The sequence below is a fragment of the Populus trichocarpa genome, chromosome 14 (assembly GCF_000002775.5).
Source record: "Populus trichocarpa isolate Nisqually-1 chromosome 14, P.trichocarpa_v4.1, whole genome shotgun sequence".
Classification (NCBI taxonomy): domain Eukaryota; kingdom Viridiplantae; phylum Streptophyta; class Magnoliopsida; order Malpighiales; family Salicaceae; genus Populus; species Populus trichocarpa.
In genome coordinates, this window is record NC_037298.2 from 12,806,615 (window position 1) to 12,907,629 (window position 101,015).

The 101,015-nt window shown below is 34.2% G+C and overlaps 10 protein-coding genes, 1 long non-coding RNA gene and 1 pseudogene across 15 annotated transcripts; 7 read left to right on the plus strand and 5 right to left on the minus strand.

The window, feature by feature from the left end:
- Positions 1-3,003: 3,003 nt before the first annotated feature.
- LOC7456029 (elongation factor Ts, mitochondrial) lies at positions 3,004-7,088 on the plus strand. 4 transcript variants are annotated; one of them, XM_002320507.4, is made up of 9 exons: positions 3,005-3,170; positions 3,399-3,692; positions 3,797-3,969; positions 4,088-4,177; positions 4,345-4,519; positions 4,722-4,906; positions 5,987-6,112; positions 6,254-6,342; positions 6,826-7,088. In XM_002320507.4, exons 2-9 carry the CDS (start codon positions 3,401-3,403, stop codon positions 6,869-6,871), a joined length of 1,176 nt encoding a protein of 391 aa, XP_002320543.2. In that variant the 5' UTR covers positions 3,005-3,170; positions 3,399-3,400; the 3' UTR covers positions 6,872-7,088. The 4 variants fall into 4 exon arrangements, with proteins under 4 accessions (XP_052303030.1, XP_002320543.2, XP_024440228.1 ...); XM_024584460.2 differs by having other exon boundaries at positions 3,011-3,170; positions 3,380-3,692; XM_024584461.2 differs by having other exon boundaries at positions 3,036-3,170; positions 3,389-3,692.
- Positions 7,089-9,452: 2,364 nt separating this feature from the next.
- On the minus strand, positions 9,453-10,794 carry LOC7469352 (photosystem I chlorophyll a/b-binding protein 3-1, chloroplastic). Its single transcript, XM_002321182.4, has 3 exons — positions 10,499-10,794; positions 10,349-10,407; positions 9,453-10,241 (listed from the first exon to the last, which is right to left on the minus strand). Exons 1-3 carry the CDS (start codon positions 10,646-10,648, stop codon positions 9,626-9,628), a joined length of 825 nt encoding a protein of 274 aa, XP_002321218.1. The 5' UTR covers positions 10,649-10,794; the 3' UTR covers positions 9,453-9,625.
- A 3,883-nt stretch (positions 10,795-14,677) lies between these two features.
- Positions 14,678-16,761, plus strand: LOC7456030 (uncharacterized). Its single transcript, XM_002320508.4, has 4 exons — positions 14,678-15,182; positions 15,316-15,532; positions 15,666-15,981; positions 16,064-16,761. The coding sequence occupies exons 1-4, from the start codon at positions 14,863-14,865 to the stop codon at positions 16,546-16,548; spliced, it is 1,338 nt and encodes a 445-aa protein (XP_002320544.2). The 5' UTR covers positions 14,678-14,862; the 3' UTR covers positions 16,549-16,761.
- Positions 16,762-18,800: 2,039 nt separating this feature from the next.
- On the plus strand, positions 18,801-21,096 carry LOC7469353 (uncharacterized). Its single transcript, XM_002320509.4, has 6 exons — positions 18,801-19,087; positions 19,179-19,210; positions 19,291-19,497; positions 19,726-19,776; positions 20,614-20,678; positions 20,757-21,096. The coding sequence occupies exons 1-6, from the start codon at positions 19,005-19,007 to the stop codon at positions 20,859-20,861; spliced, it is 543 nt and encodes a 180-aa protein (XP_002320545.1). The 5' UTR covers positions 18,801-19,004; the 3' UTR covers positions 20,862-21,096.
- A 407-nt stretch (positions 21,097-21,503) lies between these two features.
- Positions 21,504-22,844, minus strand: LOC7469354 (uncharacterized; annotated as a pseudogene).
- A 3,882-nt stretch (positions 22,845-26,726) lies between these two features.
- On the minus strand, positions 26,727-31,101 carry LOC112324058 (adenine DNA glycosylase). Its single transcript, XM_024584783.2, has 7 exons — positions 30,535-31,101; positions 30,388-30,447; positions 29,287-29,406; positions 29,121-29,218; positions 28,221-28,762; positions 27,739-27,845; positions 26,727-27,174 (listed from the first exon to the last, which is right to left on the minus strand). The coding sequence occupies exons 1-7, from the start codon at positions 31,069-31,071 to the stop codon at positions 27,076-27,078; spliced, it is 1,563 nt and encodes a 520-aa protein (XP_024440551.2). The 5' UTR covers positions 31,072-31,101; the 3' UTR covers positions 26,727-27,075.
- A 12,466-nt stretch (positions 31,102-43,567) lies between these two features.
- On the plus strand, positions 43,568-45,261 carry LOC112324008 (uncharacterized). The gene is made up of 3 exons (XR_002977540.2): positions 43,568-43,771; positions 44,322-44,378; positions 44,934-45,261. It is a non-coding gene; the product is annotated as an uncharacterized LOC112324008 (long non-coding RNA).
- Positions 45,262-47,868: 2,607 nt separating this feature from the next.
- Positions 47,869-52,092, plus strand: LOC7469356 (glyoxylate/succinic semialdehyde reductase 1). The gene is made up of 8 exons (XM_002320512.4): positions 47,869-48,054; positions 48,298-48,408; positions 48,541-48,642; positions 49,295-49,396; positions 50,178-50,293; positions 50,563-50,641; positions 50,720-50,890; positions 51,758-52,092. Exons 1-8 carry the CDS (start codon positions 47,950-47,952, stop codon positions 51,839-51,841), a joined length of 870 nt encoding a protein of 289 aa, XP_002320548.1. The 5' UTR covers positions 47,869-47,949; the 3' UTR covers positions 51,842-52,092.
- Positions 52,093-52,265: 173 nt separating this feature from the next.
- Positions 52,266-62,634, minus strand: LOC7456034 (homeobox-DDT domain protein RLT3). Its single transcript, XM_024584669.2, has 18 exons — positions 62,413-62,634; positions 61,979-62,104; positions 61,106-61,552; positions 60,659-60,717; positions 60,333-60,575; positions 60,112-60,174; positions 59,813-60,029; positions 59,610-59,710; positions 58,483-58,569; positions 58,239-58,370; positions 57,076-57,216; positions 56,803-56,925; positions 56,223-56,678; positions 55,184-55,603; positions 54,398-55,018; positions 53,617-53,721; positions 53,269-53,488; positions 52,266-52,765 (listed from the first exon to the last, which is right to left on the minus strand). The coding sequence occupies exons 2-17, from the start codon at positions 62,028-62,030 to the stop codon at positions 53,300-53,302; spliced, it is 3,456 nt and encodes a 1,151-aa protein (XP_024440437.1). The 5' UTR covers positions 62,031-62,104; positions 62,413-62,634; the 3' UTR covers positions 52,266-52,765; positions 53,269-53,299.
- Positions 62,635-62,922: 288 nt separating this feature from the next.
- Positions 62,923-66,616, plus strand: LOC112324052 (uncharacterized). Its single transcript, XM_024584672.2, has 6 exons — positions 62,923-63,107; positions 63,191-63,283; positions 63,380-63,620; positions 64,008-64,099; positions 64,846-64,953; positions 66,301-66,616. Exons 1-6 carry the CDS (start codon positions 63,009-63,011, stop codon positions 66,460-66,462), a joined length of 795 nt encoding a protein of 264 aa, XP_024440440.1. The 5' UTR covers positions 62,923-63,008; the 3' UTR covers positions 66,463-66,616.
- Positions 66,617-66,816: 200 nt separating this feature from the next.
- LOC7469358 (auxilin-related protein 1) lies at positions 66,817-74,344 on the minus strand. Of its 2 annotated transcripts, XM_024584670.2 has the most exons (9): positions 73,360-74,344; positions 70,605-71,930; positions 70,181-70,556; positions 69,971-70,103; positions 69,782-69,882; positions 69,605-69,670; positions 68,638-68,727; positions 67,506-67,682; positions 66,817-67,375 (listed from the first exon to the last, which is right to left on the minus strand). In XM_024584670.2, the coding sequence occupies exons 1-9, from the start codon at positions 73,998-74,000 to the stop codon at positions 67,337-67,339; spliced, it is 2,949 nt and encodes a 982-aa protein (XP_024440438.1). In that variant the 5' UTR covers positions 74,001-74,344; the 3' UTR covers positions 66,817-67,336. The 2 variants fall into 2 exon arrangements, with proteins under 2 accessions (XP_024440438.1, XP_006375591.1); XM_006375529.3 differs by having other exon boundaries at positions 70,181-71,930; positions 73,360-74,343.
- Positions 74,345-94,053: 19,709 nt separating this feature from the next.
- LOC112324054 (cytochrome b561 and DOMON domain-containing protein At3g07570) lies at positions 94,054-95,975 on the plus strand. Its single transcript, XM_024584704.2, has 4 exons — positions 94,054-94,344; positions 94,418-94,817; positions 95,279-95,568; positions 95,654-95,975. The coding sequence occupies exons 1-4, from the start codon at positions 94,171-94,173 to the stop codon at positions 95,882-95,884; spliced, it is 1,095 nt and encodes a 364-aa protein (XP_024440472.1). The 5' UTR covers positions 94,054-94,170; the 3' UTR covers positions 95,885-95,975.
- Positions 95,976-101,015: the final 5,040 nt, after the last annotated feature.

Here is a 101,015-nt window from a genome sequence, read left to right on the forward strand (position 1 = left end):
AAACCAGCATTTTTTTTATAGGCATTCAAATAACTAAATAATTATCTCATTATTCAAAAACATAAAGATTCAAATATGATATCATAAACGTTAAGCATATGAGATAAATCAAGTTAAGTTATAAGTTTAAGACAAATTGACTCTTGAATGCAAAACATGTCAAATATTGAGTTTAAAACAACTTAACTTTTGAGTATAAAACCAGTTAAACATTAAATTTAAAATGACTTAGCTTTTAAATATAAAATCAAGTTAAGTACAGCTATTCAAAAGTATTGCTAAACCACTTTGTTGAAAATATAGACAATAAACTTTTAGTGTGATCAAATAAATAAAACACAAAAAATCATTTAATCAAGTTAAAGAAAAAAATGATATAGCTCATTAAAGATATTAACTTGCACATGAATACATATAAGTAACATATTAATGAAACTTCACTTATTCATGTAAAACATTATTCAAAACAAAACAGTACTTAATTAGTATTCTTTCAACATATTAATGCAACAAATAAAGTCAATTAAAATATCATTTTTTTATGCTAATTTAAGTTGTCAATGTAAAACATGTACATAAACATACATTAAATAACATCAATCATATATTTCGTTATCATTAAAATCTGATACCATATATAAACATATATTAAACAACATCAATTACATATTTTGTTATCAACAGACTCATACAACATTAATCACATGTTTTTTATAATCAAAACCTTAGAATTGGTATGTATCTAGACTAATAGCATGCTAACCTGGATAAGCTCAGGTTGGGTCTTTTTAATTTTTCTTGGATTATATTTTTTTATGCAATTTTGTCCTTTAATATTTTGTTTGCTAGAAATTAAGCTTTAAATTTTACTTTCTATGGGTTATCATGTTCTCATTTAATATTTTTAATTCATTATTAGATAAGATCTTTCAACATTTGCTTTTTGTAAAATTTATTTTTGTATTTCAATTTCATACTTCAACATTAGATTGATTAGGAATTGGTCTTCGTGTTTTTTTTTTTCCCTTTCTATAGGGTTATCCCAATATAAGCCTATGATAGCAGGGTTAACTGGTTAACCTAGTTTAACTCAAGTTTTTTTTGTTGTTTTTTTTTTAAAAAAACAAATTCTTCAATATTGTCCTTTAATATTGGGTTGTTTGATAATTGAGTTTCATGGTTTTATTCAATTTATTTTCAATGGGGTTAATCCAGTATCATGACCAAGTTGCATATTTGTCATGCTGACCTGGATGGGCTCGAGTCGGTTTTTTTTACTTTTTTTTCGTTGCCAATTTTTGTTTTCATTTTACTTATTGTCGTAGTATTTTTTTCATTCATATTATTAAATTAGCCGAACTTATTAAATTTAATTAAGTCAATGAATCGAGTCTAAGATTTTTTTAGGAATGCTTGCATTGTTTTAACATTCTTTTTTTATGTTGGAAAAAAATCGGGTCAACCCGTGGTATAATACGAGTCATCTATCTAGTTAACAAAATACTAAACAATATGACTAAATCACAGTAACTACATGAATAATGTTTCATGTTTTTTCTTATTCAATTTCACCCCTTTTTTAATTTAGTTTTTTTTTTTATCATTCAATATTAGGTTGTGTTTGTGAATTGTGGTTCAAAATTTTTTTGATTTCTTTTCTTTTGGGTTATATATCAATCTCATGGATCCATTTTTTTTCTTGATTTCAATCTTCAACATTAAATCTATTGGAGGTGGAGCTTCGTAATTTTTTTATTCGTTTTCTATAAATTTATCTCAATTTTATAACCTAGGCTGTGGGTTTAGCATGTTAATTAGGGTTAACTCGGTTTATTTTTTTACTACTTTTTCTAATTGTTTTTTTTATTTCATCATTCAACATTAGGTTGGTTAGAAATTGGGCTTCAAGTTTTTTTTATTTACTTTCTATGAGATTATCTTTATCTCATGACTTAGGTCACGGGTTTTGTAGGTTTACATAGGTTGATTTTATTCATTTTTTTTTCCTTTTTAATTAAATATTTTCTAATTTGGCTGCATAATTTTTTCCGATTTGTTCTCTATAAGGTTATCTCAATTTAATGACATGGATTACGAGTTTGATAGGTTAATTCGGGTTGATTTGATTCTCTTTTTAGATCCTTTTGTAATTGAATATTGTTTTTTCAATTTCACCCTCCAACAAATCAATCTTATTTTTTATATATTTAATTGTTTTTTTTAATTTTATATTTCAATATTAAGTTGTTTGAGAATTGGATTTCGTATTTTTTAATTTGTTTTTTGTAAAGTTATCTCAATATCATTAATTTAGTTTTTTTTCTCTTCTCGATTTCAACCTTCAACATTGAATATGTTGGAAATGGAGATTCATAATTTTTTTATTTGATTTTTATAAAGTTATTCAATCTCATGAACCAAGTTGTGAGTAAGGTAGGTTACCCAGGTTTCCTCGGGTAGGACTTTTTTGTCATTTTTTTAATCTAATTTTTTTTTTAATTTTAGCTTTCAACATTGGAATTATTAGGAATTGACCTTCATAATTTATTTTTATTTGCTTTCTATAAAGCTATCACAATCTTATGACTTAAATCGTAAATTTGACAGGCTAACCCAAGTCAATTCAATGTTTTATCGTTATAATATTTGAAAAAAATATCATCCAATATATTGCCTTATCAATATTTTAAAAAAAATATCTTCCAATATACATTATATTTTAAGTTCATAATTAACAAAATTTTCTTATTAAAAAACATGTTAGTGAAGTTTGAATTTTTTTCTCTACATTAAAAAAATGACCCGACTGACCATATCTGGTGAGAGTAATAATTAAAATGATTCGGTAATAATTATTGCCCTATTTATTTTTACATTTAAAAAATACTCTTACAAAAATTTAAATATTTTTTTTTCTTCAAGTTAATTATTGTGGATTACAGCACCTAATAACAATATCTGGTGAGAGTTCTGAGGTTACACAATTAGAGTTGAGCCCGAAACACACAAGCAGTGGCCCAGCCCAAAGCAGAAAAGAAGGCCTCTACTCTCCTCTCCTGTTCAGAAATCATAAAAACACACACAAAATCGATCGAGTGGAATCATCAGCGCCACCACTCCCTTCTTCAATCCTCATTTCCATTTGATTCGACCGCACTTTTTAGTTTCAGGTTAGTTTTTCTGTCTTTTATATATATACACACACTAAGAAGAAGAAGAAAAGTCTCTTCAAACTCCATATCCTCGATCTCCTTTTATTTATTTATTAATATATATGTTAAACCCTACTCATTTTGTGGGCAGGTTTTTGGGCTATTCTAATATTTTCTGTTCTTGAAATTGAAATAGTTTTTCTCTTTTGAATTTTCATGTTATTAAGACTGTATAGGTTTTTGTAGAAATGGCTCTATGTAGAAATGCTAAGGGTCCTCTTTCAAGAATGCTAACTACCAGGCCGGGTGTTGGCTATGGACAAAGTTATTCTACAGCAGCCATCGCCACTCCCATTTATCAGTCTGCAGATGACAAAACTGCATTTAGATATGCATTTGGAGTGCTTTCACGGCGATTTTGCTCTCAAACACCTCCTGCTGCAGCAGTCCAAATGAGTCTCATTAAGCAATTGAGAGAACGGACTAGCGCTCCTATCAAAGATGTCAAGGCTTCTCTTGTCCAATGCAATTGGGATATTGGTAAGAGAATGGATGAAAGAGAAGTTGGAATTATTTTTTTTTATTTCGTAATTTTTATGGTTTTGAATTTGGGATGTGGTGGATTAATTTATCTGTACATGTAGAGGCGGCACAGACGGATTTGAGGAAAAGAGGGAAAGTTTTGGCAATGAAAAAGGCGGGTAGAGTTGCCACTGAAGGATTGCTTGCATTGGCTCAGAATGAGGGGAAGGCTGCTGTTATTGAACTTAATTGTGAAACTGACTTTGTTGCCAGAAATGAAATTTTCCAATACTTGGTTAGTTTGTAGTTTTTTTCACTTTTCGTTGTACTAGCCTTCTTTGGGGATTTAAAGTTGCCTCCAAGTTCTCCATGGTTAATGTTCCGAACCTTATTCTGTTATTGTGATAATGCAGGCTTTAACTTTAGCAAAGCAGGCTTTGCTGGTTGAAAATGCTTCTCAGCTGGTTTCGGGGGTCCACCCTGTAGGTCTCGAGTCTCTGGAGGTGAGATGATACTTTTTTGTTTACAATTACTTTTCCTGGGATAATTTTCAGTAGCTCATACTGTGGTATCTGACTTCAATTAGGTTTTGAGTTCCCCAACATATTAGGATCTGTTAGTGAAATTGGGTTTCTTGGATGTTATGAGTGAATAATTTTATCCTAATCAGGAGTTGAAGTTAAATCTTGAACATCCAAAAATAAGTGGAGATACAACTGTTCAAAATGCAATTACAGAAGTGGCTGCAATGATGGGTGAGAATGTAAGACTCAGAAGGGGCTTTGTGATGTCTGCACCTTCACCCGGTGTTCTTTCCACTTACCTTCATACTAGTCCTCAACCAGGTACAGTATTTTGGAAGTGCCTTCCTTTCTTTTCAAAGAAGATTTTATTCTTGCATGCACACACAGCACAAACACCCTTGGCTCATACTCATAGAATGCTCAACAGAACATGCCATGATTTCTAAAATTTCATATGAGCTAGAGGGTCTGGGATACCGAAGGATCTCATTTGGCTTGTGCCACCCTATGTGCATGGATGTAGGTTTGGGCCGTATTGTGGGACTTTTATCTCTTGAGATAGAAGATGGAAATTCTCCGTTGGAGGCTCTCCAGCGTGTTGGATCAGAATTGGCTGTGCATCTGGTAGCTGCAAAACCATTATTCTTGACTAAGGAAGGTGTTTCCTCTGATGCATTAGAGAGTGAACGTGAAATTCTTAAGTCTCAGGTAAATTGTTACTTGTGAATCCATGCTAGCTCTGTCGGTAGATCTTAGAAGTCCATCTTGATTTGTTCTATTTCTCTGTTGTCGGTTAACCATGATGTTAGATCTGAGAAGCCCATCTTACTTTGTTCTATTTTTCATACCTGCTTTTAGTCATTTGTTTTGAAATTTCAAAGATCTCTTTCTGAAGTATTTTCTTGTTATATCGTAGTTCCGACCTTTTTCTTTTGGGCTACATCTAAGACATTTATAACCTAATTTAGCTTTGTGGATGCATCTTTGCTTTGATGATTGTACCTTTTCCATTTGAAGGGTTAGTTTGTGGTTTTAGATGTTGCATATGTGATGCTATCCACCAAACTGAAGCAACAGGGTGCTGCAAGATATTATGCTATTGGATCCTAGGCAGATGATGAAATATAAAATCCAATGAGAAATTGATAAAATCAAGATGATGACATGGGCAGTATCAAATCTTTTGGTATGATGCATTTCTTAGGAGTTAAGTGTTATTGCATGAATATTGGTTATGTTATGACAAAAATATGGGTTGAGGTTTTCTAACAAAAAAGGATAGATTTGGGCTGTGAAAAGTATTGATTTCACTGATGATTGGACATTAAAGGAACTACAAATACAAAGGAATTGGTGCTGCTGATTCCAAGGTTCATCTCAGTTGGGTTTGCATCAGAAAACGTTCATTTTGGAACTTCCTGTGGGAGATGCATATTTTTCTTGTTATGTTTAAGCCATCATTGACCAATGCTATTTGCATTACTATTTTTCTTTGGTCATATTGCTGCATCATTATATTATTGTGTAAAAAAGATGCATGTCAGTCAATGTTAGATTAAATATGACATAGGCAAACTACATGCAGTAACCTGTACAATATAGATTGATTGAGGCATGTTAACATGTAGATCCTTCTGTTGTGAAGGATGTTCTAATGGTTATGCTGAAAAGTTCTCTACTTTTTTTGTTCATTTTTTGGTAGGTTAATGTACTTTACAACTGTTTTCTAATTGATTTATTTTTCCATGTAAAGATTTTAATTATTAATAATGGGTTTTTATATGTCAGGCAGAAAGTACAGGGAAGTCTCAAATGGCCATAGAGAAAATGGTGGAAGGCCGTTTGCGTAAATACTACGAGGAAGTTGTTTTGATGGAGCAAAAATTTGTTATGAATGATACAATGAACGTAAAGGTATTCCAGGCCACCATCTTTCTCTCCATCACACACACACACACACTCTGCACAAGCGTGTGAATGTGTCTTGTTTGTGTGTGCATCATATGATTTATACAATGCAATTGTAAAAAAAGTGTCTTACATGCTGCATCACAGACACTGCTCAGCAATCTATCGAAGGAAGTGGGCTCGCCTGTGAAGATAGGTAACTTTTTCAGAATGGAAGTTGGAGAGGGAATTCAAAGGTATAGAATGCTTTTCACCTGGAAGAAAACATAGATCTAGTGACTAGGGAATAAGGATTTTTTTAACAATTATGTCTTCTCCTCTCTTTGCAACTTATTTGGTATTTCAATATTCCAAAGGCAAGGAATAACCATCTTTGTACCCATAAATTTACTCAGCCTTGATTACCACGGGAAACTATCCCTGTCCTGGTACGAACCTTTGATGCCATTTTCAGAAAGCCTGGTGGCATTCTGCATGTAACAATGTTACACTGTAACAGATATGGTGTGGTATCTGAATAGCAGCAAATAAATGTGACTTCACAATTAATACTGGTTTGTTAACACTACTGTACAGCTGTTTTCTTGTACCTTGGCTCATTATGTTTGATGGCAGTTAAGGAATTAATACCTGCTAGTTATGAGAAAAATCATAAAGCCTGCAGAAAAGACCTAATTTCCCCCCTTTATGTTTGGTATTCTAACTGGTGTAGTTTTCAGGGAGGAGGCGTTGGGTGCAGATGAACCAGTGGCTCAGGCAGCTTGATTTTAGGAGATGCTCTTCCTTGATCTGTGTAGCTCATGAAGATAGGCGATAACAAGTTAAAGATGTGATTCTGAAGTTGAGGGCCATCTTGCTTTTGTAACATTTTAATGGCCAGTGTGTTCTGCTAGCAGATGCTATTTTTAATGCAATGCCGAGATGAATTTGTAATGATAATTTTGTTATTGGCCACGAGTATGAAATGCTGCTTCCTTTCTCATACAGGATTTTGAGCTTTTATACACATACTGGGAAAAATTATATGTTGAACTGTTGACCATTTGTTCTCTATTTGAAGCTGGCCCAGGGTAGGGTGATGGACTTTTCTTTTGTGGGTATAGTTGAACTTGCCGAGAGACAGAAAAGCCTCGCATACAGTATATTTTTACCCTAGGTGGAAGGGGAAACTAGAAGCGAAAAAGTTAACCCGAATGTTTGATATTTTGAAAAAGTTAACCAGAAAGTTAACACATTTATCTTTACCTTCCCCTGCAGATGTTCTCAAGAACGGTGCATCTATTTGCTTGTGGACAATTCGTTACAATCAAACCTTTAGCCACAAAAGGTACAAAATATTAGTTTATGTTGTTCTATCTACGTTTAATCCTGCAAATAAGCTCCCATGTATTAGAGCTGTTCGAATTTGAACTTGTTACTAACCCTTTAATATAAAAGCATGGGTGCTTGTACAGAAGTTAGATGACCTCAATGTATAAATGCAATAGTCTATAGTTTTAAACTAGATGGGCAATCTGTGCCGCACCAGCCAACCAAAAGAATTTTAACATAGAAAAGGGATCCTTAGGCAATGATAGGAATTTAAAAAAATAAAAAACACTTGAGTCATTAACTTGACTGAATTTAATAAAATTAAGTAATGTAATAATCTGATTTAAATTATAGATAATGATAACAGACAAAATTTACAGAAAACATTTGGCAACAATTAGCTAAAACAAATGAGTCACTGATATCATACCCGAAAGGAAAAAAAAGAAAAAATCATTGAAGACTCATCATCATTCTACTGCGGACATCACCCACCAGCAAAAAACTTGATAAGACGGATTAAACCTCACTACAAAAGGCTACACAACGACATCAAAAGAAGTTGCATGAGTCATTAGAGCAACACCCTAGAAAAGAAAACTGAAAAAAACAAAAGGAAGTGAGTATCCGTTTATATTCATTCAATCAATCAATTCTATTTAATTCAAGAATAAAATTCATTCTAAAAAATAAATTTAACAAAGAACAATAAATAAAAAGACCCGAGATAACTCAATTAAATAAATAAATAAACAAGCAAACAAAAGGTGTGGCAAGTTAAAAAAAAATAGAGTCCAACCTCGAATTAAATAAATGTTGAAAGATGAAACTGAACAAACATCATCTTAAAAACAAGATTAAAAAAACAAAGCAATTTCGAGTGAATCTCATAAAGTTAGGTTAATTTCCAAAACTTTCAACCTATGAAATTTTAGATAATATTTTAACCAAGAAGTTTAAATCCAAACTAATTAAATGTTAAAGGATGAAATAAGGCAAAAGAAAATATCAATCTAAAAAATCTTGCAAGGGAAAAAAATAATAATCAAAAGAATAAGGATAAAATCCAATAGGAAAAAAAAAATAATAGAGGATGAAATCACAAAAAAAAATATTCATTCTAAAAATTATCTCAAATTCTATAAATAATAATTAAAAGAATGAGGATCAAATTTGATAAAGCAAAAGATTGAATGAGGATGAAATCAAAATAAAATTTTAAATTCAGAAATTATTTCAAATAAAACAAATAACAACTGACAAAATAAGGACTAGAAAAAAAGAAAGAGAAGTTTAGTAATTGATTTAAAAAAGCACAAACAACAAGGAAAAGAGGAAAGAAAAAAAAAATAGTCATTAACTCTAAACCAAAAATCATTTCTAATACGGCACCAAATCATAAAGAAAATGTTGCGATGAACTAGAAGCCACCCTGAAATAATAATTTTGGCCACTATAATCATTTACACGCATCGTTTGAATGCAGCAAAGCGACGCGCAAATCAATGTTTTTTAAATTACTTTTGATTTATGAAAAGACCAAATTGCCACCACCCCAACCCAACCCATTATATATATATATATATAGCTTAACGTAAAAATACCCTCTGACCAAAGGGTAAAAATTTAAACTTCAGGGTAGCTAGGTTTTTTTAATATACAAGAAAGATACAAAAAAGCCCTCCACTTTTAGTTAATTTTTTTATTATTATAAGGGTAAATAGATTATTTAACTCTCTAGTCTCTACACATTCTGTAACCCTCAATTTATTTATTTTAAGAGCAGTGATATAAACTTATTGTGCCATCAAAAAAACAAAATACCAATCCTATCCCAATCAGTTTAAAAATACAAAAATATTCCTATTATTATAAAAATGATTCTACCCATTAGATTTTTTTAAAGGGGCAAAGAAGGTGAAAGCTTCCCGTCGACGGTTTTTATTTATTTTATTTTTTTCAATTTTGTGAGTTGGTTCGATTCTCTAGCTTCATCACAGGTGCCATCGCTGCTGTGTACCCGAGCACATACCTGTTATGGCCATTAATTAAGCTGCTTCATTATCACAAGAGAAACAAGAGAGGGAGATTTTCTTACAGAGAATTACAAAAGAGCTTTTCACACCAATGGTTACAATGAGTAGGAGAGGACTGGAAAGGGGTTCAGAGGGGGGTCTATTCCTATCCCCAAACAGGCAAGAATGAGCCCTAATGAAATTTAAGGCTGGTCAAGATATTGTTGTGGACAGGATCGGCCAGGTGATCCAGGAGGTTTTGGTATGGTCCGACTCCGGTCACGAGACCTTGCACAAAGTAACCCAAGATGGCCAACATAGCCAACCTGCCATTCTTCACCTCCTTCAACTTCAAGTCTTTCAACGACTTCTCGTCTTTCCCAAATCCAAGGGGGTTAAACAAGGGTCCGCCAGGGTAGGCTGGTTCTCCGGACCCACCCAAATACTTCTCGAATCCCAGGAAATACTGCTTGCCCATGGAACCTGGTTTTGCCCAGTCCTGTAACCTCCTGTGCTCTGCGAATCCCATGAGTGCCATCTCGAAAACAAACAGCGTGTATGGATCTGCCCAGTAGCTGTATGTCCCGGCCGGTGGGATGACACCAGTCCTGAACCAAGGGAGGGCGGTCTCCGGAGGTATGAGGCCAGCCTTTCCAAGAATTTCTGGTGCAATGGCACCAACCGCCCCCAACATGGCATATCGTCCGTTAATGATCTCACCGTAGGCTAACCATTTTGGCTCAATGAAACCTCCTGTGCCTTCAGGGTCTGAAAGTCCGAGTGGGTCGAATCCGAAGTCACCTGGAAGGCTATAGAGTAGAAATTTCGAAGAGGAAAAGCGAATTAGATGCCGACTTAATTAATTTACTCAATGATCATTTCTGTGTGTGTATATGTATATCCATGCATGATTTACCTGCCATCCAAGTAAGACAGGCTTTGTTTCGATGCGAACCACAGCTGCCTGTTTCCTTGCTGAAGAATTGAGAATTGCGACGTGAGCAGCACTAGCCTCTACTGAATATTTGTAAATGAAATCAGGGAAAGAAGCAGATCGATATCATACCTTAACAGGGGGAGTAGAAGCTGCTCTAACAACAAAAGAGCTTTTCCTTGAGGACACGAATGGTGACTGGGTTGGTCTTGCTCCTAGCACTTTCCTAGCAGTCTCCACTGAAGAGGTAAGAGATGATGACACGAGTGCTTGTGCTGCCATTTCTCCCCCTTTCCCTTGTCCTTCTTCTTCTTCTTCTTCTTCTTTTTCTTTCTGTGTTTTTGTGTGTGCGTGCCCCTGCTACCACACAAGTATGACTCTGATAGACTGCAGCTCTCGCCTAGAATAAACAAAAACTAGGGAGGGAATAAGGGCCAAATTAAGGTAAACCACAACTTGTGGGCTTGAAATCATGGCTGACAGGAGATGTGGCCCAACTTTTAGATTAGGTTAGGATCTGGTTGTCCAACAGGGAACTCACACGTGGATTGATTACTTGGATAATGGATATTGTCATCAGTAATGAGTGGGTGGTGTGGAAGCTCCTTTGCCACATGGCTGCCTCTTAACCATTGCCCTTTCTTTTGGTCCCCCTCGGGATCCTCAAAAATCTTAGATTATCAGATGGGCAATATCTTGTCAGTTTTTTTTTTCTTTTTTATTTAATAAACTGAAAAAAGTCTTGTTCAGAATCATGGGCCGGGAAAACCGGGTTATTGCTTGCCTCAAGTCATGAAGCTAGGCCCATTTACAATTTTAGGCTGGTTTCATGTTGCTTTTTCACTTTTCAGTTTCAACAAAGATTGTTAATTCCGTGTTTTTTTTGGGACAGAATAACCGGTATATCTTGTATTATTTTAATAAATAGAATAACCTGGAATAAATTTCAATTCCCTTTGATTCCCAGTATATTACAGATTTCTTGGCCAAATTTCAGCTGAGATGTTTCAGTTTCATTACATCTGTTCCATTTCGTGAATAATTTTTTTTTGTTTTTTTATGTATTTTGTTCATTTTTTATTCTATGTTTTTTTTTCTACTTTCATTATTCAACACTTGGGTTTATTGGATATTGGACTTCATAATTTATCACGGTTTGCTTTGTTTTTTTTGTAGTTGTCTCAATCTCGTGATCTATATCCGGGTTTAGCGAATTAAATCAGTTGACTCAAGTTATTTTTGTCTATTTTTTAAGATATTTTCAGTTTTATCATTCAATATTTGATTGATTATGAATTAGGTTTTGTCATTTGTTTCGATTTATTTTCTATAAAGTTATTTTAATCTCACGACTCAGGTCATAAGTTTTGTGAATTAATTTAGGAAGACTTAGGTTATTTTATCGTTTCCATTTTTAGATTGATTTTTTCATAATTTCATCATTCAACAATAGGTTTATTGAGAATTGAGATTTATAATTTGTTTTGATTTTTTTTATTTGAAATTATCATGATCTCATAACTTGGGTCGATCCAATATTGTTGTCTTTGTATTTTTAAAAATAATGTTGTCTTGAATTTTTCAGAAAAATTATATTTTTATCAATTAGCCAGGTTATTTTTTGACCTGTCGAGTTGATCAAGTCATATTAAATCAACTTCCACTTTTTTGTTCTACTAGAAAAATTTTAGCCACATCTGAATGTTTCTTTTCATATTAAAAAAATTAATTTGATCCGTAGAGTATTGCAAGCCAACAATCTAGTAGTTATTAAATAGAAATGTTTAAATTTTGAAATTATATTTAGATACTTGCATTGCTAATTGAATGGCATAATTTCAAATTAATTTATTTTTATGTTTGAATTGAAATTATATATATTGAATTAATATTTAAATTACACACACACTAGTTTAAATGTAAAAAAAATATTAAGAGTGTGGAGAATTTTGTAAAAGTGTTATTAAACTTGACAAGATCGGTCAATTTTGAAACTTCCTGACTCGGCTATTTGTCTAACTTGAGTTTCCAATTAAACTGCATAGGAGCTAGCTCGACTTAAATTGATCGATTTCAGGAGCCCAAATGCAACCTTGATGACTAGTAAAAACATGACTTATCTTTTTTTTGAAGAAAAAAAAATCAAGATAACAACTTTTAAAAAATATTAAAACAATGACAGATTTGATCAATCTCAGTCCCCTCACGACTTAGGTCATAGACTTTATTGGGTTTAATAACTTTTTTTTATAAACTTTTTTTATTTAATTAAATGATAAAAATAGATGTTAAGCACCAATCTAAAAACATACACTTCTTTGAGACAATTATCCCTATAGAAAGCAAACAAAAATTAATACAATTTATTTCTCAATTAATCCAATATTAAAGGACGGAATAAAAAAAATTAAAAGACCTAAAACAAAAAAAAAATCATATCTGGTCGATGAGTAAACTTGTCAAACTCGTGATTGGGTTACTTGGGCTAGAATGTCAAACATGTGAACTAGGTTATGGACTCCATTGAGATTCTAATTTGTTTTTTTTTTTCAAAACAATTTTTTATTTAACTATATAATGACAAAAATAGACAATTGCGAAATCAAACACCAATCTAATATCAATATTTTTTTTTGAGACTGAGATAACCTCACAAAAGGCGAAACTAAACCAGTTATAAAACTGAATTCTCAATTAACTCAATATCTAAGGATGAAATTGAAAAAGGAATAATTAAAAATAATTAAATTTGTTAAAACTGCAAACCAAATTAACCACCCAAACCTGCGAACAGGTCTATGGACTTTGTAAAGTTTAATAACATGATTTTTCTCTAAAAAAATAGATGATAAAAAAAATCAAGTTCAATTAAAATATATATATATATATATATATATATATATATATATATATATATATATATATATATATAAAATACACTCCACTACCAAACCCGTAAATTGCAGCAACTTGGGTTATTCTAGCAAACCCGCAAACCATGCTAACCTAATAGAAATAAAAAATAAAAAGAAACAAACCACGAAGCTAAATTTTCAATCATCCTAATATTAAAAGATAAAATTGGTAAAAAAAAAATAATTTGAAAAAAAATCTTAACAAAAATTAAAAAAAAAAGCAAAACATTGCAGATTATTATTATAATTCATAATGCGATAAGTGTGGATAAACAATGGTTTCCCCACACCCTTTAGTTTTTGTTACTTATAAAGTTTAATAATATTGTTTTTTCTCTAAAACTATTTTTGTTAACTATATGATAAAAAAATAAATTATAAAAAAACAAATACAATTAAAAAAGAAAAAAAAAACTTGGATTATCTTGACAAACCTGTAAACCACACTAAAAAAAGAAATTAAAAAGAAACAAATTACAAAACTAAATTCTTAACCATCCAAATATTAACAAATAAAATCGACAAAAAAATTGAAAAAATATCATAATAAAAAATCAATAACAAAAAAAAAAAACAAAAGGAAAAGGAAAATAAAGTCACATGTTCAAGCCATTGTTTTAAAATCTGATTTGACCCGACGGATCTTGGAACTGAAACCAGGCCATGTTTAAGAAAAAATAAGGGAAGACAAAAACTTAGATTGACCCTACAAGATCCAATCAAAAACTCGGTTGTAACTTGTTAACTATTTTTTTTTAACAAAAACGATGTCATTTTGTTTTACAAAAAAAAATTAAAGTTACAAATCTAAATTTTCAACTATCCTAATATTAAAAAATAAAATTGATAAATTTCTTTTTAAAAAAATCATAACAAAAATTCAATTGCAAAAAAAAAATAAAAAACAAAAACAAAAGAAAAAGGAAAAAAAACTACGTGTTCAAGCCAAAGGTTTAAAACCCGATTTGGCCCGGCAAGTCGACCTAGGAACCAACCAACCCTAAACCAGAACCTGACCAGGTTTTAAAAAAAAAGAAAGATAGAAACACGGGTGATCAATCAAAATTTCAGGTTGATCTTACAAGATCCGGTCAAAAAAACTGTTAGCTATTTTTTTTTTATTACAAAAACAATGTTGTTTTTGGTTTATAAAAAAATAAAATTAACCTGAAATGAGTCAGTAATCCAGTTAAAATATATAACTCGAGTCTTGGATAGAGTATTCTACCTAAAAGGGTTTGGAAATTATGGTTCAAGCAACACAAAAAAGCGAGAGAAAAAAAGTTACAGTGTTATACCGAATGCTTTAACTTTCTAGCTATTTATTAATGTTAATTGCAAAATTAAATATGAAAAAAATACTGTAGCAATGCAGTATAGAGTATAGACATGCTTCAGCTTTTCTTTTAATAAACTCGAATGATCATTCCAATTTAAAAAAAAAACAAAACACCACCAACAACGGAATTGAGAAACTTTGGTTCAAGTTAAACAAAGACAAATCAACAATGGAACTGAAAACCTTGGTTTCAAGTAAACAAAGACCTAAATCACAATAAACTGAGAACGATAGTCAAGGAGATGCTTCGAATTCGAAGAGTGTTAAAGGAGAAGAAACTCCTGAATCTAATTGCAAGAAGCTCAAGAACAAGATGGATGAGCAGCGGTACAGAAGTAATGAGCTTTGGGGATGGGAGCCATGGAGCTCTGGGACTGCCCACTTCTCTGATAGGCCACGGTATGGATGCTTATGAGCCCACCCCCGTTACTGGGCTTCCCTCTGATATCACATCAGTCAGTGCGGGACACTACCACTCACTTGCCGTCACTTCTCATGGCCAGCTCTGGGCATGGGGTCGCAACCACGAAGTCCAGCTCGGCCGCGGCCTCCTTTCTCCCAGGTCACATTTTCATTAAACAAATTGTCTGCCAACTGTTTGTTTTATTTCCCCAACTTCACAGTTTTTAATTTGAAAAAACAGAGAACAAAAGATCCAATAAATAATTGTATGAACGTTGGTTGATCATAAGCAGAGATACATGGAATGAACCGAAGAGAGTAGAAGGGTTGGACCAAGTGCAAGTCACTGCTGCATTTGCATCTGGTGTTGTCTCTGCAGCGATCGGAGATGATGGGTCATTGTGGGTTTGGGGCAAGTCTAAGCGTGGACAGCTTGGTCTCGGCAAAGGCATAACAGAAGCTTCGGTGCCTTCTAAAGTTGAAGCACTTGAAGGTCAAAAGATAGCTAAGGTAGAATGAATTCTCATTTTTCTTGAGTAGCACCAGCACAAGGCTACCCCATGTCGATATAATAACTACAGAATGTTTCGAGTAATCTAATTCGAAAGATGGGAAGCTTCTTGATTTCAATTTTCTTCAACAGGTATCATTTGGTTGGGGGCACACTCTCGCGCAGACTGTGGAAGGAAAATTGTTTGGCTGGGGTTATCTGGCTGATGGTAGGTTAGGAAAGATGGGTGGTCTTGTTGAGGCATCTCCACTTGATTCCAGTATGAATGTAGTTAAACATGAAGTAATCACACAATCAACAGTGGAAGTTGCTGAAAGACTGGTTTTAGAAGGAATGGAGAAAGAAAAGGACATGCCGATAGTTTGGGATCCCTGTTCAGTAGAAGAATTAAAAGGAGTTGAAGTTGTAGACATTGCATGCGGGCTTGATCATTCTTTGGTTCTTTGCCGTGAGTAATGACATTACATAGTTGTGAATGTTAAGATGTGTAAATGTGCATTGCTTATTTATTTTAGCTGTACAATTTTCAGGTGATGGCACTCTATTAAGCTCGGGGAGCAATGTATATGGACAGCTGGGGAGGGCAAACCATGACATGGGATTTTTTCCGGTCGATATAAGCTTCCCGGCCTTGGCTATTGCATCAGGCCTCGGCCATTCTCTGGCAATTTGCCAAGCTAAATCACCAGAGGGAAAAGGAGATGCCACAAGTATAGTTTCATGGGGATGGAACCAGAGTTCCCAGCTTGGAAGGCCAGGGCCAGAGAATGTCCCAATGGAGGTTGAGGGATTGGCAGGGGAAACTGCTATCTTAGTGTCTGGAGGTCGAGTACATTCCATCGCTGTCACATCTAAAGGAGAGGTGTGGGTTTGGGGCTGTGGTAGGAACGGCAGGCTTGGGCTAGGGAGCTCGTGTGATGAAGCTGAACCAATTATGCTCGACAGTCTAGAAGGTTGTGAAGTTTTGCAAGCCGTGTCAGGCTTTGATCATAACCTAATCTTGATAGCTCAGTGAAAATATATAGTTTCGGCGCAGTTTCAGACCACTTACGAACACATTTTTACGCTGCTATGCCTATCCACAAACACAGCTTCTTTTCGTAGCCATTTTGTTTCTTTATAGGTCCCTGAGATTTTTAATTGAGAAAGTTTTCGAATACTAAAAACTGAACTTATGGTCAATGAGTTCATATAAAAGAGACATGCAAGCTTAGGCTATTTTATTTTTGACCAGACACGTAGGCGTGGTCTCTTTTTAAAGAATTTTCTTTTATTTTTAATTTAAATTTTAATCAATACTCTTTTTCAATTTTTCTTAATTGTTTAGCTTAGTTTTTCTCGAACTAGCAATTAATCAATTAATTTTTTGAATTGATTCTTTCATAGTACTTAAAAGAAATTATTGTAATTTATCTTTAATTTTTTTCTAGTGACCAAAAATTGCCTCTAAGATAAGTAAAAAATGTATAAAATAAAAATGACAGTTAAAGTAAAAAAATTCCATGTGCATCTATTGTTTGCTTATAACAAGAAAAATCAGTTTCTCGTTCTAGTTTTTAATTAGCACTGAAACTATTTTTTTATTTATAAATTTCTATATTAGTCAATTCATTTTATTAAGCTTAGATATTAGCTTTTAATTTTTCAATTAAAAAAAATTCATGATATTTATAATGTGAGCACTATCTTTTTTTTATATTAAAAGTTAACTTAAAATCTTAAGCACAATATAACATGGATACATAGACCAATTTCTTACTATATCTCAAAATAATAAAAAAAAAATTATACTATCTTGTTAAAATATCAGTTACCATTAAAAAAATAACTACAAGTGCTTAGCCCAAACACTTTGAACCAAGAGTAAATTTATTGTAGATTATAATAGTAAAGCGGTAATTTTTTTCTTTACTCCAAAATCATTAAGCCTTGCATAAAGGGTATATTAGTTTTTTTTAAATTGTCAAAAAATCATTTATGAATACGATGGGGGCAGTAAGATCTTTACATATATATTCAATATATTAAAGTTACTTAATCACCTTTAAAAACAAAAATTTCTAAACTTGGATCTAGGAGTTTTATCATCTTTTTATTTTTTTCTAAATAATTAAGCATGATTTTTTCTAAACATCTAATTTGGCTTGCGTGACCCATTTTTTCTTGTTCTCTCTCTCTCATTTCCTTGATTTCATAATTGACCTGCAAAAAATAAAAACAGCTCTTCACCTTATTATTTTTTTATATTTGATCATTATTCTTTTAATTTCTATTTATTTTATTTAAGATGATTTATGAAATTAGATTTTTTTTCGATTTCATCCCTAACTTTTAATCTTTCAAATTTGGTCCGTATTCTTTTAATTAATATTTATTTTATTTGAGATGATTTTTAAATTGTCTTTTTTACAATTTTATCCTTTTTAATTTTTTTCTGTCAATTTGATCCTCATTATTTTAATTGCTATTTTTTTTGTCTTGACAATTTTATTAGATCGATCTTTTTTTCCTTATTTCGTGCTCCAATATTTAATTTGTTAGAAATTGAGCTTCTTGATTGATTATGGGTCTAAAATTTCACAAGTTGCGTGTTTGAAAGATTAACTCAAGTTTAGAAAATTCGCTTGAGTTTGCTTGTTTTTTCTCCTCTTGTTTTAAACTCATGTTTTTTTAGTTTCATCCCTTAACATTTATGTAATTGAAAATTAGACTCCTTTTTTTTTCTATAGGATTTTTTACTTATATTGATAATGACCTCAGTTATCCCATGTCCTTTTTTTATTGTTCTATGTTCAATTTATTTTTTTAAAAAAATTTGTTTTTTAATTTTTTTTAATTAATTTATTAAATATAAGCATGAGATGCTCATCTCATTATATTTAAATTATTTTGCTTTTTAGTTCATGCAACCTCTCTTGGTGTCAATATGAAACCTTTCACATGACGTTTGAACCATCTAGATAAATTATTTCTAGTTGTTGAACGATGGTAGGTCTTTGATGGACTTTTCTTTCTTCTTCTTTGAGTATGATTAATTATTGTTTTTTTTTATTTATATTATTTATAATGGTTTTTTAAAATTATATTATTAAATTAATCAAATTTATTGGACCTAATTAGTTAATGATTTTAATCTTGTATTTTTCTTATATTTTTTTTATTAACTTAATATTTTTTTTTATTTAAGGAAAAATCTGACCAATGCAAAATTAACGCTCGTTAAAAAGAGTTATAGAGGAGTTAGGTCAAAATGAGTGAAACAAGAGGATGAAAATGAAATAAAATAGTAAGACTTCCGAGCAGATTGGTGGCGTAACGATAAATAATACTAGTATTAATTAGGAAGCAAAGTGACAGAAAAGGCGCGTGGGAAACAAAACCAGCACACCTCTGGATCCTACCTGATTTCCCACAGGTAAGGTGTCGCGGTAAGCCTCCGATTCATCGACTGAGATAGAGAGACAGGGAGAGATGCTGGAAAACCCTACACCTGCTGCCACTGCTCCTCCTCCAGATTCCACAACAGTCAAGCGCTATGCTCCTCCCAATCAAAGGCACGCCTCCGCCTCCTTTTTTTAAGCTTTTAAATTTTTATCCTCTTCTATTTCTCACAAAAACCTCTTTGTTTGCTTGTTTGTTTTTCAGGAACCGTTCTCTCAATAGACGCAAATCAGGAGGTCAGTTTTTCGTTTTTAGTTAATTAGTTAAATTAAATTTAAATTCTTGAAAATGAAGTTCGGATTTTGGTCTGGTGCAGATCGGTTTGATAGAGGTAACAGTCTTTATCAAAATGATGGAGAGAAGAACCAGCAGCCACAATCACATGCTAATACAAGAAATAATATCCCGGATCATCATGGTGATGCAGGGAGCAGCAGTCTCCTCAATGACAACTCCTCTCCCCACACTTTAATACCATTAGAAGGATGTTGTCGCAGTGAGGCTTCTCAGCTTCTAAATGATCGTATGCACACTCCACTACTGTTCCTTTCAAGAATAAAAATAAAAATTTATTTAGTTAGTTAGTTAGTTGCTTATTTTCATCGCCAATCTAGGTTAACTGCTGAGCTATGAAGCTCAAGCCCATTCATTTTAGGCACTTTGAATGCTATTTTTAACCTATCTGTTTTCTATTCCATGCTTTTCATACGTACATACATACATACATACATATATTTGTTTTCAAGTGCAGGTTGGGCAGCGATAATGCATAGCTACAATGATACAGCGATAGATTTATCTGGTGAGTGAGTGGTATTAGCTTTTTGATGTTGTGTTTTTCATTGCCTGTGTAAAAGTTGTATTTTTTATGTCATTTTGTTTATGCTAAGTTCCTTGACCGGTAGAGTTCTAATAAAATGATGTTTATTTTGATTGTAAAGTCAAGAGGCCCTTTATTATGTCATATGTTAATTTTTGTGAATGTTGGACGGATCTTATAGCATATCGATGTTTGTATGAATTATGAGAGCTCGGAAATGGAAGAGAAAAGGTGTAGATTGAGTTATGTTGTAACACCCCCTTCTATTGATGTCTATGATATTGATCTTATAGGTTGAACCAGCACCAGTGTTTTCTTCTAGGTACCAGAATTATACAGGACTTTTATGTTTTAATGGCAGTGTCTGGTGCTATCAACATTACTTTGATGTCTCACGGATATCCATCAGTATCTTTTCAGTGGTTAGATATGCTGATATAGTTAAAGTTGTCAATAAGGCCACAACAAGGACAAATTTTTGCCTCTTGTCAAGTGGAATTTTTTTTTTTGCAACGTTACTTCTAGATTTTAGTTGCTGTTGGTAGTTTGGGTGTATGATGTGTCAGCGCTTTTGTTTTGTTTTGATTCTCTTGTAATGTGGTAGTCCTTTCCACTCTCCTGTCTATGTTGCTTGATTCTTTTCTTTGCAATTGGAACAAAAACAATGAAATAAATTTCTGCTAGAACCTTGCAAGCATCTATATAGATTGCAGAAAGGCCATGTAGAATGCCTATGTGTGCTATCATGTATTGGGTAGTGTGTTTATTGATCCCTAGTTCCCCAGCAATATTGTTCTCTTCCTTGTTTTTCATTTTCAGAAAGACCAGTTATGTATTCAGGAAGCAGCCCACCAGCATGGGGACAATTTAAACTCCCTCATCAGGTTAATCCCTCTCCCTCACCCCCACCCCCTCCATCCCTCTCCCTCACTCATGTGATCTGCTATTGGATTGCTTTTCAGGTAATGTCTCCAGTGAACAGTGTCGGAGCTCCTAATCCACAGATGGACTTCTTAAGTGAACTTCACCGTGCAGTTCAGAATGCCAAAGCCAGTTATGAGAACTAACACTACCACATCACTGCACGAGACAAATGCTGTTTCTGGATCTGGAATCATGTAATGATTTCTTGGTGTTTATTAAAACCCAAAACATGGTACTTATTTAGAGATGTTATTTATGAAGACAGTCGATGGTCCTTTTGTGTAGACATGACCTTGCGAAAGTGAGAATGTGCTACATATGACTTATGTATACTATTGCCCCTGTGCGGTTCAATGTTACTGAGGTTCTCTTTATGCATGAGCGAAATGCAGGGCATGTTTGTGTGCTTGTTGGATGATCTGGCATATTTAGTCCTGTTATGATGTGATGGAATCATGGAAGTGCGAGTGATTGCAGGATGAGCCTCGAGAATTTTCATGGAATTTACTGTGATTATCAAGCTTTCACTATTTATAAGTTGCAATAATGGAAATTGCATTTTCATATTGGTGAACGTCAACTTCTTGCTACATTAGTTTAACCTGGCATTACAGGAATACTGGCTTCCTTAAGATCTGTCATCGTTTTGTCACACTCTTGTTTCGACAAGCTCCCGAGACCTTGATCCCCAGGGAACTCTTTTCTTCCTTAATATATTACTCTCTCTCTCTCTCTCTCTCTCTCTCTTGCAGGCTTCATGCAACTAGATATCAACAGTCTCTACCTTACATAACGGTATGTAACATCTTTGCTATTGAACATAAATGCAAAACAATTGGTGATTTTGTTTGTCTTACATCATCTCGAATGAATAGAAGAAACTTTTAATCAGGTGACTTGTGAGTGACTACCCTTTCCACACAGGAATGATTCCTTGAGCTGCCAAGCGTTTTTCCACCCAAAACACGATGTGTTTTTCAGTAATTTTCTTCTCATCGATCAGAAAAGGCTCAACTGTGCTGACTCCTGAACCATAGGATGATAGAGAAAACCCTTTTGGACCTGCCCCAACAAGGAAATGATGCCAGTTGTTTTTGTTAATTGTAAGATGAAATATTGACAGGCTATACCATAGTTTTAACCCTCAAGCTGCCATCAAATAAAAGTTACCTGTGAGTCCATCAGGGAAGAATGCCCAAAATGAATAAGGAGTGCCCTTCTGTAGAAAGGAGCCTTCCAACTGGGATTTTTAATATACCAATAGAAAGATTAATTGCTGACATTTTAGGCAAAAATACATCAAAGAAACAAGATGGGATACTTACTCTGTTGTCTGTGAATGATAGCTCGAGTTCAGTGATATCATCTTGAGCCTCAAGAGTAGCTTTCAGAGAAGGGATCACATCCTCCTCCATCAGCTGAGCAAGTGGCTTGGCAGGAGCTTTCTTGGGTTTTGCTGGGGCCTTCTTTTCAACTGGCTTTACCTCCGTTGCATCAGCAGCAACTGACACGGTTCTCTTACAATTTTAAAACTGACACTTGAACACGACTAGACTTATTGCTATGAACCAAGAACATGTCAGCTTACCGGTGGAAGTGGACGATTCTTGCACAGCAGAGCACGTAATTCTTCTTCGCGATGATACCAACTTGCTGGCCATCTGCTGCTCTCATTCTCACAGACCATACAAAATGTTAAAGAGCTAAAATAAAATAGATTAAACAGACAATTAAGGAAGTGTGATTTATGTGATATGGAATGAATAAATAATTGCATACATGTCAGAAATAGACGCATACCAAATGGAGTGGAGGAGAGGAGGTGGCTCTGCCATTCTTCCTGAAACATGAAGGTGATGACGGGAAGCTTGAAACTCCCACCGCTCCACCTCTTGTTGTCATATTTTAGAAATTTTGTTAATAACCCTAGGATTTCTTATTATCGTCGTCTCTGCGTTTTTTCAATGACCACTCATTTATCTTCTCTTTTTTTTTTTTAATTATTATTTCACTTGCTCTTTATATGAGAAGAAAAACAGACTGATTGGAGGGCTAATCGTATACAAACTGGAAGAGAAGCAGCAGCGAGGAAAGAGAAAAGAGTCTTCTGATCCACACAATGTTTGGTAGAATACATGCCACTGATTTCTTTTATTGTTTCCTTTTCTTTTTCTTCTTGGACATATATGTATTTCACATGATGACAAGATCAAGATAATTGAAAGTTCAAACCCTAGGTCCCTAGTTGTCAACCATCCCTTGCCACTCAGTGGCTGTTGGCTATATTTACTTGCATATTTATCTTTTATATTTTCTAACCTAAGTAGCATAAAAACTCAAGTTACAGAGTATTCAATATCATCCAGAAAGTATCCTTTACCGCCATATATATTACACAATATGCTCCTCTTATTGTTTACCTCGACTTAAAGTATTTTGAATTGTAGCAGTGTAATGATAATTCAGCCCTTGCCATAAAAAATTGCAAGAGCAGCAGAAAAGGGATGGAGTTATCTTTTCACCGGGATGCATTTGACATTTAATGGATAGTTGAGAAGAAAATAACCACTTCAAGTTTTGGTGAGGTTGCCCTAGGTGTCTGCCAGGTCTGCACCCCCACATGAGGACACCTGGGCTTAGGCTGACCCGCCCTTACGCTGAGTCAGGCATGAGCGCCACGTGCCGCTGGGGCTGACTTGTCCTTGCCCTGGCGTGAGCCAAGCCCACTCCCCCATGTGGGGACACCTAGCGCTTGGACTGCCTTGCCTAGGGCGTTCAGCCGGACCCGCGTGCCACGTGATGAGACCTGACGCTTGGGCTGCCCTGCCTATGCACTAAGACCACAAATAATAATATATTTTAGTATTAATACTTTCAATGATAATAAAAATAATAATCTTTGTAACACAAATAACAATATTTTTTATATTAATACTTTGAACTACAATGAAAATAAATATTATTACTTTCAATTATAACAAAAATAAAATTATTTGTACCGCAAATAATAATATTTTTGATATTAATGCTTTGAACTATAATAGAAATAGTAATATTTATAACACAAATAATAATGTTTTTAATATTAATACCTTCAATTATAATAAAAATGATAATATTTATGGCATAAATAATAATACTAACTTTTAATTTATCTTTCAATCAACCATATGGGTTTTGTTTGGTGGTAATAACATGTTGGACCTGGATGCGTCCTCGGCCAACCCAATGTACAATATACTAAAAAGGCTCAGTGCCTCTCTTACAATTTACCTAGACTTAAAGCACTGTGAATTAGAGCAGTGTAATGGCAGCCCAACCCTTGCCATAAAGAGTTGTAAGGGCAGCGGGGAAGAGGTGGGGTTGTCTTTTTCACTGGGATTGCATTTAGCATTGAATGGATGGTTGGGGAGAAAATGGTCACTTCAAGTTTTGGTGGGGCTGCCCCGGGTGTCTGCCAAGCCCGCGCCCCCATGTGAGGACACCTGGCGTATAGGCTAACCTGCCATTGCGCTAGGTCAGGCCCGAGCGCCACGTGGCGCTGGGGCTGGCTTGCCCTTGCCCTGGCGTGAGCCATGCCCGCTCCCCCGCGTGGGGACTCCTGGCGTTTGGGCTGCCTTGCCCAAGGCGTACAGTCAAACCTGCACGTCACGTGGCGAGACCTGACGCCTAAGTTGCCCTGCTGACCACAAATAATAATATTTTTTAGTATAATACTTTCAATGATAATAAAAATAATAATCTTTGTACCACAAATAACAATATCTTTTATATTAATACTTTGAACTACAATGAAAATAAATATTATTACTTTCAATTATAATAAAAATAAAAATATTTGTATCGCAAATAATAATATTTTTGATATTAATGCTTTGAACTATAATAGAAACAGTAATATTTATAACACAAATAATAGTATTTTTAATATTAATACCTTCAATTATAATAAAAATGATAATATTTATGGCACAAATAATAATACTAACTTTTAATTTTATCTTTCAATCAACCATATGGGTTTTGTTTGGTGGTAATAACATGTTGGACCTGAACACTTCCACGCCCAACCTCACGTTGGGTCTGGACGCGTCTTCGCCCAACTGCATGTTGGACCTGGATGCGTCCACGCCCAACTCCATGTTGGGTCTGAAGGTGATCACGTCCAACTCCAGGTTTGGCGGGGACCCGTCCGCGCCCAATCTCACGTTGGGTCTGGACGCAACTGCGACCAACTCCAGGTTAGGCGGGGACGCATCCGCGCCCAACCACAAGTAGGACCTAGACGCGTCAACGACCCACCCCATATTGCCCTTGGAGGCCAACCCCATGTTGGACCTGGACGCGTCCACGTCCGACGCCATGTTGGACTTGTACCCATCCATGCCCAACCCCATGTTGGGTCTGGACACGTCCCATGCCAACCCCATGTTGGACCTGGACGCGTCCACGCCCAACCCCACGTTGGGTCTGGAAGCGACCGCGGCCAACCCCACGTTGGCCTTGGACGCGTCCGCGGCCAACCCCACGTTGAGCTGGACGCGTCCGCGGCCAACCCCATGTTGGACTTGGACGCGACCGCGGCCAACCCCATTTTTGGACCTGGACGCGTCCCCGCTCAACCCCACGTTAGGCTAGACGCGTCCGCGCCCAACCCCACGTTGGGTCTGGACGCGACCGCGACCAACCTCAGGTTGGGTGTGGACATGTCCGCGCCCAACCATAACTTGGACCTAGACGCGTCCACGGCCAACCCCATGTTGGAACTAAACGCATCCCTGCCCAACCCCATGTTGGACTTGGACGTGTCCGCGCCTAACTCCACGTTGGACCTGGACGCGTCCCTAGCCAACCCCACGTTGGGTTTGGACGCATCCCTGTCCAACCTCATGTTGTACCTGGACGCGTTCACGCCCAACTCCATGTTGGGTCTGGACGACCCCATGTTGGACCTGGACACGTCCACGCCCAACCCCATGTTGGGTCTAGACGCGTCCCCGACCAACCCCATGTTGTACCTAGACGCGTCCACGCCCAACCCCACATTAGGTCTAAACGCGACAATGCCCAACCCCACGTTAGACCTGGACGCGTCCACGCCCAACCCCACATCGGTTTTCTTAATATAATAACGTGTTATAAATATTATTATTTCTCTTATAATTCAAAGTGTTCATATTAAAAATATTATTATTTGTGTTATAAATATTATTATTTTTATTATAACTAAAAGTAATGATATAAAAAATATTTTATTATTTGTGTTATAATCATCATTGGAATTCTTAATATAATTATTTATGTGATAAATATTATTATTTTTATTATAATTCTAAATATTCATTTTAAAAATAGTATTATTTGTGTTATAAATATTATTATTTTTATTATAATTAATATTATTAATAAAATAATTAATAAATTTGAAAAAAATTATTATTAATATTAAAAATATATTGTTTTTTATATTATAATTTTTACAGTATTTTTTATAAAAATAAAAAGAAAACTTGCCGCATAGCACGAGCATTCAAATAATATATATAAAAAGAACTCTTACGCTACAAAGACCATCATGACACAATCCCTGCTCTGGGCCCTCGGACACTAGTCTGTAGCCTCCCACGGTTGGCAATGCAGCCTTTCCTTTGCAGAAAAACTGCAGGATGATTTCCATCATCCTGTCTGAAACGCCCCTTGCGCCAAGGGCTAGCAACCTCTAAATCATAGGCCAAAATGGATCTGGATAGAATTCATATATAGAGAATGTACACCTTCTGCACTATTTATATACAAAAGAAGAACAAGAAGTCCTCATTAACTTAATTTCCTCTACTTGTGGGGAAAAAGAGCTTTATAGTTCACTAAATTTTTCATATCAGAAAAACAAAATTTTCTGACAGTCCACAGCACGAAATTGTTCAATTTGCTAACAGTTCATGCAAATTCTTACAAGAGGTTGATCACATGCATGGTGGTGCCTCCATGCATTTGATCTGTTGTTTCGATTGTCAAAAAAAGGAAGAGGTTAACTCATTTCAATAAATTTCATTGTTAATAAATAAAATCCGCATTACAACTTAAAAGCCTGGAAGCATTGCGCTGCTTTGTATACAAAAAAATTGGCAGAAGATGTTGCTTATGCTGAAGCAAACATTTGGAGCATCATAATCTAATGTCAAAATATTTCTAAGCATGCATCTTACTCCATCAATACTAATACGTGGCTAGATATATCTGGAAGCCAATAAAAAACAAATCATGGAGTCTATTCACAGGCATGAAGAAAACCTTTTCCACTGATTTAGTACAATACCAATGATCTTTACCAACCAATCCACTGCAGCATGTTCCAGTTCAGGATGATCCAGGTTTCTTTGAGTTGGTTCTTTTTCTTGCTGCAGCAGAAACAGTGGACAAACTTTTCTGCTTAAACTTTTGAACCATAGTGCAGGCCTGCATCAAAGAAGACATTTTCAGGGAAAACAATTTTAAAAGCAAAATGGCTTCAACTTAGAAAACAATGGTCGAACGCCTCATACTGAAAACAACAAGTAAAGAATAAGAAATGTATTGTACAATGCTTGGCTTGTTACTATTTCAAGAATAAACCTTGTTATGAATCAACTTGAGAGTGTGCTTGATGTGGATATTTTCACCTTTTCAATCAGGTTTGAAATATGCAACTGTTATTCCAATCTAACAGGAGCTTATATGAGAGGAAAATTATCCATAAAACTACGTAAATTGTGTGGATTTTGCTGCCTATCTTTAGCTACCAGCTAAGCAAGACCAATGGATGGTGTTTTTCCATGAATACCAACCAGTGCATCGGCCTCACAAATATCTGTTCATTGGTTAACAAAATCTAGTTACAGCAATGTGGAGCATAGCATCCTAATCATGAATGCAGTGCATGAGGATTTCATGGACCAATCCAATCACCAAATTACCCATCTGAATAATATAAAAGATAGGGAATGAAAAAATAACTTTTTTCTTTCCCAGTCCGATCATTACCTTTCTCACTCCAGATGTTAATCCCAAGCTTGAAAGGGCCTCACGATCCACACATTTCCAGGTCATATTTTCTCTGCTTTGCTTACTAAACAAGTCACTCATGTCACCTGCAAGCAAACAGAAACCAAGTGAAGGATGCAGATAATGGACAGGCAAGAGTGAGTAGCAATGTGTTTTGAGTATCTTATAAATTAGTTCCGGACTATCTATAGTCTCAAGACATGTATAAACCCTAAATGAATGAGACAGCCAAAAATCTTTGCCAAAATGGCTATTTTATGTCATCCGGATATTATAGATTTAAGTATCAAGTATCACCATATGATTAAAATATATTGATTCCATCATCAATCTCAACCATTCATTATCCAACAATGACACCAGAAATGTTTTGAAATTTGAAGACTTGATGAAATAGTAATTGTAATGCAAACAACATTTGCAAAGGAAAAGAGGGAAGGGAAGTAGGAGGGTTCTCAAACCTTTAAGATGTACTATCAACAGTTCTACATAAACCTTAAGACGAATGTGAGTGAAAATGTGAATAAATTCTCCAATATCTTCCCTCAGAAGTACGCTACAGGTCTTCTGTGGGTCAAGTCTAAATGATTTTTTCAGAAAGCGATTCATTTCCTTTCTCCTTCTGGTCATGTCGGCTTCTTTTCCCAGCATGACAGATGGGAACTCCCACAGTCCAGCAAGCAAACCTTCATCTGGCCTCTTTACGAGAAGAAATACACTACTGGATTGGTCTCCCTCAATTAGATCTTGCCTTCCAGTTATCTCCACAGCACAAACAGCAGAAAATTCATGTCTTTGCTTTAACTTTATGCTCTTAGCAGGATAATCTGTAATCAGAACTAACTTATCCAGCTTGGAGATTGTAAGTGCACGGCATTGGCCTGAAACAGGACATGAAGAACAGCTTGGGTTCACTGGAGTGCATAAGGTTGCACCAAGTTCCATCAGAGACTGATTGAAATCCCCAGGACGATGAGGATCAACTAGTTGAGCTGCTAGCTTCCTGACCACAAGGATTTTAAATGAACCACCTTAACAAATGCAGAAATAATTTAAGTAGATGCCAGGTGCAGATTGACAGTTATGTACTATGAATACAAGTGTAAGCGACAGCAGTTTGCCAGATTGAAAGAGGAGAGCTAAAAAAAATCTCTCTTGAAGGTATACTGAATTGTTAGAGAGAGGAACCAGGGGCACAATACATGCAGTTGCATGATCTACAGGACACCAATTTTTTACCACATTAATCAGGTTGCATTGGAGATGATAATTTGTCCCGTTGTAAAACTATTGTCCATCAAACTAGAATGGGCTAAAACCCTGAATTGAAGAAATAAATTGTAGAAAGCATAAAATCTCACCAAAATTTCTTGACTGTCACCTTGTCTTTTGGATTAGCTGAAATTGCCTTCAACCTAGCAAGTACCCTTATTACATTCCCATCAACCACTGGCACCACCTGACATAACATATCTTGAAAACTTCCCCTCGTATAATTCAAAAGGAAAAAACGTAGAATATACTCACTTCTTTGAATGCTATTGAGGCAATTGCACCAGCTGTATAGTCTCCTATTCCGGGAACCTTCCGTAGGGAAGAAACAATTTTAGGAAATCCATCTCCGCCAGCTACAATCATCTTGGCTCCCTAAAGCCATAACAAAATGAAGCTAAAAATTGTTCACTATTGCTACAGAGGCTATATAAATGATTTGTAAGTGTAAAGCATAAAATCGTTTTTCTTCTATTTAAGTTAGCCATCCACATTCTATTTAAGAGAAAACACATGTCCTTTTCTATCTCAACTCTTCTTTTTTTTTTTTCATTTCCATTTCAATATCCCACCAATTGAAAAAAATCAGATTGAGGTTTCATTTCTTATTCAAAACTCGCATAGGGAACTAGGACCAATCACCAATGTAGTCATAAAAGCTCCTAAATTGCAAAAGAAGGCAATCTAAATAGCCAATAGACATGCCAACAAAAAATAAGGCAAATAAAAATCATAATGGAAATTAATAGCTATAAAGTTTAATCCAGGGTATATCAAATCCCAGGTGTCATCCCATTATCCTGAATACAGCTTCATGGACCATTGGAGCAATGACATCAACTATACCAGAGAAACTCAACAGGTAATGATCACCAGTAAACATGATCACAAACATGACCATGATATCTAACTTCCCACTGCAGCTCAGAATGAAAAGGCACCACTCTATTTCTACAGGACCTCCACGGATAAACTCTAAAATTCCTACCCTAAACAATTAAGAGTGTATCAGGATTCAGAAGAACTCTCTCCTCAAATAATTCAGTTTCCTTACAAAGGCCCACAACATGGAGCAAATAAAACTTCACACAAGTTTTTAGAACCTGAGGGTGTCTGGGGAACAAAGATTTTCCATAATTAGCCAATTACATTAAGCATTGAAGAAAGCTTTTTAACCATCTAAATGAATGGAACATAGAAACTCTAAGACATGCGCTTACAAATAGAAATTAAGCTAAAAAATCAAAGTTCCCACAAATCTAATATCAACTGAAATTACGTAATGGTAAAGCAACAGAAGAAGAGAAATACAAGCAAAAACTCAAAAAATACAAAACCAATTAACCAGAGGTTTACCTCCAACAGAAACCGTGCTCTCCTATAATACCCTAAACCAGCCCACATCTCATTCACTTCCTACATAAACAAGAAAAAAAAATCAATTAGTGATTTTAGACAAATAAAAAGGCATTGAATTTATTTATAGTTAAAAAGTGTAAAAACCTCAAGAGAAGCCTGGGCCAGATGGTGTAGAGTGGGCCATTTTAACATCCATCGATTATAGTAATCAATCACAGTCTGAACTCTGGTCTGCTGCAACATAACTTCAGATACCCACACCCCATACGCCCTCCTTTCTTCTTCTTCTTCTTCTTCTTCTTCTTCTTCTTTAAATGGGGTTTCTTTTGTTTGTGTTATTCTTCTCCAAGGAAGGTCTCTTTGGTTGTGGTCGTACCACTCAAGCAATGAGGCTCTGATTTTCTGGGTTTCTTTGTCAGAGAACAGGTCTTCAATGTCAGCTACTACTTGTTTTTTAGATGAATGTTGACGCTGCTCCTTTGGTTTGGCTATGGCTGCATTTCTTTTCCTCTTACTTGGCTTCTCGATACCCTCCTCATCCATTGTTGTTGCTGTTGTGAGGTGGGGTTTTCTGTTCACTTTTTGTATGAGCCTGCTGCTCCTTGAAGAAGGTGCTTTCGAGAATTCGAATCGACCCACCCCGCGCCACCCACTCACTTTTGGGTTTGTGTTGCCAGACATGTGTGAAACCGAAGTCCAATGTTGCGATTTTTGCTGCCAAATTCTACTCGTGACTTCCCTTCTTACCTTTTTACTAGTCAAAAACTGTTTCCCGATTACTTTTATTTCAGTTGTGAATATAATTAAAATTATTTAGTATTATAATAGTGATTATTTTTAAAGTATTTTTTATTTAAAAATATATTAAAATAATATTTTTTTATTTTTTAAAATTTATTTTGTTATTAGTACATCAAAATGATTTAAAAACACTAAAAATAATAAATTTGAAGTAAAGAGAAAAATAAAAAAAAATTCAATTTTTTTAAAAATACAAAAACAAATGGGCTCTAATAGTTTCTAATAGTTTGAAAGAAATCATATTACACCTGAAATGTATCCCTAACAATGAAACCATGTCTGGTAGGGTGAATTGTAAGGGCTCGACTTGGATTGACCTGAATTATGCAATAAATAGATATATTTAACAAAATACATACAACATGGAAGTTTTATTATAGCAATAGACACATATTATTGTGCATTATTATATTGCAATTACTATGTTTCTCTTGAGTGGAAAAAAAAGTGGTCTTGATTGTGGGGGTTCTTTGGTCTTTTTCACTGGCTCATTCTTCATTAAAAGATTGTTAGGGGCTATCTAATTCTTTTTTATTTTTTTGCATAATAAAAATTATGCTTTTACCATTAAAATCAATAAAATTTAAAGTTGTTGACCAATTATTTTGTTGACATTTCAAACACTTTTAAGCAGCAAAAATATTTTTTGACCCCGTGATCAAAAAAATGTTAGGCTGTTGGGCAAGGGTTTTTTTTATTTTTTTATTTTTTCATTTTTAATGTACAATAAAATACAAACTTGACCTTAGAAAAGACAAAAAAAAAAAAGGTTCGAGCGTATATTTGTACTTTCACATAGGTTTTTTTGGTAATTACTAAGGTTGATGGGGTGTTTTGGTATTTTCACGTTGACTTTTAAATTTCTTAAATGCTGATGTTGCGTGCTAGGCACCCGCCAGTGAAGGGATGATGTCTGTGCCATTAGATGATGCGTTTAAGGCCACTAGGTGGCCAAACCTAACCTTTATGTTGTCTTTTTGATGTGCCACCGTGTCCTCTTGCACAAGGTGTGACGCATGATGGTGTATGGTAGTCGGATTGTTGCTGATGATCGTTTCTTTTTTTTCGTTTCTTTTCTCTCTCCTGCCAGATAAAGTGTATGATTGTTCTCTTTGGTTTTGGTTTTGGTTTTTCGATTTCAGTTCTTATTTTTTTTTACTTCTTATTTCATTCTTGTTCTTTTTATAGTTTTTTTTTTCAATTTAGTCCTTGAATTACAATTTCTCATATATTTTTTTTTCATTTCGGTCCTTATTCTTTTGATTTTTATTTTTTTCTTGGCACTTCTATTAAAGTTGTTTTTACTTTCAATTTCATCATTTAATCAAAGTTTTTATTGTTTTATTTTTTTTTCAATTTAACCCTTATTATTTTGATTTTTTTTCCCTTTCATTAAAGATATTTTTCAATTCAATTTAACATTTTTGTTTGCCCTCTAATTATTATTTTTATTTTCACCCCTCATGTTTTTAGTTTATTTTACATGATTGGTTTTTCTTCATAGTTTCATCTTTCGACATTTGATTTGTTAGGGATTCGACTTCGTACGTTCTTATCGTTTGTATTAGTTTTTTTTTAATATTGGTTTTGTGATTATCTTCAAATTCTTTTCTATGAGTTTATCCTGGTCTTATGACCTAGATCATAAGTTTTGCATGCCTTTTATTAATAGAAGTTTTTTTACAAAAACAATTATTTTGTTTGTGTTTGATTTTTCAAGATATTATTTTAATCTATCTATAATTTTCTCTCATATACAAATGAACTTTATTTTTCAAAATATAAAATATTTATTTTTAAATAATATTTTTGATATGTTTGGCTTTGTGTCCTAAGTTTTTTTTAAGGTGTGGGTTTATTCAATCAGTTTTATTTGTTTTTATCTTTTAGGTCACAAGTTTTTTGGGACGTGAGTTTATCTTTTATTGATTTAAATAAATAAGTTCAGTAAAGACAAGCGGATAAATATCTTATTTTGTATGATTGAATATATTAATCTACATTCGTCTCTCAATTTTTCAATTCTCTTTTGATTGTTGTTAGTGACTTATTTATTTATTTATTTACATAGATGATTATCAATTTATTTAATTAGATGCTTGCATAGATTTTTCAATTTACACTTTGAATCTTTTTTAATGTAAAAAATATATCAAAATAGCCTGCATACTCAATATTTTTTTGAAAAACAAAATTTACAACCCACAGCGAAGTGTGAGTTAAATAGCTAACACACACACACACACACAGTACTAACTAGTGCAACACGATTATTTAGCAAAAAGCGTTTTTATGGATGCTTTTGCTAATATAATAATTTTTTTAATCAAGTAATGGAAAGATTATTTTTGCCTTTAATAAAATTAATTGAATAATAAAAAAAGATTTATTGATGTTAAATAAAGATTGAAGTGAAAAGTTCATATTCCTTGTAAAAAGCAAAAAATAAATGGACATGCAAATATTTTATCTCAGTTTTTCTTTTTAGTTTATGCATTTTATTTTATTTATCCTTAAGGTTAATTCTAGTTGTTAATTACATGTGATTTTTGTTCTTATAAATGCTTTATATAAATAAAATTTATTTATCTAAGATTTAAGAAAAAAATTAAAGATAAATCACAATAATCTCTTTAAAGTATTATGAAATTCCATAAACAATCTAAAAGATCAATTACTATTTTAAAAAATAAACTAAATAATTTTAAAAATAACAAAGAGTTTATTAATTAAAAATTAAATTTTAAAAAATAAAAAACAAAGAAGAGGCCAAGCTCATGTGCTGGGCTTAATGAGAAAAAGTTGATGCCCACCTTTTTTTTTTTAAAAAAGAACGAAATGCCTTCCGTTCAATTCTATTTAATACAATGAACAACACGTCATATACCTGGACAAACAATGAGTTATCTTTATGTATATTTTTTAGTCATCTCTAATGATTGAAAAATCAGAGTAAGAGTTTTTGGTTTTCACAACTCATTTTCATTTAAAACACCTCTTAAACACCATATAAACCTCAATAAATATATTTTAACCCTAAAATACCCTATAATCAGCATGTCTACATGATGACATGAGGTTATTTTTAAAATTTATTTTTATTTTATTTATAGTGATTAAAATAAATATTTATAAGAAATCAACCAATTTAAATTTTGAATTCTAAAGGAAATTTTTTTTTCTTGAGTTGAAATTCCTCATTCTTATTCATGTGTTCCTTTATTTTTTTTAACAAAAGCATATCTTTTTTTTATGGGAAGTATAGTTTTATGACAAAGAAATTAAAGTAAATATTTATAAAAACATCAATGATTTAAATCAAAGTGAAAACAATGCATTTATTTAATCAAAACTTTATTTTCTTATCATTTTTTTTCATTTTTGTTTAGATAAAAACATGTTTTTTATTATTAAAAGAATACTTTTAAAATAAAAACTCATCATCGTTTGAAAAGAAAACTTAAAAAAAAAAAACAAAAAAAAAACCTTTATAATTTTTACAAAAATGTATAAATAAATAAAAGGTTCATATATTCTTAATTTGAGAAGCAATATAAAAAATATACAATAAAAAGGAAAAAACATGCATGGCCTAAAAAATAAAGCCTAGGTGTGTCTAGGCGCGCAATGAAAGGCCTAAATATGTCTGGACTTTTAAAAAAGGCCAAGCACTGTACTTCTTGAAAGTCCAGGCTAATGCGCCTGCCTTGTTATAGAACTTAAACATGACTGAACTTCTTTTTTTTTTTTTTTTTTTAACTTTGTAGTCTTTTGGGTAAACGACATGTAGTTTGTTGGTACAAATTCTAGCCACCGGAGGTCATTGAAAATCATGGTAAGAGTATTTTAGACTAAAAACTCAAATTTCAATTATTTTTCACCTAAAAACTTTCGAAAAACATCATAAGAGCCCAAATAACCCCAATTCTAACACAAAACACCGTCTAATCAATTTAAAACTCAATTGAAAGTGGTTAATGAAAACTTTTTCTTATCCACTCATTTATTCAATGATTTTCTCTCCTCTTTCTCAACATTTAAGGACTAAAAGGTAAGAAAAATTAAATTTAAGATACATCACAGTGAGATTCACTTGTTTGGCCACACCAATTTTCGCAACACTAAATTATTGCTTCATGTCCCACAAGAAGTTTTCAAGTTCCTCAGAACTTCTTGCCCCACTGAAAGACTTCAATTCAGGAACTTTAGGCTTAGATGTATTTTCCCCACTAAAAGTGTTTGTTATTACCCGTTTCATAATGGCAATAGTTTCTTCGACAGCTTTCAACCGTTCACCTGATTATGCCACAAGAAAAATATACAAACTTTTAGCCCTTTCAACATTTTTCGTAGTTTCCCTTAATGAATCAATGATTCAGCATTCTTCACCCTCTTTCTCTTGCCCTATCAAAATCTCAACACCAACTATTCTCGAATAGTTACCATGACTTTAGGGTGCATGATCTTAAAACCAATCACACTTCGATACCATATGAGGTCAGATTTTTCTCGTCAAAATTTTCCAACCCCATGCTAGAGTTAGCCTTCCCTCTGTTGATCCTTTCGTGTTTGCCTAACAACTAAATGTTTCCCATCACCAAGAGGTTTTCTTGCACTCTCCCTTGTTACAAGACATATGGAACACACAAGTAGAAAGGATGCAACATGTACAAACACATAAGTTATTATAAGAACAAATCTCAACTTTTCATTAACTCAAAAGGATATACACAAGTTCGTTAACATGTGTGCTATACACAATGGAACTTGCATTGCATGCTACACAATAATATTTACAACCTACATATTACAAAGTATAGTGGAAGTTACAATAGGAACTTGTCCTTAAGTTCGCGTACATTTCATAACATATGTCCCTTAATTCTGGCCATTTCTTTCCCATACAAGAAACTACTAAAAACTATCATAAACTATCCCAAATTGCCGTAACTCCCTTAACTTGCTTCACAAACTAATTGTTGAACTACCAATATCCTTGATGCCAATTCTATTATGCCTAAGCATGTTTTGGATTGTTCGTCATCCAAGTTTGAGTTCATGTCGAACATCAACCTATGTCCTATTGAATTGTTAGACGTACATTACTGCTGAATCTACCACTGCCCATGCGTAATGCCACTGTTTATGCATGTTTCCATCCATGTCAGTAGTGTTTTTCATCAAGTCTTGGACTATCTATCTCCAGACTTGTCGTCAACCCCTGTTGCCTATTATGTTGACTTTGCCGATTTCATCAATGCTATTGATTTCAATATTGTACTACTATGTCATTCTAACACTATTTTTATAACTGTACCCTTGTCGAATTTAACCCCATTACATACCTTCCTTACCAGAAGTACCCCTACAACAAGTTTGCCCATTATCACAGTTTTGTGTCACCCTCACATAACCTCTCAGTCTAGCCCATATCCAACTAGAATTTTTTCCATCAAATCTACAATGCCTAGGAAACCTTGATAGTCTCATCATCAACTAGTTTATGAACCAAGTCGTGACTATATTCTTCTCTAAGGCCCTGTTTGTCTCTCAACTTTGTCAAATCAAACTTTAAGACCATCTCAAAGTATCGAAGACTAGTTCATTGATCTCCATCTTTAACAAACCTCAACTACAACACCATACTATCACCTACCTATATGTCTGCCAAAATTATATGCGACTCCCCCAAGTCACACATAACAATACTCATCTCCTTGGCAACCTTACATTCCAAGTTCATTCACCCACAAGCTATCTTCATGAAATTTAGATGCTTCCAACAATGTCTTAGATATCCCATTTTCCCCATGAACGACACCATATAAAACCCACCTTGAAGAATCAAATAAACCTCATAAATTCACCCAACTCTCTCAGCTACCTCATATGTAACCTGCAAGTATAGAAATGAGCAACCATATTTTGGTGATCAATATATCTTGTGCCAAAGTTCTTTGGCAAGTCTCAGCCCTGTCCAAGCATACACACATAACATCCTAGTATTGAATTTGTATGACCTGGTTTTCATATGCTATTGTTGTACCCAAGATACTTCCTAATCAATCATAAAATTTTATTGACATAATAGCTTTGTTGTCCAACCTTTGTCACAAGTTTCAGCCACCAGAAATTCCTGATATGATAGCCTAATAAAGGCATGCCATTTTGCTTCCATCACCATGAACCATTCGTTTTCATAATTCATAGAATAACCATAATTCTCTATTGCCTCCTACCAAGACAATATGCTAAACAATCCTCGTTGATTTGTTCGGCTCCTTAACCAAGCCCCTTCCTCACTCAAAAAAATCTCCACGCTGAACAGTCTCATTATCAAAGTGCAGAACTCTCAAAATCCTCAACGTCTTTGCCTTCCTCCACCAAGACAGCGCATCAAACCATCCTCATCAATTTGTTTGATTCCTCAACCAAATCCTTAACTTGGTTACTGAATTTTTCACCCTAAATAGTCCTCATCATCAAGGTGAATGAATTCCCATCCCAGCATATCTGTTAGTCAAGATGCTTATACATATGTTCTACCTCCTTGCCAATATAGCATATTAAACCAAACACCCGTATGGTGTAGTTCGGTTCTTCAACCAAAACCTTCGCGACTCGGTTACTGAATTCTTCATCTTACACAATCCATCATCAAGATACTTTGAATCCCTAAAACATTGTTTCCTTCATCCTAGCCCATTCGTTTACCAAGATGCAGACCATACATGTTCTGCTTCTGTCACCCCAATCTGTCTCAACATCAAAGTGCACAGAACAATCCTATATTATGCCCTACCCAAAGCAATTAACCAAGCAACATCTTCCACCACAAGGATCTTCCTTTTTGACCAATTCTCACGTGATCCATTCCTCAATTCTATCTTTTTTACCTCGTATTGTCCATCGCCAAGGTTCCCTCCGAAGACATCAATTTTGCCTTTATCCTAGGTGGTCTGGCCAAACAACATCCTTCCTGAATAGTCTAGCCATATGACCAAGTCTCTTGACTTAACCACTAAATCTTGTTTCCATCACCTTGAATAATCCATCATCAAGATACATAAAATCCTTAGATTTTACCTCCATTAAAATAGAACAGTCATCTCCACTAAAATAGAACAGTCATACACCAAATCTTCCATTGATTAGGTTGGCCACACAATTTTGTTAAGCCAAATGAAGCAAGTATGCTTTTCATATGATTTTGTTAAACTATTTATTAAGTGTTGTTAGAGCATTTGTTAAGTCAAATGACATAACCAAGAATTCATATGCATCATACCTCGTTACACATGTCATTTTGTGCCCATCCCCTTCAGCAATTCTAACTTTCCAATACTTGGATCGCAAGTCTAGCTTTATAAAGATGGAAGCCCTATATAATTTGTCCATCATGTCTTGAATCAAAGGAATTGGATATTTATTTTTATTTATTTATATCTTTTTAGTGTCTGGTAGTCCATCTGTCTTTTTTTGAAACAAAATAAGAGTACTATAATGAGCTTTGAAAAGATGTATATATACAGTGTCAATCAACTATCCTAACTGCTTCCTTAATTCAACCAACTCTATAGGTGACATTCAGTAAAGGGGTGAAATGATGGTTTCGCTCCTAACACCAACGCAATGCAATGTTCTACATCTCTCCTTGGTGGGAGTTTCATTTACAGATGAGATAACATCACATTCTTAAATTACTACAGCACGTTAGTAATTTCTTTTGGTACCTCATCATAATAGTCTTTTTTCTCATCTTCTACTATCATAAGAAACACTTTTCATGTTTTTATAATGCCTTCTCAATAGCAATGGTCAAGATCAAGCTTTTTACTCTTTTAGTGGCATTTGTTGTTGTGACATTGCAACATAGGACAAAACATGGGTAGCCCTCACTTGTAATCATAACTCCATTTAGATATAACATTAAAGCGATCTTGGATTTTCTTAATAAATCAAGACTAAGAATGATACCATAATCATCTAAATTCACAACCAACATATCTTGCTTACCTCTTCGTTGATCCAACATAATCGACACATCAAAGGACATACTTGCAATCTTATATGTCTTAAAATTTACTATCGTTATGAAGGTGTGGCTACAACTCAATCTCAAGCCAAGATTTTTCACCAATCGATTAGCTAAGAATATGTGGGCCGCACCCGAATCTAGTATGACATTAATTAGCTGCTCATTTACATTGATTTATATATAGATCAGACCTCTTACCATTGACTCTTTTTTTTCACAATGCATCAATCCTCGTCAAGTCTTGATCAACAAGACTAATTTCAGCAGCCGCATCCAATGATTAAGCTACTTAAAAGTTAAAACATGTATATAGTAACTACCCCTTCATACTTATCATTATCTCCAACCTGAATAACATTTAGTTTATCCCTTTTTGGACATTCTCTAGCAAAGTGAGGACCATCACAAATGAAGCAGTTAAATTTTGGTTTGGTACTTTTACCTTGTGCACCCATTAACTTAGTCTTGTCCTTATCCATGACAACTTTCGATGTACCCCTACCAGACTTCTTCTTTTCTTCCTTGTCATTTACCTTAGAATTAAAGGAGGTTGACACATAACACTCTCTAGTAGTTGATTTAAAATCAACCAAGTTGTCTATAGCAGCGATAATAGAGGACAAATCTTTTACCTTTTGCTGTCTTAGTTTTGTTTGTGCCTAAAGTTGGATTCTAGACATAAAGTTGAATAACAAGTCCTCCCCGAACATATTCTTGATGTCAAGAATCAAAGAACTGAAAGATTTAACATACACATGAATTGACCTGTAATATTTCAGCCTTTTTCAATTTCTTCCACACAATTCAAGACGTGTTGTTCGGAAGAAATTGCTTTTTTAGCTTTTGCTTTAGATGATCCCACATCTCAATCTTGGACGTCCAACACTTAAATCCTTTTTGGTTCTTGTCCTTCACCAAATTTTAGCATCACCCATTAGATACATCCTAGTGGGATCCATTTATTCAACCTCGCCGATCTTCGCAATAATAATGTATTGCTCTATGTCCCACAAGAGATTTTCAGGTTCCTTTAAACTTCTTGCCCCACCAAAAGACTTTAGTTTTGTCACTTTAGGCTTAGATGTATTTCCCTTACTAGGAGTGTTTGTTACTACTCGTTTCATAATGACAATAGTTTCTTCATTGGCTTTCAATCATTGACTCAATTCTGCCGCAAGAGAAATGTATAAGCTTTTAACCCTTTTGGTGCTTTTCATAGCTTCCCTTAATCGATCAATGATATAGTGTTTTTCACCCTCTTCCTCTTATTATATCAAAGTCTCAAGATGCAACAACTATTCCTAAATAACTTTCAAGACTTCAGGTTGCACGATCTCAGAACCAACTGCGCTCTGATACCACTTGTCACAGGGTTAAAATTTTCACCCTAAAATTCAGCCCTATACAGTAGTTTAGTCCCAACTAAACTAAGCTTTGGCTCATCATTTCACTCATGTTTACCTACAACTATGTGTTTTGCTCACCCATAGAGGTTCACACAATTAGCTTATTATAAGCAAATAACCAACACATGTATGAAAAGCACACAATAAATATAGAAAAATCTCTCAACCTTTATTAATCTCGTAAACAAAAGATTTACACAATACAAGTGTGTGTTATACACAAATATTGCATGCTACACAACCAAAGCTTTCCAACCTATTTATAGACAAAGATATGTGAATTACAAGACACAACTATTATCCCTATTTTTCAAGATATAGTAGGGCAATTTCTCTCCCATGTTCTCTATTAACTTAGCAGCCTATTTTCCAGCAAGTGTTGGGCAATTTCTCTCCCATGTTCCCATGACTTTAGTGGATTATAGAGCAATCCCATCTCTACCCCATGTTCAGCCACCTATCCATCAAGATCTGGATGTTTATAACTGTTATAACTAACCCACAATCCATATGTCTAAATGCCAGCCCCTACTTCCAGTTTTTGTTATGTTTATTATCAGCTTAAAAGGTTCATGATCCAAGCCTCATGTTCATTCCAAGTCAAGAACCCAATAACTTACACAAATCATTGCACGTTGCCTGTCGAATTTATTATTGCCTATGCAAGGCTATCATTGTTTATTGCTGCTGAATTCTAAGCAATGTGCATTCATTGGTACATCCTCGTGCCTAGACCTCTAACGAATCATCCCCACCAGAAGAGTCTGACATCCTCATCGAAATAAAGGTAGAGTTATTCATGCCCTTTGTCTTTGAACTGCCATAAATTGGTGTTATTTTCCCACGAAACCTCCAAGTTTTTCTCCCATTTTACTATAAATTCAGTTTGTCAATTCTTCCTATGCTAGCTGAGTCAATGATGATCCATGATCTTGACAATACCATTGTCAAATTGTTTGTGAATCATTGGAGGAGCTCTTTGCAACTTACTTTCTTCTAAATCCTCTTGGTCTTTATGGAAAGGTCTCAAATAACTTGCATGAAAAGTTGGATGAAGCTTTAGTCGTTATGGCAGTTTCAATCTATAGGAAACAACCCTCACTTTTTCCATGATTTTGAAAAGTCCATCATATCTCAATACCACCCCTCGATGCTTTGACTTCCCTATAATGTTTTTCTAGATTTATAGAGTTAATTTGAGCAAAAATTTATCTCCCTCACTGAATTCCAGTAGCCTTCATTTCTGGTTAACATGCTTCAACATCTTTTTTTTCCTTATGTAAGCTATTTTAAACTTGCTTAAACAATTTTTGTTTTTCCATTGCAAACCTATATGCAGCTAAACTTTCCCACTAGATTTTTGCACAACAATCTCGGTAGGATTTTAGGGTTGTGTCCCTAAAACTAACTCAAATGGGCTTACTTATGTTGCTGAGAACTTTTAAAGATTGTAGCAAAATTGCACACCATCCAATAATTTCAACTAATTTCGTTACATTGCAATCATGAAGTGTCTCAAATATTCCTCAAGTAAAGCATTTATCTTTTCTGTCTGCCCATCGGTTTGCGGATGATTGACAATGGAAAACTTCAGTATTGTCCTTATCATGTTAAATTGTCCATATTCTGTTTATGAATACACGTCATGATCACTAACAATATCAGAAGGCACTTCAAAATACTTTACCACATTTTAATATAACAACCTAATAACAATCTTAATTGTACAAACTGTCGAGGTAACCACAAACACTACATACTTGGTGAATCTATTCATGACAACCATGACTGTGTTTATGCCATCCTCCTTCAAAAACCCAACAATGAAGTCCATTGAAATTGATACCCAAGATTTGTCTGAAATCAGCAACGACTGTAACAAGCTTGCCTCTTGTTGTCATAAGGTTTTGTCTTACTGACACACTAGATAAGTCTTGATGTAAAGTTCTATATCGCCATCCATCTTTTGTCAATAATAAGTCTAGGACAAAAGGGTAAGCATCATCTCTCAACCTAGATGTCCAACCCACTGCGGGTCATGATTCTTCAGCATCAAATATTTTCACAGCTTCCTTTTTGGCATAAAGATCCGACCCTCTTTTATGCAGAGTAGGTCGTGTTCCAACCAATATCTTTGTATTGTCTCTTCTCATACAAGATCAACTAACTTCTTATACGTTGCATTTTCCCCAACAACTTGGCAAAGTCAATCTAGCATGTCCGACTCCAACTAAATAATAGCAAAAATAGTAGCAATTACCTCGTGTCTGCTAAGTGCATTCACAACTTGATTATACCTCTCTGGTTTGTGTTCCCATACAAAGTCATATTCTGTAAAACCTCAAGGCGAAACATCATAAATTGACTAGTTTTATGTAAAACAAAAAAATTCATAACTCTTGATTGGGTTATCAAAAAATTCTGAAATTTTGCGTGAAGCCTTCTAATATGATACCTTAGCTTGGGTTAAAATTTCATAATTTTTAGAGAAATTCTAAAATTTGACGAAAAATCATAAATTGACTAGTTTTATGTAAAACAAACAAATTCATAACTCTTGATTGGGTTATCAAAAAATTCTGAAATTTTTCATGAAGCCTTCTAATATGATACCTTAGCTTGGGTTAAAAGTTCAGAATTTTTAGAGCAATTCGAAAATTTGACGAAAAATCACAATTCGACTAGTTTTACGTTATTGGATGTAATTTTCAATCCGACCATCGGATTGAGCTGAAATTTTATGAGGAATCTTAAAATATATTGAATAAAATCTGGTTAAAATTTTAAGATGAATGGAGCTCGGTAGTGCTAGCAAAAAAAAATTAAAGACCGTCAAAGAGGAAAAAATATTCATTAAGGGTATAATAGTAATTTGCCATTGAAAACAAAACATATAAGCTCTCCTTTTCTTCTATTAACTGCCGAATGGGCAGAAACAAAAAGTGAAAAGAGAAACAGAGCATAACGTGAGAGAAAGAGAGAAAAATAAGGAAAAACAATAAGGAAATTGAGAAAATACCTTTATAAGCTTGCAAGTTCAACCTCTAAAACACTAAAGCAAGTGAAGGAATGAGGATTTGAGAAGGGGAATTCAGCTAACTTTGGAAGAGAAGAGAAATTGGAAGAAAAGCAATAGGTAAGCATGAGAAGTTTGGATTTACTGTTTGATGTAGATGTTTTCTTAAGCTTATTTGATTAAGTTAGGAAGTAATTTCATGGAATTTTACCTTAGTTTCCCTTAAATCCTAGATTTTTGAACTTAGGGTTCTTATGTGAATTTGGGGGAATTAGGAGGGGAAGGAAAAATGATGAAATTGAAGTGGAATAGAATGAAAATAAGTTGAAATAATAAGTAAATTCAAATTAAAAGAGAAATAAACTAGTTAAAAGAAAATATGAAGACAAGATGTCTAGATTGTGTTTGAATATAGTATTTAGATAAAATGAATAATATGATGTGAGGGTATAAAGAATAGAAGAATTATTTGATGGAGGAATTATGAACATAGAGTAAGCAAAGAAGTAACTTGAGTTAAATATGAGGTTGTATGTAAAATAATGATGTTATATTTGAGAATGAATTTTTATTAGAACAAATTACAAATAAAAATATTGCGTGCTTTGTGTTTCGGCACGTAAGAAAAATATTGATGGACTAATGATATAATGACACTTGATTGATTCAGGAGTTATGTCTGGAGCTGGTTATCAGACAGGAGGAGCTGGGTCATCCCGAGCAGAAGGTAGATGATTCGTCACCTTATTTTGTAATTTTTAGTTTCCCTAATAATCTATGTTGCTTATTTAATTGATATTAAACGAATGGAGCAAATGAATAAATTGAGTTATGATTATGTGAATTACCGGTAAATTATGTGAAATTACCGGTTTTGTTGGTTAACAAAGAGGTTAACCGGATATGGGGTAATTCGTATGGAATTACCGGATTGTTTTGCTAATAAAAGAGGTTAGCCGGATGCTGGGTAATTCAAATGGAATTACCAGATTGATTGGCTAACAAAAGAGGTTAGCCGGATGCTGGGTAATTCGAATGGAAGTACTGGATCTATTGGTGACTGAGGAAGGAAACCAAATTTCTGAGTAATTATATGGAAGTGTTAGATTTATTTGGTAATTAAGATGAGTTAGCTGGATTTGTAAATTTTGAAAAGATTATGTAAATTAAGGGATTAAGTTAGATTGAAGAAGAAGTATTAAATTTCAAAGGTTAAGAGTAATTAATTAATATTAGAATAATATAGTGAGTAAGTTACTTAATATTGTTATTGTTGAAACAGGTACACCACGAGGTGATGCAGATCGTTAGATGTAGGAATACTCCTGTTTATGAATTACTATTTTGGAATGTAATATTCATGTCTTTACTTTGAGTGTAAATCCTTTTGTGTTGTAAAAATTAAGTAGAAGGTGTAATATGTAGTGGATGTATTATATATATGTATAGTTATTAGTATGACCAAATCATTTTCAAAATGATAAGATAAGATTTATTATAAATATAATATGACTTTTAATCTTAATGTTGTATTTATGTAGTTTAAAGGCTTATATGTAGTTAGTAGCATGTATTACGTTTAATGATGAATTTGTTTATCTTTTGAGTTGTTTTGGTAGTACATTTATGTTGATTTACTAATTGATATTATGATACTTGCATATATTGATAAGTATAAATATTGAGTTATTGTTTGATGAATGGAATGTGATCCAGGATGATTGGATCAAGATGGAAGTCGTAATGACATATAATAGAAGTGTTGTCGATAACTTGGTACCAACAAAAATAGAGGAAACTCTGTCAAATTTTTTTTTTTAAAAAAAATCTCATAATATTAGACATATTACCCAATACTTGACATTGGTAAAGAAATGTTGGGAGATTTCATGATATTATAATTTGAGGGTGTTACATATTCGGTCAAGAATTATTGCCACTAAGCTTATTGTTGTGACAACTTCTTTTTATCTTAAAGACGGTGTTAGCAACGTTATTGGTTTTGACAATGAACCTTGGTCTCAACAAATATACTCTCTATACGCAAAAGCAGTGTACTACTATTATCGTTTCTTTATTAAGGGTCGAGTATTTTTGTTCAATATCATTCAACTTCTGACTCTAAAAAACAATCAGATGTCCCTCTTTTACCAGCACTCCCCCAATGGCCTTAAAGCATCAACATGGACTTCGAATGGCTTCTCAAAATCAAGTATACCTAAGACTGGAGTCGATGCTACTGTTGTCTTTAGCTTTTCAAAAGTCAGCTGGTAATCACTTGACCATTCTCATCTCTTATTCTTTTTTAGAAGATCTAAAAAAGGAGTTGTTTTTTGTTGTGACCCTCAATAAATCATCTGTAATAGTCTACAAGCCCCCAAAAAGGATCTTAACTCTAGGATTGTTTTTGGTGCTAACCTCAATGAAGGCTTGAATCTTGCATGGATCCATTTTTACCGATCCTCCCCAATTAAGTGGCCTAGAAACATAATCTCAGATTTTGTAAACTCATATTTTTCTCTCTTTACAAACAATTCATGTTCCCTCAATCTATTCAAGATTTTCAAAAGATGAATTACATGATCTCACATCCCCTTACTATAAATTACAATATCGTCTAAATATACATCAATAAAAACTGTCTAAGAAATCATACAAGACATCATTCATAAGATTACAAAAATATTGTTGGAACATTTGTTAATCCAAATGGCATGACCAAGAATTTGTATACATCATACCTCATTACACATGTTGTTTTGTGCTCATCCCCTTCAACAATTCTAACTTGCTAATACCCGGATCGCAAGTCTAGCTTTGTAAAGATGGAAACCCTACATAATTTGTCCATCAAGTCTTGAATCAAAGGAACTAGATATTTATTTTTAATTGTCACCTTGTTTAGTGTACAATGATCCACACACATGCGAAGACTTTCATCCATCTTTGTTTAAAACAAAATTGGAGCACCGTAAGGAGCCTTGGAAGGACAGACATATCCAACGTCAATCAACTCTCTCAACTTCTTCCTTAATTTTACCAACTCCATAGATGACATTCAGTAAAGGGTTGGGATGGTGACTTCACTCCTGACACCAATTCAATGCGATGATCTATAACCCTTCTTGGTGGGATTTTTTTGACAGTTAAGGCAACATCACATCTTCAAATTGTTGCAGCACATTAGCAATTTCTTTCAATACCTCATCACAATAGTCCGTTTTCTCATCTATTACTGTCTTAAGAAACACTTCCCCACCTTTTCATAATGTCTTCTCAATAGCAATGGTTGAGATTAAGCTTTTTGCACTCTTAGTGACATTCGTTGTTGCGATATTTGTGTATTTTATGAAGATCCAATAGCCAATAAAAAAAAGGAGATAAAGTAATATGTCAAGAGAGAGAAATAAGGGAAGAAAAAAATGAAAGAAAAAATGGATCATCGGGAACACACCGGGACTCTGTTTTCAATACATCCAGTACCATTAGAAAAATCATGACGAGAAGATTTTAACTATGAAAGAATTATAGAAAAACACCAAATACCTAGTTTTGAAGGAATTATGGATAAGTGGGCATGGACACATGGCGAAAGTGGATAAAAGAAAAACCAAGAGACTTTGATCAGAAAATAACAAACCAACCTTAATACCGATGGCTACTCTCCTAGCATAGTGGAAAGCATGAGTAACTGCCATGTAAGATGACGTGGTAGGCATCCAACGAACCATAAACCACACAATCTTTATTTATTTAGCCTGTTTGGAAGTGTATTTCGGTAGTTTTTTAAATTGTTTTTCACTCAGAAATGTATCAAAATAATATTTTTTTATTTTTTAAAAATTATTTTTGACATCAGCGCATTAAAATGATCTAAAACACCAAAAAATATTAATTTAAAATAAAAAAATTTTAAATTTTAAATTTTTTTAGAAATACTTTGAAATACAAAAATAAACAGGTCCGACTACACAAATCATCCATCCCTCCTTGACTCCGAGGAGGAATAAAACAAATAACAACGAAAACATAAAAATTAGTAAATAAATCAAATATTATTTATAGCAGTAGTGAAACAGTAATGTTTTTTTAAAAAGACGAGGATTGTTGATGTGACGCTGTTTTTAATGTTTATCACTCAATAATTAAATAATTTTATGATAATTTTTTCCTTGTCCACGATTATAATGAAAGATACTATTAGCTATACTTACTTATAAATTGATACTCCTAAAATTAAGAGCAGAGTTTCTTCTTCTTCTTCTTCTTCTTCTTCTTCGAAATAGAGAGAGAAAAAAATGGAGGTAGGGTTCTTGGGGTTAGGGATAATGGGAAAGGCCATGTCCATGAATTTACTTAAAAATGGCTTCAAGGTCACTGTCTGGAACAGGACGCTCTCCAAGGTACCCACCTTTTGTCCTCTACTACTACCCTTACTTTTGCAAAAAAAATTCTCTTTTTTTTTTCCTGTTCTTGGGATCTGATTTATGTGTTTTTATGTACTGTGAAAGTACTTGTGATTAATGTGGTAAATAAGGTTCTATGTACTTAATGGACAGTAGTTAACTAGATAAACATGCTGCTTTAGTATTATTTTTGTGTTCTTGCTTAATTGATGACTAAAAGTTTGGTTGCTGTAACTGCAGTGTAATGAACTGGTGGAGTTTGGTGCATCAATTGGAGAAACCCCTGCACAAGTAGTCAAGAAATGCAGGCTTACTATTGCTATGTTGTCGGATCCTGCCGCGGCTCTTTCGGTCTGTAATTTTACCAAAATGTTTTAGCTTTTGGTTTTTGTTGAATACTTCCCTTTTTGTGGAAATTATTATGAATAATGATTTCTGATTGCCGGGTAATTTGACTCTTCTTACTGAAATCCCTTTGTTTAGGTGGTTTTTGATAAAGATGGTGTACTTGAGCAAATTGACAGCGGAAAAGGTTATATTGACATGTCCACGGTTGATCCAGAAACATCTTCCAAGATCAGCCAGGTTCTAATTGGATGATAATGCTACTATTTACTGTCAATCCTTTCTTGTGTTTGGTAGAATGTCAATGAATTTTTATGGAAACTGTCATATGGTATGCTTAGAGATTTCCAATTTGGTGATGGTTAGTCCAAGAGGAAATGATACTCCATTAATTTTCGAAAGAGATGATATGAGTGAACTGCATCTAACATCAATAATTTGGGAATTGTTGAGGCGTGCTAAAAAAAAAACAATAGGAATAGCTCTCGTTATGCTCTTGGTGTATCTTCCTTATACTGACCTTGGTTGAAACTTTGAAGGGTAGATTAAAGGATTGTTATCTGATCATAACACTCTAGCAATTGTTGGATATTTCTTTTAAGGCTAATATCCTAATATGAATTTGGACTTTGTTCGAGGAAGGAAAAGAAAAGAATTTGCTAAGTACAATGTGTTTAGAAGATGTCATGTTACTAATGTGTGGACTTAGGATGCATAAATCCAAAGCTTTGGAAACCTTCCCCTTTATAATTATCTGTTCTACTCCTTCTGTTTTCATTACTGAAGACTGCAAAACATCCTTAAACATCTGGCGATGGTTTCTTTTCTTGTGAGCAAGATATTGTTTGCCACTTTTTTATAAATTACTAAGCCATGCGGCTTATATCTACAGGCAATTACATCAAAGGGCGGTGCCTTCCTTGAGGCTCCTGTGTCAGGTAGCAAGCAGCCTGCAGAAACTGGTCAACTTGTAATCCTTGCTGCTGGGGATAAGGTCAATTAGTGAATTGTTTTATGATTGAGCTGTTTCTTGCTATCTGATATATTTGCATGTTTGCTGAACTATTCCTTTGAAATATCAGAGGCAGTAAAATCAACCCCCATTTCTGCACAGGCTATTGCCATTTATTTGCATACATAGATGACCAAGTTGTATCTCTTAAATAAATAACTTCAACTGTGGATTCATCTGATTTTGGACAACATCTCGGGCATATTTCATCCAACATGTTGGAGATATAGATATAAATTGAATGTAGAAAGGTATAAATGGATGGAGTTTTACATGACTGTCATCTTGTCCTGTAGTTATTTCCACCTGTTACTTTTGCATGAATAGATTGATACTCTAATTGATCTTTTATTGCCACTTAGATGGGAAAGTTGCTATCAGAATTATCGCTGCTATAAATTGGTTTCATATGTACAATCCTGCAGCATCATGTCTTAATAAATAGTTTGAAGCCGTTGATTGGACTGTGCTAATGTACAATCTAGTAGTTGTTCAGAAATGGTGTTGCATGCGACATAAATTTACTAGTAAACTTTACTCTAACACTGACGGATGTTGTAATTCCTTCCCGAGGTTTGTAAAATGACAATATAGGGTCGTGTGGGATATGCAAAGGATTCATTTGCTTCTGTTGTTAAGAAAGACAATTTTGATAATACAACTATGTAATGCAGACGTCTTGATATCTACATTGATGTGAGGAACAAAAGTATGTTTCTGAATGCATCTGTTGTTTACTGCTGCTTACAAATTATAATTTTAGGGGTTGTATGAGGAATCAATTCCAGCTTTTGATGTTTTGGGGAAGAAGTCTTTCTTCTTGGGGCAAGTCGGAAATGGAGCAAAAATGAAACTTGTGGTCAACATGATAATGGGCAGGTAAAGATTGCTTTTATCATTGAGGCAAATATAACTAATATATAGTTGCTTCTATATCAGCAGTATTTAAATGTCAATGTATATATGAGAAACCAATTTTAACCTTGCATTTTGCATGTCAGAAGTGAATATTTATTGTGATCAGAGCTGGCACAATAAACTCTACACTCCGACTGAGTATTTGTTGCAGCATAATGCGCATTTGCTATATGTTGAAGTGTTGATGCTCTCAATGTTGGATATAGATTATGATCTCTCGTGTTTTGCAGTATGATGAATGCATTTTCAGAGGGACTGGTGCTGTCAGAAAGGAGTGGACTCAACCCACATGATCTTCTTGATATCTTGGTGAGATAGGAAACAAGAAATTTCATGTGACTTGTGTTGGATTAGTGTCTAAGTCTTAATGAGCTACTTTTCTGGCAGGATCTTGGTGGAATAGCTAATCCAATGTTCAGGGGAAAAGGACCAGCTATGCTCAAGAGTAATCACTCCCCTGCATTTCCTCTGAAACATCAGCAAAAGGACATGCGGTTGGCTCTAGCTCTTGGGGATGAAAATGCTGTGTCAATGCCAGTAGCAGCGGCAGCAAATGAGGTTACACTCCTTTCATCTTAGTTATCTTTTTCAAACAAGTTGTTTGGTTCTGGTGTTAAAAAGCATATGGGTTCGAATGATCAGTGAATTTTAAAAAGATGACACCCAAGAACTGGTACTGGATCATTTCAAACAAACTGAACAAGAACGATCAACATGTGTATAGTTTTTGAATTGCAAAAATGATAATTCCAACTTGACTATGAGCTACTGTTTCTTTTTGTCTGCATAAGATAGTTGGATAACTTTGTAGCTGTAACTTTTTCAGATATTTTTCTGCCCTTGCCAATTAGTTCATTGCCATCTATTTTGTTTTTTATCCCATGGGGAAGTGTGGTTTTGAATAAACCGTGCAAGCAGTTCTACAATTGTCTTTATGACCAGGCAACCTCTCATATTTAGATTTGCTGAAGTTTTCAATTCATACTGATTTGCTGTAAGATCTTTAAGAGTTTCTTGCTTATGTTAGCTCTGGATGGTCAAGTTTGGTCTTGTTGTCTGCTAGCACTAGGATTGATCCGGTACTTTGAGAATAATTATTGAATTTCATGGTGGTGGTGCTGTTGTTGCACGGAGCTAAGGAGGGTTACCTCTGATTATGATAGATTGCAGATTTGAAACATCCTTCATGAATATACTACATGTATAGAGCAGTCATGGAAATAAGCTTCTGTGAGTTATTGAGTTCTTTTCCCCTCCGGCCTTGCTAATCATCAGTGAATGTTGTTTTGGAGTCTGTTTGACATGGATTGGTATTGATGCGCATTCTTGTGTCAGTTTAGAAAGCAAATGTCAGTAACTGTTGAAAGTAGAAACGAGTAGCTTCGGACAATTGAACCCAAACTCAGTAATTGTATTTGTTTGCAGTCTTTCAAGAAGGCCAGAAGCATGGGATTGGGGGACCTAGACTTTTCAGCTGTGCATGAGATTCTGAAGATGACCAAGGATTAATCACTCCTTGATAGTTCACATGACATTGATTCAAAACACAATGCGCAGCTCGGACTTGGTTTGCAGCCCTGGAAGTTGTAGCCTAGTTCATCAATCACAAGCTAGATGATGAAGCTCCTTTAATGAATGAATTGTTGACTTCAATTTTTGTTCTGTTTTTTTTTTTTTCATTTCTTTCACCAGAACTCTTTGGCCGTGAAAATAAACATAATTTGCTTGGCAGGATAAACAGCAAACTTTCTACTTGAACATACACTCGGCTTCTGTAGCAACAAACCAATTCCAATATTAGATGAGAACTTCACGGTTAGAATTATAGAATCAAAACGTTATGGGTAATAATTTCCCACAATTGCATGGAAGGCATAATAACAGAGAGAAATAGAGGGCAGAGGAAAGCGGATCATATGCTCGAATAAAGAAGTTGAAGAACTTTTAGACAATTTTATTTTCCATGCCAAAAGTCGACTGTCAGGTATATGGACAAAACTTGATTCCTTCATACCAGAAGTAGAAAGGAGCAAAACCTTCACTACAAGAAACATGGGAAATGAGCTTATTTTGCTGCTAAAAGGGGGCATTGTAAAGATACGAACGAAACTAGACCTTGACATATATATATTTATAGAACTATTCAATGCTGTACAACATCTAATCACTCGGACAGCACTAGTACAGCAACGGTCAAAGAATGCAAAAAGTCAAACATTGGCTCTACAAAAGACATTGATTGCCTTCATCCCTTCCACTTGGACCTAAAAGTGCATCCCAACGATTCTCCTCGTAGCCAAAACCTGCAAAGCATGCATTGATGACTAGTGCGATGGCCATATTAACCCTTGATGTTTTCCAGGTGCAGATTGAGGGCCCCACTTGCACAACCTCCATATCAAACCTGGGTATATTGCTGGGAAGTATAGTTACCTGCAGAGAAGCATATCCTGATGTCAATGAAACAAGAATGGCCACTAACAAAGGTAATGTCTTTTAGAGGTGGCAATTAGTAGTCCTAACATATATAGTGCCCATTTATGACAAATGCCTCTGGTTTTTGCAAGTGGAAGAAAATAATTTTGCAAAAGATGCTAATTTCCACAGATTTTTATTTTTCTAACTTACTAAATAAATTAAAAGGAGTTTTATATTAAAGACAAGAAAATATATAAAAGACACTAGTGGCATCGTAATAAAGCACCAACAATCCACTTAGCATGAATTCGGTTGTTTCTGTGAAATCAAAGTTACAAGAAAATGCAATTCTAGTTTTCATCAAAGACAAAATAAGAGATGAATCTTTTCTACTGCCTGGACTTTATCTACACAAAAATAAGAATTATAATAATAATAAAAAAATCCCAGCAGTTAAGCTTGAAATATTTCAACACCATTAATGAACGAATGTGTTCACAATAAGAAAATGCCCGTACCTTTGTTCTTGGCTTCCTGCTTGTTTTCACATCAAATCTTTTCCAAATATGGAGAAATTAATTCATCCAACTTCATCAACCAAAGTGCAAGTGCAGATGATGTTTGAGGCATAGTAGGAAAGCATGTGATGATTTCTTCCATGTAAGTACTGGAACCTTGAGCAAGATTGCATTGACACAACCAATCCTCATTAATTGCAGCAACAAAATCAGCAACTACCTGAAAGGCAAATTAAGATACTCTTTCAGAAAATCATGCTACTCTGGTTGGCTTCAGGAAAACAGAGTTAAACCCAGAGGCATTTGTGCTTCTTTGAGCACAAAATGTAGAGGACAAGAAAATAAAACCTGCAAAAGTTCGGCCAAAGAAGATGTGCGTCTAAGCCGTCTGACCCATAACCTATGAGCAGATTTTGTCCAGGCACCCACCAAGGCATCTTCCGGCATAACGGTCTGTATGATGGGGGCAATTTATTGGAAAATAGATGTTAGATGAATAAGAGTTTCTGCCACAGAAACGTCCACATGCAAGAGTTTACCTCATACATATACCTCACCACACCTCATTATCTTAATCTCACTCATTTCTTTGTGTGTGCCTGTGAATTTGCCATGATATGCGTGTTTCTAATAAAATTCACATAAAACCACAAATTAAGCACAAATAGAATGATGAAACACCACACCTGCCTAAGAAACTTCCTACATCTTGGAGGCTGACCAACCAAAATACAAGCGAACTAGTTGTCAAATGTCAGCACATCATCCATGGATCAGAATGATTACTACAAGAAAAAAATTACCTGACCAGGTACGTGCTACTCTTTAGAAGTCACTGGGTCTGGAGGACTCAAAAGCAGAGCTCGATTGACTTTTAAACAGAATTAAAGAGGATGATACAGGTGAAACTCAATGCTGCATTAGAGGTGCTAGTAAAAAAACATATGCTTCTAATTCTTCCTCCTAAATTTTAGCAATTTAAAAATAGTATGACAGTGATGTCTTACTGTCTTGTATGTTTAACACACAAACACAGTGAGATATACATGCAAGCAAAAACAAGCACATGCCAGCCAAATCATGCATAAATGAAATTGTATTGGGACAGAGATAAACCATAAGAGCATACCTCAATTGCATAAACTGCAGCTTTCAGTGATTGCAACTTTGATGAGAGAACTTTATGCTTTGGACACATCACATTGTCCTCTTTCTGTCTACAAGTAGCTGAATGGATGGCATATCTTTCCTCGAGATCAAAATCAAGCTCAAATGTTGTATGACAGATCTTGCAATGCTTCTCATCTCTCCAGTACAAGTCATGACAAGTTTCACATCTTCTAAGTGATTCAAGATATGACCTTTTACTTCGTTTTACTGCATTAAGATCACAGTAAAAGCAATTCCATATCCAGGTATCAAACTGTCGGAGACGGTTCCATTTCTGGTTTTCTTCTTTCCCCTTCTTTCCTGTTTCAAGAACTATTGCACTCATTGGCGGCAAAGAATCATTTGCAATGTCAGTAAGGGTTAGGTTGTTGTCTACATCAGACACTGGAGAAGAACTGTCTTCTCTAACTGTTTCCAGCTCAGACTGGTCTGATTGTGTGAAGTACCCAACTCCAGAATCATTTACCATCTTACTTGACATTTCTTGGCAGAGAAAAGCTTCCCTTTTCTCCAAAGATTCAATTAGGAGGGCCTCCCGTCTTCCTCTGTCGTCTAAAACTGACAATAAGGCACGCAAAGCCTGTACTTGTAATAAGCAAATGCAAAGAAGAGGTGGTTAGAGATATATTTCAATAATACCATAAACAAAGCATGCAATCACTTTCTACAAACATGTGCAATCCAAGGCACAAAATTAAAAAAATTAGCAATCAGTAAATATCAAGACAAAGGCTGAGAAGTCTACCTCTTCAGTATCAATCACTTCCCAGTGACCATCTTCAGAAGATTCAAAATAGACTCTCTTATGGCCGGGGTCATATGAGTTACATGGGCCCAAGAAAAGCCAGTACCTATTGTACCTACGATCAGACCCTAAAAAGATGGATTGCATCGGGTGCAAATTGATCTCAAGTCCCATCCCTTCTGTCTCTTTCTCTTTGCCAGAAAGTTTATCCTTGCCATCAAACTTTGAGAATAACACTGAAGAATCAACAGGGAAAAACTTGGATGATGTGTACGCTTCTTTTGTGACATTTATTTGCCCAGCATGGACCCAAGATGGCCTGGGCACGTTATCTTTCGTTGATGATGATCTTTTTATTTTTGCTCCGGAACAATGGTGGTATATGTTAGGAACAGATTCAACGGTAGGTTTTGCTAGATCCTACGGGGGGGAAAAGCAGCAGCAATCACTCAATAGTATTATATTCATATAGAAGATTGTTATAAAGTTAATAATTTGAATCAACCAGTTTTCTAGTTACAAAAAGTAGGAGATAATCACAATTAATGGGAAGAATGCAAGGAAAATGAAATACCACATTAGAAGAATTCACACTAGGAAAACTCTAAATTCTTAAAAACCAGTAAATACTCAGCGTTTGAAATAACAATCCTTACAATGTGTCAAAACCACAGTTACCAACCCAGTAAGAAAAGCGACGATTCAATTCAATTGAAAACTGATTTATTAAATCATGATATCCATCCTACTTAATTCATTAAGACAAAACAGATATCTAGTTGCAAACAAAGTAACCTGCAATGAGCTTAAAAACTTTCATAAGCATGGACCTGATAATTACCAACCAAAAAAAAATGGTAGACACCCAAGGTAGAAAACAACCTAGTTCACAAGCTCCAATCATTTGCAAGAAAAACTTTTTCCCAACTTTCTCATGTTGGGTGCATTTGTCCATGAAATTGATTTTCCAAAAGCAATTGGCTTTCCTGCAAAAACCAGAGCCCTAAAATCTTAACTTCATTAAGGTTATAGCTGTTACCTCCAATCTAATACTGGACCCAGCACTGACAAGATCAATCAATGCCACTAATCCATTCAATTTTTCTTCAATGCTTAGATCTGAATATTCACCTTCCATTAGTCCTAACAACCACACTTCTCCTGGACGGCTCTCATCAATTTCATTCTCAAATGTAAGCATCTTGTTTTTTCTTTTGGGATAGTCAATAAGCTTAAGATTTCTTGGACTAGAATTTTCTGAATCACAATCAGAATTGCTGCTGCTAGATGCACCATTATCATGGAAGTCTTCGTGAACAATTCCGGAGTCCTCGGTATCTGATTGAAAACCACTGGCTTCCTTTGCAAGAGTATTGATTCGCAAACGAAAAGTAGATGATGAAATCTTTTCAAATAAAGTGATATCGCTTGAAAGAGTTGAGCAGATCAAAAGCTCCAGCTCATCAGTTGTGCCAGCAAGATTTAATTCCACAATCTTCAAAACAAAACCAAACATTCATCACTACAGGATCATTCATTAAGTACCAATTTAAAGAACAAGATTGAGAAAATGACTATCTAGTGACATCATTTCCTTCAAAGCTGATGGAGTAACTTACTTGAGAAGACTTGGCCAGGTCAGAAACTTTCAATCCATTATTTCCTTGAACTGACAGAAGTTGAAATAGTTCACCTTTAAGAGTTCCAGGATGTAGGCCATACTTCACCATAAGGCTCATCTCCTAAGAAAAAAAAAGCTTTAGGTGCTGATTTATGTCTCTTTCAAAGAAATATTGTTACATATAAGAGTCTGACATCGATACACAAATTCTAGATTATAAATAATAGATGAAAAATATCAAAAGAAAAATTGCAAGCTGATTAAATAATACCTTGCTGAGGACTTCCCTACGAAATCCACCTTGCTTTGAACCAAAACCAGCTGCAATCAAAACTTGACACAGTATTTCAGTCCATGTTAGAGGGTTGAGAGAATTTTTCCAGAACTCCACAACAAATTCTTGATCTTCAACCTGACAAAACATAGCAATAACCATACTATGGTTATGGATGGTTATTTGAACTTCTACCCAAAAAGCTGAGATTGAGAGAAAGAGAGAGAGACTAGATATGATATGTTCCACACTCCCCAAAGGAAAAGCACAGAAACTAGATAATAGAAAAACCGATCTGTAGAAAGCATATATATTCAGAACTGAGAATATCCCAAATATTTGTCCTTTACTTAAATATACATAATCGGATTATGAAAGGGAGGGGATGAGTGGAAGAATTCATTTAAACGTTATTGACTTATCTCCAATCATTTATTGTGTCCAACATCATGATTCTCATACATAAACACATCGAGAATTTATTAAAACTCTCTGTTGTGCAGGTGACTAGAGATTTCTGAACTTTGTAAAATGCAAGATTTGCATTAGGGCACATCATAAAGCCAAAGAATTCTAATAATTGTGTAACATTTTCATTATTGTACCTGAAACATCAACAAGTTTTTCCTTGGAAATCAAGTTACTCACAAGTTTGTTTCAGCCTGAAACTTTGGTATTCAAACACAATGAATTCTTATAGAAATGCCATTGCATCCCAAGGGCTCAGAATATTAAGTTAGCAGAAACTTCAATTGCTTTGTGGATTTAACTAACCATTCCCTGTTCTAAAAAACATTTTGAATAATGTACACTGGCACTATAAATTATAATAACATTTATACCGATGCTAATTGTCACCTTCTCTTTTATAGTCCTACAATAACCACTGAATGAAAATAATCCTGTTCAATAACAATCACTTTCCATGTTTCTCAGCATCTTGGACCTTTTATTATTAGTTGTTAGTTGCAATATGGCTTTACTTGTCTTCATTGGTACCACAGCTGGGTCATATGCAAGCAAAATATCAAAATTTCTTGATATCTGACAGTACTACTACCTGAATTACATCTTTAACATACAAGATCATTCAACAAAACCATCAATGCGCTTGTGGACCAAACTTATGTTCATGGACTTGAGCTATATAATATACTCACTGAGTGAAGGAGTGCGAGAAACTTGCAAGATATGCTCAAATGAGGGAGGAGTCCACTACTGATCTCTGTTTCGACATCAGATAAAAGAAGCTTCAGAAGGGCCACATGAATTTTTCCAAGTAAAAAGGAATCCTGAAAGTCACATACAGACAGATGAAACCAACGACAACAAATTTAAATGCAAGAAAATAAAAGAAACTAAGTTAAGTACGAGTTCAACAAAAGAACTAGTCAGAGTTTCAACCTTATCATGGAATGCTTGAGCCAGCTCATCAAGAGTGAATGGGCATATATCAACTGTAACAGAATAGGTGTAAAGAAAATGAAAGACCTGCAAAAGACATGCCAACCTAACTTCAGCAAGAGAATTTAATAGAGAAGAAAAACATATTAAATCCTATACAAGGTAGCATAGACAATCAAATTAATCTTGGGGGGGGGGGGTATTTACAGCTATTAGTGCAGCAAATATGATGATTCTGATATGCATATTACACTAATTAAAGTAGATAAAGTGCTTTGTCAGCATAGGTGATAGCTGATTGCATTCACGTGCTGAAGTGCAGGAGTGAGACTTTACTGGCTTCCCAAATGATTCAGGGAGAATTTTGGAGACTTTAGTCAATCGTGAGAGTATTTCCTCTAATATGTAATAAAAATGGGGGATCCTTGCTAGACATAAAAACAAGGTACTGCCCAATTCAATGGTAATTGGTAAATGCATCGGGGTTGCAAACAAAAGGTTGCAGATTTGATGCCTGAGAGCATCTGTTTATACAAAATCACGAAAGGCTTGGACTACTAGGACCCTGCTTTGGCACATCCACACCTACCTAGCCTCCCCCTCTGGCACAAAAGAAAAATAAATCACCGTTGTCTTCTTGAATCCAGCACAAATGTAGCAAGTAGGTAGCCACAAAGGAGTATTTTTATTAGTGATTTTTTCAAGATCATGTAGATCAGACAAGCACTAATCAAAAGCAATCTAAATATACAAGCAAGATGATTATGCACAGAAGAAAACATCCAGAGTTTTCACTCACTTATGCAGTTGATTAATGTTAACCACTGCATCTTCAGATATAATCTTTAAATACATAGTATTGACACACTCATTAAATATATCATAGGCCGGTATATAAGAGTGCAATTTACATAATAGAAGTATTTTTAAAGAAGATAAGATACATTGAGTATACATTACTAGGCCATATTCATGGACAAATGTTGCAAGCTGCTTCTAGGTATATAATATTTGAGTAAGAAATAAATTATGAATTCTCTGAAAAGGATAAGATAAAAACAAACATCTTTCAAGCAAGATATATGCTACATTGCAAAGCACTAAACAGCTATTCATCCTCCACGCACCTTAAATAGTTTCTTGACAGCCTCTGGAGAAGAATCCCAAGGCTGCATAGCAAATGGTTGCTTCAACTTCACAGAATTTGGAGGAAATTTCACCAGCAAATCTGGAAGAAATCACTTATTGGTAGAAAGAACTCAAGTATATCCTATATGCGATAACTACATAGACACTTCTTGAGGCACACTGAAATACAGCCAAAACAAACCTTTACAAAGGGAACAGCCAAAGAGTCTGTTTGCCGCAAAGTGTTCCGTACATGTTAGTGGATTTGGTCCAGCTCGTAACTCTCTCAGCTCTAGCTCTTCATCATCCACTAGCATAGCAAATTGATTAAGGCGTTCCTGATTCATTAACCTTTCCAGAGCGAGTTCACATTTTTCCCTGAAGGACTGCTTCTGGATCTCATCTCTTTTAGATTCCACCTGCATAACAGGTAAATTGATGTTACCACATTGCCAGATATGAACTGTTCCAATTCATTAAAAGCACTACAAAAATGATTACCTCCCTCCTTTTAACAGAAGGCTTCCTCTTCTCCTGTAATTCTTTTTGCAGCATTCTCTGTTTCTGAAAATGCAAAACAGTGTCAGCAAAGTGGAAATAGCTCAAACTGAAGAATTGATCGATGCAACAGATATTGGCTAAGATGTACCCAGGGACAGCAAACAAGAATGATAATTCATCAAGAACAAAAGATCTTATGAGAAGCAGATTAGATGACTAACAACTAGAGAAGACACTGGCGGTCTTCGCTTCTTTTTTTGAAGAGGCTGCTTCCGTGGCACGGGAGTTGATATTTGAGGTGTAACAGTTATTTGAGAGCCACCACAATGAATGCCAGTGGGAAAATCTCCACCATCAGGATTTGTTACTCGCCATACTGTCATCAAACCCTTCCCCATACCATGTTTCTTCACTGGAGCACTCTCGTTGCAATTTTGATCATCAAAAGCAGCACACATGGATACCTTCAAGTGAAAAACAAACGTATGTGAAACCTTGTAAAAGAAGCGGGGAAACACTGTCTATGTAGAGAAATTCTTTGCACTACCTTTCCCCTTTTGTTTGCTCTTTGGTTCTCTTGGTGAGCAGGATGAGAATTTCTGGAATCTAAACATGCAAATGCTGTATGAGTACCATAAATACAGAGGTGCAAATTGGGACAGCAAGGAAGTACAAACATTATGCAGTCACAATCCATATCCCTCTCAAAGTTCTTCATATAAATGACAGAGAGGAACAAGAATCCAGTTGGTCACTATATTTCTCCTACTATTCGTGCATTAATCCACAGCAAAGACAAGCAAAAACATGAAGCTCTTCCCTGCATTTATTTCAATATCTTCTAAAAATCTTCCAACTCTTAATCTCTAAGGGAACAAATAAATAAAAACCCAATAGATGGTTCTGATTTTAAATAAGCAAGAACTACTTATCTGTAATGCAATACCATTGCTAACCAAACAACAATAAAAAAAAGTCAACGCAAACGTTTTACCTTCACAACCATGAAATGCTCTAGTAGGAAGAGAATCGAACTCCAAACCAAGGGGAGGACCATCTTTGCGAAATATCTTCCCCAGAATATAATCAGAAGTCAGCAAATCCTGAACGAGCACCAACTTCTTCTTCCTCTTGCCTATCCTACCCTGAACCTCTGAAGGTGCATGTTTGTACTTTGAAGATGAAGGTTTGTTCGACTTATCTGTAGAACTAGCGGACAGCTCCAACTGTTTAAGCATTTTTCTAGCATCAGAAGCAACTGCAGCTCCCTTTCTTCCTTTGAAAACTGACAGTTTCTTGGTCAAACGTGGTGGTTCAATCAATTCATTTTTGCTTTTTTCACTCCTCCTTTTCTCGATAAACCATCCGCGAACCTGCTTGAATGTCAAGTTCGAGACCACAGCAAGGTCTTCCATGGCCCTTTGCGAAGGATACTTATCCTCTGCTTCACGCAAAAACCATTGCCGCCGGCTTAGAAAATGAATACAATATAGAATGCATATAATAAAGCCTATAAAACAACACAGTGCTCTGAACAGATTTCAAGGGAGAGTTTAGATTTAAGAATAGTAAAAGTAAACAAATCAAAAATAATTAACAAAGAAAGAGAGGGGAACAAATAACGCGATTAATTTGGGTTTTTTACAAATCAAAAAGAAGAGGAGGAAGAAGCTGTGGAGGCTTGGAAAATTGAGTTGTTACTAGGAAAAGCAAATGGTGTTTTTTATGAAGTAATCAAACCACAGAAACTTCCCTTCCCTTATGAATTAAAAACTATAATTAACTCAAAAATAATAAAAACAATACAAGAAAAATCCCAAAATATTGAAAAGGCAGGTAGATGATGATTCATGAGATAGTAAAAGACCTGCATAGAATTTCAGAAGGGCTTGAAGCTGGAGTGGCGATTTCCTCTTCATTTCCGTCTGCAGTGAAACCTCTCCTTTCAGTTAACGAATTTGACGATAATTAATCAAATTGGATTTCCCACATCCTGACCACACCAAACAAACCAATCCCACCATCATCAGCAAGAAAATCAAATATCCTCGGATAGAAAAAAAAACAAAAACAAAAAATTGATATAGACTATTCATCACTCTCCACTTCCTTCTAAAGCCACAGATAATGAAACACTCCATTCCTATAAAAAAAAACAAAATGTTTCCTAGGGTAGACAAATGAAGTAGAATAGAACAGTAGTAATCAGTTGAAAATAAAGAAAGAAGGATGCATGAGTGTGGATATTTTATGAGAATTGTGGAGTGAGTGGAAGAGAATAGTGGAAGATTGCTTGCTTACTCTTACAGTATTGTGGCGATAGTGAAAATGAAGAGGTGTGTGTCAGTGTGCCTGAGAGGGGGGGTGGGTGGTTGAAGAAGAGGAAGAAGAAACAGGGAGAGGAGAGGGGGTTAGGGGGGAGATGTTACCAAAAGCAGTAGGGTTTTGGGTTTTATCATCTCCTTTTTTATTTTCTGTTTTTTTATAATATTAACTGTAATATCCTCCTTCTAGTTTGTGTCTGCTCTTTTTGTTTTTTTTTCCTCTTAACTCGTAAAAACACAAATAAAAAAATATCTGCTGTTGCTCAAGTCTTTACCATATATCTTCATCATGCTACGCTGTCATCTAGGGGTTTTAGACCAGGAATAAAATGGGCCGGTTTTGGGCCGGCCCATGTAATATTTTTGAGGGCCAAAAAAGATAGAACCTGTAATGTTTACGGGCCGACAAAACGAAGTGATAACTGGGCTCCCGTGAGAAGCCCAGCCCAACCCAACTCCCGCCAACCAGAAGGCACCATCACCCATCACCTCCTCTTCTGATTGCGGTGCTATCTTTCCTTTCTCTGGGGTGGTGCTTCATAGCAACTTGTCGGAGAAAGCTCGCAAGCAAGAATGGAAGACAGAACGGAAAATGATTCAGCCCCAACATCGAAACGACAGTCTCTTAGAACCCAATCAATTTTCAACGGTTACCCCTCTTGGAAAAACAAGGTTGGTTTTTTTCTTTTTCTTGAATGAATGCTTTGAGTTTTTAGACTTGTCTAAATAAATAAACAAAAATTTTTGATTGTCAGCTGAGGGAAAACTGTTACAAAAGAGTGCGTGAAGAGAGGACCCGATTGCTCTGGAAAATGAGGTTGCCCCCTGCTAAATCTTTAGATAATAAGGTCATCTTCTCTTTCTTTTACTCCCTTCTTCTTTGTTGCTTTTTTTATCTCTTGATATTCTTGATTTAATTCCCTGTTTACTGTTTTTGAGTTTAGGATATCATCAAGTATGCTCTCCAGGACATAGTTTCTGATGAACTGGAAAAAATTAAGAACTCGTCGTCGTCGTCGTTAAACGAACAGTTGAAAATTCCAACTCGTGCCCTTGAGGCGAATGATGATATGTTGTGGGAATATGATGGTCTTCATGATGCTTATCAAGGCGAGTGCGAAGAGATATTGTTAGAAATGCAAAAGATCTTCTATGAAGATCTTAGGGATGAGACAACTAGAGAAGGTTAGTGTGTTTCTCTCTTACAAAAATTTACTAGTTTCTAGAGGAAAAAAAAACAAATAAATCTTGTCCTGCTTATATATATAGGAGTGGGTACGCCCAGGTTCTGTTATCAGCATATATATAACTTGAATGTAAATGCAAAGTTAATTGCTTGCAGTTGTTATTGCACTTTCTTCATTTTTATGTTTTGCAACTTGTTTTTCTAATCTATCGCCTGAAAACACACGCGGGGAGTGTATTTGATTGTCAACTTAATTGCCAATCTGAATTTTGCATACCTTCAGTGTTGCATTTGGCCATGTTTTTATGTCTGTTTATGTGCTAAGGAGGTTCTAATCAATGGAATCATGTTTTTTAAGCTTAATTGTTTACTCTAACTCCATGCAGAACCAAAAAACTATATTGAAACCTGGGAGGACAAAGAAGATGATTACTTGGCTCATGCTGTTTATGAGCACATGCAATTGAGTGATAAGAAGGTATGATAGCTTGCAGATATTTGTCTTATCAAGTCTTGGTTATATATCTGATATGCTCGTAGATGCACAGAATACTCATCCTTGTAGCTGACATTAGCATTTGTAGGTTTGATTTTCTAGTAGTGTCAATTATAATGCCATTTAGATGCATTTCATGCCCACAATTTTGGGTAAAATATTAGTGCGTGTAAACAAACTTGTGGTTTAAGCTCACTAGATGTTATTTTCCACATCCCAGCTAGTGTATCCCATCCCAGCCTTGGGAACGTTACCAAATAAATACAACCTGTTAGAACTTGCTAGAATGGTTAACCAAGTCGATGAAACTAAACAAGACTATTTGATTGAGTCAACTTAGTTAGCTTGAGATTCAAGGAGCCAATTAAAATACCAAAGATTGATAGAACTGTCGCTTGTTCTTATGCCAAATGCAATAGTGGTTAAGTAAAACCAGAGGACAGATAGTGTGACAGAATGTGGAGATTGAGAAGCCCTAGGCTTTCTGCTTTGTGTATGAAGTATATCTTCTTATCCTCTCTGACTTCTCCTGGTGTTATTCATATGTATTCTTATTGGAAATTAAGATTAGGATTGTGGAATCCTTCTTGCTAGAAATTATTTTTCTTCTCTTGTGCCACTGGGCATAACAGAAAATGCAGTTGTGATCAATAAAGCTTCTTTTGCTGCTGCTTTCATGCTAACCTAAAAGAAATGGAGTTTATAAAGCTTTCTGACATTGATGCTAGGTGGCCAAGGAGATCTGGTGTCCCATATGTAAGCAAGGAAAGTTGCAAGAGAACCATCAGCGCATATATTGCACTCTCTGTGAACTTAAACTCAATAAAGGCGATGAGGTTTTCATCTCAACTTCACCGATTTTTTTTTGGCATGTAATAAATTACGATGCAATTACCCTTAAAAAGTTGGCATATAGTTTACTGCAATTGTACCTCATTTTAAGTATGACTTGAGCGTTCTCTAGAGCCAATTTTTGACAAAATCCCTTATTGCCTTCCATGCAGAAGTTAAAAATTGAATTCCCAAATTTTTAGCCATCTGATGTTGGATGATTTGACCTTCTCCAAACTTCTTCTTTGTATTTTATTTTTACTGGTTTTGGTATCATGCCAGCCTCAACGAACTTTTCTTTCCATCTCAGTGTCTCAAACATCCCATTCACAAGGCCACTCTTCCCATTTCTTTCCTTTTAGTACACTGTGGTATGCAGTTTCTTTTATTTTCTTTTTGGGAACGGAGGTTCACTACCAAACATACAATGCATTAACCTAATCAAAGGTTGCATAGTTTACAAGTAGTTGAGATGAGGCTGTTTAAGTGAATTATTATTGTCTAAATTGAGAGAGAAAAAAATATTAAGGGTAGTAAATTTTGGTTAAGAGTCTAACGAGTTACGCAGTATGATTTCTAACTTGATTTCACTAAAAATATTACAAAACTTAAAATGATCCCGCAAAATTTATTTCTCTCTGTCATGCGCTCTTTTTTCTAAAGAATTAGTTCAGTGTTTCTTACCTAGTGTGCTGTTTAAGAACTTTGTCCTATAAAGGGACTTGCTAAAATAAAAGTGGAACTTTTCTATCAGGTAGTGTTGATAGAATTCCTTCTCTTATTATATTGTTCTAGTGCCCAACCATTTTCTTATCCATTCCCAAGTTCCTTGCTTTTTTTCTCACTGAGCATTTCTCTCATAGCCCTTTTCCTTTCAGTATTTTTAGATTTGACCGAGCAAAACACGAGTCACACATTCTTGCTTGTCTAATTCCTTGTATTTTGCACTTTGCTAATTTGTTCATTTATATATACATGTCATTTTAATATATAAGCATAAAAAAAATGAGAAGCCATTACGGACATCTATGAAAAAAATATAGTCCACTGCCTCTACTGTATTTTTCATTATTTAAATACCTTTGTGATATACCTTCTTAAGCATTTTAAGATGTAACTTTTCGAACAACCGATGGTTATTTTTGACTCTACTGGGGAAAATTCCTGGCTTTGCCACCGATTGTGTTATCACCACCATATTTCTCAACTCTTTCCTGGCTAGACTCGAAATTATTTGTTTGTTTAGGAACTTGCGACTTCTTACTTTCCCTCATATTTCCATGAAAACTGACATCATATTAGCTGGGGGGATTCTTAGTAAAACAACTGATATTACTGGTTCGTCATTTCAGATTAATCTGGACGTGTTGCAGATCCGACTGGGAGGAGCCCACGACGAACACCTTGACCGTGGCTGTAGATTGAAACCAAAGTTTTGCATTGAAACTAGATTTGGTCTAACTGCATTGTTTATTGTTTGTCAGGATTGCAGCACCTTTGAGGTGGTTATATAGTTTCTTTTACTTCTTTTTTGTAATAATCACAGGAAGATGTCTAGTTGATGCATACAGTGCAGTGTTGTTCAAGTGCTTGCTTGTTTTACAAAACATCATGGAACAATAGCGGTGTTGATTTTGCTTTGGAGCTATTGCATTTGGCTTTCTCAGAGCTGTGGCTTGTGTATTACCTGGAAAGCTACTGAAAGAAGCTCCAATGATATGACCGAGGGCGTGAAATAACGGCACGTGCTCCCTCCCATGAAGTTTTAAATCTTACAGTACAAGAAAAAAGAAAAGAAAAGAAAAGAAAGAGGAGTGCGTTCTGCTGGCAAGGCAGCGACGGGGGGAAAAAATGCATGCATAAATGTATGTGTGAAACGCAGGGCTGAGTTATTGGATCAACAATAATCATACAAAGCCAATATAGCGTCGTTTAACATATATGGTATCACTCAATATATCACGCTCTTGCCCACTAAACGGGTAACCCACCAAAAAAATATGATTATAAAAAGAATTAACACAAAAAGACCACTTCCATCCCACGCAAAATAGGCTTTGGCACCTACAACCCTACATGAAGAAGCATCCCAACTTTCAGGTGCCGTGTGTTTGTTTGAACATGATTTACAGCAGCCTGAATGAATCAAGGGAGGGCTGGCGCGCGGCCCCCCCCCCCCCCCCCCCCCCCGCGGCATCTCAACCATTAAAAAGAAACCTCCTAAGCCCCTCTCCCATCAGCTTATGTTCTGCAGTATCAATCAAATCGACAACCGCGGCGGATGTAAGAGTAAAAACACATCTGCCATAAGAGTTGAGCATTTCCACTGCCAATGAACCATGCAGTGGCCAGATCGAGTACTCGGAGCAGAATATTAATCACAGGGTTTCAGAAAAGCTCTTCTGAATTTAACTTGTTCCATGCTTCCTATTTTAACAAAAGAAACTCATGATGAGAGCAAGGCAATGAGATTGAGGGGCCACTACAAGTATTTTCACACATCACGGATAGAGACTCGCAATGCTTTTCCTTTGCCACATAGAGATTGAAGAAATACCTTAAGTAAGTCAAACACTTTCTCAGCAACGTATTTTTGTTGAAGATTGGCGCCTTTTTGTTGCACTTTATCAGGATGAATGCATAAGGTTGCTTTTCTATAAACTTTTTTAACCGCAGCACCAGTGATCAAATCGGTCAAGGAAACAGGCTGCCATCCACATTCAGGCCATAGCACCTGATCATTGCACAAAATATTTTAGAAACAGAGAGATGAAAACAATATTCAACTTTACAATGACTAACAATAAAGAAAGTGCTATAATTAACCAACAGCTAAAGATCATAGAAGTGACGATCACATGTTAAATATTCTGATGTTCGGAACTAATAACAAGTTTTACGGAAGAGCTCATCCTAGGATCTTCAAGGCTACATGACGGTCTTACCTTCTTCTTCTTCTTCTTCTTCTTTTTTTAATTCACAGATTAACAAAAAAGAAACAACATATACAAATCAGTTTTCTTATTTTGACAAACCTATAAAGTCATTGTTTTAACAAAACTGCAGGGAGTAGTCTCTTCAGAGCTAGTTAAAATCAAAGGTGCATCTAGGATAAAACTCAGCACCTGAAAGTAGCATGTGTAACACGTAAAGAATGAAGTGAACTAGGGGAGCAGCCAGATCTGTAATCGTAATTGACAGATATAGGAAAGGAAAGGAAAGGAAGCAAAGAAAAAGGTATCCTCGTGCTCAGGTTCTTTAGATGAGAAGATTTCGTGTTCATAAGCTCTTTCAAGGTTTCAGTTTCAATAAGATGGAAAATAATTTTAGGAAACACTGGCAAACTCACCAGAAATGAGGTGCTCCACAGATAACAAATCCACAAGGACTCTTATTTATTACTTCAAGAGCCTAAAGGTTCAAATCAGTTCTAAGAAAAAAGACAATGGACATGAGCACATGGACAGCTAGATGTTGAATAATACTACTATGCGTAAATCGCAGTAGCCAAAAAAAAAATCTGTTTAATATTGATGCACGAGATAAAGGGCATGTTTTTTTTTGGGGATAAAAGATATCAATAAAGGATATGGAAAAACCCACTTAGTAAAGGTAATCCATAAATTATTCTCCACATAAGTATTATGCTGAATGTGATCATATATGATCCAAAAAAAAAAAAAACGCACATATTGTAGTGTTGATAGCAGAGCACGGAGATTCCCCTCTTTTCCTGCAGCCCAACGCTTGATCTCAACATCCAATGTTTCAGCAATCCTCTGAAATCAATGTAAAACAGTATCAGACATCTAACAATTGGGAAAAATAAAAAGCCATGAGAAAAGAAGAACAAGATGCAACTTGAAACATTTTTCACACTCTTGAATACTGGAAGGAATGGAAGAAAAAAAGAAGCTAGGCTTCAATCAACAACATACTGTTTGTTAACTCTCTAAGAAATGAAACCTGTTACAATCAAATTCCAATAAGACAGATAAACTTGTTTGGTGGGCTGAAACTTGTATTTACCATTGACATAAATGAAGAACCAACTGATACAGTGGAACTGGATTCAGCTTGGTTCACTTCCGGATTTGAGAACCATCAATGGACTTACAGTTGGGAGTAAAACATCATTCTCATAATCACTTCTGGCTACCAATGTTGTCCAAGGCCTGAGCCTCTGTATGACACCCAAGTCCAGCATAATCACAATCTTAAGTAGTTCACTATAACAACTACCCTCTTTTGACTCAATTATATGGGTCAATGTACATTCAACAAGATATGTTTAGCTACTAACCACTAACCATTTTGGATATATCATGACTGACTTTTGTTGTAATTTTGCTTTCAAAAGATAACTTATAGATAGTTAGAGCCTACTTACAGCCAGCCCATAGTAGTTAAACCAAAACACGACCAAAGTTTGACATGGTTCTGTCTATGAAAATCCCACTCAGGCCAAATAAAAGCCTTCATGCTGCTGCATATAGCATGAGCAAAAACAGTATTGACTCTAGAAGGAAAAGTCATTAAACTCCAAATCCAACCCCTGCCACCCTGGCTCCCCCATCCCCAGTTTTCAGCAAAGATTTAAGACAGTAGGAATAGAGACAATGCTAAAAAAGGATTACTGAAGGCTGGACCACTTACATGTCTCTCTGCTTGATCTCTCTGAGCTTGAAGGTCACGTTGATTCTTCTCGGCCAGTGCTTTTGCCTGAACATATAGGCTCAGTGATTAAAATCTGTGGAACTAATGTGCAGTAATAAACAAGTATCTGATGTAACTCTCAAAACTGTCAATAAAATCATGTCATGCAAAACATACAGCCCGCTCCTGAGTCCTCTGGTGGCGTTCCAATCGGGCTTTTCGCCTTTCTTCAGTTTCCCCTTCAACATCTTGGAACTCTCCAGATGATCCAGTACCTCCTTTACAAAGCAGAAGTAGTTCAGCCAATTCACAACTAAAGAGAATCATGGTATCATGAATAAACATTCTCATGGACAGCATAACTACCTCCAAAAATCGAAGTTAAATCATCAACAACATTTGTTGTTGAAGATGTTTTTCTCACGCTAGACGTAGCCCCAACAGATGTCCTTCTAACTGGTTCAGGCCCTCCCTTGTTCTGGCTGTCAGAGAAAGGATCCTGTAATATAGGTTCAGAAAATTAACCCACTGATACCACAACAAGTCAGTGAATGAATGAAAGCTTTTGGTCCTAACCAAAGTGTTTGTCCTAGGTCTTTGTGCACTGGTTGCTCGAGCACTGAAGAATGATTCGAGATCATTTTCACTCTTTTGTTGATTTGCCCTGGCGGCAGCGGCAGCCCTCTCTCGAGCCTCTGCAGCAGCTCTTTCTACAGCAGCTCGTTCTGCTCTAAGTCGAGCATCAGCTTCAGCCCTTGCAACAGCAGCTCTTTCCCGGGCTTCCCTCTCCCTAACTTCAGCATTTGCCCTTTCCCGGGCTTCTGCAGCAGCCTTTTCTGCCCTTTCTTTTGCCTCTGCTGCTGCCCTTTCACGTGCTTCAGCATGTGCTCTCTGCACAGCAGCCCTTTCTGCTCTTTCTCGAGCCCCAGCAGATACTTTTTCCACAGCAGACCTTTCAGCTCTTTCTCGAGCCCCAGCAGATACTTTTTCCACAGCAGACCTTTCAGCTTTCAGGCGAGCATCAGTAGCTGCTCTTTCACGTGCCTCTCTAGTAGCCCTTTCCACTGCTTGTCTGCCCTTTTCCCTTTCTCTCTCAATCTCCCTTGCTCGCTCCCTCTCTCTTTCAAGCCTCCTTTGCTCTCTTTCTTTTTCCTCCCTTTCCCTCTCAATTTCACGAGCCCTCTCCCTCTCTTTCTCAAATCTTCTCTGCTCTCTCTCTTCCTCCTCCTTTTCCCTCTGTTGTCTCTCACGATCAAATCTCTCATGTCTTTCCTTTAATTCTCTCTGCTGAGCATCTTGCATATCTTTATCCAGCTGACCAGCTTCTTTGTTTCTAGCAGCCTTTAGATATTCCCTCTCCCTCATTTGGCGGAATTTAGCCTCTGCTTTATCCACGGCCTCCTTCATAGCAGCAGAAGCAGCAGAAGAGGAAGTTTTATCTGCATCATCACCAGGTAGAACGTCTGCAAATTCATTAACATTATTTTGATTCCTTACCGTTACAAAATCCTCAAGTTCATCAATTTGAGAAGTCACTGAATTCCTTGAAGCATGGTCTGGTCTAGTATTTTGAGAGTACGAAGTGGAATTTTGGAAAGAAGGATACTCATTGAACTTCTTTCTAGAGTTTGTAGAAGAAACAGAGCCAAACTCTGACTTTGATATTCGTGGTGGTCTCGGAGGTGGGGGTCTTGAAGGCGGTGGTGCACTTGTGAGTTGAGTAAAAAGAGGGATTTCAGACACAGTAAGCCATACATCATCAGATGATTCAGAGACCTCTTCAGATCTGGGAGAGGAATTTATCTCATTAGCATTGATATCCACATATGAAGGAGGAGAGACATTTTGACCAAAAGATCTACGAAAATCTGTTGAAGCAGCAGGCATATCAAATATGGCTTCATGAGATTCCTGATAATCATCTGGTGTCTTCTTCTGCGAGTGGCCCACAGCATTCTCCAAGGGATATTTGTTAACTGATTCTTTACTCACAGAGGAATATGCACCACCTGAGCTTGATCTTGTTCTTAAAGGGCTCCTATTCTCCCCTCCCTTGTTGATCTCAGGAGGCACAGATTTCCCAAGATCATTAAGGTGATCTAGGTCATCAAATACTGCCATATTTACAGATGAACTATTAATCTTAGTGCTTCCAGTGTTACTGATTTTACTAATTTCTTCCAATGGGTCTGTGAACAGCCCCGATGATGAAGTTGGAGGGGTTGAAGTTGACTCTAGGACTACAAAGAGATCTTCCATCACACCAGGAACTGGCCTGGCTGAATTTGAAGATGGCTTTTGGAACTGACCAGACTCGGAAGTTGACCTGTGAAAAAAAATAGTATGGTGCTAAAATATTAATCAACTAATATTTATAACACAAACAAATAAACAGAAACAGATATGTCTCAAATTAATCAAACATAAAATATGGATAAAAATTTTCTAACTAAACATGATTCACAACCAACATCAGTAGTTCTTTTCCCTGAAGTGGTCTAAGCTATGGCTAGACTCCATAGGTTCAGAAACAAAAGGAAAAGGAATGATGACAACAGTAGGATGAAACAAAAGTGAAGACACGGGGTCTAATGCTGCATAAAAAACACATTGTTTCTTTTCATTTTGCAAACATGATTACTCTCCAAAAAAAAGGGCACATTTGGAAACATAATACAGACATCTAACCAATATCTTGTTTATTTGCATATAAGTAATCTGACTAGTTTAAATCACAGAACATAAATGGATGGCAAGCCTGCTTACAAAAACCTCCTAAAAGAGGAACTTAAAGCCAGAAGGCAACATCTCATGGTTCCATATCATAGGCGCGCGCGCGGGGGGGGGTGTTATCTATTGAATTAAAACAACAAGTACTAGTGATACTTCCAGCCACAGTGCAAGTGAAAAGATAATTTGGGCCCAGTACCACAGCATGCCTTTGTATTCAGTTACCACCAAGATGGTAAAGGGGGAGGAATGAAACCATCCCCAAAACCTAATTTTGCCTCCAAACTCAACATACTGGCAAATGCATCATGTATTAGTTATGCCATCACATATTCACTCTACAACTAGTTATAGTCTAATGAAATGCTAATGGATGCTATTGTAAAACTAGCCAATTCTCAATTTTTCTTCTTGTTTTTTCCCTTTGTCCCAACCAAAATGCTTTTCCACCAAATTCCCATAGCTTTGAAGCTGATTTGAGCCAATTTTTGCTTCCACGATGAAACTTGGTGAATGCAAGCATATAAAAAGCAATGAGACTGCAATGACTTCGGTGGGCAACTCAGCTTCTTAGAACATTAGCACATTATAATAACTTCTCCACAATCAGCTCAACCTTACAAGCATAGAATGAAAGTCGAATACTACTTATTTCTAAGACAACCATGCCAAATAAAAATTTGAACCGATTCTTTATGTAATTGCTAAACGAAAAACTTGATATAGTCCACACAGAGTTTCATTTAAAAGTCTTGAGTGTCTTGAAGCAGCCCTACCACATCATGATTGTAAAATGAATCAAGGCATGGCATAACATCACATCGAAATCCCAACAGTATTGTTAAATCATCCAACTCAAGAAATGCAAAACCACAGTTCTCTGTCACCCAATAACTATGTAAATCGCCTAATATGCAAATTCAAACAGCAATGCCAATCTACATAATATAAGCTAATTTAGCAAAATAACTCTTGTCAAAATACAAAAACCGCAGCGATAACAACAGTAATAATAAAATTAGTACCGGTTAACACTAGGGGAGCTACTGCCACCAAAACCAGGAAGTAAATCATCAAAAGCCGTCGAATCCATTTCCACTTTACGACTTTCTGTCTTCGATTCCGTCTCCTTTTTGCCTAAGTTCCCCAACAGATCATCGAACGGCGAACTCTCTCTCGCAGGCGGCCTTCGATGCTGGTTCGGTGGTGAACTGACGGAAGCAAACACATTATCAAACTTGGGAGCAGCCGATGCAGAACCACCATCAGTAGACGAATTCTTCAACCCAGGCAATCCATCAAAAATATCATCATCATAAACAGGCTTATCAAAAACCGGCAGCGACGCCGATTTGGAATTCTGATCCTTGAAAATGGAATCATAATCAAATGACGATGTAGTAGTGGAAGCTCCGCCACGCGATTCTGAATACTTCAGCGGACCATCGAAGGCGTTGTTGAACAAGAGACCGTCGGTGCCGACGTGATCGTCGAAAATAGGAGCGGATTTGTTGGAGATGGAGGATCGGATGTGAACGGAGCCACCGGATCCAAGGTTAAAATTAGTATTATCACTGTTTGTGTTCCGAGGTGGAGCCATGGGTGCCGATTTGCCTTGGGGTTTGTACCCGAAGTCGCGAGCTAACAGACCTGGAAAATCATCCATTAATTTGGATTAGTTTTTTTCGTGCTGGTGGATCTGCGGAGATTTTGAATTTTTTTTTATAGATCTGAGAGCGAGCCGACGGAGGGGAGACGGAGAGCGGCTAAATGACAAGGAAAATCATGTAGGCACGGAGGTGGAGAGAAAAGGTCACTGGTCAATTACTTTGTATATATAAAATCTAAAATGTGAAATAAATGAGGACGGGAGAGAGAAATGGGAAGGACGGGAGGAAGATGGGAGATGGTGGTAGAAAGAGGACCAAATCGTGATTGGAATTTTCGGCCTTCTCTCCCTTTTTTCTCTGGCTTGTGTCCCTGTTCGAATTTTGGGAAAATTATTTCTTTTTCTTTTTTCTTTTCGTTTTGTACGTGGTCCTTTGTATTTATATTTTGTTTTCATCTACGTACAGTATATTTTAAAAGTAAAAAAAATATATTAAATTAATATTTTTATTTTTTAATTATTTTAATATATTAATATAAAAAAATAAAAAATTTATTTTAATATATTTTCGTATAAAAAATATTTTTAACCATCACAATACACTTCATATTTAAATATCTTACTATATAAAATCTCCTAAACTATATATAATCTCTAAAAAGTATTTGTTTTATCAATTGGATCCCTAAAAATTTGATAATTTAGATCAAAACTTAGGAAAATTAAGGATATATTTGAAAACATTTTAATATAAGGATGCAATTGTGTGAAGAGAGAACCCAGATAGTAAAATTGGTTGCGGGGTACTCAATCATGAAATGATAAATAGCTGGGGGATTAATCTAACATTTTCCTCTTCTTCTGTTTTTTTTCCTTGACCATCACATGAACAATGATCCAAAAACAACTAAATTTAAAATTTACTTTCCGTTTTTCTTTTAATAAAATTTATGTTTTATTAAATTACAAAAACACTAAAAGAAATGAATGTTTTAATATAGAACAAGATTCATTCTACCGTGAATTTCTATAGTGTAATAATGTTTTGATCTTCGTATTAGCAATAAAGAATGGAAATTGGGGAGCAAAATAAATTTTTTTATGAGGTTCAATTAACATTATTAAATTGTTTGGGGTAAATCAATCTCCTTATATTTTTTAGCATAATAAAAAGATTTAATTATCTTTTTAAAAAATTAAATAAATTGGTGAACATAGACCTTTTAGTCTTTTTATTTTTGTTTTTAAAATAGTAAAATGAAGTACTCTTAAAAGTTAATTTTACTAAACTGTCTTTCGGGGGTTTTTCATATTTTCATCATGGTTTTTTTGTTGTTGTAATCAAGTGTATTGAGGGGCAATTTGATATTTTAATAAATATAAATATTACTAAAAAAAAGTTGTCGACGCGTGTGTTGTACACGTCAACACGTGGGTAGTGCTCACCCATTTTAGGCAGTGCGTGTGGTGTCTTCCGATTGCAAAACACTAGCTTCCGGGGAGGCGTTGGAATCTCATCAGTGGCCCCTACATGCCTTGGCGGCATGTGTAAGGAACATACCTTCGGTTTAGCATCAATAGCTTGTTTTTTTTTTCTCTCCTCAATTCCTCCTTACCAACCCTTTCAATTTCTCGAAGTAGCTCTTAAATTTTGTTTTTCTTCGGATTTGGTTCTTGTTTTTTTATTACTATTTGTTTTACTTGAAACAATTTTTAAAATTGGAACTTTTTTCAATTTCATCATTCTTTAATTTTTTTTTCATTTATCATATTTGGTCTCCATTCTTTTGATTGCTATTTTTTATTTATTTTATTTTTCAATTTTGACCCTTATTTTATATATATATATAGATAGATATATATTATTATTATAATTTTGTATGCCAGATTCATTCCTTATTCTTTTGATTGCTATTTTTTTGTTTTTCTTTTATCATTTTCTTGGTTTATTTTAGTTTTCAATTTCATCCTTGATTCAGATTAACCCACCACCACAAAGGATCCGCTAAAGGTGTCAATTGAGCCAACTACAATGTCAAGGTCTAAGAAATTAAAGGAGGTACAAAATGAGCTTATTTAACATATTTAGGCCAATATAGACTTTAGGCTATAACATATATATATGGCAACTCATAATTAATTTAATTTAAGAGCAAGAAAGGCCCAATTCATCCACATCATGGGTTTAGGGTTGACAACAATAAAAGCAACCTTGTTTGAGCAATTTCTCCATGTGCAACAAGAATCTCAAGGGGCAGCTACACTTCCTATCCTTACAGTAAATTGGAAAGTTTCCTAGTGCTACAAAGAAAATTTATGGGGTAACAATAATTTACCTCTCTTAGAAAGGATTATTTAATTCTATAATTAATTATCATAATGAAGAAGGGGAACTAGAGGAGTGACCAAACTAGAAGCATGTTTCCTACCTTAATTGAGATTCTAAAATCGATAATTGGATCCTAGCATACCTAGGATATTTATTTCGGTCATAATACTAAATAGGCTAGGGAATTAAGTTTATCTTAGGCTATTTCATAACATTATATGTTATAACTTTGGGTTTTGTATCAAACTTATTATTTATACTAGGTTTTAGGTTTATTTAAGTTATTTTAGGTTTAATTATAAGCGGGTCCAAATTAACTCACATCTTTGGGTTCATTAAGGTTATATGGGGAGTATAAATACTTCTGTGTAAGAACTATTTTTAGTTTAATGATTATTGATATTTTTGACGCAACCCTTTGTTAGTTTGTGTCTTCTACTCATATTTTTTAGCTCTTAAAAGAAATGAATATTGACATATCAAAGAATAACTACTTCTTGACGTCTTTTTAATATTTTTTGTTCGTGATTATTTAATCATTGAGTGGGGGTTTAAATTATAATAATGTTGGTGCCTCAATTTAAGGCAATTGTTGTGTCACACTCTATTATCAAATCTAATTTTTGGCTTGCTAAAATTGTGTTAATCTTGCTTGGGGGTTCCTAGATCATTATATCCACAAGGTTCACATTAATTGATGTCAAAGCTTGGCTTTAAAAATCAAGTTAAATCATTCTAAAATTCTTCTTTTCAAATTCTATATGTAAATTTTTTTTGTGTTTTCCCAATCTCCTACTCATGTTTTTGTTACGACATTGATATAATACAAAAAAGAAGAAAGACGTTGAAAGGTGTAAATTTCCATTCTAGTTGTGAATAACAATTACAAAGGAGAATGAATCAAAACTCGTTGAAAACACCTATAAACTAATAATCTTGGGGTTTTGGGTACCATAACATCATATATTAAGTTTGAGGTTGTTTGGACATCCTTTCGTTTTGATTTCAATTTTGATTGCGTAATTATATAATAGGTAAGTTTTACGTCAATATATAATTTCATGTTTGCTACTATTGAACTTGACCTAATCAGTATAATAATCTTATATTTGGGGTATTTGGGTTATAATAACTCATTATTATTGTAACGACCTGGTTTTTTCAAAGCCAAAATTGATAGAAATTTTTTTTTTATATAAGTCGTCAGGTTCTAGATGTTTTTCACCATATCATTCTGTAGATTTATAATTGCATTCCATTCATTAATAAGGCACAATCCACGTAGGATAACATAAATCAATATTTCCATAAAACGGATTCTCAATACACATGCCCATAATATTATATTTTCATACTCATAGGTTTACATTACATCATATTGACATACTCATAAATTCACATTCTTGTTCTAGTCTCGTTATTATCACGAGTGCATACAAGAGGGCCGAACGACAAGTTACATAATTAGTACTTTCGTTATCCCGACCTCATGTAATTTCACAACATAACATCCTCATAAGAAGAATACCACACATGTATATTCATACACATCATATCTACATGTTATCACATACACATTCGTGTTCCATTTAATTTTTCATTACAAGTCTTTACAAAAAGGGTCAGACGACTAATTGAACGATTAATATGTTTGTTCATATATAACTCATATCACCCATAACACGCGAATATATAGTTCTTTTCAAAATGTGTGAGCCGCAAAACGGATTTCCTTACGAATTATGTTAGTATGATGTCCCTGTTACAACACAAGATAATTTCAAGCATTGTAAGCAATTTAAAAATATAATAAAGCAATATTAACGATACATTTCATTCATGGACCAAAAGAGTATAATTCTTTCATTTCTCCTTACTTACATAAATACAACCCTTAATAATTCATCAATTACCGAGGCTAATTACAATACTCAAACCCGGTTATCCGTCTCGAATATCATTAACCGAACTAACATTATTCCCTGTTTAAAGCATAAGAATCGTAGTTCTTTCATATACTTGGTATATACAAAACATAGTACACATGAATGCATCAATTCTTAAAACTAACTCATTAACTCCCAAATCCAGCTATCCTCTTAAGATGCCATTAGTCGAAGTCAATCATTTATTCATCTCGGTCATCCACTTAGGATGCCATTAGCCGAAGCTAATTATTTATTCAACCCGGTCATCCATTAGACAGAGCTAATCATTTATTCATCTCGGTCATCCACTTAGGATGCCATTAGCCGAAACTAATTATTTATTCATCCTGATCATTCCCTTGGGATGCCATTAACCAGAGCTAATCATTTCTTCATCCCGGTCATCCACTTAGGATGCTATTAGCCGGAGCTAATCATCTGTTGATCCCAGTCATCCCCTTAGGATGCTCATTTCTTCATTCCGGTCATCCTCTTAGGATGCCATTAGCCAAAGCTTATCATTTCTTCATCTCGATCATTCTTTTAGGATGCCATTAGCCGAAACTTATAATTTGTTCATCCCGGCCATCCACTTAGGATGCCATTAGCCGAAGCTAATCATCAATCACAACCCGGTCATCAGTCTCGGATGTCGTTAGCCATAGCTAATCATAAAACGCAACGCGATCATCTTTCTAGGATGCCATTAACTGAAGCTAATCATTAACCAATCAAACGTTCCATAAGCGGTTTATGAAATCACTATAACATGATAATATATCCTTTGTAATGCTCCTTTAAATGATTCATAACAATTTAACATTCACTATAACATAATAGTAGACATTTTGTAAAACTCGTACAGATATTCCGTAATAGTTTAATGTTCAGTATACATAACAATAGATCCTTTGTAATACTCGAACAAACATTTCGTAATAGTTTAGCATTTGTTATAACATAACAGTAAACCCTTTGTATTACTCATCCAACCACAATTAATGTTCAATATAATTCAATAATAGATCCCTTGTAATACTCATACAAAATTTTGTAACAATTTAGCACTATATATGCACAATAATAGATCCTTCACAATTCTCATATAAACATCCGTGACAAATAACCTTCAACATAATACAATGATAAATCCTTCGTAATACTCATACAACCATTCGTAACAATTAACATTCAATATAATGCAACAGTAGATCCTTCGTAATACTCATACAATCATTCGTGACAATTTACATTCAGTATAATATAATAGTAAATTCTTCGTAATACTCATACAACCATTCATGACAGTTTAGCATTCCATGTAGCACAACAATAGATCCTTTGTAATAAATTCACTTCAGAAGCTAACGTTACGCTAGAAGGGGGGTGGAAATCACTACTTGTTCCTTTCATGGGATGTCCTTGTCCGATCACGGATCGAGTCCCGGTCGCACCACCTAACACATCAATGGTTACAAATCAGTTCATTTGCATTTCGGTAATCAAACAACTCATCACCATACAAATTTCATGAACACACGTGTTTAGATTTTAGCGTTTATATATTACAATCATACAATGCAATCATTTTAATCATTGAACCAGTTCTGATATGTAATCTGCTGTAGAACTTTGCAGCGAATCTGGTTCATTGGTGATGCAAGTTTGTCAGGGAACTGATTTGCTGGAATATAGAATCGTCGGCGAAACTGGTTCGCTGGTGACACCGAATTCGGTAGCGAAAACCAGTTCGCTGCTAACACAAAATTCGGTAGCGAAAACTGGTTCGCTACTGACACCACATTTTAGTAGCAAAAACTGATTCGTTGTTGACTCCACAAATTCGGCAGTGAAAATTAATTCGCTGCTACCACCACAATTCAGCAGCGAGAACTGATTCATTCCTGACACCATAATTCAGCAACGAGAATTGATTCGCTGTTGACTCCATAATTTGGCAGCGAAAATTGATTCGCTGCTGACACCACAATTCAGTAGGGAAACTGATTCGCTAGGAAAAACATACGGGGTGGAAATCACCAGCCCACATGGGTTATTGCTAATTCAGAAATTGTTGATGAAAATTAAGTCACTACCGACTCAAAAATCCTCAACGCAACACAATTTCCAAGCTGACGTTGAAATCTTCAGTGCATATGGTTTACAGCTGACGCATAAATTGTTGACAAAACTGAGGCGTTACCGACTCAGAAATCATTAATGCAACCCCTGTCACTACCGATTCAGAAATCATGATGATGAAGTCGTTTCTGGTTTCACTTATTCCCTTCGACCAAACGTAAGGCTTACGCTATGCTTCCCTCTACTAATGTTTCTCACCCTAGGTGGGTATAAAACCTCATCGAATCACACTCCATTAATCACTCATCACCAAACAACACATGTTCATTTAGCAAGGTTTTCCCCAATTCATTCCTTCCAATATCACTTTAAGTCCTCAATGGTATTATCCAAAATTCATCAATACAATTTGTAGCAATTCAACGACATATAAACAAGTCCCACACTCATGCTATTTCACACCAACTTATGGAGGCTCATCATGTGAGATTTCGTCAATGTTCCTATTCTTAGTCAAAGCATATATGCATCTTTCATCCAATCTTTCGCATGCATTTCATCAAGTTTAACACAATAGTATATCCAACAACATATCATACTCATACGTATAACCATTTGCTTCCTAATTAAACAAGTTCATCCATTACACACACAAACTCAAGGCATCAACATGAAGTGAATTCAATTCTAGTTTCCATATGCTTCTAAGGTTCAAATGATAGTACAATTCTGTTCATAACACTTTCTAACACATTTTCTCATAATTTTATCATTCACATATGCAGAAATTCTGTCATAAACACAAGCATAGGTTCTGTTTTGGTTTCATATAATTTAACAAGTCTAACAAAGTCATCATCTTTGCATTTTATCCCTTTAATCCATGTTCTGTTCAGCCCTCACTATGGCCAGCCATCTCTCCAAGTTTATACATTCAAAATTATTCCTTTCCTTTGTTAAGTGTTCTGGAATTAGGTCCCACTATTCAGCCCCGTTTTTGTCCCTCTTTCTACTATAGATTTCCTCAACAGCTGGTGTAAGAATCCTAGGCCATTTGCTTAGGGTTTTCTTCTTCCTTTTCAGTCCTAAAGTCACAAGAATAGTGTAGAAGGGTTATGGTTCATACCTCACGGTTTTCAACAGCTTTAGGAAGGGATTTGATAGTCTGTTCATCTCCTTCTATCCAGCTTCTTCCTTCTCTCACCTGTTATCCAGCCATAGGTTCTTCTTTCTCACCTTTTCTCCCTGTCCAAACCATGAGGTATCCTTCAGTTAAGAGATGAAATGGGTCTTACCTCATGTTTTTTTTACAAGTTCCAAATGTAGTTTCAGAGGTATCTCTTTCCTTTTCTGTCTGGTTTTCTTTTCTTCTTTTCTTTTGCAGCTTAGCCGGCCTACTACACCCTTCCTCCTTCCATGATTTCAGTCACTAACCTCACTCTCTAGGTCTCCTTTAGCTCACACATTTAATGAAGGGGGCATGCAGCTGGATTGGGTCTGATTTTCTATGGAGAAGGGGTAGAGGAGCAGGAGCATGCAACTAGACATATGCAGATGTTGTAGCTGGTCTTTGGGAAGAGAAAAGATCACCTTTTTTCTCTCCTTGTATTTATAGCCCTTATAAGTGTGTTGGGGTGTTAGGGGGTTGTTCTACCTTATCCTTGTCCTTTATTAAGTTATCTTAGAACCGGTTTTTCCCTCTTTCCAAGGCCTTTCAAAAGTAAATTGGTTTGGTCCCCTTAATTTTTGTTTAGTGTTGGTCGACTTTTTGTTCAAGTTTCCGTTGGGATTTACATTTTTTCTCCAAAGTTGGCCGGTTTTTCACCCCTTAATTCTTCCTATTATGGTTCGGCCAAAGATAAGATCTATCGGGTTTTACAAAACGCACGAATTCATCAGCGCACCCAGCCACCGTTGACTCAGAAATCGGCAACGAAAACTGTGTCGTTGTCGACTCACAAATCAACAAAAAAAAAATTATGTAGCTGCCAATCCTGAAATCTGCAGTGAAAATCATGTCGCTACCGATCCAGAAATCAGCAGCGAAAATTGTGTCGTTGTCGATGCAGAAATCGGTAGTGACGATGGAGTCGTTTCTAGTTTTACTTTTTTTTTGTTGGGTGTTTAATATCATTAAATTCAAAATTGATTTAATTTGTGTCTTCAAAATCATCCATATTTTGTACGAATTCATTTGCTACTCATGTAATTATACTTTTGCATTTGCTTATTTTTATATATTTCTTATTCATTGAGTCAACACACACACACACACACACACGTGTGTGTGCGCGCTACTAAGTTTTTCTCCTTTTGATTTTATTTAATTTTAGTTCCAAAAGAACTGAAAAAAAATGAGACGAGTGGAAAAAGACAAAGAGAAGCATATTAGAGTGAAAAACCATAATTGTGTGAAACATGAATGGTGTGAGGATATATTTTTTCTTGCCATTTATGTATTTTATAGATCCAACAATGTCTACAAAAAAAGTCATACATCACCACCAATGACAGGGGACAATTAGGCTTTTAGGGATCAAGTCAATATTCAATGTATAGAGAGGCTGACTTTGGTGGTTGGGGAGTACAAAATCATATAGATGGCATGATAACACAATTAGTTGATTAAAAGACAAGGTTGTTTAGAGGGTTCCAATGCTAAGAGGCCTGAAAGGCATGTGAATGCAACTTTTGATGAGTTTGTTGATGATAATACAAATATGAGAGATGACAATTTGGATAGTGTATCTATAGGATATAGAGATAGATTTTGGTAGCCTAGAAACCAAAGGGGTAATGGATTTCAGCAAAGAGGTCAATCGGTCAAGAGGGTAACTTTTGTGACTTTGGAAATCATGATTAGATGGATGAAGATTTAGGCCCCATTATGATGAAAATCCCAACATTCTAAGGCCATACACCTTAAGGTCAAAATGTCAAGCTCGCACAATTGGTCTTTTTCTAGATATCTCTCTCTCTATCTTTCTCTCTCTCTCTCTCTCTTACTTTTTGAAAAATAATCTTTTTAAATTAATTTGTTAGAACAATATTTAAGTAAAACCCAATAATGTTAGTGTTTTTAAGAAAATTATGACTTTTTAATGATGATATTATCGATTATTTTATGAAAAATTATGTATTAGCCTTAGAAGCAATATTTTTAAAATATTTTTCTCATTAATATTTAATGAGAATAAAATATCTAATTTCTATTATATATTTTATATAATTATCTCAAATATTATGTTAATTTTTTCATACAAGTGCGTAAAAATAATAGATTCATGTTTTTCTATTTTTTTTAATTGAAACTTGCTTTTACGATTAGAATAAGTTTTTACTTAAAAAACAAGACTTATCATAATAAACTTTATTTTTATCAAAATAAAAAAAGACATGAACGAGTAATAAAATAAGATTTTTGATATATACCTTTTTTTTTCTTTTAATTCCAATCATTATAGTTTTTGCAATGGTGAATGCCACTTGTCAAACACTCACAATAATCTAAGAAGATAAATTTATTTTTTAAATATAAAAGATGAATAAGTTCTATGATATTTTAATTAAACTCGTAATTGTCGTTTTAAGTTTTTCTTTCAGTTAAGTTTATATCTATTTTTCTACAAAATCATTACTCCACCTTTGAAAATTTTTTATTGTCTTTATTTTCCTTCTAGAAAATTGTCAAACACTCACAATTTTGGATTTTGGAATTTTTCTGAAGTGTTTTTAGGATTTTTTAAATAAATATTTTAATTTCTATAATTATTACAAAATGTTGAGAGCATCTCATTATGCTAATAATCATTAATTTTTTATTTTTAAAATAAGATTTACAAATATAAAAATTATATTATCAAATTTTTATTTCATAATTTAATTTGAATTTAATCAATATTTATAATAATAATAATATAAAAAAATTAAATTACAATTGTAAACTACATTACAAGCGAAAGAAAAAAGACATTAAAAAACAATATTATAAAATATTTTTAAGAAAAGAAAAATCAATTAATTAATTGGTAATTTTTTTAATAGGGTAATATTGATTGCATAAGTAAATATGATTTTTCTTAAGAAATAAACTATAAAAGTGAACTTGGTTTCTAAAAAAATTACCATCCAATCTGGTGATAAAGTATTTTTTAAAAGCAAAATAATATTTTTTTTACTCGAAGTTTAATATTTTATTTTTTTTATAAAAGAAGAATAAGACAAATAATGACTTTATGTCTTTGTTTTTAAGAATAGAGAAATTTGAATCCAATTTGATGAACCATAATTTCTTAGTATCTTTTAAACAATTTTTTATTGGTCAAAGCTTATTTTAATGATGACCCATGTTTAATAGGGTTTTTGAAAATAGGTTTGGACCTAGGCAGCGTGTCTAACCTTTCGTTAGCTCAGGTCACACGTCTAACATCTCTTGGGCCCAAGCCATGGTTTTGGACCCAATGTGCGTCCTAGCAGCTTCTAGACCTTGCCTTGTGGCCTGAACCTAACACCTAGTCCATTGGAGTTTTTGTCTGACTCATATGACCTACCATATTTTCATATCATTAATACATGTGTAAGAGATATTTATCCTCTATTAATATATGTATAAGAGATTTTTATCATTCATTAACGTTATTAGGATGAAATGACTTTTCAACCCTCTCTTTCAAGCAAAATGATAAGGTTTAAGGCTATAAATACCCTATAAACTATCCAGGTAAGGAGTTCACAACTTTCCATTCACAACATATACATATAACACAATTTTCTTACAGAGCATCCATTTTATACCAAAACAAAAACAAACAACCTTATTATTGGAATTTTATATTCTTTTGCATATTTATTGCACTCTTCTTCTACAAAGATACTGATTTAAGCATTCAATAGTTTCCAAATCATCAAAAGAGGACTATTTTGCAGGTATTAGAATTCTTACATCAAGCTAAAAAATATTGTTGAACTTGTATTTCTTTCATTAGTAAAACTCTTTTTTATAAGGATTGTACAATGATGTAGTTGTTACAAATTCAAAAACTAAATAAGTGAGATTAATAAGGGATAATATAAGAATAAATCTACAAGAGATAAGATCATCAAAGTTGTTATCTTTTAAACTATAGATAATCCTTAATACGCTTCCTCGGATCGCTCTGTCACTCATTTAATTCTTGGTTCGGTGACATAAAATTTAATTTCAATGATTTAAAATAATTAGAGCTTAAAAAACTAAATATGAAGCTTTAAGAAATGTTAAATATTTTTTTTATTTTGCTAATTTCAAGAATTAATTTTCATTTTTTGATGGAAAATCCATATTTATTTTTAAAATTTTGATCCCTCGGTCTTTTCTTTCTTCAATTTGGTCCATTCACATTAGCTTAATCTGGGATTTAGCTTGGTAGTTTTTTTGGTTGTCTAAAACTAGAGATCTTGAAATATAAAGAGAATTTTTAGTGTTCAATTAATGGTTGATTTTGCAAAATAAAGCAAATTTTAGCTAATTTAAATCAAGTAAGTGTTAAAGGATCAAAATTGAAAATAAAACAAACATGGGGACTGGAGTAAGCAAGCAAGACAAATAGGTTGGCATGTGAAACACAAGCGTCAATATGTGGGAGACGCCCATCATATTTAGATGGTGTATGAGGTATTATTCAATGACAAGATGCTAGCTTCCACGACGGTATAAGAAATGTTCATCTGCACCTTTCTTGGTGGTCAAACGTGTGTATACTACAACACAATGATTAGGCTATGGTGGCCTTTTTTTTTCCTCTTCTCTTTTTAATTTTTCTCTTCACCTTGGAACTTGGAATGTCATGCCATAATTTAAAGTTGTCCAGTTATTTGTTTTTTGTATCAAATTTGACCTTATTCTTTTGATTGTTATTTTTTTTGTTCCAATTTTTTTTTATATTGATTTTATTTTTCAATTTCATTCCTAAAACATTTGGTTTCATTTAATCTTTATATCAAATTTGGTCCTCATTGTTTTGATTTCTATTTGTTTTTTTATCCTTATCTTAATTGAATTTTGTTTTCAATTTTATCCATCAACATTTGGTTTCGGTTTATTTTTATGTGAGATTTGGTTCTTATTCTTTTGACTTTTATTTGTGTTATTTTGGATCATTTTTTTACTGTTTTTTCAATTTCATCCCCTAACATTTGGTTGATTGAAGATTTTGTTTCATGATTTTTTAAAGCTTGCCTTCTATAAGGTTAGTCTCGAGCTTATAACTAGAGTTACAAGTTTTAAAGATTAGCTCAAATTGACATTGGTCTTTTTTAGATCCTTTTTAAAATTGATGTTTTCTTAAATTTTATTCTTTAACATTTAATTGGTTGGGAATTGGTTTTCGTGTTTTTTTCACTTTTCTTTTTATCATGTTATCCTAATCTCATGTCCTAGGTCGCGGGCATGACAAGTTAACTCGGATTGACTCAAGTTATTTGTTTATCTTTCTTAAATTATGTTTTTTTTCCTCTTTCATCCTTCAATATTTGATATTATAAGAATTGTGCTTCATTTTTTTCAATTTTTTCTTTGTATAAGGTTATCATATTCTCATTTAATTTTTATTTCATTCTCAAATAAGATCATGGAAACCGTTTACGAATATTGAGAGGATATCTTTTCATAGTATTGACAAGCTTTCATTGTTTTTAGTTGAGCATTGTCAATTTTTATTTATTTATTTTTATTGCATTTCTATTATTTATATTATTAAATTAGTTGAGCTTATTGAACCTAGTCAAGTTCATGACACGAGTTTTGGATTTTTTTTGCTTTTTTAGGAACATTTGCATCACTCGAGCATCCTTTTTTTACGTTGAAAATTTTTTAGCTTGGCCTGCGAGGTAGCACATGCCATCAATCTAGTAATAGCTATGTCACTATATATTTGATATGATTTTAAAAAAATTGTTGTGCAAGTTGAGGCATTTGTAGTAACTATTGATATTATTTGATAATGGACATCATGTCAACTATTCCAAATGTGAAGCACTTCTATGATGGATCCCAAAACTATATCATAGATTTAACAACTCAATTTTTATAAGGTATTTTTAGCAATTCTACCAAGTTTCCAAATTTCTTTCAAAATCTATATTTACCGTGGATATCTAACTTCTCTTGACATATAAAAAGTCTCTTAACTTTTTTGATAAGGAGTACATATTTCAAATGAGACAATTTGTATAACAATGACAACCTTGTAAGGTCTTAAAAGGTCCTTTGTTGCCTAGGTAATCAAACCTTAAAAAGCCAACCCAAAGCCTACAAGGCGTAGAAATATAGACTAAAGAAATCCCATTGTATACCAATGACAACCTTGTAGAATTTCAACAAGAGTTGAGGTTTCATGAGTGCTAGTCAAGGGTGAAACCCATCGAGGCACTATTAACTTCCTTATTGATAACTTAAGGTAATATGTGTGCCAAAAAATGAGTGTAGTGGGTGTAGGGGCATAAGTTCATATTGAGTTCATATGCATGTTACACAAAATAATAGAAAAAAATACACACATAAACATAAAACCAATATTAAATAAAAAATAGCAGAATTAGTACATCATTCAAACAAACCACAAAGCCCATCCCTTACAAAATAATTGTTTAATCCCCAGCAAAGTTGTCATTTTACCGCACCCAATACCATGGTGAATTTAAAAGGTGATGTAAGAATATAATATACGAGTTGCTACCTAGTTTATGATAACTATGAACCCTAACTGGCCTTTAGAAATTTTTAGATCAGAGACTGGTTATACTAAAGGAAAGACACATTATACTTGCATCTAATTATAAAATTATCTACTCTGTTATTGCTAAAATTGGCCTAAACTAGTGTATCTATGTTTTGTAAAAGCTATTAATCCTAAAAAAAGTTATTTGGAACTTGGACCTGGCTACAAGCCTAATCCTAACTTTGAAAACATGGGCATTTGACCTAAAAGGCTAACAAATGGTAAATCATGCATTTAGATTGTTTCTTAGTTTATGTTCAAAACAGGCTTAAAGGTCACCACTCACACTCAATAGGTTTTTTGGGGTTATGTTGACCTAGCCTAAGTTTTTTCGCTATGATTTTTTTACTTTTTAAAAACAAAAAAAAACTTATTGAGTGATCATAATATTCTTGGATTGAACCTAAAAAATTATTTTTTAAAATAAAAATAGCAAATTATTAACATCCAATTCACAAGATTCGTTAAGTGATCATATTATCAATGACCGACTTTTTGATGAAAATCATTAACACAAACTTTTTACACACATATATCTACCATCCTTTAAAAAAGAATTATGAAGATTTTAACATTTTGAATCAAAATTCCAAAGCTAAAATACATTGAGCGCAAAACTCAAACACAAACTATCCACACATACAAATTTAATCAAATCCACCCAAGAATAATAAGAGCATGCTAAAAAAAATTATATAAAAAAATAATTTTAAATCCAAAATTGACTTTCTGATAGAAAAACAAAAGTGCAAAAAACATGTGACTTGGACACGATTGGCGCATGTAATCCATGTGGTACCTATTGGCAGCAATTGGAAATCTTAGCTTGAAATACGCGTGATAAATCTTGAAACATATACAACTTTAAAGAAACAAAATTTTCTCCCGCAAGTTCATGGAGGTTGTCAAAGATCAATCATGATTTATTGGTAGATTGGAGATAATAAAAAAGGTGTTTGAGGTTGTGATTTTTGGAAAAAATCAAGGCTGTTGTGATTTTGTTTTAAGGTGTGTTGTGGTTGTGCTGAGAGGAGATCAAGTCTGTAGCTTAAGGGCTGGCTTGCAACTGGTTTGTTTGGTTTCAGTGCTTTGTGGAAGAGGGAGAGGCTACAAGCAATGTGGTGGCTTTCATTGGGTCTGTCGAGAGCTGTGTTGTGACTGGTAAAGGTGTTTGGACTGACAGTTGTTGAAAGCTTCACGGTTTGTAGTGATGGTGATGGGTTGTTACAATTTAGGTCTGGCCTTATTAATGGATGATGGAGGGACAATGGGTATATGATAGAGTTGTGGAAATTAAGATTTTTAATGTGAGGTTAGCTCAAGATTTTTAATAAAAAGTCCTACATGACATAAAAAAAATAATCCTTTTTCCTTTTCAAGATTTTGAAAAGGAAAATTGAAAAGGAGAAACTTATAAAATCTATCATGATGTTCTAATTTTTCTAGATTTTTGGAATAAAACAACTATACACTTTAGTTTCTAATTCCTTAAAAAATTAAAAATTCATGCTCTTAATCAAAATCCACCCCTAATCTTTTAATTTTTAATTTTATCTTTCTAAAAATTAAATCAAGAGAAATTAGAGTCAAATTTAGGTTATGACAATAAAAAATAAAAAACTTTATGTTTATTCCTAGAAAAAAGCACAAAAGAATAATGAATTAATGATCTTTTACCTTCAAGGTAATTAATAATCTTTATAATCATAATCTCTAAGAAATTTCCAATAAAATATATTTTATACTATTAATTAGAGCTATTTAGAACTTTAGTTGGATTTTGATGAAGTCGTGAAAAATCTTTACATAAAATTAGGTTTTTCATGGGTTACGATCTTAGACCAAGACATGTGGGCTTGGTGTTTGGGATTGATCGTTCCTAAATAAATAAATCCCCCATATAATGAGGGACTTTATGATGTTTAAGTTAGTATGTGTATGAACAAAATAATGTATGGGAAAACTGAGAGAAAATATAAGTGTAGAGAAGTAAGTGTTACGTTTGAAAAAATTATGACTTGTTCTTTTTACCTGGTAATCTAAGGTATTTATAGATTTTAGTTACATTAGTTCATCTTAGAAAGTAGCATGACAATTGATAGGTGAGAACATTGGTGCCCACTATTGATTATAATATTTGACATTGTTATTGATGGAGTGGTTCGTGAATGTAAATGACACATTGACTAGAAATAACCGTTGGTCAAGAGAGGAGGCCTTTAATTTGCATAGAACATGGTGCGTGTTGCATTGCGGCTATTGGCTAGAAATATGGTGTCAACCCTATATACAAGTGTGTACTTGCACATAATCCATCAGTATAGAAAATGTTGAGTGTGTGGTGGTGCACAATATCTTATTCTGACTTCTCGAAACTCAAAACAATATCCAAGTATATGTGTGTATTGGACAGTTCACCACAAGGGTAAGGTATTGCTATTTGGGCCATAGCCCAAATATCATGGGTGTTGTTGTTTCGATCATGACCCTAACGACAACAAGACAACAAGTGTGTTGGCCCAAACAATAAATTTGTTTCTCTTGGTAAAAAAATCAGCACCATCATATTTGATATATAAAAAACTTATTGGTTTTATAAAGAGACTTGAGCAACATACATATAAAATTATTATATTTACCCACTTTAGTTCAGAAAGGACTTGACAAGGGAAAAAAGATAGACAAAATATGCCATTCGACCCGAGATAATGTTTGGTATATTGGACAATATTGAAAGGATTGAATTGTACTGGACAAATAATCATCTTATCCCGTATTTGGTGTGCTTTGAATTAAACTAGACAATTTGCTTTATTTTTTGTTTGGTAGATACTAGACAATAATCGATTGACTCGAGGTCTAAACCAATCTAGGTTTAAAAATAATAGAGGAAGGATTGATCCGACATGACCCGGTCAAAAACTCAGGTTAACCTGCAACCCATTCAACCCGAGATAAAACATAGGTAAAACATCTATTGACTCTTTATATACATAATTTTTTTGGTCAAAACGAGGTTGCTTTTTTTTTTTTTTTTGGGTCAACATAGTTTGACCCTTTAGACCCGTGACTCGGGCCTTATCTTGGGTCAACTCCTGAATTGAGTTTTAAAACTATGATAATAACCACTTTTATTTTTACGCTGATTTAGGTCAAACCGAGTGACCTCCTAATTCATAACCTTAGCCTTGCCTCGAGCTGGCCTCTTAGTTGGATTTTAAAACTATGATAATAACTATTTTTATCCTTACATTGACTCGGGTTAATGGTCAACTTGGCCCATGACTTGAGCCTGGCCCCAAGTCGACCCCCAAGTACAGTTTTAAGACTATGATAATAACTATCTTTATCCTTATGTTGATCTAGGTCAATGGTCAACCCGACTTGTGACTTAGACCTGACCAAAATCAACTCCCAAGTAAAATTTTAAAACTATGATAATAATTATTTTTATCCTTACGTTGATCCAAGTCAACGGTTAACCCAACCCGAACCTATCATCAGGTCGACCCTAGAGTTAATTTTTAAGGCTGTAATAATAATTATTTTATTCTTATGCTGACCTGAGTCAATGGTCAACCAGACCTTGGCCTCGAGCCGACCACCGAGTAGGTTTTAAAAGTATGATAATAATCATTTTTATCTTTATATTGATTTGGGTCAATGGTCAACCCAACTGGTGACCCAGCCTTGCCCTGGGTTAACCCATAGTTGAGTTTTAAAACTATGATAATAATCATTTTTATTGTTATGTTGACTCAGATCAACTAGAGTAACTATTGTGCAGAGAATTGGACAAGCTTGTCATATCTTTTTTAACGGGATAAAAGTCTCTTCACTAAAACAACCTTGCATAGGACAAAAATTGATGTTCATACTATCTAAAGGCGCACCAAACAACTTTACAAAAAAATTATCTTGTCCAGACCATTATTGTCCAGCATACCAAACACCACCTTACTTCTGGGCTAGATTCATTTATTGTTTTTATGGATCTTCCTGGGTCGAATTTCCTTGTTTCATACATGGATTTTGTTTGTCACAATTGTAAATTCCATCTTTTAAGTCATAATAAAAAGAAATGAAGATGGTTTTTCAATCGGCAACTTACAGAAGAAATTCCCCACTTATAAATCACTATATAATCATATTAAACGAAATATTATAAAGTGTGAGTTTTTCATTGTAGCTACACAATTTATTGTGGATTGCTATAGTGAAATTATCCAAATGCCCTTAAGTTGAGAAAAAAAAAAACCTTTAGGAGTGGTATTTTGGTTTTTTCCATTGCCTATTGGTTATTAAAAGATTTTTCGGGGATGTCTAGGTTTTTTTCTTTTTTTTTACGCAGTAAAAATATTTCTTTACCTCAGGGATCAAAAAAATTGGTGGACTGTTGGACAAGGGTTTTTTTATTATTATTAATGTATAGTTAAAGTACACTTTTGGTCTTAGATAAGACAAAAAATCAGGTTTGCATTTTGGAATATTTTTGTACTTCACATGGGTTTTTTGGTAATTACCAAGGTCATGGGAATGTTTTGATATTTTCACGTTAACTTTTTAATTTTTTACTTAGAAAAGCTAATGGCACGTGCTCGTGAGTGGATGGCATCCACGCTACTCAAGTGGCGCATGTGACGCTACTCAGTGGTCAAACCTGACCTTTCGTTGTCTCATTAAATGCACCATCGTGTCTTCTTTCATATGATGTGGCGCATGACAACATATGGTGGTCGGTTTGTCACCAATGGTCATTTTTTCTTTTTTTTCCCTTCTTGTCTCTCCCCTGTTAAGTAAAATGCATGATTGTCCTTTTTTTTTTCAATTTCAATCCTCATTCTTTTAAGTTCTTTTTTTTTATTCCTTTAATAAAAGTTTTATTTTTTTTTCAATTTAGTCTTTCAATTATAATTTCTCATATGTTTTGTTTTTTCATTTTTGTTAATATTCTTTTGATTTTTAAATTGTTTTTTTCCTTGACCTTTTTGTTAAAGATTTTTTGGATTTCAATTTCATCGTTCAATCAAAGCTTTTATTGTTTTATTTTTTTCTAATTCGACCCTCATTCTTTTGATTTGTTTTTCTTTTTGTTAAGACTATTTTTCAATTTAATTTAACCCTCTAATTATTAATATTTATTTTCACCCTCATTTTTTTTAGATCCTATTATGTGATTGGTTTTTTTCTCTGGTTTCATCTTTCAACATTTGATTTGTTAGAAATTTGGTTTCGCATGATTTTATTGTTCTGTATTAGTTTAAAAAAAACATTATTTTTTGTGATTTTATTCAATTTATTTTTTATGAATTTATCCTTATCTAATAACCTAGGTCATGGGTTTTGCATGCTTTTTTAGAATATAAGTTTTATTAAAATTGTTTTTTTTTTGTGTTTGATTTTGCAAGATATTATTGTAATTCATCTATATTTTTTTTATTTTATACATATGAACTTTATTTTTTAAAATAAAAAATATTTTTTAAAATAATATTATTGATGAGTTCGGCCTTACATAATATTTTTTAGGGTGTGAGTTTATTCAGCCAATTTCATTTGTATTTATCTTTTAGGTCACGAGTTTTTTACGATGTGGATTTATCTTTTATTGATTTAAATAAACAATTTCAATGAATATATTCTGGTGAATGTCTCATTTTGTGTGATTGAATATCTTGATTTATATTTATCTCTCAATTTTTTTTATATATTTCTCTTTTGGTTATTGTTAATATTTTATTTATTTATTTATAATTTATTTAATTAGATATATGCTTCCATAGATTTTTTTAATTTAAACTTTGAATTTTTTATGTTAAAAAACACATTGAATTAGCTGCAAACTCAACAATTTTTTTTTTAAAAAAAAAATTTATACTCACAGCAGATCAAGGGTTAAATAGCCAATTCTTACATAAATATTATTGATTCCCATGTTCATGTTCATTGACATTAACATTGTTCCATTACAACTACTTGCTTATTAAACAAAAATTCCTATTGATCTCTTCCTTTTTATAATTCATTTGTACATCATCATATTTACCTACTACAATTCCACTACTTTGCCACTTTAGGGTCAGATCATCATTAAACCAACGAGAGAGAGAGAGAGAGAGAGAGAGAGAGAAATGATGGCATCTTCCGTTATCTCCATCATCTTCTTCACCATATGTGGCTTAGCATTCTTTGTAAACTCTCAAGTAGATTCCTGCAATTCCAATCTAAACATCAACAGCCTCCCTTTTGACTCAGCATCTCTCCACTGTGTCAGTGCTTGGAGTTCTCAGGATTTCATCCTTCGAGTAAGTTTACTTTATTTACTTTACCATATATAATTGATTTCTCGATAACACTACTTGCTCTTGTTATGTGCAGTACGCGCAGACTTCATCAAATTTATGGAGCTTTGTTCTGTCAGCACCAGATGCAAATAGTTACATAGCTATAGGGTTTTCAAGCAATGGTGTGATGATAGGATCCAGTGCTGTTGTGGGGTGGATATCGGCAACTGATGGTTCTCCGACAGTAAAAAAGTATTTTCTGGGAGGGCAAAATTCAAAGGAAGTGGTACTTGACGGAGGAAACCTAGTAATTAACACTTCCATGATCGTAACTCAGTCTTCACGCCTGTATTTAGCCTTCCAGTTGAACACCGACCAGCCGGCGCCTCGGATAATTTATGCTCTCGGACCGACCGGTGTGATGCCTTCTTCTCCAAGCTTCTCCTTGACCCGGCACGCTGACATGGTCTCCACAACCTTGAATTATGTTACAGGTAAGAACAGGCAGGCTATATGATTAATTTTGTTTTTTTCTTGTATTATATGTGTAAAATATTTATTAATTAACATAGTCCAATGTGCACTAGTTCATGAACCATTTGTCAATACAACATGATTGGTGTTGCTGTCCATATGCCAGGAGCATGCTATATTTTTAACCTAAACTTTATTTGATCAGGTCAGAATACTGATCATATTATAACTCTAAAATGTGACAAGGCGACTTTTTCTTTTTCACAATAAGGTGATTTTGAAGTCACCATAATTAAGCTGACTTGTTAAGTAACTGATCTTACGAAGAAGAAAAAATGCTTTATACATTATTTATTTATTTTTGATGTTTGAATTCGGTAAATATACATTAATTATCATTATTATTATATGCAAATGACAGATCAAACAAGCAATTATATATATATATGGATTAATTATCATTATTAAATGCAACTGACAGGTCAAACAAGCAATATCAATGTAAGGCCACAGTCAAGATTAAGGAAGAGCCATGGAGCATTGAACATGGTTGGCTGGGGCATTTTGATGATAATCGGAGCAATAGTTGCTCGCCATTTCAGGCAATGGGATCCTGTGTGGTTCTACGTCCATATTTGCATTCAATCATTGGGATTTTTACTAGGCATAGCTGGTGTCATCTGCGGAATTATCCTTGAAAATCGTCTTGGTGCTGATGTCTCCACCCACAAGGGTCTTGGGGTCTTCCTTCTTGTTCTTGGATGCCTTCAGGTCTCTCTCTCTCTCTCTCTCTCCCTATCCCTCTCTCTCTCCCTATCCCTCTCTCTCTGACTTTGGCCTGTATTTTTGTACGCAGGTGATGGCATTTTTGGCTCGACCAGAGAAGTCGTCAAAGGTAAGGAAGTACTGGAATTGGTACCACTACAGTGTGGGGAGGATTTTGATTATATTTGCAGTAGCAAATGTCTTCTATGGAATCCATTTAGGTAAAGAGGGACGAGAATGGAAGGGTGGCTATGGAGGTGTTCTTGCTATCTTGTTTGTAATTGCTCTTATTTTAGAGGTGCGAATGTGGATGAAAAAATGAGTTTCTTACACCTAGCTGCTACACTTTCAAGGTTTCCATTACTATTTGTAACAGAATACTTCTTCGATTCTGCCTATATATGTTTTTTTTTTTATTGATTGATGAGATTGGATCTTACCTGGGAATGCCGATTTATACTGTGTAGCAGTGCCCTTCGTGTGTTAAGTGATGCTGAATGTTTAAACTGGTTAATAAATGAAAATACTTTCCCTGTTAATATCATCCATGTTTTTGTTTAAAATCTTAATTTTACCTTGAAAAATAAATTGTTGTTGAAAGAGAAAAATTTTCCATTCTTGATTTTGAGTTTTTAAACTATTTTTTGTGTTTTATAGATGTTTATTAGGTGTTTTGAGATGAAAAAAAGTTGAAAAATAAATTTCTATATAAAAAATACCAACCCTAATTTTCCAGCCATAACTAATGGCTGGATTCAAGGAAAAAACGAGCGATGTGCATTACATGCTTATTTTCTTTCAAAAAAATATTCATATATCTCACACCGACGGATTTGGTCTGTCGGAAAAACTATGAAATCTCGTAGTGATCCACCTCTTAAAAAAGAAAAAAAAATCATCTAGGATGTGCAGTCCTTGGCTTTTTTTAAGTTTGGATGCGCTCAACCACCCAATCCAGGTCTGCGTGTCTAGATTTGTTTTTATTCATTGGTTTTTTTTTGTTTTTTTTTCAATTTCATCCTTTATTGTTGATTTTTTATTAGCTTTTTTTTTCAATTTTAACAAATTTTGTGATGTTTTTAATAGAATATGATTTATTTTTTACTGGCTTATGAATAAGATTTTAACATTTTTTGGGAGATTTTAGCTAAAACTAAGGTTAAACATAATTGAGGAAGAAGACATCATTATTGTAGTTGTTTCTCAAGTCAATATGGTGACCACCGATGAAAATTAGGTGGTAGACTCTAGTACTACTAGGCACATATGCAAATAAAGAACTTTTCCCTACCTATACACCCTTTAAGGATGGAGAAGAAGTGATTTACCTTGGAGACTCAAGAACTGCAAATGTTCTTGGTAAAGGCAAAGTCTTTCTGAAATTAACTACGGACAAAACACTAGCTTTGAATGGGGTGCTACATGTCCCTAATATAAGAGAAAATTTGGTCTATATGGCTTTGTTAGGAGAATTTAAGATCAAAATGTCATTTGGATCTGACAAGATTGTAATGACTAAAAATAATGTATTTATGGGGAAAGGATATTGTAACTATGAACTTTTTGTACTCAATGTTGCTAATGTAATGAATGAAAATGCATATTCTTCTACTTATTTTCTTGACTCTATTGATCTATGACATGCTAGATTAAGACATGTTAGCTTATCTTATCTTAAGAAAATGAATTCAATTGGTTTAATTTCTAGTTTGAATTCTTCATCTATGAATAAATATGGAATATGTGTTAAAGCTAAAATTACTAAAAAAACATGTGCATTTCTTAATAAAGAAACTGAATTGCTTAGCTTAATACAAACTTATTTAGAAGATTTTAAACAAACTATGACTATAGGAGGTGAGAAATATTATGTGACTTTCATAGATGATTTTTCAAGATATACAAAACTTATCTGCTTAGAAGTAAAAATAAAGCTTATAACATGTTTTTATTATATAAAGCCGAAGTAGAAAATCAACTCAATAAAAAAACTAAGAGAGTTAGATCTGATAAAGGAGGTGAGTATGTTATGATGAATGATTATTATGTAAAGAAATGTATAATACATGAAGTTACTCCACCTTATTCACTCAAGTTTAATGGGGTAGCTAAAAGAAAAAAAAATAGAACATTAAAAGAAATTATGAATGATATGCTAGTTAGTTTTTTAACACCTGATAATTTATGAGATAAAGTTATTTTATCTGTATGTCATTTACAAAATAGAATTCATAATCAGAAATCTTATTTAACACCTTATAAATTATGGAAAGGTTATTCTTATAATTTAAAATATCTAAAAGCGTGAGGGTGTCTAGCTATGGTTATGTTACCTTAATAAAACAAAAACTTTTGATTGTATGTTTATTGGTTATGTTGAAAATAATGTTGCATATAAGTTTTTAGTTTTAAAAAGTGATGTGCTAGATTGCAATACTGTTATTAAAACAAAAAATATAGAATTCTTTAAACACATTTATCTATTAAATGAAAGATTTCTCATGCACATGTTGATAATAATAGAGTTGATGAAACTCACATTGAGAAAGTGAGAAGGAGTAGGGAACAAAGGAAAGAAACTTCCTTCGAAAATGATTTTTTTTACTTATTTTAGAAAGAAGCAAATAAAGTTAAAATTGATTCACTTTTACAAAATCAAACTTGGAAGATTATTGATTTGCCCTAGGTGTAAAACCTATTAGTTGCATATAGAGTTCTAAAAGAAAATATCTTCCTAATAGTTTTATAGATAAATACAAAGCAAGATTGGTTGCAAAAGGTTTTACTCAAAAACAAAATGTAGATTTTTTTGATACATTTTCACTTATAACTAGAATTTTTTTAATTTGAGTTTTAATTGTTTTAGTTTCTATCATAACCTTTTTATACATCAAATGGATGTTAAAATCACTTTTCTAAATGGTGATCTAGAAGAAGAAATATATATGTTACAACCTGAAGGTTGTATAGTACCTGGACAAAAGAATAAAGTTTGCAAATGAAAAAGGTCTTTATATGGCTTAAAGCAAGCTTCTAAGTAATGACATGAGAAATTTGATCAAGTTGTTTTAAAATGATGATTTTTCTTCAATTAGTGTGGATAATTGTGTGTATACCAAGTCTATTGATAATGAAGATGTGATCATTAGTTTATATATAGATGATATGCTTATTTTTTGTACTTGCATGAATGTCGTGTCTAGTACTAAATGTTGCTTAGCCTCTAAATTTGATATGAAAGATATGGGTGAAACTAGAGTAATTTTAAGTATTAAAATTATAAAGAGAGACAATGACATATTGTTAACAAAAGAACATTATGTAGAGAAACTTCTCAAGAAGTTGGGTCATTTTGATGTAACACCTGTGAATATTCCTTATAATGATAACATTTAATTAAAGAAAAATAAAGATATAGTTGTTGCTCATCTTGAGTCTAATGCATTTAATAAACTTCACTTGACCTGGCATAACATACTTTGTGTATAGATTGAGTAGATATACACATAATCTCAATCATGAGCATTAGACGATGATAGTCTGACTAATGAAATATTTGAGAGGTACCATGGATTATGATATTCTATATAGTGAATTTCTCGTAGTATTAGAAAGATATAGTGATGCTAACTAGATTTTAAATTTAGATGGGATTAAATCTACTAGTGATTATATCTTTATTCTTAATGGTGGTGTAATGTCTTGGAAATCATTGAAGCAAAGTTTAATCACTCGGTCCACTATGGAGTCGGAATTTATAACTTTGGAATAAGTAGGAAATGAAGTTAATTGGTAAAAGGATTTTCTAACTGAAATTCCATTGGGTACAAAACCAACACCTTTTATATCAATGTATTGTAATTGTCAAGCGGCAATAGCCATTGCTAAGAATAAATCTTTCAATGGTCAAAATTGACATATTTGATTAAGACATGATGTTATGAAGAGCTACTAAAAGATAGAATTATTTAAATTGATTATGTGAAGTCAAAAATGAATTTGGTTGATCCTCTGACTAAACAATTTGGTAGAAAGATGATATTAGAAACATCAAGGAGAATAAGACTAATACTAATTGAGAAATCAAAATGATGGCAACCTAATATATGTGATTAGAAATCCCATGAATTTGATTTATATAGGCAATAACAAAGTCTTTTATGATTCTGTAGTATTATAAAACAAGTTTTTTTCTATGATGTGAGAATAATGCTAGTCTGCAATTAAAGAGATGATGAACTAAAACGTTCTTAATGAATTCCATATTATATATGGGTAGTGCTTAAATTGCAGTGAATACTTGATGAAATCACCTATATGAGTGTGGAGGGGGGCTCCTCCTATGAGATACTAGCAAATCTCTAGAGTACTCATGAATAACTAGACGCGTGCATGGCCTATTAGTGCAAAACCAAGTCAAACAATAAGAAATGGTGGGGGTATGATGTGATTAATAAGATACATAACTTGCAATAAGGATTTTTGGTCTATAGAAGTTAAAAACTTCACCAATAATCCTATAAGTTAAATCTCATTATTTATATGATTTGGTTCATATTCTAAAAGACACCAAGTTTGATGCATTACACTTAATAAATAGAAATCCAACAAGTATATTCTTATTCTAAACAATATTCTGAAATATGTGAAGGGGGGATTGTTGTAAATAATAAAAGATTATTTCAAAAGATTTTTTTTATCTTACATTGGAAAGATATTATCTTTCCCTTTTAAGTTGAAGTATTTAAATCAAAAAGGTTTCTTATCCCACATTAGAAAAAACAAAACTTTCTTATTATGAACATAGAGTATATATATTAATGGGCTTCTTATCCCACTTTGAAAAAATAAAACTTTTATATAGTGTTTATATAGTGAACTTTGATATGAGATATTAATCAACAAGAAAAGAGTAGCGGGCTCGCACGTATAAAATTAAGTCAAACAAAAAAAAACTTTTGATTGCCCTTGCACGGTCTCCAGTAATAGTTTTTTTTTCACCCATAAACTAAAACAATAATTTTTTAAACTCCTAAAATCAAATCTTTAACGGCTCCAAGAATTAATTCCTTAACAACCCTGTTTTTTTTAAACCATTTTAACAATTGCCTGAACTAATTCTTTAACATCTCTTTTTTAAAATCATCATAACAACTTCCTAAATTAATTCTCTAATAGCTCTTTTTTAAAAAACCATTGTAATAGTTCTTTTCAAAACTATTGTAACAATTACTAAAAGACAACTCTTTAATTCTTCATTTATTTTGCTTGCTAGTTGTTGTGGTGTGTGTGTGCGCGCGCGCGCGCGCGCTTCAAAGGAGCACAAGATGCTTCAAAGGAATAAAACAAGCCCAGGCATGGGCCTAGGCTTTAAGGCCTCGACACGCCAAGGCTTCTTAATCCAGGTCAGGCTCGCGTATCTTATTTTTTTTAATTTAATTAATTTAAATTTA

Bases quoted from the DNA above. Each gene is read 5' to 3' on its own strand.
- LOC7456029 (XM_002320507.4), top strand. From the start codon at position 3,401: ATGGCTCTATGTAGAAATGCTAAGGGTCCTCTTTCAAGAATGCTAACT. The intron at 3,970-4,087 runs GTTAGTTTGTAG...GTGATAATGCAG, and splicing joins ATGAAATTTTCCAATACTTG to GCTTTAACTTTAGCAAAGCA. The intron at 4,178-4,344 runs GTGAGATGATAC...TATCCTAATCAG, and splicing joins TAGGTCTCGAGTCTCTGGAG to GAGTTGAAGTTAAATCTTGA.
- LOC7469352 (XM_002321182.4), bottom strand. From the start codon at position 10,648: ATGGCAGCACAAGCACTCGTGTCATCATCTCTTACCTCTTCAGTGGAG. The intron at 10,408-10,498 runs GTATGATATCGA...TCAATTCTTCAG, and splicing joins CTTCTACTCCCCCTGTTAAG to CAAGGAAACAGGCAGCTGTG. The intron at 10,242-10,348 runs GTAAATCATGCA...TCTACTCTATAG, and splicing joins CTGTCTTACTTGGATGGCAG to CCTTCCAGGTGACTTCGGAT.
- LOC7456030 (XM_002320508.4), top strand. From the start codon at position 14,863: ATGCTTCGAATTCGAAGAGTGTTAAAGGAGAAGAAACTCCTGAATCTA. The intron at 15,183-15,315 runs GTCACATTTTCA...GATCATAAGCAG, and splicing joins CGCGGCCTCCTTTCTCCCAG to AGATACATGGAATGAACCGA. The intron at 15,533-15,665 runs GTAGAATGAATT...TTTCTTCAACAG, and splicing joins AAGGTCAAAAGATAGCTAAG to GTATCATTTGGTTGGGGGCA.
- LOC7469353 (XM_002320509.4), top strand. From the start codon at position 19,005: ATGCTGGAAAACCCTACACCTGCTGCCACTGCTCCTCCTCCAGATTCC. The intron at 19,211-19,290 runs GTCAGTTTTTCG...GGTCTGGTGCAG, and splicing joins CAATAGACGCAAATCAGGAG to ATCGGTTTGATAGAGGTAAC. The intron at 19,498-19,725 runs GTATGCACACTC...TTTCAAGTGCAG, and splicing joins TTCTCAGCTTCTAAATGATC to GTTGGGCAGCGATAATGCAT.
- LOC112324058 (XM_024584783.2), bottom strand. From the start codon at position 31,071: ATGTCTGGCAACACAAACCCAAAAGTGAGTGGGTGGCGCGGGGTGGGT. The intron at 30,448-30,534 runs GTTTTTACACTT...TTGTTTATGTAG, and splicing joins TGGCCCAGGCTTCTCTTGAG to GAAGTGAATGAGATGTGGGC. The intron at 27,175-27,738 runs GTAATGATCGGA...TCTTTGATGCAG, and splicing joins TAACATCTGGAGTGAGAAAG to GCCTGCACTATGGTTCAAAA.
- LOC7469356 (XM_002320512.4), top strand. From the start codon at position 47,950: ATGGAGGTAGGGTTCTTGGGGTTAGGGATAATGGGAAAGGCCATGTCC. The intron at 49,397-50,177 runs GTCAATTAGTGA...TTATAATTTTAG, and splicing joins TCCTTGCTGCTGGGGATAAG to GGGTTGTATGAGGAATCAAT. The intron at 50,642-50,719 runs GTGAGATAGGAA...CTTTTCTGGCAG, and splicing joins ATGATCTTCTTGATATCTTG to GATCTTGGTGGAATAGCTAA.
- LOC7456034 (XM_024584669.2), bottom strand. From the start codon at position 62,030: ATGAAGAGGAAATCGCCACTCCAGCTTCAAGCCCTTCTGAAATTCTAT. The intron at 57,217-58,238 runs GTGAGTATATTA...ATGTTTTGTCAG, and splicing joins TTCTCGCACTCCTTCACTCA to GTTGAAGATCAAGAATTTGT. The intron at 53,489-53,616 runs GTTTTATTTTCT...TTTGCCTTTCAG, and splicing joins CTTTGGCCGAACTTTTGCAG to GTAGTTGCTGATTTTGTTGC.
- LOC112324052 (XM_024584672.2), top strand. From the start codon at position 63,009: ATGGAAGACAGAACGGAAAATGATTCAGCCCCAACATCGAAACGACAG. The intron at 63,108-63,190 runs GTTGGTTTTTTT...TTTGATTGTCAG, and splicing joins ACCCCTCTTGGAAAAACAAG to CTGAGGGAAAACTGTTACAA. The intron at 63,284-63,379 runs GTCATCTTCTCT...TTTTGAGTTTAG, and splicing joins CTAAATCTTTAGATAATAAG to GATATCATCAAGTATGCTCT.
- LOC7469358 (XM_006375529.3), bottom strand. From the start codon at position 74,000: ATGGATGATTTTCCAGGTCTGTTAGCTCGCGACTTCGGGTACAAACCC. The intron at 71,931-73,359 runs GTACTAATTTTA...TTTTTTTCACAG, and splicing joins AGCTCCCCTAGTGTTAACCG to GTCAACTTCCGAGTCTGGTC. The intron at 69,883-69,970 runs GTAGTTATGCTG...TGCTTTGTAAAG, and splicing joins TTTAACTTCGATTTTTGGAG to GAGGTACTGGATCATCTGGA.
- LOC112324054 (XM_024584704.2), top strand. From the start codon at position 94,171: ATGATGGCATCTTCCGTTATCTCCATCATCTTCTTCACCATATGTGGC. The intron at 94,818-95,278 runs GTAAGAACAGGC...TGCAACTGACAG, and splicing joins AACCTTGAATTATGTTACAG to GTCAAACAAGCAATATCAAT. The intron at 95,569-95,653 runs GTCTCTCTCTCT...TTTTGTACGCAG, and splicing joins TTGTTCTTGGATGCCTTCAG to GTGATGGCATTTTTGGCTCG.